Genomic DNA, 113,717 nt, shown 5'->3' with positions numbered 1-113,717 from the left:
GGGGCAGCAGGTAAATCTATGTTTTTGTTTTATATGCCAGCAACCTGGGGATAATGTTTTTTAAAAAAGTTGTGCAGTAGTGTTCCCCCTTAAAATTATAAATACATCCTTTTAATGATTTGCTTTTGTCATCTAGGCTATTGAAAAATCTTTTTTTAATGTTTCTTATAGAAATGATCTGTGCTTTTAGGCTTTTTGACATGTTTGTTTTTACCTTTACAGAAATAAACCAATCACCCTACTACATTTTGCTTATCATTTTTCATTTTATGCTGACCATAAGATATCTAGTAATGAATAAACTTTTTCAAGTAATATGCAAGCAGACCACATTGCACTTGGCAAAGACCAAATTTTTGTCACACATTAGGTTTACTCAGCTGGGATAACATAGAGACTGCTGAGACTTTTAAATTCAACTTAACAGGTAGTCTAATTTTTATCCTGTCAGTATTTTCTAACCCGCAATAGATTCCCATTAGTATTGCTATGAGCATGCCAGTAGATACAACAGTAACAAACTTTTTTAAGAAGACTGGGACTCAAGCAGTTGTGAAACCCTGCTGACAGCTCAGTTGGAACACCATTTGACAATGGCTTTGGACAGGTTGGAAGTTGTGATACTACAGCCTTATCATGAACATGAAGGGTCCCCACGGGTGCTCCCTGTCCCTATAGGGCTGTAGCGGGCCTGCTGAGTAGTAAAGGGTAGAGTAACTATGTCAGAGGATTGAAAGACACAAGCCAAGACACAGAATACCTTAGAACAGTGTTTCTCAAGCGTGATCCTCAAGTACCCCAACAGGTCATGTTTTCAGAATTTCCTTTCACAGGTGATATTACTGTGGTGATGCCTGATTCACTGACCATAATTATTTTACCTGTGAAAGACTAAGGAAATCCAGAAAACATGACCTGTTGGGGGTACTTAAGGACCACGCTTGAGAAACACTGCTTTAGAAAGACAGTCTAGTGCAGCAGCCTCCTATTGTTTTCAATGGGATTCTGCTGCACCGCGCACATGGCAAGATTTGCTGTACATGGAAACTGCTGTGGAAATTCTAATTCCAGACTCTGCAGAAAGTATGAACATGTCAATTCTTTCTCTGGAATCCACTCTGAAATTCATTGTCACAGCGGTCCTAGTGTCGGCTTGTTCTGCCAGGGCCTGCCGCAAAAACTATGTACAGTCATGGCCGTAAATGTTGACACCCCTGAAATATTTCTAGAAAATTAAGTATTTCTCACAGAAAAGGATTGCAGTAACACATGTTTTACTATACACATATTTATTCCCTTTGTGTGTATTGGAACTAAAACCAAAAAAGGGAGGAAAAAAAGTTTATTGGACATAATGTCACAACAAACTCCAAAAATGGGCAGGAAAAAATTATTGGCACCCTTAAAGGGGTATTCTGGGCAAAAACATCTTATCCCCTATCGAATAATAGGGGATAAAATGTCTGATGGTGGGGGGGGGCGCCGCTGGGACCCCTGCGATATCCCTGCAGCAGCCCGTATTCTATGCGTAACTGCGTCTGCAGTTTCGGAAACAGACGGGCTTCCGAGACGGGAACGCGATGTCACACCACGCCCCCTCTATTCATTTCTATGGGAGGGGGCGTAACGGCATATCACCATCTCTGAAGCCCGGCCGTTTCCGAAACTGCAGACGCAGCTACGCATAGAATGCGGGCTGCTGCATGGAGATTGCGGGGGGGGGGGTGTCCCAGCAGCGGGCCCCCCACGATCAGACATCTTATCCCCTATCCTTTCGATAGGGAATGAGATGTTTTTGCCTGGAATACCCCTTTAACTTAATATTTGGTTGCACACCGTTTGGAAAAAATAACTGAAATCAGCAGCTTCCTATAACCATCAATAAGCTTCTTACACCTCTCAGACGGAATGTTGGACCACTATTCCTTTGCAAAATGCTCCAGGTCTCTCTTATTGGAAGGGCGCCTTTTCCCAACAGCAATTTTTAAATCTCTCCACAGGTGTTCAATGCGATTTAGATCTGGACTCATTGCTGGCAACTTCAGAACTCTCAAGTGCTTTGTTGACACCCATTTCTGGGTGTTTTTGACGTATGTTTGGGGTCATTGTCTTGCTGGAAGACCCAAGATCTCTGATGCAAACCCAGCTTTCTGACACTGGGCTGTACAGTGTGACCCAAAATCCATTGGTAATCCCCAGATTTCATGATGCCTTGCACACATTCAAGGCACCCAGTGCCAGAGGCAGCAAAACCCCAAAACATCATTGAACCTCCACCATATTTCACTGTAGATTCTGTGTTCTTTTCTTTGTAGGCCTCATTCCGTTTTCGGTAAACACGAGAATGATGTGCTTTACCAAAAAGCTCTATCTTGGTCTCATCTGTCCACAAGATGTTTCCCCAGAAGGATTTTGGCTTACTCAAGTTAGTTTTGGCAAAATGTAGCTTTTTTATGTCTGTCAGCAGTGGGGTCCTCTTGGGCCTCCTGCCATAGCGTTTCATTTCATTTAAATGTCAAGGATAGTTTGCGCTGACACTGATGCTCCCTGAGCTTTCAGGACAGTTTGAATATCTTTGGAACCTGTTTGGGGATGCTTATCCACCATCTGTCTATTCTTCCTCATCCCCTCAACAACACAGCTCTGTTGGCAATCTGTTGTATTCCCATGGTTCAATTATTGGTCATGCTGAAATTAAAGCAGTGGCGTCTCCAGCATTCATATTTAGGGGGGGCACATGGGGGGCCAGTGACAAAAGTGGGGGAGCAATTTTAAATCGTGTGTGTGTATATATATATATATATATATATATATATATATATATATATATATACACACACACTTGCCGTCACACACATACTTAAACACACTTATTTTATAAAGCATTAGCTCTGTGGAAACAGTAAATTGCACAATTCTTAGCAAATTAGGGGTAATTAACAAAATCTCTATGTTGAAGAATTTTGCATTTTACCACTATACAATATCCAGACAAAAAAAATTAAATCATGCCAGATTATGCCATTTTACTGCAGTTTTCACATCTAGATTAGATTATTCCAGTTTTGAATATTCACTGACTGGTTAGCATTTATATTTTGGTAACTCTAAAGATCATGAGCACCTAAACTGCAACCACAGGACATTCCCTAAAACCAGATTTAAATTTCAAATAATAAAGCAAAACCTATAAAACACCTCTTACATTGTTGACAAGGTTGACCAGATAAGCAGTTATCAGGGCTTTTTCGTCTTGTCTGTGCTGTGGCTTCAAAACCAACTATTTTAATGATAAATATACACTGCACGTTAAATCATTATTATGCAAGCCTGCCCATAGCACTGCACCAAATATTATATCTGAATAGGAAAATTGCATTCGAAACACAATTACAAAATTCACTGTTCATATACTGGACACAAATAAAAAGGACATAGGGCTTTTTTAAGACATCAGAGCCCCCCTTTAAACAGCAGCAGCCACCCCCCTGTAGACCCCCCCCCTGTAGACAGCAGGTCCCCCTCTTTAGATACCAGCAGGCTCCCCTGTAGACATTAGTAGCAGCCTCCCTCCTTGCAGACAGCTCACCTGCGGCTGTCCTCTGTCGGGTACTGCCGCTCCACTGCCCCGTTCTCCCGTCCACATCATGGCGCCCTATGGAGGAGCATGTGACATATACGTCACTCTGCTTCCTCCGTAGCGTTAGGCTGGGCACAGTGGAGGAGGTGGAGTGATGTGTGTGTCACATGCTCCTCCATGGAACACTATGATGCAGATGGGAGAACGGGGCAGCGGAGCGGCAGCAGGTATCGGACATGGTGTCGGGGACATTAAACGAGTCCCCGATACCATGCAAATTGATAGTATCGGCCCCAATACCGATACTAGTATTGGTATCGGCACATCCCTATTTATTTTAAATTGGGGGGGGGGGGGGCACAAGAGAGGTCACGGCCTGATCTAAAAGGCCCCCTCTGCCCCCCCTCCCTAGCGACACCAATGAATTAAAGTGGAGGCTGACCCTATTAAATGTTTGCTATTCGGCATCTAAGAAAGCTAGGTTACCGCCTATTGCCACTGATGTTTATGCTTGTTACTTTGCATCATCTTCACTTCTTTGATCATTAGTCATAGTTATTTAGATAAGATTTCCAATGCAATGAATTACAAATATTAATAAAATTGCTTTGATTTGTGTTAATGTCTTCATCATAGTAATATAAGGTATACAGCATATGCACATACAGTTGAAATCATAAGTTTCTTACAGCCATTAAAACTCTGTTTTTCACAATTCCCGACATTTAATCCTAGTACATATTCGCACTCTTTGGTTAGTTAAATGGGCACTGTCATAATCAAAAACTTTTTATATGTTGTGCAACTTGGCTAAACATTAATCTTTCTAATATACTTTATGATAAAGATGTATCCTTTTTTATAGAAATCATGGCTTATAAAAAAGACTACTAGGGGTCCCCATACCATCCAGAACAAAATCCTATCTAGCTGCAGCATCATATTTTCCCAGCTGAAGCACAGATTAAGACAAAGTCCAGTAAGTGAGGGCGGGACTAGCACTCCTGTGCTCACTTCTGTCCTGTCTATCAGAGACAGAAAGGTGGGGTTACAGAGCAGCCTGCAGTGATTGAATGAAGAGACCCAGCACAGCACAGTAAACTCAGGGAGAAAGTGAATGCATGGTGAGTGAAGGCAGGTTCAATGCTTGTCTGGGACACACCCCTTCCTCAGCAGTGGATGTCAGAATAAGTGAGCAGCAGAACAGAGGGATTTGTGAGCCAAATACAAAATCAAGACACATAAAAAAGACATGCAAAGCATTTGCATGATGTAGTGAATAACATAATGTAATATCAAAGGTATGCTTCTTTTAAGATAACTTCTATATATTTCTGAAATGACAGTAAACTACTTCAAACAATAAGTCGAGCCACTGGGTCAAACATTTTGGGCAGCCTTCTGTAATTTAGATTTGTAGGCTTTCTTGCATGCATGTGTTTTTTTTTTCAGTTCAGCTCATACATTGTTATTGAGGTCGGGGCATTGTGAATGCCAATCCATTACTTTCATTTTGTTGTCCAAGGGGTTATCCAGGAGGAAAGAAATGTAATACATCACCTTGGTCCTCTGTGTTCAACTTCTGACCTCTTCCCGTCTCGGAAGTATGTGATGACTTATGACCATATGGCAATATGTGTTATGCCCACATGTGATCACCATGAGGTACCTAACCCTCCCTGTATTAAAAGTTATACTTCTGAGAAGGGACTGGGGTAGAAATGGAGCACCCAGATAACCCATTAAAGCCATTTTGCTGTTGTGATATGCTTGGGGTCATTGTCCATTTGGAAGACCTATTTCAGCCCAGCCTTTCCTGATTGATGTCTTAAGATGCTGCTTCTTTATTTCCATGTATGTTTCCTTCTTCATCAGGCCACCTATTTTGAAAAGTGCTCAAGTCCCTCCTGCAGGAAAGCAACCTTGCAACATCATAATGCCACCCCTGTACTTTACAATTAAAATGGTGTTTTTTGGCTTACAATCCTCACCCATATTCTTTCACATATAAGCTCATGGTCAGTATATCCAAAAAGTGCCATTTTCTGCATCAAACCAATGGACATTGACTTTTTATGGTGGTTTTGCAGCAGTGGCTTCTTTCTTGCTGAGTGACCTCATGTAATTTTGATGTTGGACCAGAGGTGACTCTAGACTTTGTAAGGTGAAACTCGATCATGAGGTGCCACCTGTAGGTAGGTCCCCCTGTAGGTAGTTACTCCCTGTAGGAAGTAGCAGCGCCCTATAAGTATAGCTTATTCCCAGTAGGTAGTGCCTCCTGTATATAGTTACAGTCCCCTGTATATGGTTTTAGCTCCCTGCATAAAGTAAAAGCAGTCCCCCTTTAGTTAGTAGTAGTAGCAGCCCCTTTTAGATTTTAGTAGTAGCAGCCCCCTTTTGGCATTAGCAGTAGTAGCATTCCCCTTTAGGCAGTAGTAGCAGCAGCAGCCCCCTTTACACAGTATTAACAGCAGCCCCCTTTATGGCAGTAGTAGCATCAGCAGCAACCTTTAGGTAGTGGTAGCAGCAGCCCCCTTTAGGTATTAGTAGCAGCAGCAGCATCCCTTTTAGGTAGTAGTAGTAGTAGCACCTCTCTTGATTTGATTTAAAAAAACAAAAACATACTCACATGCCCTACCTCTGCCTACTTCTGGTCCAGCACTGCTGCACTGTGCATGGGATGTTGCAGCCAACAGTCACAGACACTTCCTCTTGCGCATAACCGTTAAGACCACTGATAATCTGGTGCAGTCCTGTGCACAACGTACAGTGACCCCACCAAGGAACTTTTGCTAGGGACTTTGGAGGAGAGGCTGCACTGGATTGGCAATGAGCAAAGGTGTAAGTATATGCCTTGATATTTCTAATACTGTCCACTGCCCCTGGCATATTGTTCATGAAGTTGGAAAATCAGTTTAATTACTTCAGCCTAAATGTATGTAAACGGATTACTCTAACTCTTTATTTTGTTAGGATGAACATGATTAGAATTAAAAATATCAGGAAGCTATTCTGTTGTATTGGAGTGTAAATAAAACTATATAAAAGCAGTGTAAAAGGCTGTATATACATGTGATGAAAGAATGCATACTCCAATGTGAAGCTATTTATCAATGTGGTGGTCATATGCTTTATATTAGCAACGATTTGGTTTTGTACCAATAATTATGGTGACAAATCTAGTTTAGAAAACCAATTTTCATATACCCTACTACAGAAATCTAAGTAAGTAGTGGTTTCTGTTCAGGATCCTCATCATTTGGCCAGAGTAAGGAATGGTAACAAAGAACGTGTTTCAGTCTGGAGGACTTGCCCTATCCTGCATACAGCCCATCAATACTTGCCCTCCAGACAGCCCATCAATATAATGAGTACTGTGTAATACTTTATTTCCCCTATGGTGGTGCTGCACGAAAAATGAAAACTTACAGCTTATTCCTGTGAGTTTCAGCAATAGACGACCTCCTTAAAACACAATTGCTGGCCACCTGCAGGAGTCGCTAAGGTATAGGCATAGCAGCTTACTGCATACTGTTATACATTAACCACATAGATAAGACAGCATGCAGCAAACTTACTTATGGTATTAATGTAATTAAAGTGATCCCACGACTTACGATGGCCCTAACATACGATTATTTCAACATACGATGGCTTCTCAGAGCAACGATCCAGGGCAGCGGTGGCGGTCCGGAGCGGCGGGGACACGTGAGTATAACTTTATCTTTTATTATTGTATGGATCCCTCAACATACGATACATTCAAGTAACGATGGTTCATTTGGAACCAATTACCATGGTATGTTTAGGGACCACCATCTTTAATTTATATGGCACCTACATTTTCTGCTTTGCTGTACAGAGGTTGTCCTCATGCTCCCTTTGACTTCTGCAGTTGACCAGTATGTTATGTTTTAAAGAGAGTATCTGTTTTGGACAATATCCCTTATTCATTAGAAGGGAAATATTCTTCCACTGCTGTAATAACAAACAGCAGTGCTAATTCACTCCCTTCATTTCGGGGGACATTTATTCACCATCCTGGTGATCGATGGGGGTCCCAGCTGTCAGAACCTCGACAGCTCACCTAGTTATCCACTCAGACAAACTAACAACAACTGCTATCTTCACCACAACAGACCATATAGGTAATTACAGTGCAGTTATATGCAGTGATGCTGTCAGGAATAGCTCTGCTATGCCTGTTTAGTCTGGACTGGTTTTTCCTTAAGTTTTCCCTCAGTCAAGATGGTGGATTGTGTCTCAGCTGTGTGCCATCTTACTTCCTGTCTGATATATAAACCCCTCAGGCCTGTTGCTCAGTGCTTGAGTATTGTGTCTGTGTTCCTGCCTGTACAGTCCTCTAGCCTGGAACTTGCTCTCTGGTCTGTTCCTCCACTTGCGGTTCACCCTGCTAACCTTGTGTACCTGCTGACGGATTATCAAGTCTCCTCCTGATACTTCGCCTGGATCTCTGCTTATCTTCCTGCTACTCCTGTGCAAGTCTCCTGCATTTTGGCCTAGTCTCTGCCATTGGTCTCCAGCAGTATCCACTAGTACCATGACAGATGCCATATAGTGGTAGATACCAGCTGTACACGGGCTCTGTAGACCATTTATGTGATTACATTAGTAACATTAAGTGACACACAGGTGACTTCCTCTGATTTGAATCATTCACTTTCCTTTTCTTCTCTATCTTGTGTAACACAGTTATGGGGGCCACTTCTTGTTCCTACATAATAGATAGGCCCCTCTGTGACTCTACAATGCAGTAAGGCCCTTCTGTGGCCCTGCAGACTGCCTCTGTTTCCTCTATTTAGTAAAGGCTGTCTCTGTGTCCCCAAATAGTGCAGACTGCCTATGTGCACTCCATTTAGTGCAGGCTTCCACTATGCTCCATATAGTGCATGCTGCCCCTGTGTCCTCCATTTAGTGCAGGCTGCCCCTGTGTCCTCCATTTAGTGCAGGCTGCCTCTATGCTCCATATAGTGCATGCTGCCCCTGTGTCCTCCATTTAGTGCATGCTGCCCCTGTGTCCTCCATATAGTGCATGCTGCCCCTGTGTTCTCCATTTAGTGCAGGCTACCTCTGTGTCCTCCATTTAGTACATGCTGCCTCTGTGCCTTCCATTTAGTGCAGGCTACCTCTGTGTCCCCATGTAGTACATGCTGCCTCTGTGCCTTCCATTTAGTGCAGGCTGCCTCTGTGTCCCCATATAGTTCATGCGGCCTCTGTACCTTCCATTTAGTGCAGGCTGCCTCTGTGTCCCCATGTAGTACATGCTGCCTCTGTACCTTCCATTTAGTGCAGGCTGCCTCTGTGTCCCCATGTAGTACATGCTGCCTCTGTACCTTCCATTTAGTGCAGGCTGCCTCTCCCCATGTAGTACATGCTGCCTCTGTGCCTTCCATTTAGTGCAGGCTGCCCCTGTGTCCTCCATTTAGTGCAGGCTGCCTCTATGCTCCATATAGTGCATGCTGCCCCTGTGTCCTCCATATAGTGCATGCTGCCCCTGTGTCCTCCATTTAGTGCAGGCTGCCTCTATGCTCCATATAGTGCAGGCTGCCTCTATGCTCCATATAGTGCATGCTGCCCCTGTGTCCTCCATTTAGTGCATGCTGCCCCTGTGTCCTCCATTTAGTGCATGCTGCCCCTGTGTCCTCCATATAGTGCATGCTGCCCCTGTGTCCTCCATTTAGTGCAGGCTATCTCTGTGTCCTCCATGTAGTACATGCTGCCTCTGTGCCTTCCATTTAGTGCAGGCTACCTCTGTGTCCCCATGTAGTACATGCTGCCTCTGTGCCTTCCATTTAGTGCAGGCTACCTCTGTGTCCCCATGTAGTACATGCTGCCTATGTGCCTTCCATTTAGTGCAGGCTGCCTCTGTGTCCCCATGTAGTACATGATGCCTCTGTACCTTCCATTTAGTGCAGGCTGCATCTGTGTCCCCATGTAGTACATGCTGCCTCTGTACCTTCCATTTAGTGCAGGCTGCCTCTGTGTCCCCATGTAGTGCATGCTGCCTCTGTACCTTCCATTTAGTGCAGGCTGCCTCTGTGTCCCCATGTAGTACATGCTGCCTCTGTGCCCTATGTAGTACATGCTGCCTCTGTACCTTCCATTTAGTGCAGGCTGCCTCTGTGTCCCCATGTAGTACATGCTGCCTCTGTACCTTCCATTTAGTGCAGGCTGCCTCTGTGTCCCCATGTAGTACATGCTGCCTCTGTACCTTCCATTTAGTGCAGGCTGCCTCTGTGTCCCCATGTAGTACATGCTGCCTCTGTACCTTCCATTTAGTGCAGGCTGCCTCTGTGTCCCCATGTAGTGCATGCTGCCTCTGTACCTTCCATTTAGTGCAGGCTGCCTCTGTGTCCCCATGTAGTGCATGCTGCCTCTGTACCTTCCATTTAGTGCAGGCTGCCTCTGTGCCCCATGTAGTATATGCCTAATATAAAAATGACTTGATTAAAAAGCAAAACAAAGTTCTGGCTTTAAAGAATAGTAGGAAATTAATTATTACACAATATTGGACCTTTAAACAACATGATGATTAAAGCTGAATATCTGGAATTTGAAATGATATGAACATATAGATAATATTATTATACATTACTAAAGCTCTTTGACACTTCACTGGATGGAATGCAAGGTCACAGCTCCCAAAGTTGCCCTTGGACTTCAACTACAACTATGTCGGAAATGAAATAGTCAGTAAGCATATGATGTCGAGTGAAGCAAAACATTTAGTAAAATTGTATTATGTAAGGATCTATGGCAATTTCCTATGTATTCAGTTAGGATGTTAGGTAACTCTATGTGTAGATGTGAAAAAATGTATTGCTAATCTAAAAAGAAGAAGCTTTGTTTCAACAGAAAATTCATATGTAAATAGATAGATAGATATATAGATAGATAGATAGATAGATAAAAAAAAAAAAAGGTCTTCCTCCTCTGCATGCACATGGCCAGCATCAAACCAAGGGCACTATAAAATAAGAATAATAAATTATTGTTATTATTATTATTATTATTATTATTAATAATAATAATAAAAATATCATGAATAAGACTGCAGTCTATGTGAGTTAATAGGAAATTTCCAACTTTAAAACAAGTAATACATTATGTTCCCTCTAGTGGCATCTGCAGGCACTCAGCATGTTGTCCTTTAAACCCTTAGAACTGTGCACCATTTACAGTGCGAGAAGTTTGTAGTTAAGTAAATTTATGTCATAGTCAGGGACATAGCTAGATCTCTAGAAGACCAGAGGCTAAAAGACCATAGCCCCAGTCACACCCCTAACCATGCCCAAGCACAACCAGCCACCTCCTTCAATACTCTCCCTTATACCAATGTGCAACTGTGCAGTGTGGTTGTAGCAATCTCACTTAGATCTGAGCATGAACACGGTGCCAGAGAGTGTAATTTCTTATACTCCTGTCACTCTCACACAACTTTACATACTTGGGTAGCATGTACTCGCTGAGATCTGGTGATGATTGGAGTGTGACTGTTGCCACTGAGATTTCACAGATACTTAAAAAAAATCTTAATTTCTAAGTAAAAAGAAAAATAAGAATATTTAAGGTTAAGACCTTTGACCTCGAGAGTTTCTGTAACACGTCGTGTGGTGGGGGCACTAAGGTCTTGTCTGGGTTACGGTATACTGAATGTACCCGTAAATTGATTACTTGGGCCTTGCACAGTGACTGGTATGGTACTTTTTTTATTACATTACATTGCTGTGACGTGCCTATATGGTCTTATATGTAGTAGCCTGGTTTTTACAGGCATTTTATATTACTTCGTGCCATGTGGCTGACGTTATCACTCTGTTCAAAGGCTTTTTCTATTTATAGTTTATCTGTGCAGGCCAGGGCATACAGTTACTTTTATACCTAACATCTTTATTAACCTCTGTACCTCAGTGACCCTATCCTCTATTTCTTCCTTGTGATGATTCCCTTCTGTTTTTAATACTTGTCTTTTGTGATTTTCTAATAAACTACTGTGTTGTTTTATACTAAAAACTAATAAAAGCTACATACATCTTTTATCTTTGTCCTATAGTGTGTTGTTTCATATAGGTTACTGTTTTTTTTACCACTGGACTGGCTGTATATATCACTTGCCTTGCTCCATTTAATAGGATACAATGCTAGGTAGTTAAGTAGAGAGGTAGCATCCACCCCCTAGCATCCAGGTGTTCCCATTTTGTGCCCGGTTGGAAAAAAAAAATCTAAAAACACATTGTGGTGTCCCGGTACAGGACATGTCCTGTCCCTTTTGTCTGGAGTCCCCTCAGCCAGAGTCCCTCCATGCTAATGGGCTCTCCTGAAGGACTAACCCCTAGTCGCATCTTAATATTGTAATAGTTAATGTATATATTTATATATCTAATTAATCTAGGATACCTCTGTATAGGACCTTAGAGGTTACGTGCCTTTAATTTATGTTATGCTATGGTTTAAGGACCTTTGGGTCATGTGATATACCCAGAGTTCCAGAGGTCAGGACTGACAGGTTTGGCTATCCAATGAGCTTTGTCCTTAATATATAAGGGGCTGCTGCCACTAAATTCCCTCTCTTGTTCCTGGCACTTAAAGAAAGCACATCTCATGTCTCATCATCAATTCAAGCTAGGCCTGAAGCCTTATCTTCCGCAGCCACTAAACCGTGAGTTATCCAGCTCAAAACTACTAAAATCCTGTGTGACTACTGCAACTCAATTGTCCTCAAATCAGTAGCACAGTGGCTAGCAAATCAAAGCTAATTGATATCCAAGAAGTCCCAGCAAAGCTGTGAGGAACCTGTACCAGGGTCCTCTCCTAAAGACTGTTCTGTTTCCTGCAGTTGCATAAAATATGCAGTAAAGTTTATTCCGCTTTTCATCAAATATCTGCTGTGGACATTCAATTATTTCTCCCTACCGTTTCTTGTACAATATGTGGAAACAGAACAGACAAAAGCGCAAAGAACATGTGCCGTTACTCCGGTGGTACAGAGGTATATACTAGTAGCAATATAGGCAACTGCTCACCTGAAGGTGTTATGCTCATAGCACAACATCTACTGAAGCTTGTAAACCCAATGTGAGGGTGTGGGATCGGGAAGCAGCCTGGATCTTGCCCGTCTCTGTGATAATTCACATTAAATACCGGTTCCAAGGGTTATGCATTAAAATAGAACCAAGAAGACTTAATTACCAAGGAGACTCAATTACCTAGGAGTCTATGTGCGGCCGTAGATAACTGTTTGATGCCGTGTTCCTATGAAGTAAAGACAATGGATACTTTCCAAAAGCCGCTCAGTGTACATCACGGCTCTAATGAGGATGGGAGACGGCCCGTAACCACAGCCTGCCCGGTAGCACACCTGAAGGCTATTAACGGAACATGGTAAGTAACAGATACATAAGTATTATATATAGGAGCAATTGTTTTTAACATTATGTATCTTACTTACCATGGTCCGTTAATAGCCTTCAGGTTTGCTACCGGGCAGGCTGTAGTTATGGGCCGTCTTCCATCCTCACTAGAGCCGTGATGTACACTGAGCGGCTTTTGGAAAGTATCCATTGGCTTTACTTCATAGGAACACGGCACCATACAGTTATCTACGGCCGCACTTAGACTCCTAGGTAATTGAGTCTCCTTGGTTCTATTTTAATGAATAACCCATGGAACCGGTATTTAATGTGAATTTTAAACATCCAGTATATATAAGAGCTGTGCATTGCTATTAGAGCTTTTATAGTTATATCTTATTGTTATTTATATATATATATATATATATATATATGCTTTTTATTGTAACCCATTAACATATTGTTTCGCAGGTTTTTCCCCGTATAAATATTACGTGTATGATGTTCAACCTATCAGAGGACCTGACGAAGAGGGGGTCCCACCCCTCAAAACGCGTAGTCCATAGCGCTGAATAAATGATTTTTATTGTCTCATCCATTGTCCTTAAACGGCTTTTTTTTGGATTACCGGGTGAGCGCCAGAAGGATCGAGTTTTCTTCTGCATCTCCGCAGCTCCAGATGTGATTTTCCTACCGTTTCTGGGACGGTTGGCGGTAGGACCATTACCCTAAGGAAACCGCATCCTGGCGTCACAACAATATAGGGTTAATACCAGCATACCCTACACTATTACCTGCACCACCCAGCCACCACAACTCACTCACTTCCTGTCCAATGCAGAGATTTCCCTAGCAGAACAGCCAGGCCACGTCCTTCTTCCTCCATATTGCAAGCGCCGATGAGTGACATCATTTTGCCTGCACTGCGTGGGGGCAGAGGTCCAACCCTTCATGTGACTTACACTGTCAGGTGGCTTTCACTTGTATGCGCACATGTACAGCTAAAAGAGGCACTCACTCGCCTGGGGATCCAGGGTAAGAGGGTTCCCCATTAGAAAGCAAGCCTGTGCCAGACCTGGGGCTTCAGTACCCTTAGTTCCCCTCCAACCCCCCCCCCCCCCCTTCCCCAAAGAGACGCTCTGGTAATAGTAATGATTTCACCCTGTAATTGACAGCTGGCCCCTAAAGATAGGGGATAAATTTCAGATCATGGGGGGTGCGACCGCTGGGGCCCCCCTGTGATCTCCTGTACGGGGCCCCGGCTCGCTGGCCAGATAGCGGGTGTCTACCACCGCATGAAGCGGCGGCTGACACGCCCCCTCAATACATTGCTATGGCAGAGCCGGAGAATGCCGAAGCCAGCGTTCCGGCTCTGCCATAGAGTTGTATTGAGGGGGCGTGTCAGCCGCCGCTTCGTGCGGTGGTCAACACTCCCCCTTTCTGCGGGCTGCCGGGGCCCCGTACAGGAGATCGCGGGGGTGGGGGGGCCCCAACGGTCAGACCCCCGCAATCTGAAACTTATCCCTTATCCTTAGGATAGGGGATAAGTTTTTCAGCACTGGATATCTCCTTTAAGGTGGTAACTCCAATGTGAAATGTTTTATCCTTTATATACTAGAGTCTATATTTAATACCACATCAAAGTAATTTAAACAAAAGGAGGGGGGTCACCTTTCCTGTGTGATTGGAGTGGAATAGTTTTGTTTTGTGTTTTTTTTTTATTTCCACCCAAAAAACTCTGTAAGGGGCTAGTCTGCAATTATTAAACAAAAAATGAACAACAATAATCACCTGTGCAGCACGAGGCGGAACATAGGAGGTAACGATAAACACATTTGATTATAAGACAATGTTTAATTCTTGTATCCACAGGTTTTTTCTGTTAATTTTTCACCTCTGACAAAGCTGTCTTTGTGAACAGCATAATGTGTAGGGTTCTTCTCCCTTTGTTTGGCTCAAGGTTCCCTGTCATGTCAGTACTTTAGACCATATGTTCTCTTTGGGCTTTCTGGAACATGTTGTCCCCCAGCACTTTAGAATGCTTTACGGTCAGTTAACTTATTAACAGGAACTGAGGTGCATCCATACAGTTGTAGGTTTTTGGCACATCAGACAGTGTGTCTGTAAAATCTGGACAACTACTGAGGAGCATAACATTGGCTTTGAGACCTGACTGGGTGTCCAAGAAGAAATGTGTTATGATTCGGCTAACTGGATGTGGATCCACTGTGTCAGCGAGGGATTGGCGTGGACCGTGTCGGTGGACCGGTTCTAGGGTTGCTACTGGTTTTCACCAGAGCCCGCCGCAAAGCGGGATGGTCTTGCTGCGGCGGTAGCAACCAGGTCGTATCCACCGGCAACGGCTCAACCTCGCTGCGGCAAGGTCAGACGTAGCAGAAGGTCGGGGCAGGCGGCAAGGTTCATAGTCAATGAGGATAGCAGAAGATCTGTAACACAGGCTTTGGACAACACTAACACTTTCTCTGTCATAAGGCAACAAGATCCGGCCAGGAAGTGCAGGGGAAGTGAGGTAATATACACAGGGAGCAGGTGGAAGCTAATTAGACTGATTGGGCCAGGCACCAATCACTGGTGCACTGGCCCTTTAAATCTTAGAGAGCTGGCGCGCGCGCGCCCTTGAGAGCGGAGCCGCGCACGCCAGAACATGACAGCCGGGGACCGGGACGGGTAAGTGGCTTGGGATGCGATTCGCGAGCGGGCGCGTCCCGCTATGCGAATCGCATCCCCATCGCGAATGTCAGTGCAGCGCTCCCGGTCAGCGGGTCTGACCGGGGCGCTGCAGAGAGGAGAACGCCGCGAGCGCTCCGGGGAGGAGCAGGGACCCGGAGCGCTCGGCGTAACAATATGCAGCATGCATGACCTGGGGGGTACCAGTGGTTGGACCACCTTTGACCCCCTATCATGTGGCCAATAGTTATTTTGCTGTGGTACTAAAATATAATGCATCTTTAAAGTATTTGAAATTCATGGTTGCACACACATGCACACATCAAACACACAATTATCAACCTGACAATACGGTAACTATTATAGAAAAAAAAATAGGTATAAGAAAAAGTTTTTTGCTGTCATCTATCTTTACATCATACAAACCTCTCCCTCCAACTTTGCAGATGTCAGTGTTTCCATGTAATGTTAAACAGCTTGTTAAATTTTATGATATTTGCTGAACGCAAGGCTGTCACAGATGTTCAGAATCAGGAAAAAGAATGACAAATGAGATATGGATGATGTGTAACAACTTTTGCTATAAAATTTCTAGATGATTTTTAAAATTCTTTAATATTTTACGTGCCTGTATATCCAAATGTTTTCATTTGTGCACATTGTTCCATTCTGCAGATTGGGGGGGGGGGGGGGGGCAGTGGTCAAATCTGACTTATCCCTTACCTTGTGGATAGTGGATGAGTAATTTTAACTCGAAATACCCCTTTAAGCTGTAGACATTTTGGCACTATGTATGTAAATGACAGTAGAACTGCAAAAGTGTCACTGATAAGTGCGCCAGGATAAACATTGTTCTGCAGAGCAAAGTGGCAAATAAATGTCCATCTTTACAAAGGTACTGTCATCTGTATAGATGGTGGGTAAATGGATCCCAGCCAATGTTTTAAGCAGGTGCTCCTAAATCAAAGAGGTATATGCTAGGCAAGTGTGTTTTTCTGTAACAGATTCATTGATGTCACTAAGCTGAAAAGGATGTAATGAGGAAACCATCATAGTCCTGATGGCTTGTCAGGTGAATATGTATTCTGGCATCATAAAATTATATTTATAAAACTGTCACCATAGACATATGACTTACTATTGTAGTGTTGTCACAAATTGTACTGGTTTCAGCTTGTTTTTGCTTGAAATACCCTTGACAGGAAGTTGTGAAGTCCTTTCATTTTTGGTGCGGTGTTGTCTCAGCAGCTCCCCAGCCCCTCCACCTTTTATGCTGTCTCTGGAGGCTTGGCTGGATCTTTTCTCTGAGGGATTTCACCGCCACTGTAGCCTACATCACCATCCCCCTTTTATATACACAAATACATAATATCTTTATTGTAAAATTTAGGGAAAAATTAGGTGTATGTGTACAATGCTGACTTGTGCTGAAATATGCCACAGGTAGAGGAGCATACAGGGAATGAAAGCAGCAGCTTTTGCAGACTTGTGTAGAAAGGTAGTCTGCTGTGTTATGCGATATTCTGCCGCAGCTCTAGGTGGGGAAATGGCATGAGTGCAGTGGGAGGGGTGTGATGAAAACCTAAGGGAAGGCAGTGCATTCTGGGAATTGTAGTATGGAGCACACTGCTCAACTAGAAAGTGGTGGAATGATATTAAGAAAACAGGCATAAAACAATGTTTTTGATGGTTTCAGGATTGGGGCAGGCAGGTAAGCAATACTATATGCATAATAGTATTAAACGCCACCAACAACTTTTTTCTTTTTTCAAAATGCTTTAGGGAATACGTTTTCTCAATTCACAATATCTTTAGCACTATTTGCAAAAAGTTGAAAGATACAAAAAATATCAAAAAAATGTTTTGATTCACCCAAAGTGCACCTTCTGCGGACGTGCTAGACCCTCTTCAAGCTGCAGGACATTTCACCCTATTTCGGGCTTCCTTTAGCTGGACGACCTTGCTCTCCCCTTCGTGAGAGGAAGGTCAACCAGCTAAAGGAAGCCCGAAATGGGGTGAAATGTCCTGCAGCTTGAAGAGTGTCTAGCCCGTCCGTAGAAGGTGCACTTTGGGTGAATCAAAAAAAATTTTTGATATTTTTTGTATCTTTCAACTTTTTGCAAATAGTGCTAAAGATATTTATGGACATTTATCAACTGGTTTAGTCAGGTTTTCTTTACTATAATTGTCGCAAAATTGTCGCAACTGCGACTACGCGATTTTTCGTGTGACATTTTGACTGGAAAGCGAGAAAAGCAATTTTTCAAAAAATTAACTACGTAGTAATAATTTTAAAATGGACTACGGGTAGTCAGGCATTTATTAACTGCGACAGTCGCAACTGCGCAAAAAAAAAGTCGCAACAGGGTTAAAAATTGACTAAATTTACTCCAGCTCAAACATGGAGCAGAAAAAGCTACTACCAAAGTAAAAAAGGAAAAATTGCTTACGTGAAAGAAAATTATCAACAGGCTGAAACCAGTTGATAAATAAGTCGCACATAAGCAAAAAAAAAGTAAGGAAAAAATTACTAAAGAAAAGAATACATAAGCAAACATTGATAAATGTCCCTCATTGTGAATTGAGACAAAGTACTCCCTAAAGCATTTTGAAAAAAGAAAAAAGTTGTTGGTGGCGTTTATTACTATTTATGTATGGACTTTCAGTGAGTTGCGAGCCCTCACTTACAAAACGCATTACACCCACCCAAGTATATGTGAGGGGGGAAACTTTTCAAGATGGGTGCTGACCATGGCGGCCATTTTGAAGTTGGCCATTTTGAATCCAACTTTTGTTTTTTCAATAGGAAGAGGGTCATGGGACACATCAAACTTATGTGCAGCACCTGAAACTATGGATACTGGAAGCCTGTGCTAGCATTTCTCCTGTGGTGTTGGTATCAGTGTGTGAAGAGTGGGAGAAGAGGGTTGCATTGACAATCCAACACAATGGGCAGCACATTGAACACATTTTATAAGTAGTCAGAAACTTGTAAATAACTCATGAAAGAATAAAGTTACGTTAAAACCAAGTTTCTTGTGAAATTCCCAATAAGTTTGATGTGTCACATAACCCTCTTCCTATTGAAAAAACTAAAGTTGGATTCAAAATGGCCACCATGGTCACCACCCATCTTGAAAAGTTCCCCCCTCACATATACTAATGTGCTACAAACAGGAAGTTAATGTCACCAACCATTCCCATTTTATTAAGGTGTATCCATATAAATGGCCCACCCTGTATATGCTTCGGCAGAATTTTTATGCTTTTTTTTTTTTTTAATCTTTTTAAGCTCACTTTGGAATACCGTTTTAAGGTCCCACTGTCCTGAAGACCTTGTGGGTGCTGTTAACTGCCTCCACTGTGTTTGTGTAAAGGCTATGCCTGAAGCTAATCTGGAGGGGATCTTTGTTACTAAGCACCTCTTCTTTAACAAGTAAAGCTCAGACATTGGCTTTTTTACCATGTAACAAGCATTGTTTATTATATTATATAATGTAATGTAATGTAGAGAGCAACTACTTATCTTATCAAATCATTACATAGATATTGTGAACATTTTTGTAATGCTAGAAGTATGTAAAATAGCTTTTATTCTAAAAGGAAAAAGAACCCATGTCCAACCTATTAAAGAGTTTCAGAAACCAGAGAACCCATCTGATTTGGAGTCCTTGCTCCTTGTCAGTATGATATTGGTTAGTTTTGTAGGATGCTTTAATGCAGCTCTTGATGTCCACATGGAGATCAAGCAGGTATAAGGAATCTTACAACTAATGCTTCAAGGGGAATAGCAGGCAAATAGCTCTCCTCCAGAAGTAAGGAAACTGTCTTTCTAGTGCCACCTACAGCTTTCTACATATGGGTGCCTGGTGTGTTTCATATTCTTATTCATGTTTCATGGCCCTTTAACCCATCCAGGACACAGGGCATACAGGTTCGCCCTGATATCCTGAGACTTAAGGACCCAGGGCGTCCCCGCCACTCGCCTAAATCATTCAGCAGGCACCCCGTGACAATGCCTGGGGGGGGTCCTGAGACCCCCCCATGTCGGCGATCGCCACAGATCGCCAGTGAATTCACACTGGCGATCTGTGGCGATTCTGGTCACACGGGTCACGTGTGACCCGATGACCCGGAATCAGAAGGTGATCAGTGGTGTACTATATACCAGAATCACCTCCTGTTGCTGGGGGGAGGTGGCGATGAAGTCACCTCCCCAGGAAAGCTGCTATAATTCGGTCCGACCCTTAGCAACGGCAGAGGAGGGGTTAATGTTCCCTTTTCTCAGCGGGCAGAGCTGAGAGAAGGTGCCAGGGACCCCCATCTGTGAAGGTCTTTACCCCTCAGGGCAGAGAAAGTGGCCTGCTGCCACTGTTAGTGCAGGGAGAGTGATAATAAGGGACAGTTAGGTGTAAAAGGAAAAAAAAAAATCCCCCCTAAGGGTCCGCTACATTTTTTTTTTAGCATGACCCGGGCCCTATTAGGGCTTCAGGGCACTGCGATTTGTCACCTTTTTTTTTTTTTGGCCACACCGTTCTTTTTTTTTTTTTTTTGTGGTAATATAACGGTGTGTGACTTATAATCACACACCGTTATATAGTTTTCACCCAAGCACACACACATACACCCTTCCCTCCCTCCACCCCCGCACACATCCCCTCCCCCTGCCACCGTAGAAAAAACAAGTGATGACCCTGCCTCCAACACCGAATCTGCCAGTGAGGACGAGGAAGATACTACTTTCCTGTGTTTTTCCTCGTCCTCCTCATCATCTAGCGTTGACGATGAGCCCCCTGCATGGCGGCGGAGACGCCGCCAGGCAAGGCCACCCCCCCATGATAGTGACTCAGTGGCCGACACTAGTATGGGCCTCCATGCCGCTCGTAATAGGAGTCCGACCCCCCAGACAAGTGTGCCGGAGCTCCCTTCTGGGGAACCTGTCTGGAGACCCCCAGAGGGATATCAGCCACGGATTCCTGAGTTTGTTGGCGCCTCAGTAATCCAGATTGACATAGTCAGGTAAACTGAAATTGACTTTTTTTGTTTTTATTTAAGTGACGAATGGTGGAGCAAACGAACTTGTATGCCCAACAGTTCATTACCCACCACCCAGATTAGTTTTTGGCTAGGCCCAATGGATGGCACACCTTCGATGCAGCCGAAATGAGGATGTTTTGGGGCCTTGCGCTGCATATGGGCCTTGTCAGAAAACCCAGTGTCAGGCAGGACTGGAGTGGGGACATCCTCTACCAGACCCCACTCTACAGTATGGCCATGACATGGGGATGTTTCAAGGCCATATGGAAATGCCTGCATTACTCTGATAATGCAGCATGTCCCCTCCCGAAGTGATCCTGCCTATGACCAGCTTTACAAAGTGAGGCCGGTCATAGATCACTTTGGGGCCAAATTTTGGGAGTCCTACGTACCCCTAAGGGATCTCTCTGTAGATGAGTCTCTAATCAGTTTTAAGGGGAGACTCATCTTTGGCAAGTACATTCCCTCGAAGCGGGCGCGGTATGGCGTGAAACTCTACAAACTTTGCGAGAGTACCTAAGGTTATATATATACAAATATATCAGGCAGATGCCTGATGAAGCCGCGCATGTGCGGTGAAACGCGGTGCGTTTTAATAAACCTTTTATACGCACCTGATGTGCCTGTTCCGAGTCAGCGCCACAAAAGACCCACCGCACCTTTGAAGTCCATTTGTCAAAATCAAATGGAGGGCTATATTTAATTGTATAGATAACTATCTTCCAGCGGTTGTATGTCTGTTGGAGACTCACCTCACGTTAGAAACCACAGTTTGTATAGAGAAGAGGTGGTCTGTAATGAATATCCAGTCTTGTCACTTTAATTATTCTAGGTGAGTGTCCAATCTAATTCACCAAAAAATTGCTTTTTTCCTAGAAGACAAGCTCATAGACACAGAGGAAAGGTACATATTTTTACAAGGTATTCTAGAATCAGTTAGGACAGTATTAGCTTTTGTGTACATTTCTCCTCCCTTGTCTATTGAGGTACTCAAAAAATTATTAGAATTCTTTAAGAATAATGCAAATTATTCACTCTTTGTAAGCATGGATTTAAATTGCGTGTTTAACTCCCACAGGGATAGGTCTGGAAATATGAGGCCCCTGGGCAATCGGACCTCTCCACTGGGGAAATTTTGTGATGACCTGGGGTGGGTTGATATTTGGCGATCACTTTATTCTTATAGGACCGGTTTCACCTGTTTTAACAATACTCACCAAACTGCCTCTAGAATAGATTTGGGGCTAAGCACTCCTGGTCCTGAATTTTCTCCCTCACAATGCTGCTATTCCTGTGAAACACCTAAAGGGTTAACAAACTTTCTGAATGTCATTTTGAATACTTTGGAGGTGCAGTTTTTATAATGGGGTCATTTATGGGGTATTTCTAATATGAAGACCCCTCAAATCCACTTCAAAACTGAACTGGTTCCTGACAAATTACGAAAAATTGGAAAATTGCTGCTGAACTTTGAAGCCCTCTGATGTTTTCCAAAAGTAAAAACATGTAAACTTTATGATGCAAATATAAAGTAGACATATTGTATATGTGAATCAATATATAATTTATTTGGAATATCCATTTTCCTTACAAGCAGAGAGTTTCAAAGTTAGAAAAATGCAACATTTTCTAAATTTTCATGACATTTGGGGATTTTTCACCAAGAAAGAATGCAAGTAACGACAAAAATTTACCACTATGTTAAAGTAGAATATGTCATGAATCAGAATAAATGGTCAAAGCATCCCAGAGTTATTAATGCATAAAGTGACAGTGGTCAGAATTGCGAAAAAGGGCTCAGTCCTTAAGGGGCTAAACTGTTTAGAATGAGAGTTAGGCAGAATTCTTCCTGCGCTAGGTGTAAGAGGGGTGACTCTAACTTTCTTCATATGATATGGGAATGTCCAGTGATTGTTAAGCTGTGAGATGAGATAGGAGTCGAAATTAAAAAAAGAGACTGGCTTGCAATCTTCCACGGAGTCCTAAATTATTTATTATGGGAGAGACCTCCTGTTTATTACAGGAAGATAAAAAGATAGTGACCAAGCTTTTATTTTTTGATAGTCTAACCACTCTCAGAGCATGGTTTTCCCTGTCTCTTCCACCCATTGATGTTTGGTTGTCACTAATTTAAAAAATTTGGAGGTATGAGTTGTTATTGATTAGAGGCAAAAAAAAAGAAGTTATTTGAACTCAAGAACTGGAAAAGGTTGATTAAGGGTGGTAAAAATAAAATTTCTTCATGTTGTTTTTCTCTCTCCTCTCTGCCCAGAGAGGGAGGAGGTGGGAGGGAAGGGGTAATTTTATATGTGATGTAATCTAAATGTTTGTTGTCTTCATATTCTTGGCTGTCTTGTTAACATACATTTTGTAATCTGTCGATAACATAATGAAAAGAATTTATAAAAAAAAAAAGTGTTTGTATTTGTTAACCATTCGGTTTATCTGTGCATGCGATGTGGTGTGATCCTGTTCTATTTTGTGCATTAAGATCTCTGCAACATGTCAAATATTTTTTTTTCTGTCGACAGGGATGCTATTTGAGGGTTTTACCAAGGGCGGTCTTCAAGTACCTCCAAAAGGTCATGTTTTTAGGGTTTCCTTAGTCTTTAATAGGTAATATAATTGTGGTGAAACCTGATGCACTGACCATAATTATACCACCCATAAAAGAAAATCCTGAAAACATGGACCGGTCTTGGGAAACACTGGCCTAAGGCATTACCTTCATATATTTGGTAATTATTATATCTTTGTTGACAGCATCACCAAAAATGTGGAGGATTAGTATTGCACATTTGATAAGGCAATGTTCAGTACAGAATTTTTTTTTTATTCCTTCACACATATTGACTTCTCTGAGAACCAAGTATAGATCAATCCCCTGTTATTGTCTGAAAAAATATATACCATTAATTTGAATAATTTACTGTCCTTACATTAAACCCAGAATGTTGATCAGGGTTTGTAGTACTATCTACTTATCGTAAAGGGTACCTCTCATGATCTTGTTAAATTTTATAATCCTCCCAGTTCACTGCCCCCATCATGATAAACCACCCCCTGCCTTTGTTTTTATATTTTTTTTTTTAGTTTTCTACCTTTATATTACTTTGTATTTTCTGCTCAGTCTCAGATTCACAGACTGGGAAGGGGCGTTACCCAGCAGGCTGTGACATCATCTGAAGCCATACAGGGGAGAACTTCCTCCCTCACTCTGTTACACACAGCCCAGAGCAGTTCAGTGTGTGAGGTGACCTCTGATTGGATAAGGCTGCACCCCCCCCCCTCAGAATTTCCTGATTTTGGACTTCTGCCAGGCCAGAAGGATTCCAAAGTCTGTGCAAAAGATGGGGGGGGGGGGGGGGAATGTGCTCTGGACAAGTTTGAAACACAAATAAAACAAAATCTTTTTTTAAAACAAAGTACATTAGAAAGATTTTTTTATTTACCATAAAGAGTGCAATAGTAAAAATTAGTTTTAATAAGAGTGTCCATTTAAGGCCTCTGGTGCCAATTCCAATGCTGTTTTTGCTCTCTTGCTATGACCCCCTATTCCTTAGATATAGGAATTTTACTATTTGTCTTGCTATCTGTACTGAATAGTGAGATGGGCATAAAATTATTGTAATTAGGGCACCTGAGGCTAAAAAGTGATGAACAAGTTGAATTTATTGGATTGATCACATGTCCTTATTCAATGCTATGTGATCGTTGTCAAACCTGATTCACTAATTGAACAACATTGGGCAACATTGACACATTGCAAATAATATTAGTAGCAAATGTAGTTTACTATCTGTTTTACAGTAAGGTCACAGTAAGGTGGGTGGGTGGTCAAAAAAAAATACCACTGCTGAAGTCTATGATTCTGTTAAGAACACTCAGTAAATGGAGCTTTTGTTCAATAGATTCTGGAAGGAATGCTGACTGAACACATCCAAGCAGAGACAGGCTTAGTCCTGACCACAGGGGTGCAGAAACACTTGGGAGGTAAAAAGCAAAGATTATAATCATAGTATGTAAAAACAATAAGAATTAAATTAGGTAAGCATTACCAATTATAAGATCACTATTACATTACATCATTAGGGAAATCGAATCTTTTCAAGACTATTTCATTTCACATTAATGACCATATTTTTTCTGTAATAAATTGGTGACAAGCACATACTCCCGCTTTTACTAACACTTTAATATTTGATAACAAAGTGGAGAGGGTAGGTTGTAAGATTATAACCAAATTAATTAGAGTACCTGTTATGATCTTGGTAAATTTTTTAATCCTCCCAGTTCACTACCCTTATCATGATAAACCACCACCTGCCTTTATTTTTATGATTTGTTAGTTTTCTTCCTTGATATTGCTCTGTATTTTCTGCTCATTCTCACTCAGATTCATAGACTGTGAAGGGGTCTCACCCATCAGGCATGATATCATCTGAAGCCATACAGGGGAGAACTTCCTCACTCACTCTGCTACACATAGTCCAGAGCAGTTCATTGTGTGAGATGAGCTCTGATTGGATAAGGCTGCCCCCCCCCCCCACAGCATTTCCTGATTTTGGACTTCTGCCAGGCCAGCAGGAGTCCAAAGTCTGTGAAAAAGAAAATGTGCTCTGGACAAGTAGGAAGACACCTAGTGGCAGATTTTTTAAACACAAATAAAACATAGAAAACAAAAGGGGTTAAATGACTTGCCTTTAAAGCATTTTCCATAATGTGTTTCACAATATTAATTTATCTCCTATATTGCACAATTCTGGAATTGAATATTATTATTAAAAAGTGTTTGTACTGTCTAATATTTCCGCAAGAATAAAAATCATATACTTAAAAACAACACACAGAATATAATGCCCTCTTCACTAGTAATCTGATTAATATTATGTATGGGTCTCAGGAAAGGTTTTAGCTTCACACTGGCCTTACATTAAATGATGTCAATCAACAGAAGCGATGCTCAATTTATCTATTAAAATGTTTGTTTGGTGCCCAATACTTCCTTATAAACTTTCCAGACTTTTAACATATTTACCCTGATTTATCAAAATGTGTGGGAGAAAAACAAGAGAGATTTTGCCCATAAAAACCAATCACAGCTCAGCTTTCACTTTACCAGAGCTCATGATGATAGGAAAGCTGAGCTGTGATTGGTTGTTATGGGCAAAATCTCTCTTGTTTGTCTCACACACATTTTGATAAATCAGAGCCATTGGCTTTGCTTACGGCATATCTGTATACACTAACTTTTTGATTCTTGCCACTTTGGCACTAACAGTTGGTCTATTGGTCTGTGTCTATATCAGCTAAGGCATGTTCTGCTGGCACCCGCTGTCTGCAGGATGACATTACGCTGTGTAAATGTACCCTTAGGCCATGTTCACACAGCCGAATTTCCATGCGGAATTTCGTGGAAGAATTCCGCTGAAATTTAAAGCCTATTATGTTTAATGGGACACTGCTGTTCCATTTACACAGCAGAATTTCTGCAACGCACATTCTGCCGTTGAAATTCTGCAAAATTTTAAGACCTGTTCCATTTTCCACTGATTCTCCCAAATTCTTACAATCCTAATGCATAATCTGATGATTACTCCACAGGATATTTTTCCCATAGAAGTGGTTACTGTTTAGTTGCATCCAATGACTCATAGGTGATATTTTTGAATCTGAGTTGTTCGTATTCCTTTTCTACTTTTTCCAACAAAGACCACCATGGCAACTTCTTCCACACAGAACTCCTGTCTGCAACCAATCTAGCCAACCACTGAAGTGAATCGGATAAAATAGACAACGAATAGTTCCGTTTGTGTACTGAGCTGCTTTATTGATTTTGACTTGATGGCTTGTCCCTGATTACCTCATGTCTGCTGATTTGGTACCTATTTTGCTGACCTGGCTTGTCTGACCTTTCTTGGTGCCTTGTGCACTTAGTTCAGTGTAGGAATAGCTGGGGCTGCCTTTTAGGGCAGATCGTCAAAGTAGGAAATTTATAATTATATACCAGTCCTCAAAAGTACATAGGATATAAAAAAGTGAAAGAGATTGGATCCAGTGTTATCATAAAATATATAACAATTTATTAGTAAAAATAAAAATAACTTAGCCTCCTATCTCCCTACCTGGGCCCTTGCATTGGGTGAAGGGGCTAAAACAAATTGGATAAATGTGAATAAAATATGATAAAGGTTAAATAAAAATTCCATCCATGTGTACCAACTAAATTAAAATAATAGCAGCTGAATTGATGTTTAGGATATAAAACTGTCGTGGATAGTAAACTTATTCATTGGAAAAGTTCATTGATGGTACAGTACAGAGTTCATCGATAGTGTAGCAAAATAAGTTCTTAAAGTTCCATTAATAATGCATTATTGTTGGCGGTATAGTAAGAAAAGTGTTCCACTTGAAGGGGCATTCCGGGCAAAAACATTTTTTCCCCTATCCGAAGGATAGGGGATAAAATGTCTGATCGCAGGGGGCCCGCTGCTTATACCCCCGTGATCTCCCTGCAGCTCCTGCATTCTATGCGGGTGCTGAATCTCCAGTTTCGTAAACCTCCGGGTTTCTGGTAATGGGGACGTGACGTAATGCCACGCCCCCTCCATTCATGTCTATGGGAGGGGGCGTGACGACCATCACGCCCCCTCCCATAGGCATGAATGGAGGGGGCGCGGCGTGACGTCACGTCACGTCCCCAATCCCGGAAACCCGGAGGTTTCTGAAACTGAAGATTCAGCTCCCGCATAGAATGCGGGTGCTGCAGGGAGATCGAGGGGGGTCTCAGCAGCGGGCCCCCTGCGATCAGTCATCTTATCTCCTATCCTTTGGGGATAAAATGGGGATAAAATGTTTTTGCCCGGAATAACCCTTTAAAAAACATGGGGTTTGGTGCATGGCACCACTCACCGACCACAAGAGGTGTATTGGAGTGCACAGTCCAGACTGGCACGGTTGCATCCAGCACTAAGGGTAATGCCCATCTGGAGGGAATCACGGGGTCTCCTTGTGGCTTGGCAGTCCTCAGCTGGCACGGGTGGCGTCCGGCCTGGTGGGGAGATGGTGTCAATGCCTGACAAACTTGGAGTGGGGACAGCGGTGAGTCTGTTATGGTGTGGGAGTGAGAGCCGGCATCCACATGTAAATGATACGCTATAAGCATGCGTGTAGTAGTGGTCCCGAGATGGAGGTCATCCAGCTGTCTCAAGTGCTTAATCAATGTTATTGGTTGGTCTACTGACTGTATACTTGCTGGAATATATTAGTATCAAGGTAGTATCAAAACTAGACGCGTTTCAAGGCCCCAGGCCTTTTCTTCAGTATAAATATAGAGAGCGTCAAAGTAGGCAGGAACAGTGGTTTGGGGTGAGTTCAGGTCCACACTGATCCCTACCTGACATGACACCATGAATGTGTTACAGAAGTTCTGGCTATATAGTAGTTTTAGCATTTTATACATGAAGATTGGGAAGTTTCTGTCCCATCCTTGGGAGTGCTGTAGTACATTAAAGTGTGGGAGGACTTAGTATAATTTACATAACAAGATAAGCAATTTTGAACATTTCCTTAGGAAGAATAATTGTATATCTGTATGGATTATCAGGGCTTCCAGGAGTATAACTACAACTCATGGAATTGCTTTGTCTTCTTTTACTATAGGTACACCCTTTGTTCTGTTCTCATCAGAATGTAATTGACAAATTACAGTAACTTACCAGAAACCAATATATGCACATACAAGTTATGATGCCATAAAAAATCTATGAGGACAATCCTCACTTTGTAAGATCCCTTACTTTTACCAACATTTTGTACTCAGCATTACAGTGGTCCCTCAACATACGATGGTAATCAGTTCCAAATGGACCATCGTTTGTTGAAACCATCATATGTTGAGGGATCCGTGCAATGTAAAGTATAGGACAGTGGTCTACAACCTGCGGACCTCCAGATGTTACAAAACTACAACACCCAGCATGCTGGGAGTTGTAGTTCTGCAACATCTGGAGGTCCGCAGGTTGAAGACAACTGGTATTGGAGGTTATACTCGAGTGTCCCCGCCGCTCCGGACCGTCACCGCTCGTCACCGCTGCCCTGGATGTCACCTTCCATCGATGTTGCCGCCATCACGTCCCTACGCACGCCGCTCCTATTGGATGACGGGACGGCGTGCGCAGCAACGTGATGATGACGATGGAGAGCGCCGACGATGCAGGGAACCCCGAAGAGGAGCTCCGGAGCCCTGAGGACAGGTGAGTGACACCCACCGGACCACACGGGGCACCTTAAACGGCTATCCGGTGGCAGCTGAAGCAGTCTGCGCTGCCGGATAGCCGTTTATGCGATGGCCCCGACATACAAAAGCATTGCATGTTGATGCTGCCTTCAACATGCGATGGTCTCTGAGAGGCCTTCGTATGCTGAAATTATCGTATGTCGGGGCCATCGTAGGTCGGGGGGTCACTGTACTCATATACACATGATATAACTATGAAAATACGGCAACAAATATCAAAAACGCACATTAAGATACATAGAACTGTGAATAATATAGAATTTACTTTCATTAATACAAAACAACTATATATATGCAAAAGGTTTCCTTTAAATCAATGCTATAATATTGATAAGGGGTAGTCTATTGGTAAAAGTGTTGCTGTACAGGTTTCCTCTCACAATTTATCTTCAGCCACCATGGTATTGTATGTATATAAATGGTAGATCAGAGAAACAGCTTGCTAGAAGTCTGTATGCTGCAGCCTTGCTGACATTTTAGATGAACTTTTGCCTCTGAGAGAACCTTGACATTTTTGTGGTTAGTTTACTGTTTAGTAGCAAACATTAAAGAAACTCATTCTAAACTGGGGCAGAAAAGGTTACAGGGTTATAGGATAAGGCCAATGACCAGCTGGATAAGTTTTCTGATTGGAACATCATAATGCACTTTGCACATTAACTCTACAATAGTCATTTATATGTCCTAGCACAGTAAAATAGAAATATGTGTCACTGCTTGCTTGTTTACGGTTGCATATATGGCTGCTCCAAAATGTATTTATTTTTTCGACAAGTGCCATGCTGCTCCTCCTGCTGGTCAAATGCCATCTCAGCGGTGCCAGCCATACACCACTTTAAAGGGGTTCTCCACTACCCAGCGTCCGAACGCTGTGTGCGGCCTTTCGTGTTCACGCCCGCCCCTCGTGACTTCACGACCCATCATGTGATATCATGTCCCGCCCCCTCAATGCAAATCTATGGGAGGAGGTGTAAAAAAAGTGCCCCAAAAGTAAGCAAAAAAGAAAAAGAGCTCCTTTAAATTCCTTAAAAAAATCTCCCCGAAAGTGTTTCTACGCCTAGTATTTTATATAACAATTATAGTAGTATCTTGTGCTTTGTAGCACAGCCTTATTAAAGATATACGATGCATTGCCACAGCTTCAGTCAGTTTCTAACGCCTCGTATTGTGGAGCTTGGGCTTTTCTGTGCCAGTGTTATAATATTAACCCCTTAACGACGAAGGACATAAATGTACTGATGATGCGGTACTTAACCCACCAGGACGTACATTTACGTCCTAAGCATAACCGCGCGCATCGGAGCGATGCCCAGATCATGAGCGGCAGGTCCCGGCTGTTGATCGCAGCCAGGGACCCGCCGGTAATGGTGGACACCCACGATCCTGCGGATGTCCACCATTAACCCCTCAGATGCTGTGATCAATACAGATCACGGCATCTGCAGCATCACAGTCACTTAACTGGAGGATCGGATCGCCCGCTGCGCTGCCGCAGCGATCCGATCATCCAGAACGGCAGACGGAGGTCCCCTCACCTGGCTCCGCTGCCTTCTGGGAGTCTTCTGCTCTCATCTGGCTTCCCGCAGACCAGAGCAGAAGATGACCGATAACCCTGATCAGGGCTATGTCCTATACATAACACTGAACAGTTAGCAATCAAATGGGGACTATTAGCAAATCCCTATGGGGACTATTAAAGTGTAAAAATAAAAGTAAAAAAAGTACATTTGAAAAACCCCCTCCCCCAATAAAAACGTATATTGCCCCATTTTCCCTATTTCACCCCCAAAAAGTGTTAAAAAAATATTTTATATACATATTTGGTATCGCCGCATGCGTAAATATCTGAACTATTAAAATAAAATGTTAATGATACAGTACGGTGAACGGTGTGAACGTAAAAAAAAAAAGTCCAAAATACCTGCTTTTTAATAACATTTTATTCCAAAAAAAAAAAAAATGTATTAAAAGTTTTATATAAGCAAATATGGTATCATATCGCCACTTATACGGAAAAATGAAAACGTTATAGGTCTTCAAAATAGGGGGATCTTAAACGTACTAATTTGGTTAAAAAGTTTGTGATTTTTTTTTAAGCGCAACAGTAATAGAAAAGTATGTTATCATGGGTATCATTTTAATTGTATTGACCCAAAGAATAAATAACACATGTCACTTTTACCATACATTGTACGGCGTGAAAACGAAACTTTCCAAAATTGGCAAAATTGCGGTTTTCTTTTTAATTTCCCCACACAAATAGTATTTTTTTGGTTGCGCCATACATTTTATGGTAAAGTGAGTGATGGCATTACAACGGACAACTGGTCGCGCAAAAAACAAGCCCTCATACTAGTCTGTGGATGAAATATAAAAGAGTTATGATTTTTTGAAGGCGAGGAGGAAAAAATGAAAATGTAAAAATAAAGTTTTCTGCGTCCTTAAGGGCCAAATGGGCTGCGTCCTTAAGGGGTTTAACCCAGCCTCTTCTTAAAATACTCTTTTGTACAGTATATTTTCTTTTTTTTTTTTAAATATGACCACTATCCAAATCTATCCAAGACTGTAATGTGGTGGACACCTTCTTAAGAAAGTAGCTCATTCTTTGGTCTCTCAAGTATAAGGAGTATATTAAAGGGGGACTCCGCCCCTAGCATCTTATCCCCTATCCAAAGGATAGGGGATAAGATGTAAGATCGCGGGGGTCCCGCTGCTGGGGACCCCCGGGATCTCCGCTGCAGCACCCACTATCATTACTGCACAGAGCAAACTCGCTCTCTGCGTAGTGATCGCCAATACAGGGGCCGGAGCATCGTGACATCATGACTCCGCCCCCTTGTGACGTCACGGCCCACCGCCTTAATGCAAGTCGAATAAAATATAAATATTTATATATAAAAATCAGCATAAAAATGTTGTAGTTTTGTGTCATATTTAACTGTATTTGTTTGCTGGAATCAGATGCCTGTAGCAAAAACTAAAAGTAAAATTGACTAATCGATGCTGTTTCTGAAAATGTGTAAATGTTTTTAGTACTAAGAAAATGATTAAAAATAACAATATATTTGTTTTTAAATAAGACTTTCCAAGTGCTATATAGGTTTTATCATTTTTACTTGACATTTATATGCAGCAAGCACAGGGGCATAACTAAAAAGAGAAGGCCCTATAAAAAAACTTTTGAATGGGCCCTGTCCATAAATATTTACCAGCTCTGCATGAGATTTAAAGGGGTACTCCACTGGAAAACATTTTTTTTTTTTTTAATCTACTGGTGCCAGATAGTGAAACAGATTTGTAAATGACTGCCATTTAAAAATCTTAACCCTTCCTGTACTTATCAGCTGCTGCATGTTCCACAGGAAGTTCTTTTCTTTTTGAATTTCCTTTCTGTCTGACCACAGTGCTCTCTGCTGACACCTCTGTCCGTGTCAGGAACTGTCCAGAGTAGGAGCAAATCCCCATAGCAAACCTGTCCTGCTCCAGACAGTTCCTATAATGAACAGAGGTGTCAGCAGAGAGCACTGAAAGGTCAGACAGAAAGAAAAGGTCAGAGCCTGCAGCAGCTGATAAGTACTAGAAGGGTTAAAGGGGTATTCCAGGAAAAAACTTTTTTTTTTTATATATCAACTGGCTCCAGAAAGTGAAACAGATTTGTAAATTACTTCTATTAAAAAATCTTAATTATCAGCTGCTGAAGTTGAGTTGTTGTTTTCTGTCTGGCAACAGTGCTCTCTGCTGACATCTCTGCTTGTCTCGGGAACTGCACAGTAGAAGAAGAGGTTTGCTATGGGGATTTGATTCTAAATTGGGCGGTTCCCGAGACACGTGTCATCAGAGAGCACAGAAAAGAACAACTCGACTTCAGCAGCTCATAATTACTGAAAGGATTAAGATTTTTTAATAGAAGTAATTTACAAATCTGTTTAAGTTTCTGGAGCCAGTTGATATATAAAAAAAAGTTTTTTCCTGGATAACCACTTTAAGATTTTTAAATAGAAGTAATTTACAAATCTGTTTAACTTTCTGGCACCAGTTGATTTAACAAAAATATTTTCGAAGGTAGTACCCCTTTAAAGCAAGTCCGGTCTTGTATATTTACAAATTTGTGCCATTTACCATGCGGCATAGAACAGTTGGAAGTGTTGCTAATATCTTTGGTATATAACTTATCACACTTGCAGCATTTCCATATAATTATTTTTTTTTTTTTACACTTTTATACAATAAAGCCACTTTTTGCGGGGAAAACATTTATTATAAACACTTTTTTTTTAAATAACCTTTATTAAAAATATTTGAATTAAATGTTGCCAGTTACATGATCACCGAGACCCTTGTTATCACATTGGCCAGGTATTATGGGGGAGGGGCTGTCAACCTTCACCTTTTATGGAAACCATGGCAGCTGTCGTTACGGGACATTATTACAGGAATTATGGGGACATGGTGGTAGTTGTCGTTATGGAACAAATGTCCTGTATTTAGGAATGTAATGTGGCTGCACAGGATGTCAGTGTGTGAATCAGAGGGACTATCTGAGGACAGGCAACCTTCTTACTCCCAGATCGGTATTATACACAGATAATGCACACCCCTAAGTAGTTACAGTTGCTGTACTAATCTATTTTATGTTGTATTAAATATTGCAGGGGGTTCACGCAATTTACTTAACTGATGATGTTATTATAGAATCCCTTTAAGGTCTTATCAATAATCTCTAATTCATAATAAGATACATTCATATGTATAACTATCTGTGCTAAGGGAATGACTAGCTACCTACGCTACCTACTAGAAGGATATTGGGGGGTATTTATCAATTTTGCCTGTTGACAGTTTCTTTTTACCCTTTTTTTTTCGTGGCCATGCACCAAATTTATCATTTGGTGCAAGTTGTTAATAATTTTGGCTCAAATGTTGAAATCAGCTGGCTCAAAATTTAATAGAAAGAAGCATATTTTTTAATAACATGCAATTGTAAAGTTATTCTGCATACATTAATCTATAATATATCAAAAGTTTTTTTGATGAGAGGTACCCTTTAATGTATTTTGACGCCTTTACATTTTCTGACATTGCTAAGTGTGTTTTCCATGTGCAAAATTTCTTGGCGGGGATTTGCACCAAAATTGCGCCAAAGATCGATTGGCGCAAATGATGAATTACTGATTAAATTTAAAATCACACACAGGACCGTGTGATTTTGAGAAAGTTGTAAAAATGACAGTGGAGAAGATGCGCCAAACTTTGGCGCAAAAAGACACTGCGCCAAAGTTACGTGAAAAAAACACATAAATCCTTTGATAAATACCCCCCATAGTATTTAGCAGTACAGTACTGAGTAACTAAGGAAGGAAAGTAATGATATCTATGTACAAGCAGGCAAATTGATGGAAAAGTATTGATGATTCCACAAACATAAGCTTCTAAACTTCAATGGGGAAACTTGGAACATCCAAAACACATTTAGGTAGAGAGATCAATGACCTAGGAGTCATGGGTCTACCAATGAGTTTGAGGTTTTGGAGTCACTTGAACTTGGCAAAGTCCATCATCCACTATCCAAAGCTGAATGTGTTGCATTCGTGAGCGGCAGAGCGACAACTAAGGGCAGCAGCTGAATCATGGCATCTTCAGAAGAATTTCAACCAGACCCCAGGTATATTAATATATAGCAAAATATGACATTAACGAATCGTTATACCAATGTTGTTAGAGCATAGAAAATCTATCAAAATAAATGTCATGGAATATGGTTTCAGTCATGTTGACACCTGAGTAGTGTGATGTTACACATTCATTTTTATGTATGACTCCTTTAGTGAATAATGTAATTATGATTTAAATATTGCCTTGTAGTAATCTACTGCATTAAGGTGGATTCACTCATGACATCATTTTATGCCACAGTCAGATGTGCCAAAAACTTGTATGTCTTGCATGTAGATTTTTTGTATTTAAATCTGCATCCATATCTGGGTTTAAGAATTTTGAATTTTGTCGAGAATTTGTCTCCGATTCAAAATTAGGACGTGTGTTAATCTGTTCTAAGAGTATCTCAGGCTATATAAGCTTACAATGGAGCCTGTTTTATCCAATGGAGATACAGCAATCAGAGGAGTGGAATGCTTAAAGGGGTACTCCGGTGGGAAAAGAAAATGTTTTCAAATCAACTGGTGATGGAAAGTTAAACTGATTTATAAATTACTTCTATTTAAAAATCTTAACCCTTCCAGTACTTATCAGCTGCTGTATACTACAGATATACCACAGAGAAATTTGGGAAGTTCTTTCCAGTCTGGTGACACCTCTGTACGTGTCAGGAACTGTCTAGTTCAGGAGAGGTTTTCTATGGGGATATGCTTCTAATCTGGACAGTTCCTGACACAGACAAAGGTGTCAGCAGAGAGCACTGTTGTCAGACTGAAAATAACTACACAATTTTCTCTGTAGTATCCTTCTCTGGAAGGATTAAGATTTTTAAGTAGAAGTAACTTACAAATCTGTTTAACTTTCTGGCACCAGTTGATTTGAAAACATTTGTTTTCTTCTGGAGTTCCCCTTTAAGCGTGTGCTTCTCCTATCTCTATCTAATGATCAGTGGGGGTCTGAGCATCCAGACCCGGACCGATCAAAATCTTGACATTTCTCTATCACATATCACAGGGACACTTTAAGTCAGATTTCACTGTCAGCAAAATGGGCACTGTGTGTAAAGGTAGCAGAAACAATGTTGAACAGTTGTTTGATTTCCTAAATTATACTTGAGTGTCAGTAGCTGGAATCGTAATGGTTGTTTGTGGGTTATGATCTAATCTCCATCAGAAAAGCTAAGGCTAAGTTCACATGGCTGTTTTGCTTTGGTAAAGGGAGCTCCGTTGGTCAGTCCATCAGATGGATGGGAATTCAGCAGAGAAAAAAATAATGCATGTCCAGTCTTTTTTCTCTGCTCAACTCCCCTAAAATACCGGACACCCAACAGACCCCATTTTAGTCAATGGGATCCATTAGGACCTGATGGCTTCAGTTGTGTTCCGACCTGTTTAGGGTCCGTTTGGCGAAAAAAAGAGCCCAACAGCTCTGAATTGGTTGGAGCACAATGGCCAATGTGAATGTAGTCTTATAGATGCAGCAGAATGTATCAATTAGTGATTAGTGCATTTCATTTGATATCTTCTTCCTTTGCATTACTTTTTGTACACTCTTAAGGGGAGATAAAAATTTGTGAAGAAAAGATAGCTTTTTTTTCATTTTTACCTCTAAAAACTAGAAGAAGCAATAGAAGATCCAAAACTGTCTGTAAAACCACCCCTTGGATGTTTATGTAGTATGTTGTTGTTTTATTTATTTATTTATTTATTTATTTATTTTACCTCAGGATAGTTTGTGACTGTCCTTTAGTACCAAAATATGTCTGGTCATTAACGTGTTTAACCTCAATTTTTTATTTATTTTTTTAGTTGACCAGAGGACTGTCTGATGGCTTATGAAATGCTTTGGTATATTCAGTATAAAAGGATTGTTGCCTTCAGTAATAATAGGCATATAGCTATGGCAGGTCTATGGACTTTTGTTAGCCCCTCCCAGCATCTAACCACCTAGATGTCAGAGTGGATATTTGTTGTGGCATCTAAGTGGTTAAATGGCTGAGATCAGGGGTTTCTTTAATCTGAGCCATCTCTCTCATGGTCACAGCTTCTTAGCTTGTGCAATCACTGTATGTAACAGTATGTCAAGGTGGCTGCTTATCCTCCATGCACTATTATGTCAAGGTGTAGAAAAAGATTTAAAGGGGTATTCCAGGCCAAAACTTTTTTTATATATATCAACTGGCTCCGGAAAGTTAAACAGATTTGTAAATTACTTTGATTAAAAAATCTTAATCCTTGCAATAGTTATTAGCTTCTGAAGTTGAGTTGTTTTTTCTGTCTAACTGCTTTCTGATGACTCACGTCCCGGGAGCTGTGCAGTTCCTATGGGGATATTCATAGTTGATATATATAAAAAAGTTTTTGCCTGGAATACCCCTTTAAGAACATATGCATTTTTATATAGCTCAAAACTTGGACATCATTTTACAGTTTATATTAACCCCTTAATGACTGTGTCCTTATTGCTATGGCCATGGTATTTTTGGTTTTTCAACTACAGAGACACATGAGGGCTTGTTTTACGGAAGACCAATTGTACTTTGTAAGGAAATCACTCATTTTAATAAGATAATCTATGAAGAAACAAGAAAAAAATATTTGTGAAATTAACAAATGGGGGAGGGGGGACGGGGTTAACAGTACACTTTACAGTAAAACTGATACATTATCTTTTTTCTGCACAATTCAAGCTGTGTGTACATGGCCTTAGGCTGTGTTTTCACTTTGTAGTTCTTTGGAAAAACTACAACTGCAGTTTTTAGAGCCAAAACCAAAAGGGGATCCATGAGGAATTAGAAGTATAAGTCCTTCCTTCATATTTCCCATTCCTTTTGAATCCACGACCAGTGTAGGATCGTGCACCTCTTGATAAATGGAGGGTGCGTGCCAGCCGCCACTTCGTGTGGGGGACGACACGCACCGTTTCTGGGGAGAGCCGGGGGGGCCGTGCAGGGGATTGTGGGGCTCCCAGCAGTCGTACCCCCCGTGATGAGACACATCCCCTATCCTTTGGATTAGGGATACATTGTTCTGCACGATAGTACTCCTTTACAAACGTTGTACTAGTCTATGCTATCTAAAACACAAATCTTCCGTTTCTATGCGGAGTCTGCAGGGACAGAGAGATTTGAGTTTGAAAGCCTGTAAAATTACAAGATAACAAGATAAATAATGTATTAACAAAGTTGCCAAATGAATACATGGTCAATTTAGTAGCAGAGAACAGAGCAGCAGTATGTATTCCATTTACAGTATAGACGAACTGCACATATAACAAGGGCAGAACTGGTTCTGCTTAATAGATAATAGATATTTCAAGGAAACTTGTGCAATGGTGTTTACTGCACTCTCCTTATCAAGGCGAATGTAATCCAACATCCCCTCTAGGTGGGCTACTCTATGTGAAAGTATACTTGTGCTTTTCATTATGATCCTGGTTTATCATGTCTTTTCATTGCTCTGTCTTCCAGGCTTCCTAAGCAGCTTGTCTATTTCCTGATGAACAACTACAGTGTACCACCATCCTGCCTCTCCTTATCACCACCAGCAGCAGCACAATTACCATACTGTACGTCATTCAGTTAAACACAGCTTACTTATTAGTTTATACAATATCAATATAAATATTATATATATATAGTGCGCTGTTCTTGTTTTATATATTGGAAAACTGGATAACTGGTATGCCGATGTAAGCCCCAGTGTATGCTAGGATGACCAATAGATTTTATTGTACTGTATGTATGTAGCCTGAAAGTTTTCACACTTGTGAGCTTACACTCTTTTTTTGTGTAAAAATGTGCATATTTTTTGCAAAAAAAAATATGCAAAAACTGCCTCTTTAGTGCTACCTATAGGTTATTACCCTGTAAATCAATTTCTTAAGGCATATGTCAACAGTTTTGAACCCTCATAACTGCTAAAAGCCCTATACAGAGGTTGTGGGGCAGTGAAATGTTATCTGGTGTCTAGGTTGCCCAACCTGCATGAACAAAATGTTGTTTAATCTCCTGGACTCTTCTCGTAGTAGGGGCCAAGAGATTAAAGTGTAGCTCCCACCAAGTTATATGTAATCTAATATGTCCCTACCTATTAGTAATCTAGCCCTAACCACCTACCTGGCTTTAAAAACATTTTAAATCGCTTTAATAGAGCAGATTTAGTGCTTCTAAATCTGCTCTATAAAGCAGGGCAGGAAGCAGCGCTTCCCAGCAGGCACCACGTCACTGATTCCTTGCAGGAGGAGGAGTAGAGGAGCAACGCCGGCCTGCCGTGCACGATATTACTGCCGGTGTGAGGTGGTTTTTTGCGCCCCCGTAGATCCATGCGTCCACCTCACACCGGCTAATATAAGACCTCAGATCAGACTTACCCATCCGGAGGATCAGCGCAGCAAGGAGTGCTCACGCTGCCTCCGGACAGGGTAACGGGGGCGGGCGGGGCCGCGCGCGAGGCCAGTGGAGCTGGCCAATGCGCGCAGCCCCAGCTATCAGCGTGCTCGCTCTCGCCTGTTTGATTGACAGGCAGGAGCGAGCACAGCAGTGCCTGAATTTCGACTCATTGCCAGGCTGAAATGAGTCGAAATTCAGTGGGGACGTCACTGCTGAATGCATTCGGCCACTAGGAGGGCGATCCCTAGTGGCCGAATTTAAAAGTGATTTTAAACTTGTTTAAAATCACTTTTTTTAATTAAAGTATATTAGAGATATGTTGTAGTACTTAAGTACTACAACATATCAATTTTTGTACTTCATGACAGTGCCCATTTAAGCAACATTTTTCTCATGCAAGTTGTATGACCAAGACAGAAGGTATCATTTTTACTGCCCCGCAACTTCTAGCAGTTAAGCAGTTTTAGGGGTTCGAAAAAGTTGACATAAGCCTTAAGAAATTGATTTATAGGGTAATAACCTATAGGTGGCACTTAAATGGGCACTGTCATGAAGTAAAAAAATTGATATGTTGTAGTACTTAAGTACCCTGTCCCTGTGCCCACGAGCGCGATCGCTACCATCACCGCTTGCGGGGTCCCTGTGCCCACTAGCGGTGTCACAAAAATGCCGAGCGCGGCTCTGTTCCTTGTCCCTGTCAGCTCTCAGGGTACGGGAACAGATTTAAAAGCCTTGTACGCAGCTAACGTAGTACTGCGCATGCGCAGTACTACGCAAATAGCGTAGGGCTAACGCCAGGCTCCTAGCGCTGCCTATGTTAACCGTACGCTATTTGCGTAGTGCTGCACCTGCGCAGTACTACGTTAGCCGCGAGCGAGGCTTTTAAATCTATTCCCGTACCCTGAGAGCTGACAGGGACGGGGAACAGAGCCGCGCTCTGCATTCTTGTGACACTGCTAGTGGGCACAGGGACCCCTCTAGCGGTGATGGTAGCGATCGCGCTCGCGCTCGCGGGAGGCGTTCATGTGACACTATGACACTAGACAATAGGGTGCCTCCAGCTGTTTCACAACTACAATTCTCAGCATGGCCTGACAGCTAATAGCAATCATGGCATGCTGGGAGTTGTAGTTTGGAAACAGCTGGAGGCACCCTATTAGATAAATAACACTCATGAAATGTGAGGGCAGAAGCAAGCGCCCAGCAAGGCGTCAGTTTCGTCGCGCCTGTTGGGAAGCGCTGCTTCCTGCCCTGCTTTATAGAGCAGATTTAGAAGCACTAAATCTGCTCTGTTAAAGTGATTCAAAAAAATTTTGAAGCCAGGTAGGGGGTTAGGACTAGATTACTACTAGGTAGGGACATATTCGATTATATAGTACTTGGTGGGAGCTACCCTTTAAGATGCAGTTTTTCATATTTTAATGCAAAAAATTATGCACATTTTTACATGAGTGTGAGCTCCCAAGTGTTCTAAATTGGGTTCCTTTTGAGTTTTTGGATGAGTTTTCTCATTCCCTTCTACTCAACTATAATTGACAGCTCTAATGTCCAATTAGGAGACTGGTATAACAGTCAATCTTAGCTGGCATTTTTTTAAAGGGGTTCTCCACCCCTAGACATCCTTTGGATAGGGGATAAGATGTAATTGCGGGGGTTGCAGCCGCTAAGACCCCCCCCCCTCCTCCCCCACAATCTCCTGCCCGGCACCCCAGAATTCTGAACATTATAGTAACATAGTTCATAAGGTTGAAAAAAGACCAGAGTCCATCAACCTATATCCCTAATGAGTCCCTGCTGAGTTGATCCAGAGGAAGGTAAAAAACCCTTATACTAGAGGCAAAAATTCCTTCCTGGCTTCAAATAGGAAGAACGTCAGCTGTGCTAGGCTTCGGCCGGCCGTGGTGGTAATGCCCCCCTCCATTAATATTTATGGGAGGGAGCTTGATGGCTGTGGTCGCCCATATTTCATCATGGAGCGGAGTACGCTCTGTGCAGAGGATTACTGGGGTGCCAAGCTGGAGAATGTTGGGGTCCCAGTGGCCGGTCCCCTGCGATCAGACATCTTATCCTTTGGATAGGGGATAAGATGTCTAGGGGGGAAGTACCCCTTTAAATTCTCAATGCAGTGAGTCTAGGACTTAAGGAGAAGAGCCCACCCTGGGAACTAGGCCTGTTGGCAGCCAGGTGGGTAGGCACAGGAAACAAAAAAGGCCTAGGCCAACACCTGAAAAACAACCCCTAAACCTTATCCCTCCACTGCCAAACTTTACACTTAGCAAAATGCACAGGCAGGTAACATTCTCTTGCTATTCACCTAACTGAGACTTATCCATTAAACTGCCAGATAGAGAAGTGTGATTTGTCACTTCACAGAACATTTCCACTGCCCCAGAGTCCAGTGGTGCTTTACACCAATCATCTGACATTTGGCATTGTACTTGGTTATATAAGGCTGGCATCGGCCTTGGCAGGAATGCCAGATGAGATTAAGAACTCTGTAGTTACAGAGTTGCAGAGAAATTGCTACTTTTATGTACAGTACTATGTGCCTCAGCACTTGGTGACCCTATTTTGTAACTTTATTTGGTCTCCCCTTTGTTGCTGTCGTTCCTATGCACTTAGGGTCCATGCAGACTGAGAATTCCTTCACTGAATGTCCTTATTGGACCCATGCCACCTATTATCGGTGCTTATATTGCACAGAATTTTACAGTACAAATAAGTGACGACGAGGAAGGTCCCATGGACTAATAGGCTCTTTACAGCAGAAAATGCATAATAAATTGCAAAGATTTAAGTGCAGATATGTTTCTGATTTTTCACTGTGGAAATAAAATATCAAATGTATCTCTACAACAGTGCGAACTACTTATCACCTCTACTCCTGTTTTTAGTGTTGGACACCATACAGCTGTGCATTCTGGGGATTCTCACTATTCTTTCCATCCTCTCAGTCATTATTTATCTGGAAGATGTTGTTTATATTCTAAAGAAAGTGAAATGTCAAGTGAAAAAAAGAACATCTCTATGGAGCAGTGCTGCCCCAACCGTAAGAACCTAAGTAGCCATAAATTTGGAATGTTTTTTTTTTTTTTAGTGCCATTAAAACTACATCATGGAAAGTTCTTTAAATGTTTATTTTTAATCTAAATTTTTAATTTAATTTTAAGTATTTTACCAAAAAAAGAAAAAAAAACTGCAACAAAAAATGCATACTAAAACAACTTTTTAGCAAACATGACTAGCAGCAACAATACCCAACAATTACAGCCAAGCTGCAAATGACAGCTATCATCAATAAAATATTACTAACCAATAACTCTCTCTACCCACTATCCCTGTTACACACTTTATAGCAAGTGTTGCTTTGCCCTGAAAAGGGCAGCCAACACTGGAACCTGACCCGTTATACCCTAAATGCCCTGATCTCCCTATGTGTTTTTTTTTCACCTATAGAGATGGAGACCTCAGGGGGTGTATGTCTAAGGGATGGTATACATATAAAGAGGCAATGTACTATTTCAATTTGAATAGGTAGAAATAGCTATCTTGTTCAAATACACCTAATACAACTACATCAATTATGCCTATGCACTCTGGGTAATGCACCCACATATAACCATCAAGGGCAAATGCAAAACATGCTCCTGCACCCTTGATGCTGTCCAATCATTGCTGACAGTGTCAGACTCTGTAGGGACAAGCATCTTGGCAAGGGGAATGGTAATATTTCATTGTCAATTTAATAATAATGGTGAATCACAGAACTTCCCTATATAAAAAAAGATTCCCCAAAAACGTTCTTTCACTTGTGGAGAATATAAGTGTTTGCTAAAACTGAAATGTTAAGAATCAGCAGGAACAACACTACTTTTGTCCATAGACTATATTTGATATTGCAACTGATCCTTGTTTTGGACTTTTTATCGAAATTATTTTAAAAAGTGACAAAAATGATGTATTTACATTATAATTTTTTATTTTTCACACACACACACACACACACATATATATATATATATATATATATATATATATATATATGTATAGCATTTTTGCGCTCTGACATCTTATCGCATAAGAGCTTATTTATTGAGGCAGAGAAGGGAGGAGTATTTGTCAGTCAGGGTGGTAGGCCAAAAATCTTTTGATCTATAAGGCTGGATTTCCACTTGACATTTTTGTGGGGAAACTGCCACATCAGTTTTTGAGCCAAAGTGTATTTAAGAGGAATGGAACATATAAAGGAGGAACTTATACTTATCCTCCCTCATAAATACACTTTTGTTTAAAAAAAAAGGCAATTGCAGTTTTCCCCAAAAAACTGCCAAGTGGAAATCCAGTCTGAAGACTTGTTACCGATCTGGGGTTTATATGTAATAATTCTCTCAGCTTCTTACAATAAAACTCTGTTCCCGAGTGTGGATTATGCAATTATATTAATTTTCTCGTGATGATGTGTATTGATTTAGGTCGTCTCAATATTTACCATCTTGGGTCTTTGGATTCCACGTTCTGCCATGTTTGTAGAAATTGGCATTGGCACGTGAGTAATGGTTCAATGTTGAAAGATAACATATTGTTAGAAGTAAATCTAAAATAAAGAATGTTCTCAATTAAATATTTCTGCTTAAGGATAGGCAAAGCACTGTTTCATATAAAAAAGAAAAGAATCAGAAAAATGTCTTTAAATTTCTTTACTGGCCTTTTTTGCATTCAAAAAATGTCTATTGTTTTCATCTTTGCATTTTAAGATCCATAACCATAAATTAACAATTAAGCTATATTATAACAGGGCCACCTAAACTCCACCCCTGGTGTTTTTGTCTGACCTATTGGCATAGAACAGATGGATTCTATAGATTGTCTCTTCTAAAATAATAGCTTGCTTTCTATACTGTAAACAGTTCAAATTATGCTGCCAAACATTTTTCCTCCAGTTGCCATGATTCTGAGAATTCTTCCATAGCCTGTCAGAAAAAACAGCTCTAATAGCCATTATTTAGGCTACTTTCACACTATGAGTATTCATCCATTATTAAACATCTGTTTTCTGTGTAAGAACAGATGTATAATAACAGATTAAATAACGGGTGCTAATGGCTGAATAACGTCCGTCAAAATAACGGCATATTCATCCGTTAAGACCCGTTATAACATCCGTCATGTACGGCCGTTTTAACACCTCTGCCTACAGACTCCCCCCAGCCGGGACTACTACTACTCCCATCACGGAACAGACTTGTTTCCATGATGGGAGTAGTAGTTCCCCGGCTGCCGGTGGCTGGGGAAGCTACAATAGTGTTTGTACTACAACCCCCATCATGGAACAGACTCTGTTCCATGATGGGGGTTGTAGTACAGGGGCTGAGGGAATGATCGCACTGGATCTATCTGCAAAGACCCAATGTGATTAGAAGTCATTAAACAGGGGAGAGACGGCATGCTGCGCTCCCCTGCGATGTACAATGTATTTTACTTTCATTTTTAAATTCCCCTCCGGGAGCCCTGAATGGCTGTTACGAATGAGCCATTCAGGGCTCCCGGCAGGGTTTTTAACCCCTTAAGGACCGGGCGTTTTTCGTTGTTTGCTCTTTCGTTTTTTCCTCCTTACCTTTAAAAAATCATAACTCTTAAAATTTTGAACCTAAAAATCTGTATTATGGCTTATTTTTTGCGCCACTAATTCTACTTTGTAATGATATCAGTCATTTTACCCAAACAGCTACGGCGAAACAGGGAAAAAAATCATTGTGTGACAAAATTGAAAAAATACAGCCATTTTGTAAATTTTGGGGGCTTCCATTTCTACGTAGTACATTTTTTGGTAAAAATTACACCTTATTTTTATTCTCTAGGTCCATACGGTTAAAATGATATCCTACTTGTATAGGTTTGATTTTGTATTACTTCAGAAAAAAATCATAACTACATGCAGGAAAATGTATACGTTTAAAATTGACATCTTCTGACCTCTATAACTTTTTAATTTTTCCATGTTCAGGGCGCTATGAGGGTTAATTTTTTTGCACCCTGATCTGAAGTTTTTGTTGGTACCATTTTTTTTATTGATCTGACTTTTTGATCGCTTTTTATTCATCTTTTCATGATATAAAAAGTGACCAAAAATACACTATTTTGGACTTTGGAATTTTTTTGCGCGTTAGCCATTGACCGTGCGGTTTAATTAGCAGTATATTTTTTTAAATCGGACATTTCCGCACGCGGCGATACCACATATGTTTATTTTTGTTTTTATTTACACTGTTTTTTTTTTTTATTATTGGAAATGCCGGGTGATTCAAACTTTTATTAGGGGAAGGGATAATTCAAAGGGTTAATGATTTTTTAACACTTTTCTTTTGCAATATTATAGCCCCCATAAGGGGGCTATAACATTGCTTTTACTGATCTTTAACTGTGTTCAATGCCTCTCCATAGGGATGCATTGATCAGGGTTTTCGGCGATTGATTGCTCAAGCCTGGATCTCAGGCTTGAAGCATTCAATTGGCGATCGGACTGCAGGAAGGAAGGTAAGAGACCTTCCTCCTGTAGTACAGCTGTTCGGGATGCCGAGGCGATCCCGAACAGCTCCCTGAGTTAGCCGGGCACTTTTACGTGGCTCAGCTTTGAGCGCGCGGCTAAAGGGTTAATAGCGCGCGGCACCGCGATCAGTGCCGCGCGCTATTAGAGGCGGGTCCCGGCTTCACTATGACACCGGGCCCGCCATGATACGATGCAGGGTCACCATGGGACCCGGCGTTATATCACAGTAGCGGGACCAAGGACGTACTCATACGTCCATGGTCCTTAAGGGGTTAAACTTCAGTGTTCCTTACTGTATAATCACATTTTCCCTTAAAGGAGTACTCCGGCGCGCACTTTTTTCCTTTTATCCCGTCCGGGCTGCAAAATAAAAGAAAACACACTTTCTCTTACCTGTCAACGAGCCCCCGGAGCTCCGGTACACTCCGGTACAGGTGTTCGGTCCCCGGGCTGTATTCTTCTTACTTCCTGTTAGCCCAGCACGTCACACGGAGCTTCAGCCTATCACTGGCCGAGGCGGGACATCGCTGCGGCCAGTGATTGGCTGAAGCTCCGTGTGACGTGCCGGGCTAACAGGAAGTAAGAAGAATACAGCCCGGGGACCGAACAACTGTACCGGAGTGTACCGGAACTCCGGGGGCTCGTTGGCAGGTAAGAGAAAGTGTGTTTTCTTTTATTTTGCAGCCTGGACGGGATAAAAGGAAAAAAGTGCGCGCCGGAGTACTCCTTTAAGTATATTCATTTTATTCCCCCCCCCATGTGTATATGTATGATTCTCCCCCTGCCTGCTGCCCGGTCATCTTCTCATCTTCTAGTGCTGTCACAGCGCACAGCAGGGACATGCCATTCCATTCCCTGCTGCTCAACTCTGTATCTGACAGTGGAGCAGTGGAGAATGGAGGGACCTGTCCCCCCTGTGCACTGTTATAGTGCTCCATTCCCCGCCGCCGGTACCTGACCTGTACCCCCAATGCGCTGCCTCATTCATATATTCCCCACTGCCGTCCGACATGTCCCCGCTGCTGTCCTGCTCCAAGCACATTTAGAGCGCCGAGGACTGTAAATCTCTTTTTTTTTCAAATTCAAAAAAGGGTTTTATTGAAAGTGATAAAAGAAGCATTACAAGCAATAAATGAGTCACAGGATAAACAGACTTATAAAAGAGAAAGGAGTCCGGTGGCCAAGGTAGGCCCAATGGACAGCAGCTAAACAGTGCATAAACACATGACATGTCATATATCGAATAAGAACAGCAAGTGGTAAATTCCACAATAAGTAGTGCAACAAACAGTCAATCAGGAGCAGCATATAACGTCCCAGGCACAAGGGCCAGGGTTATCTAGATAAGTCGGGTATGAGTCCAAATGGGGAACCTGAAATCAACAATAGGTGCGCCAGTGGAAGTACCAAAAAGAAAGAAAGCGAACAGATATAAACGGTGTTGTGTGGGAAACAACAAGAGACAACAGAAAAGGGAAAAGGGCCAAGGAAGGAGGAAAAGGTAAGGGGTCAGGTTCTGAGCAGTAAAAGAGGGGCATACAGACAAGGGTTGGCAAGAAAAGGAGAGGGACTGAGAAGAAGAAAAAAGAGGAAGGGGGGGGAGGGAACGGGGGAGGGGGGGGGGAGAAAAGGAGCCAGGAACCAGCGGGTGTCACATCAGCATGGATGCAGGGAGTAGAATTGATACGGGAACCCAATGAGAGGGAAATCACAGGGATCTGCATCTCTGGGAGGAACAAAACTGTACCCATGGGAGCCAAGTGGTCTCAACACGCACAGCGTCATCAGGATGAACCGACATCAATTCCTCCATCTGACGTGAGTTGGCAACTTCCGCCATCCATTCGTCCAACGTAGGGGGGTCAACAGACCGCCACTTTCGGGGTATCACTGCTTTCGCGGCCTGAAGGAGGTGCCTCGCCAGAGACTTCTTGTATTTGGCCTGCGCCATGGGGAACATAAACAGTAGGGCAGCAGCAGGAGTGGGGGACACACAGATCCCAGTGACTTCTTGAACAACCCGGAGGACCGATTGCCAGAAGGGGACGAGTTTGGAGCAGCTCCACCAGATGTGCGTCATGGTACCCTCCTCCACACCGCATCTCCAACACACACTGGGGACCGAGGGATACCAGCGGTGAAGCATCGCTGGGACACGGTACCAGCGAGTGAGAATTTTGTAGCAAGTCTCCTGGGCTTTGGTGGCCACCACCGCCTTATGGGTCAAAAAGAAGCATTTGGCCCAGGCTTCAGGAGAGAACGACATTCCCAGTTCAGCCTCCCAAGCCGTGCAGTAAGCAGGCACAGCATGCGAGCGCTGGGACTGCAAAAGTTCATAAAGAACGGAGATGGAGTGGCGCGGGTACGACGAGGCCAGGCAAAGGCGCTCAAAGGGCCGCGGGTCCCTATGTAAGTCAAAATGGGCGGGGATGGAGGAATAGAAATGGCGTAACTGCAGATAGGCAAAGGGGGCCCTGGTAGAGGAAGGGTACTCCTCCAACAAAACTTCCAAGGGTTTCAGGTGGCGCGCTGCTAGGATGTGTCTAAAGCGCAAGGGGGCAGACCGAGTAGCCCCAAAAAAGGGGCCAGCAGAGGAGGCTCCAGGTGGGAAGTCAGGATGGTCAGTGACTGGGAGGAGGGGGCCCATGCGGTCAACCAAGCTACTGTTCCCACGCACAGAGTGTAGGGAGGCCAAAGTGTGGCGAGTGCAGTAGGATGTAGGAAAGGCAGTCAGAGAAGCAGGTGACCAGGTCCAGGGGAGGGTGGATAAGGCCTTGGTGCATAGGTCCTGGGCCATGCGTACCCATTGCTTGGATTCGGTGTTGTGCGTCCAGTCAAGGACCCGTGCATGTACACAGGCTAAGAAATATAAACGGCAATCCGGCAGGCCCGCTCCACCCGACAGTTTAGGCCTGGAAAGGAGGAGACGGTTCAAGCGGGGTCTAGCCGATGACCAGACGAACAAACCGAAGCAGCGTTGGAGAGCACGCCAGTAGGAGGAGGGGAGATGAATGGGTACGGTTTGTAGCAGATATAACAGCCTGGGTAAGAGGTTCATTTTTAAAATGCTAATTCTTCCAAACCAGGAAAATTCTCGTCTATCCCAGGCGGCCAGGTCCCGCTTAAATTGCGCGAGAAGAGGAGAAAAGTTAAGAGGGAACAGAAGGGACAGATCAGAGGGCACTTTCATACCCAGGTATGTGATACCCCTGGAGGGCCACGTAAAGGGAAAAGCTGAACGGAGAGAGTCCACTGCATGTCCTGGCAACGAAACATTGAGGGCCTCTGATTTAGAAAGATTAATTTTAAAATTAGACCAGGCACCAAAATCTCGAATTCGAGACATAAGATTAGGTAAGGAGGTAACAGGGTTCGAGAGATAGACCAGGAGATCATCGGCAAAGGCCGAACATTTATATTCTCGGCCTCCGATGGAGATTCCCTTAATGTTGGGATCGGCTCTGATGCCGGCAAGAAGGTGTTCCATCACCAGGACATACAGTAGGGGGGAGAGGGGGCAACCCTGACGAGTGCCGTTGCGTATGGGAAAAGGGTCAGACAGAGAGCCGTTAATCTTCAGGCGGGCTGCGGGGGAACTGTAAAGGGCCAATACTTTAGAGGTGAAAACAGGGCCAAGGCCAATGTGACGTAGGGTCTGCGCCAGGGAGGACCAGGAAACACGATCGAAAGCCTTCTCGGCGTCAAGGGAGAGTATCATTACAGGCAGTTTAGAAGACTGAGCGTAGTGGATCAGATCAATAGTCTTGATCGTGTTGTCCCTGGCTTCCCTCCCCGGCACAAAGCCGACTTGGTCAAGATGGATTAGGGAAGGGAGAACGGAATTCAGGCGAATCGCCAGCAATTTGGCGTAAATCTTTAGGTCTACATTTAGTAAGGAAATGGGGCGGTAACTACCACAGACCTGGGGGTCTTTTCCGGGTTTGGGGATAACAACTATATGTGCCAGCAAAGAGGCGGGGGGGATAGGGTGCGATGTGGAGATAGAGTTAAAGGCCCGAAGCAGAAGAGGGGAGAGGGCGTCTAGAAGGGTCTTATAGAATCTAGCCGTGAAGCCATCTGGGCCAGGACTCTTCCTGCCGGGGAGATCACGAACTACTGCGGCTAACTCTTCCGAGGTGAAGGGGGCCTCGAGGGCTTCCACCTCCTCCAGGGGCAGGGACGGGAAAGGCGAGGACTGTGGAGGGGGAGGGTCGGGCGAGTGAGGGAGGTTGTACAGGTCTGAGAAGAAGTCAAGAAAAGAGGAAGCAATGTCAGGGGTGGTATGCACCACGTTACCGGTAGGGGAGCGTACGGTCGGGATATGAGTCTGGGCTATTTTAGCGCGCAGCGCCCTGGCCAGCATGCGGCCGCTTTTGTTGCCAAACTCATAGAATCTGCTGCGACCCACCTGTAGCCAGCGACCCCAGGACGCCTCCAGGAGGCGCTTAACCTCTAGCCTAGCAAGCTGCAGTTCTCTGAGGACCGTAGGGGAAAGCGAGCGCTTATGGGAAAGTTCTAGCGAGGAGACTAAGTGAAGGGCTTTCTGAAGGGCAAGGGCTCTACCTCGTTTTAACCGGGAGCCGTGTTTGATGAGGACACCACGCAAAACACATTTGAGCGCCTCCCATTGATAAAAAGGAGCAGTAGAGTCAGCACTATGATCGTCTACAAACGAGGAAACAGTTGTGGTCAGATCAGACATGCACAGGGGGTCTAACAATAGAGACTCATTCAATTTCCAGGACCAGGTGGACCGGGTCAGGGTGGGCAAGCGTAAGGAGCAAAACACCGGAGCATGATCCGACCACAATATGCTTCCAATGGAGGAGGAGCTTGCCCAGGGCAGTGCGCTATGCGGAACTAGGATATGGTCAATGCGACTATAGGACCCGTGCGGGGAGGAGAAAAAACTATAGTCCCTGTCAGTAGGGTGGTGCAAACGCCAGATATCATGCAATTGTAAGAGACCAAAAGCACGCTTCACACGCTTAATGGCGCTATAAGACAGGCTAGAGCGACCCAGGGAATTATCCAGAGTGGGATCCAGAGTCATGTTCAGGTCCCCGCACAGGACCACGGTCCCCGAGACCATAGGCAACAGCCGGTCAATAAGCTCCACCAAGAAACCGACCTGGCCCTGGTTAGGGGCGTACACATTGACAATTGTAAGCGGGGCGCCCCCGACCGATAGGGTCAGGATGAGATACCTGGCATGCGGATCAAGCACAACGTTAAGGACCTGGTGGGCAAGGGATCGGTGGATGGCAATCGCGACCCCTTTAGTACGGGCCTCCGGGTTGTTGGCGCAAAACCATATTGGGAAATGCCTGTTTTTAAGTGTGGGAGCGTGGGCCGTCTTAAAATGGGTTTCCTGAAAGCAAGCGATATGTACCTTATGTTTATGAAGATGATGTAGAATCTGCGTGCGTTTTGCTGGCGTGTTGAGACCCTTCGCGTTGAAAGAAGCTAGATTGAGATCCGCCATGGGTAGGCATGAAGGAAGGGGGGGCGCTCACCCGCTGGCTCCTTCCTCCAAAGAGACAAGAGAGAAACACAGAGATGAGCAAGAGTAGAGGACTAACTGAGAGAGGGAGAAAGTGAAGGGGGGGGGGAGGGAGTCAAAGAGGAACACCAAGAAGGCACGTAGCAGCAGAATAAAATCCGCTGCAGCACAATCTACATAGAAGACGGTCCTAGACCAAGGAAACCTACGTCGGGGAGATATCCCCTGACAGTTTCAACCTACTGGGGTAGCGTGGAATGCAAACAGACAGAAGAGGAGGCCGGAGCCGGCACCCCCCTAGACGCACATGAGGAGTACAAAATGACAAGAAAACCTCTATCAAAGAGTGGTGTTACGCCGAGCGCTCCGGGTCCCCGCTCCTCCCCGGAGCGCTCGCTACACTTCCCTCACTGCAGCGCCCCGGTCGGTTCCACGGACCCGGGGCGCTGCGTTACTACCTCCGGCCGGGATGCGATTCGCGATGCGGGTAGCGCCCGCTCGCGATGCGCACCCCGGCTCCCGTACCTTACTCGCTCCCCGTCAGTTCTGTCCCGGCGCGCGCGGCCCCGCTCCCTAGGGCGCGCGCGCGCCGGGTCTTTGCGATTTAAAGGGCCACTGCACCGCTGATTGGTGCAGTGGTTCCAATTAGTGTTTACACCTGTGCACTTCCCTATATCACCTCACTTCCCCTTCACTCCCTCGCCGGATCTTGTTGCCCTAGTGCCAGTGAAAGCGTTCCTTGTGTGTTCCTTGCCTGTGATTCCAGACCTTCTGCCGTTGCCCCTGACTACGATCCTTGCTGCCTGCCCCGACCTTCTGCTACGTCCGACCTTGCTTCTGTCTACTCCCTTGTACCGCGCCTATCTTCAGCAGCCAGAGAGGTTGAGCCGTTGCTAGGGGATACGACCTGGTCACTACCGCCGCAGCAAGACCATCCCGCTTTGCGGCGGGCTCTGGTGAAAACCAGTAGTGACTTAGAACCGATCCTCTAGCACGGTCCACGCCAATCCCTCTCTGGCACAGAGGATCCACTACCTGCCAGCCGGCATCGTGACAGTAGATCCGGCCATGGATCCCGCTGAAGTTCCTCTGCCAGTTGTCGCTGACCTCACCACGGTGGTCGCCCAGCAGTCACAACAGATTGCGCAACAAGGCCAACAGCTGTCTCAACTGACTGTTATGCTACAACAGTTACTACCACAGATCCAGCAATCATCTCCTCCGCCAGCTCCTGCACCTCCTCCGCAGCGAGTGGCCGCTTCTGGAATACGACTATCCTTGCCGGATAAATTTGATGGGGACTCTAAGTTTTGCCGTGGCTTTCTTTCCCAATGTTCATTACACTTGGAGATGATGTCGGACCAGTTCCCCACTGAAAGGTCTAAGGTGGCTTTCGTAGTCAGCCTGCTGTCTGGAAAAGCCCTGGCTTGGGCCACACCGCTCTGGGACCGCAATGACCCCGTCACTGCCTCTGTACACTCCTTCTTCTCGGAAATTCGAAGTGTCTTTGAGGAACCTGCCCGAGCCTCTTCTGCTGAGACTGCCCTGTTGAACCTGGTCCAGGGTAATTCTTCCGTTGGCGAGTATGCCGTACAGTTCCGTACCCTTGCTTCAGAATTATCCTGGAATAATGAGGCACTCTGCGCGACCTTTAAAAAAGGCCTATCCAGCAACATTAAAGATGTTCTGGCCGCACGAGAAATCCCTGCTAACCTACATGAACTCATCCATCTTGCCACTCGCATTGACATGCGTTTTTCCGAACGGCGTCAGGAGCTCCGCCAGGATATGGACTCTGTTCGCACGAGGCGTTTCTTCTCCCCGGCTCCTCTCTCCTCTGGTCCCCTGCAATCTGTTCCTGTGCCTCCCGCCGTGGAGGCTATGCAGGTCGACCGGTCTCGCCTGACACCCCAAGAGAGGACACGACGCCGCATGGAGAATCTCTGCCTGTACTGTGCTAGTACCGAACACTTCCTGAAGGATTGTCCTATCCGTCCTCCCCGCCTGGAAAGACGTCCGCTGACTCCGCACAAAGGTGAGACAGTCCTTGATGTCTACTCTGCTTCTCCACGTCTTACTGTGCCTGTGCGGATGTCTGCCTCTGCCTTCTCCTTCTCTGCTGTGGCCTTCTTGGACTCTGGATCTGCAGGAAATTTCATCTTAGCCTCCCTCGTCAACAGGTTCAACATCCCGGTGACCAGTCTCGCCAGACCCCTCTACATCAATTGTGTAAACAATGAAAGATTGGACTGTACTATACGTTTCCGCACGGAGCCCCTTCTAATGTGCATCGGATCTCATCACGAGAGGATTGAACTGTTGGTTCTCCCCAATTGCACTTCTGAAATCCTTCTTGGACTTCCCTGGCTTCAACTCCATTCCCCAATCCTGGATTGGTCCACTGGGGAGATCAAGAGTTGGGGGCCCTCTTGTTCCAAGGACTGCTTAAAACCGGTTCCCAGTAAACCTTGCCGTGTCCCTGTGCTTCCTCATGTAACCGGTCTCCCTAAGGCCTATATGGACTTTGCGGACGTTTTTTGCAAAAAACAAGCTGAGACTCTACCTCCTCACAGGCCTTATGATTGTCCCATTGACCTCCTCCCGGGCACTACTCCACCCCGGGGCAGAATCTATCCTCTGTCCGTCCCAGAGACTCTTGCCATGTCTGAATACGTCCAAGAAAATTTAAAAAAGGGCTTTATCCGTAAATCCTCCTCTCCTGCCGGAGCCGGATTTTTCTTTGTGTCCAAAAAAGATGGCTCTCTACGTCCTTGCATTGACTACCGCGGTCTTAATAAAATCACGGTTAAGAACCGCTACCCCCTACCCCTCATCTCTGAACTCTTTGATCGTCTCCAAGGTGCCCATATTTTTACCAAACTGGACTTAAGAGGTGCTTATAATCTCATCCGCATCAGAGAGGGGGATGAATGGAAAACGGCATTTAACACCAGAGATGGACACTTTGAGTATCTGGTCATGCCCTTTGGTCTATGCAACGCCCCTGCCGTCTTCCAAGACTTTGTTAATGAAATTTTTCGTGATCTACTATACTCCTGTGTTGTTGTATATCTGGACGATATCCTGATTTTTTCTGCCAATCTTGAAGAACACCGCCAGCATGTCCGTATGGTTCTTCAGAGACTTCGTGATAATCAACTCTATGCCAAAATAGAGAAATGTCTGTTTGAATGCCAATCTCTTCCTTTTCTAGGATACTTGGTCTCTGGCCAGGGACTACAAATGGACCCAGATAAACTCTCTGCCGTCTTAGATTGGCCACGCCCCTCCGGACTCCGTGCCATCCAACGTTTTTTGGGGTTCGCCAATTATTACAGGCAATTTATTCCACATTTTTCTACCATTGTGGCTCCTATTGTGGCTTTAACAAAAAAAAATGCCGATCCCAAGTCTTGGCCTCCTCAAGCGGAAGACGCCTTTAAACGACTCAAGTCTGCCTTTTCTTCGGCTCCCGTGCTCTCCAGACCTGACCCATCTAAACCCTTCCTATTGGAGGTTGATGCCTCCTCAGTGGGAGCTGGAGCTGTCCTTCTACAAAAAAACTCTTCCGGGCATGCTGTTACTTGTGGTTTTTTTTCCAGGACCTTCTCTCCGGCGGAGAGGAACTACTCCATCGGGGATCGAGAGCTTCTAGCCATTAAATTAGCACTTGAGGAATGGAGGCATCTGCTGGAGGGATCAAGATTTCCAGTTATTATTTACACCGATCACAAGAACCTCTCCTACCTCCAGTCTGCCCAACGGCTGAATCCTCGTCAGGCCAGGTGGTCTCTGTTCTTTGCCCGATTTAATTTTGAAATTCACTTTCGGCCTGCTGATAAAAACATTAGGGCCGATGCTCTCTCTCGTTCCTCAGATGCCTCTGAAATTGAACTCTCTCCTCAACACATCATTCCTCCTGACTGCCTGATTTCCACTTCTCCAGCCTCCATCAGGCAAACTCCTCCAGGAAAGACCTTTGTTTCTCCACGCCAACGCCTTGGGATCCTCAAATGGGGTCACTCCTCCCATCTCGCAGGTCATGCGGGCATCAAGAAATCTGTGCAACTCATCTCTCGCTTCTATTGGTGGCCGACTCTAGAGACTGATGTGGTGGACTTTGTGCGAGCCTGCACTATCTGTGCCCGGGATAAGACTCCTCGCCAGAAGCCCGCTGGTTTTCTTCATCCTCTACCTGTCCCCGAACAACCTTGGTCTCTGATTGGTATGGATTTTATTACTGACTTACCCCCATCCCATGGCAACACTGTTATTTGGGTGGTCGTTGATCGATTCTCCAAAATGGCACATTTCATCCCTCTTCCTGGTCTTCCTTCAGCGCCTCAGTTGGCTAAACAATTTTTTGTACACATTTTTCGTCTTCACGGGTTGCCTACACAGATCGTCTCGGATAGAGGCGTCCAATTTGTGTCTAAATTCTGGAGGGCTCTCTGTAAACAACTCAAGATTAAATTAAATTTTTCTTCTGCATACCATCCTCAATCCAATGGACAAGTAGAGAGAATTAACCAGATCTTGGGTGACTATTTACGACATTTTGTTTCCTCCCGCCAGGATGACTGGGCAGATCTTCTACCTTGGGCCGAATTCTCGTATAATTTCAGAATCTCTGAATCTTCCTCCAAATCTCCGTTTTTCGTGGTGTACGGCCGTCACCCTCTTCCCCCCCTCCCTACCCCCTTGCCCTCTGGTCTGCCCGCTGTGGATGAAATTTCTCGTGATCTTTCCACCATATGGAAAGAGACCCAAAATTCTCTCTTACAGGCTTCTTCTCGCATGAAGAGATTCGCAGATAAGAAAAGAAGAGCTCCTCCCATTTTTTCCCCTGGAGACAAGGTATGGCTCTCCGCTAAATATGTCCGTTTCCGTGTCCCGAGCTATAAGTTGGGACCACGCTATCTTGGTCCTTTTAAAGTTTTGTGTCAAATTAATCCTGTCTCTTACAAACTTCTTCTTCCTCCTTCTCTTCGTATCCCTAATGCCTTTCACGTCTCTCTTCTTAAACCTCTCATCCTCAACCGTTTTTCTCCTAAATCTGTTCCTCCCACTCCTGTTTCCGGCTCCTCGGACATCTTCTCTGTCAAAGAGATTTTGGCCTCTAAAAAGGTCAGGGGAAGAACTTTTTTTTTAGTGGATTGGGAGGGTTGTGGTCCAGAAGAGAGGTCCTGGGAACCTGAGGACAATATCCTGGACAAAAGTCTGATCCTCAGGTTCTCAGGCCCCAAGAAGAGGGGGAGACCCAAGGGGGGGGGTACTGTTACGCCGAGCGCTCCGGGTCCCCGCTCCTCCCCGGAGCGCTCGCTACACTTCCCTCACTGCAGCGCCCCGGTCGGTTCCACGGACCCGGGGCGCTGCGTTACTACCTCCGGCCGGGATGCGATTCGCGATGCGGGTAGCGCCCGCTCGCGATGCGCACCCCGGCTCCCGTACCTTACTCGCTCCCCGTCAGTTCTGTCCCGGCGCGCGCGGCCCCGCTCCCTAGGGCGCGCGCGCGCCGGGTCTTTGCGATTTAAAGGGCCACTGCACCGCTGATTGGTGCAGTGGTTCCAATTAGTGTTTACACCTGTGCACTTCCCTATATCACCTCACTTCCCCTTCACTCCCTCGCCGGATCTTGTTGCCCTAGTGCCAGTGAAAGCGTTCCTTGTGTGTTCCTTGCCTGTGATTCCAGACCTTCTGCCGTTGCCCCTGACTACGATCCTTGCTGCCTGCCCCGACCTTCTGCTACGTCCGACCTTGCTTCTGTCTACTCCCTTGTACCGCGCCTATCTTCAGCAGCCAGAGAGGTTGAGCCGTTGCTAGGGGATACGACCTGGTCACTACCGCCGCAGCAAGACCATCCCGCTTTGCGGCGGGCTCTGGTGAAAACCAGTAGTGACTTAGAACCGATCCTCTAGCACGGTCCACGCCAATCCCTCTCTGGCACAGAGGATCCACTACCTGCCAGCCGGCATCGTGACAAGTGGGGACTATGATCCAGGGCAGATGGAGAATGGGGAAACAGTACATATAAATGATAGCGTAGGGAGAGAGTATCAAAACAAGGACACAGTTAACAGCGGGGGGGGGGGGGGGGGGGGCAGTAGAAGGAAGAGGCTGCAAATGGCACGGTCCTATGGAATGAGAAAACAACATGTTAACAGCATCAAAAACAAGCCTTAAAGGCATACAAGCAATGTGTGATCAAGGCCTAAAGGCAGAAATAAGGCTCAGGTGGCGGGGAAGGGGCCTGCTCGGGAGGGGGCATGGACAGATTCCCATCTGGTGACCAGGCGTTGACGTCTGGAGTCCCGAGGCGGGAGACCCGGCCGGGTCAGTTTGGAAGATGACTGTGGCGACCTGTGCAAGGGGCGCCTGGGGGCCTGAGGAGCTAGTGTGGGCCAGTCAGCCAAGGAGAGGGGGGGAACGTCCAAGTCCTTAAGAAAACTCGGGAGATCAGCCGGGGAACGTAAGGTGTAGGCCTTGCCATCTTTACGAACCGTGAGGGCAAAGGGGAAGCCCCAACGGTATAACAGGCCCCTTCCTCGGAGCTCCTCCAGCAGGGGACGAAGTGTAGCACGTTGCGCCAGGGTGTGGCGGGATAAATCAGGAAACAGTTGAATTTCCACGTCTTTATAGTAGATCCGGCGGCGGGAGCGTGATTGCTTCATGATGTCCTCTTTGATGGTATAGAAATGTATCCGACAAATAACGTCTCTGGGACGATGATCATCCGGCGAGGGGGGCCGCAGGGCCCTATGGGCTCTGTCGAGCTCAATATGGGTGTCCACGGGCCGGCCTAGTAGGTCATTGAAAATCGTGAGCAGAGCAGGATACAATTCATCAGGGCCGACCGCCTCAGGCAAGCCCCGTATGCGAATGTTATTCCGCCTGTTGCGGTTTTCAACGTCGTCCAGGTGCTGCTGCAAATGGAAAAGTTGATCACTGTGCTGTTGGACCGTCACCTTGAGAGATTGAATGGCGGCCGAAGAAGAGTCCTGAGCAGAGGAGACAGTGTCCATTCTGGCCGATAACGTGGCAACTGTAGAACGGAGTTGGGCAAACTCCTGTTTGCATTCCGCCACCATTTGTTTAGCCATAGAGGAAAAATCTTCCCTGGTAGGTAAGGAAGAAATCAGAGAGCGCAGGTCGGCCAGTGTCAGTGGTCGGTCAGTCTCCGAGGCTGGAGTGGGGGGGATACAGGAAGCAGACAGTCCCAGGACAGGTGGCAAATCCGTGGGACCCGGAGAGGGGGTCCGGAACTCTGGTGGCGTACCCCGTAGGCTCAGGGGTAGGTCAGTGGGAAGCATGGAGGCCATGGGTGTAGTCCCTACAGATAGTGGCTGGCCACGGAGGAGTGTCAGATCAGTCTCAAGGATGGTGGCTGGGGAGCAGTGAGCTGAGAGACCCCAGGAGGTTCCCGAGGACCACTGTGGTGATGAGGAGGTGGACCCTGGTAGGGAAGAGGGGCCCGACTGAGGCACCGCATAGAAGGCCACCAAGGGAGAGGAGCAGGAGCCAGGATGTGGGGGCCAGTCTGTTGGCAGGTGGGGTGGTCCCAAAATCAGTCCCCCCACTGAGGGTGCAGGAGGGCCCACCACCAATGAGGCAGGGGGCTGCTGTGTCCAAGATGGAGACCCCGACGGAACAGGAGTTTTCTGCAGGGGGGGAGAGACCGCAGGGGGGAGCTGATGACCGGCAGTCACTGGCGGGGATGCCGCTTTTTGGTGGCCGGACAGGGGGTCCCCTGGGTCAGTTGGTGGAGAGGGGCACAGTCTCACCTGTCCGGCAGCTGATGATGCGGCCACGGTCTCTTCGCCGCCCTCGGTGGACTGAGGCGGCGGGGTCCGGGGCGTGCGCGCGGCAGGCGCAGCGCAGACAGCTCCAGGGTCCTTCCAGTGCGGCCTAGAAGAAGGCGCCTCGGCCTGGAGCAGCAGGGCAGCGGCAGCCTCCGGCGACCAGGAGGATGAGGTCGGAGGCCTCCGGACTTCAGAAAGCTCCGGTGAGGTATGTGTCGGGCGCCCAGCCGGGGGAGGAGTGGGCTGGTCTCTAGCAGGGCAGTGCTCCGAGGCTGGCAGGGATGAGGAAGGAGCCGCCATCTTGCCGGGCTGCGCAGGAGGCAGGGAGGCACTTCTTGGAGGCTGGGATCTGGTGAAGTAACCCCGCAAATCCCTCTGAGGAGAGGATGGTCGGGTCCTAGACTGTCTCCGCTGTTTCTTTTTTTGGTTCCCCATAGGTTAGGACAGGGTTTTCGGGCAGAACAGGGGGTTTAGGACCGGAGCTCCGAGAGTGCACGTCCTCACGCCGGCATAGCAAACCACGCCCTCCGTAAATCTCTTTTTCTAATACTGTTATTATAAAAAAAAATGTTGCTTTAAATATATGCTTCTTTTGAACATTTCTTATAGCAAGCCTGATAGGGGGATCTGAAGTCATACCTGTATACTGATGAAAAAACACATCATATTTTGTCATTTCTATGTAAAATAATTAGTTGAAATTTTTTTTCTCAAAGGTATTTTGCATTATGCTTCTACCTTATCTTGATGGTTATAATAGAAGGTTATGGGGGAAAAGATGCACTTGTCAAGAAATTCGAATTCTCAGATGTTCACATCAACACTGGACCATGCTGCTGCTGCTGCGTATGCCTCCCACGCATCAAAATGACCAAGTAAGATTTACCTCAGTGACCAACAACTGCAAATGTAAAATAGTTCTGCACAAGGGTAATATGTGTATTTCAGCAAAAATGGCTAAGATAAAAAAAAAAATGTTAATCTTTATTAAAATAGTGTTAACTTTATCTACAGTATTTTACAACTGGAGAAGTGACAAATAAGTCAAATAAGAATTTGAAGAGCGATCCTTACCCAAAAGAACTTACAATCTAAATGCAATGGGATAAGGTACATAAGAAACAGATATAATGATCTGGGCAATGAGATCAACAGAGGTGTAACAGAAAAGTCCTGCAAAAGGGAGAATATAATAAGAGAGGGTGAGAGTCTTAAGGTGAACATCCACATTAGATGAACATCGGTCAACCTGTTGATTTTTGTGGGAGCAGCCACAAATTGGAGCATGTTGAACTTCAATCTAATCCTTTGTTCTCAAAGTAGAGAGTGGAGTTGTCTGGCAGTGGCCTATTCCAGTGTGCACTTGGTGATATAGCCAACAGCTATCTAAGGTGTATGTCCACCTTTAGTTGTTCTGCTTAAGGCAGCGTACTTCATGGGTTGGTACAAGGAGACAAGAGAGGAGATGTACAGGGTGGGGGCCATTTATATGGATACACCTTAACAAAATGGGAATAGTTGGTGATATTAACTTCCTTCATGTGTTCAATGTGCTGCTCATTGTGTTTGATTGTCAATGCAACCCTTTTCTCCCACTCTTCACACACTGATAGCAACACCGCAGGAGAAATGCTAGCACAGGCTTCCAGTATCCGTAGTTTCAGGTACTGCACATCTCGTATCTTCACAGCATAGACAATTGCCTTCAGATGACCCCAAAGATAAAAGTCTATGTGAATGGCGAAGTTAACAAACAAAACCACCGCTATTGGTCTGACACTAACCCACATTGGATAGATCCCTCCAAGACTGTTGGAACACAAAAATTGATGGTATGGTGTGGTGTGGTATATGGGGTACAAAGATAGTGGGGCCATTCTTCATCAATAGAAACCTCAAGGCCACTGGATATGCGAAATTGCTACATGATGATGTGTTTCCCTCTTTATGCACTGAAGCTGGCACATTCCATGAGTTTTATCTTTGGGGTCATCTGAAGGCAATTGTCTATGCTGTGAAGATACGAGATGTGCAGCACCTGAAACTACGGATACTGGAAGCCTGTGCTAGCATTTCTCCTGCGGTGTTGCTATCAGTGTGTGAAGAGGGGGAGAAGAAGGTTGCATTGACAATCCAACACAATGGGCAGCACATTGAACACATTTTATAAGTGGTCAGAAACTTGTAAATAACTCACGAAAGAATAAAGTTATGTTAAGCACCAACCACACAAGTGTTTTTCTTGTGAAATTCCCAATAAGTTTGATGTGTCACATGACCCTCTTCCTATTGAAAAAACAAAAGTTGGATTCAAAATGGCCGACTTCAAAATGGCCGCCATGGTCACCACCCATCTTAAATAGTTTCCCCCCTCACATATACTAATGTGCCACAAACAGGAAGTTAATATCACCAACCATTCCCATTTTATTAAGGTGTATCCACATAAATGGCCCACCCTGTATAACAAGGGAGCATATTGTAGAGTAGTTACAGAGTTTTCAAATGAATTCTTAAAGAAACGGGTAGCTAGTGTGATGGACGAATAAAAGCAGAGGCATTTGTATGACAGCCTGGCTGCTGCGTTCGTGATTGGAATGAGGCAGAGCCAGTTTGTTCAGTGGCACGCAGTGTAAGTGTCACGATGCCGGCTGGCAGGTAGTGGATCCTCTGTGCCAGAGAGGGATTGGCGTGGACCGTGCTAGTGGACCGGTTCTAAGCCACTACTGGTTTTCACCAGAGCCCGCCGCAAAGCGGGATGGTCTTGCTGCGGCGGTAGTGACCAGGTCGTATCCACTAGCAACGGCTCACCTCTCTGGCTGCTGAAGATAGGCGCGGTACAAGGGAGTAGGCAGAAGCAAGGTCGGACGTAGCAGAAGGTCGGGGCAGGCAGCAAGGATCGTAGTCAGGGGCAACGGCAGAAGGTCTGGAAACACAGGCAAGGAACACACAAGGAACGCTTTCACTGGCACTAAGGCAACAAGATCCGGCAAGGGAGTGCAAGGGAAGTGAGGTAATATAGGGAAGTGCACAGGTGATTACCCTAATTGGAACCACTGCGCCAATCAGCGGCGCAGTGGCCCTTTAAATCGCAGAGACCCGGCGCGCGCGCGCCCTAGGGAGCGGGGCCGCGCGCGCCGGGACAGAACAGACGGGGAGCGAGTCAGGTAGGGGAGCCGGGGTGCGCATCGCGAGCGGGCGCTACCCGCATCGCGAATCGCATCCCGGCTGGCAGCGGGATCGCAGCGCCCCGGGTCAGAGGACGTGACCGGAGCGCTGCAGCGGAGAGAGTGAAGCGAGCGCTCCGGGGAGGAGCGGGGACCCGGAGCGCTCGGCGTAACAGTACCCCCCCCCTTGGGTCTCCCCCTCTTCTTGGAGCCTGAGAACCTGAGGAGCAGACTTTTGTCAAGGATGTTGTCCTCAGGTTCCCAGGATCTCTCTTCAGGACCACAACCCTCCCAGTCTACTAAAAAAAAATTTTTCCCTCTGACCTTTTTGGCAGCCAAAATTTCCTTGACCGAGAAGACGTCCGAGGAGCCGGAAACAGGAGTGGGAGGAACAGATTTGGGAGAAAAACGGTTGAGGATGAGTGGTTTGAGAAGAGAGACGTGAAAAGCATTAGGGATACGAAGAGAAGGAGGAAGAAGAAGTTTGTAAGAGACAGGATTAATTTGACACAAAATTTTGAAAGGACCAAGATAGCGTGGTCCCAACTTGTAGCTAGGGACACGGAAGCGGACATATTTAGCGGAGAGCCATACCTTGTCTCCAGGGGAAAAAACGGGGGGAGCTCTTCTTTTCTTATCCGCGAACCTCTTCATGCGTGAAGAAGCCTGTAAGAGAGAATTTTGGGTCTCTCTCCATATAATGGAAAGGTCACGAGAAATTTCATCCACAGCGGGCAGACCAGAGGGCAAGGGGGTAGGGAGGGGGGGAAGAGGGTGACGGCCGTACACCACGAAAAATGGGGATTTGGAGGAAGATTCAGAGACCCTGAAGTTATACGAGAATTCGGCCCATGGAAGGAGATCTGCCCAGTCATCCTGGCGGGAGGAAACAAAATGTCGCAAATAATCACCCAAGATCTGGTTAATTCTTTCTACTTGTCCATTGGACTGGGGATGATATGCAGAGGAAAAATTTAATTTAATCTTGAGTTGTTTACAGAGAGCCCTCCAGAATTTAGACACGAATTGGACACCTCTATCCGAGACAATCTGCGTAGGCAACCCGTGAAGACGAAAAATGTGTACAAAAAATTGTTTAGCCAACTGAGGCGCAGAAGGAAGACCAGGAAGAGGGATGAAATGTGCCATTTTGGAGAATCGATCAACGACCACCCAAATAACAGTGTTGCCACGGGAAGGGGGTAAATCAGTAATAAAATCCATACCAATCAGAGACCAAGGCTGTTCGGGGACAGGCAGAGGATGAAGAAAACCAGCGGGCTTCTGGCGAGGAGTCTTATCCCGGGCACAGATAGTGCAGGCTCGCACAAAGTCCCCAACATCCGTCTCCAGAGTCGGCCACCAATAGAAGCGGGAGATGAGTTGCACAGATTTCTTGATGCCCGCATGACCTGCGAGATGGGAGGAGTGACCCCATTTGAGGATTCCGAGGCGTTGGCGTGGAGAAACAAAGGTCTTTCCTGGAGGAGTCTGCCTGATGGAGGCAGGAGAAGTGGAGATCAGGCAGTCAGGTGGAATGATGTGTTGCGGAGGGAGATCAACTTCTGAGGCATCCGAGGAACGAGAGAGAGCATCGGCCCTAATGTTCTTATCGGCAGGACGAAAGTGAATCTCAAAATTAAATCGGGCAAAGAACAGAGACCACCGGGCCTGGCGAGGATTCAGCCGTTGGGCAGACTGGAGGTAGGAGAGGTTCTTGTGGTCGGTGTAGATAATAACAGGAAATCTTGATCCCTCCAGCAGATGCCTCCATTCCTCAAGTGCTAATTTAATGGCTAGAAGCTCTCGATCCCCGATGGAGTAGTTCCTCTCCGCTGGAGAGAAGGTCCTAGAGAAAAAACCACAAGTGACAGCATGCCCGGAAGAATTTTTTTGTAGAAGAACAGCTCCAGCTCCCACTGAGGAGGCATCAACCTCCAATAGGAAGGGTTTGGAAGGGTCAGGTCTGGAGAGCACGGGAGCCGAAGAAAAGGCAGACTTGAGTCGTTTAAAGGCGTCTTCTGCTTGAGGAGGCCAGGACTTGGGATCAGCATTTTTTTTGGTTAAAGCCACGATAGGAGCCACAATGGTAGAAAAATGTGGAATAAATTGCCTGTAATAATTGGCGAACCCCAAAAAGCGTTGGATAGCACGGAGTCCGGAGGGGCGTGGCCAATCTAAGACGGCAGAGAGTTTGTCTGGATCCATCTGTAGTCCCTGGCCAGAGACCAAATATCCTAGAAAAGGAAGAGATTGGCATTCAAACAGACATTTCTCAATTTTGGCATAGAGTTGGTTGTCACGAAGTCTCTGAAGAACCATACGGACATGCTGGCGGTGTTCTTCTAGATTGGCAGAAAAAATTAGGATATCGTCCAGATATACAACAACACAGGAGTATAACAGATCACGAAAAATTTCATTGACAAAGTCTTGGAAGACGGCAGGGGCATTGCACAGTCCAAAGGGCATGACCAGATACTCAAAGTGTCCATCTCTGGTGTTAAATGCCGTTTTCCACTCGTCCCCCTCTCTGATGCGGATGAGGTTATAGGCGCCTCTTAAGTCCAATTTAGTGAAGATGTGGGCACCTTGGAGGCGATCAAAGAGTTCAGAGATGAGGGGTAAGGGGTAGCGGTTCTTAACCGTGATTTTATTAAGACCGCGGTAGTCAATGCAAGGACGTAGGGAGCCATCTTTTTTGGACACAAAGAAAAATCCGGCTCCGGCAGGAGAGGAGGATTTACGGATAAAGCCCTTTTTTAGATTCTCCTGGACGTATTCGGACATGGCAAGAGTCTCTGGGGCAGAGAGAGGATAAATTCTGCCCCGGGGTGGAGTAGTGCCCGGGAGGAGGTCGATAGGGCAATCATAAGGCCTGTGAGGAGGTAGAGTCTCAGCTTGTTTTTTGCAGAAAACATCCGCGAAGTCCATATAGGCCTTAGGGAGACCGGTTACTGGAGGAACCACAGAGTTACGGCAAGGGTTATTGGGAACCGGTTTTAGACAGTTTTTGGAACAAGAGGACCCCCAACTCTTGATCTCCCCAGTGGACCAATCCAGGGTTGGGGAATGAAGTTGAAGCCAGGGAAGTCCAAGGAGAATTTCTGAGGTGCAATTGGGGAGGACCAAAAGTTCAATCCTCTCATGATGAGATCCGATGCTCATAAGAAGGGGCTCCGTGCGGAAACGTATGGTACAGTCCAATCTTTCATTATTTACACAATTGATGTAGAGGGGTCTGGCGAGACTGATCACCGGGATGTTGAACCTGTTGACGAGAGAGGCCAAAATAAAATTTCCTGCAGATCCAGAGTCCAAGAAGGCCACAGCAGGGAAGGAGAAGGCAGAGGCAGACATCCGCACAGGCACTGTAAGACGTGGAGAAGCAGAGTAGACATCAAGGACTGTCTCACCTTTGTGCGGAGTCAGCGTACGTCTTTCCAGGCGGGGAGGACGGATAGGACAATCCCTCAGGAAGTGTTCGGTACTAGCACAGTACAGGCAGAGGTTCTCCATACGGCGTCGTGTCCTCTCTTGAGGTGTCAGGCGAGACCGGTCGACCTGCATAGCCTCCACGGCGGAAGGCACAAGAACAGATTGCAGGGTACCAGAGGAGAGAGGAGCCGAGGAGGAGAAACGCCTCGTGCGAACAGAGTCCATATCTTGGCGGAGTTCCTGACGCCTTTCGGAAAAACGCATGTCAATGCGAGTGGCTAGGTGAATAAGTTCATGTAGATTAGCAGGAATTTCTCGTGCGGCCAGAACATCTTTAATGTTGCTGGATAGGCCTTTTTTGAAGGTCGCGCAGAGGGCCTCATTATTCCAGGACAATTCTGAAGCAAGAGTACGGAATTGTACGGCATACTCGCCAACGGAAGAATTACCCTGGACCAGGTTCAACAGGGCAGTCTCAGCAGAAGAGGCTCGGGCAGGTTCCTCAAAGACACTTCGGATTTCCGAGAAGAAGGAGTGTACAGAGGCAGTGACGGGGTCATTGCGGTCCCAGAGCGGTGTGGCCCATGACAGGGCTTTTCCGGACAGAAGGCTGACTACGAAAGCCACCTTAGACCTTTCAGTGGGAAACAGGTCCGACATCATCTCCAGATGCAGGGAACATTGGGAAAGAAAGCCACGGCAAAACTTAGAGTCCCCATCAAATTTATCCGGCAAGGATAGGCGTAGCCCAGGAGCGGCCACTCGCTGCGGAGGAGGTGCAGGAGCTGGCGGCGGAGATGACTGCTGAAGCTGTGGTAGTAACTGTTGTAGCATAACGGTCAGTTGAGACAGCTGTTGGCCTTGTTGCGCTATCTGTTGTGACTGCTGGGCGACCACCGTGGTGAGGTCAGCGACAACTGGCAGAGGAACTTCAGCGGGATCCATGGCCGGATCTACTGTCACGATGCCGGCTGGCAGGTAGTGGATCCTCTGTGCCAGAGAGGGATTGGCGTGGACCGTGCTAGTGGACCGGTTCTAAGCCACTACTGGTTTTCACCAGAGCCCGCCGCAAAGCGGGATGGTCTTGCTGCGGCGGTAGTGACCAGGTCGTATCCACTAGCAACGGCTCACCTCTCTGGCTGCTGAAGATAGGCGCGGTACAAGGGAGTAGGCAGAAGCAAGGTCGGACGTAGCAGAAGGTCGGGGCAGGCAGCAAGGATCGTAGTCAGGGGCAACGGCAGAAGGTCTGGAAACACAGGCAAGGAACACACAAGGAACGCTTTCACTGGCACTAAGGCAACAAGATCCGGCAAGGGAGTGCAAGGGAAGTGAGGTAATATAGGGAAGTGCACAGGTGATTACCCTAATTGGAACCACTGCGCCAATCAGCGGCGCAGTGGCCCTTTAAATCGCAGAGACCCGGCGCGCGCGCGCCCTAGGGAGCGGGGCCGCGCGCGCCGGGACAGAACAGACGGGGAGCGAGTCAGGTAGGGGAGCCGGGGTGCGCATCGCGAGCGGGCGCTACCCGCATCGCGAATCGCATCCCGGCTGGCAGCGGGATCGCAGCGCCCCGGGTCAGAGGACGTGACCGGAGCGCTGCAGCGGAGAGAGTGAAGCGAGCGCTCCGGGGAGGAGCGGGGACCCGGAGCGCTCGGCGTAACAGTAAGTCAGAAGAAAGTAGGGAGTAGGTTAGTTTCTAACAGTTTCACTGGTGAAGTAGGGATAAATAGAGACTTTTTCAGGTGAAGCTAGCGAGATTGAGCAACAGATTAAACATGAGGAAGAAAAGACACATTAGAGTCAAGTGTAATATATCCAAGAAGATTTTCTGACAGTGCAAACTCACAAAAACAATGAAGCAAGGCAAATCCTGTTAGGCTAATGCATAAAATGACTATTGGAGGTGCTTTACTAAGCAAAAAGTCCTCGTAAGCATGGTGGAATCTGGTCACCATCTGACGTATAAAACGATTATCCTTTATTCATTTCAATTCATGAAAACAGGACACAAAAGGACGTGAGCAGAGGCTGGAGCAACATATGTTAACATAGGTACCATATGGAAACGAAGCCTCAACAAGCTGTGTTCTACATTGCTGAATAGAGCTGGCAACATTTACAGCAGGGGCCTATTCTGCCAGGTATCTGACATATACATTGGATACTGTTCACAGCCTAACAACTTGGACAGTATTCCCCCTTTTCACTAAATGCAACCACAGCTGTTCTTTGTATACCAAATTCAGTAAAACCTCTTAAAAAGACCACCTCTTTGGGAAGACCTCTTTGTCCAGAGCAGATTTTGTGTGACAGGTTTTCAGTCCATCATACACTAAGTATATTATCCATGTTGTATAAAAGGCCATCCCCATAACAGCCTAATTTTCAGGGCACTTTTGGGTGGTCTTCTTATAGTGGGCTTCCTGTATTTACAGTGAGAGCCCTGCATGTACTCTGTTAGTTCAGCAATCTATAATAAAATGTAGTGTTACAAATATATGGTTATACAAACATGGAAGTTAATCAGCAGATCCAGCCATACTTAAATAATCTAAAGCCTATAGAGGCCAGGTTTTAGTAACAGGTGCACTTACATTGTGTTTGTCCTGGATACATATCTGAATAAATGTGAGCAAAAATAGTGTGTCCTTCCAAGGAGCAGTATTCAGCCGATACTCTGCCAGAACCACAGAAAGGGGTTTTATTGAATTTCCGAGGGTTTTCTTTTGCTAACTCAACTTCATTGCACGCTAATAAATCCAGACTGTGTCCACATCATTTCCTGTCCTTGTATGCACCTTTCTACCATAGTATTTTAAGAACGGGACACCTGAATCTAAAGCTATTCATTCTCAAGGCAAATAGAAAGGCACTTAAAGCGCAACTGTCATGACATTTTGGTGCAATAACCTGCACACAGCCTTTGTACTGTGTGCAGGTGGTGGGTATAGCAATATTTTTACCTGAAATTTGGCGGCTTTCATGACTGCAAAAAATGCTTTTATTCAAAGCCATTGACAGTTGGATAGGTGAGGCGTGAGGTACGCGATGTCCCGCCGCCGCCACGCCCACCCCCACGCCTACCCCGTATGTCAGCGCTGGGATTGCTGTGTGATTGACACACAGGTCTCAGCGCATGCGCCCTTCAGCTAATCTAACCTGTGCGTCGCTGTATCATCCAGCAAGCAAGCGCACTGAGGAGGAAGACAGCGGCGGGAGCGAGCGCTTGCTAGATGACAAACAGCGGCGCGCAGGTTAGATTAGCTGAAGGGTGCATGCGCTGGGACCTGTGTGTCAATCACACAGCGGTCCCAGCGCTGACATACTGGGTAGGCATGGAGGTGGGGGTGGGCGTGGCGGTGGCTGGGCATCGCTTACCTCGCGCCACGCCTATCCTACCGTCAGTGGCTTTGAATAAAATAATTTTTTGCAGTCATGAAAGCTGCCAAATTTCAGGTAAAAATATTGCTATACCCACCAACTGCACACAGTACAAAGGCTATGTGCAGGTTATTGCACCAAAATTTCATGACAGTTGCGCTTTAAAGAGGACGTGTCAGCTGTTCTGACTTCTGTATTCCCCACGATATAACAAATCTTGAGCATATTTTCTTATAGCTCTATGTTGTGCCATCCGTTTGTCATAACTACTGGTTTATGACTAAATTGACAACTGGTTGTTGCTAGTTGGGGGGTGGGTGTCCCCATGCATGGGTGTTACTAGATAGGGGGGGAGGGGTGTCCCCATGCAGTCTATTACTGTCCAATCTGTGACAGCATGTAGAGAAGTGACCCTTAGAAATGGGAGTAGTATCTCCCAGTTGACAATTTATACACAAATTTCTTGGAGGAAAAAGGAGGAATGGCACAATACCGAGAAAAGATGATGCAGAATTGTTAACTAATGAGATATGTAAGCGTGTACTAGAACAGTCACATAAGTAGATGTGATCTAGTAGACAGTTCCTGTTTAAAGAGAACATCTCAGTATACGTGATCTGACTGTTATAATAAATTCTTGCATTTCCCATGATATAACTATTTTGCGGTGCGTTAGAACCCTTCTTTGTGCTGATCCCCTAGTATTCTTCCTGCATACATAGGCGTGATTGACAACCCAGGCAGAGTGGAATGGAGCCTGCTGCAGATCGTTTTCTTTCAGTGTCCCTTGCTGATCTGTGTAGCTCGGAGGCTGCACTGATTTTACTAGAGCACAGCTTCGGTGTGAGGACCCAGACACTCCACAGCGTTCCATATGGAGCAGTGAACGTGCCCAGAGGTCCTATGCTTCTGGGCCCGCGCAAGACTTTGAGGAGAGTCAATAGAACCTATGTAGCGTTAAAAGGGTAGGAGAGGCATGATTACCACCTTGGGAGCGGTGACAATTTTGCCGCACTGCCTCGGACTACTTGCTGAAAATTTACATACAGCTCTGGATGTTTTTAAACCTTTCATGAAGATTGCTGGCATCATAACCAGACTTAGAGGCATGATACAAATGCTTATTAAATGCCTGTTGCTAACAATTAAAGGGGGTACAATCTCATGTCAGGTTCCTTTTAAGTCTAGGTTATTTGAACTTGAAATCCCCCAAAAATTATATGATACCACATTTTATTGCTGTTAACATGGACTTCTGCTTACTTTTATGGCTCTGTTTATTAAAGGGAAACTGACAGCAAGTTCACACGTACTAAACCCAATACACAGAGTTATAGTGCTGGTGAACTGGATTACAATGAGGTATAACTTATCCAGAACTGTGGTCCAGAGATAGCCTCCATTGCTAATGTGTTATCGCTGGCTTTGCCCAATGGAGGTGAGACCCAGCATCCCTGGCCCTGCTCTAACATATACCCAGCATCCCTGGCCCTGCTCTAACATATACCCAGCATCCCCGGCCCTGCTCTAACATATACCCAGCATCCCCGGCCCTGCTCTAACATATACCCAGCATCCCTGGCCCTGCTCTAACATATACCCAGCATCCCTGGCCCTGCTCTAACATATACCCAGCATCCCTGGCCCTGCTCTAACATATACACAGCATCCCTGGCCCTGCTCTAACATATACCCAGCATCCCTGGCCCTGCTCTAACATATACCCAGCATCCCTGGCCCTGCTCTAACATATACCCAGCATCCCTGGCCCTGCTCTAACATATACCCAGCATCCCTGGCCCTGCTCTAACATATACACAGCATCCCTGGCCCTGCTCTAACATATACCCAGCATCCCTGGCCCTGCTCTAACATATAACCAGCATCCCTGGCCCTGCTCTAACATATACCCAGCATCCCTGGCCCTGCTCTAACATATACACAGCATCCCTGGCCCTGCTCTAACATATAACCAGCATCCCTGGCCCTGCTCTAACATATACCCAGCATCCCTGGCCCTGCTCTAACATATAACCAGCATCCCTGGCCCTGCTCTAATATATACCCAGCATCCCTGGCCCTGCTCTAATATATACCCAGCATCCCTGGCCCTGCTCTAACATATAACCAGCATCCCTGGCCCTGCTCTAACATATACACAGCATCCCTGGCCCTGCTCTAACATATACCCAGCATCCCTGGCCCTGCTCTAACATATAACCAGCATCCCTGGCCCTGCTCTAACATATACACAGCATCCCTGGCCCTGCTCTAACATATAACCAGCATCCCTGGCCCTGCTCTAACATATACCCAGCATCCCTGGCCCTGCTCTAACATATAACCAGCATCCCTGGCCCTGCTTTAACATATACCCAGCATCCCTGGCCCTGCTCTAACATATACCCAGCATCCCTGGCCCTGCTCTAACATATACCCAGCATCCCTGGCCCTGCTCTAACATATACCCAGCATCCCTGGCCCTGCTCTAACATATAACCAGCATCCCTGGCCCTGCTCTAATATATACCCAGCATCCCTGGCCCTGCTCTAATATATACCCAGCATCCCTGGCCCTGCTCTAACATATAACCAGCATCCCTGGCCCTGCTCTAACATATAACCAGCATCCCGGGCCCTGCTCTAACATATACCCAGCATCCCTGGCCCTGCTCTAACATATACACAGCATCCCGGGCCCTGCTCTAACATATACACAGCATCCCAGGCCCTGCTCTAACATATACACAGCATCCCTGGCCCTGCTCTAACATATAACCAGCATCCCTGGCCCTGCTCTAACATATAACCAGCATCCCTGGCCCTGCTCTAACATATACCCAGCATCCCTGGCCCTGCTCTAACATATAACCAGCATCCCGGGCCCTGCTCTAACATATACCCAGCATCCCTGGCCCTGCTCTAACATATACACAGCATCCCGGGCCCTGCTCTAACATATACACAGCATCCCAGGCCCTGCTCTAACATATACACAGCATCCCTGGCCCTGCTCTAACATATACCCAGCATCCCTGGCCCTGCTCTAACATATACCCAGCATCCCTGGCCCTGCTCTAACATATAACCAGCATCCCTGGCCCTGCTCTAACATATAACCAGCATCCCTGGCCCTGCTCTAACATATACCCAGCATCCCTGGCCCTGCTCTAACATATAACCAGCATCCCTGGCCCTGCTCTAACATATACCCAGCATCCCTGGCCCTGCTCTAACATATACCAAGCATCCCTGGCCCTGCTCTAACATATACCCAGCATCCCTGGCCCTGCTCTAACATATAACCAGCATCCCTGGCCCTGCTCTAACATATACCCAGCATCCCAGGCCCTGCTCTAACATATACCCAGCATCCCTCCCTCTGCTCCAATATGCCTTCTCACAGAGCGCTCACATGGGTGAAGGGTCCCCCATGAATATTCATGAGGTTGGTGGGCATATCAAAGCAGAGGTGATGGAGGCAGGAATGCTGGGTATGCTGGGTCCCACTTTTATTGCACAAATCTGACTATAAACACATAAGCAAGGAGGCTAATAACTGGTTTATCTTTGGAACCAGACCACAGATCTAGATAAGGTACCTCATTTCAATACGGTTCACCTGCACTATAACCCTGTGTATTGGGATTTACCTGGAGTGCAGGTAAACTAGCTGTCAGATTCGCTTTAAAGAGATTGTCCAGCAATTTTGTTTTTCAATTTTTAATAGTGGCGAGGCTAAGCTAAAGAAAGTAAAATAAAGTGTATTCACCTGCTAAGTTCCCCACCACTGTCGTTCCAACATCTTGACACAGGGGAGTATCACTGGATGCAGAGATGACCAATCTCGTCCCCTGAGGAAGTGACCAGGAAGTGGTGACCAAAAGAAATCAGAATGCCAGAGGTGGGGGATTTTGGCAGTTGAGTACTGCTTTATTTACTTTTTCAGCTCAGCCGGGCCACTATGACAATGGGCAATCCCTTGAGCTTCTGATGTATCCCTGATGTAATATTATATGAGCTTGCTGCTGGAAATATAACTTTGGTTTTGAGATCACAAAGCTTCATGGATCTCATGACTTGTTATTATGGAGCTTTCTATGGCTTTTTGTTGACCCTCAGGATAGGCCATCCATACTTGATCAGTGAAACTCCCACACACACAGCATCCTCACCCATCAGCCATTTGGCAGATTTGTGGTGCATGCATATGTGGTGCCTATGGTGTGAATGATGTAATGCACAGTTCGTGATGTCAGGGTAACATTAATCACCACGTTCCAAGGTTTAGACAGTTCTCCTGGGACAAGCGCTGGGGACAATAATGACATATTAGGGTTACGGAAAACTACCTTTCACTGAAGTAGGAATGTTGGTAAAATCCTTTACAGTACAGATTAGAACGGGGAAGATGCTGAGTAACCCTTGGGAGCCTGTTGCCTTGCCGGGATTTGTAGTTGCTTTCATTGGACTGAATTGTGATGGCTGCAGACTTTATAATTTAGCTTTAAACTTGTGACAACCCACACTGACTTTAGACTCACTGAAGAATATTCCCCCGGAGCTTCTAGCTTTTACCTGGCTTGAGACTGTACCTGAGCAATGGGGTTCTTGGAAATTGCGTGGCTGTAGATTTTAGACTTCTTTTCAGGCCTCCTCAGATTCTTACAGACTTCTCTCAGCTTTGCTCTCTGTTCTCTTCACACTATTACTCTACTCTCCTCCAACCCCAACACTGAACTAACTCATCCCCCCCCCCCCTACACTACATGAGGAGTAAGGTGGGGGGCATCTCCTTGGGACATCAGGATCACCTGGTTCACTCTGCATGTCTTCCCTTAAGATTACAGTAATACTGATAAACACATGCATAACACAAAATGGCAGCATAACACAATTTACCCTAGAGTAGTGGGCCCAGAACAGTGACACTGGAAGTGCCTCAGGCAATGTTTACCAGACAGGACAATATCCTGTACTGGGTCACCACACATAAACAGAAAATTGAGTTGGAAGCAGAAAGCTTTGTACATTGTGCTCATACTTGGTTACTGCACTTCAGCTCCCATTCATTTCAATAGGAGCCAAGCGGCAGCAAACCACCACGGCCACTACACAATGCGCACAGCTGTTTCACGCTCTGTTCTGTGGGTATGCAGATGCAACTCTGGCAAACAGCTGATCAGTTGAGGGTGATGGGTGTCAGACCCCCACAAATCAAATATTGATGGCCTGAGATTAGGACATTAATTAAAAACTGCCAGAAACCCCTTTAATAGGAGTCATCTGAATAAGGACAATATTTTTTTTTCTTTGCAGGAGGAAAGTGAACTTTTTTATCCTGAGTGTCTTCCAGATGGCATTCTTGAAACCTCTCTTTAATATTATTGGCTTGTTTCTCTGGGCTGATGGAATTTACAATGCGGAAGATGTGAGATGTTATTTATTTATTGTTTTATGTAACCTTACCTCTCTAAGCTTTGTGAGAATCATGTGTAGTCTGTTATGGTGTACACGCTTGGTATAGGTATTATTTAACTTGAAATTCAATATACTCTTAAATTAAGTAATACTACAGAAAATTAACACTCCCGAGCCTGCGTAACAACTTTTTCCATGTGTATTTAAAGGGGTACTCCTGTGGAAAACTTTTTTTTTAAATCAACTGGTGCAAGAAAGTTAAACAGATTTGTAAATCCCTTCTATTAAAAAATCTTAATCCTTCCAGTACTTTTTAGGGGCTGTATACTAAAGAGAAATCAAAAAAGAAATGCATTTCCTCTGATGTCCTGACGACAGTGCTCTCTGCTGACCTCTGCTGTCCATTTTAGGAACTGTCCAGAGCAGCATATGTTTGCTATGGGGATTTTCTCCTGCTCCGGACAGTTCCTAACATGGACAGCAGAGGTCAGCAGACAGCACTGTGGTCATGACATCAGAGGAAATGCATTTCTTTTTTGGATTTCTCTTTAGTATACAGCCCCTAAAAAGTACTGGAAGGATTAAAAAAAATTTAATAGAAGTGATTTACAAATCTCTACAAATACTTTCTGGCATCTGTTGATTTAAAAAAAAAAAAAAAAAAAAAGTTTTCCACGGGAGTACCCCTTTAAGGTGGAAAATTAGACAAACATACAAGGCCTGAGTATAGAGCAGCAGTGCTTATGTTAGTTATAGATATTGTTTAGACACATTTATGCATTTCTTGACAAGGATTTGTGGCCTTGTTGGCAATAGAGTGACTTGAATGTGACTCCAATGCAAAATGTAGGCATAAAGTAATCCAACTAGGCAAGTACATGAAGCGGTATCAAGTCTAAAGCTGTTTTCACATTCTGTTAAGTGGCATCTCTGTAATTTAATCACCAGGATAGGTCCATATGCATAAAGGAGAACCTGTGGCCAACCCCCAAAATGTCAACAAAAGGGTTAGGTTGCCTTGATCACACACCATTTTACAGTTTTCTTATAGACCCTCCTGTTCCTGAGATATGAGGGTTTATAATCTTTATGATAATTGAGTTAATCAGTCAGATGGGCGGGAAGTTAAAGGGGTATTCCAGGAAAAAAACTTTTATATATATATATATATATATATATATATATATATATATATATATATCAACTGGCTCCAGAAAGTTAAACAGATTTGTAAATTATTTCTATTAAAAAATCTTAATCCTTTCAGTACTTATGAGCTTCTGAAGTTAAGGTTGTTCTTTTCTGTCTAAGTGCTCTCTGATGACACATGTCTCTGGAAACGCCCAGTTTAGAAGAGGTTTGCTATGGGGATTTGCTTCTAAACTGGGCGTTTCCCGAGACAGGTGTCATCAGAGAGCACTTAGACAGAAAAGAACAACCTTAACTTCAGAAGCTCATAAGTACTGAAAGGATTAAGATTTTTTAATAGAAGTAATTTACAAATCTGTTTAGCTTTCTGGAGCCAGTTGCTATATATATATATATATATATATATATATATATATATATATAAAAGTTTTTTTCCTGGAATACCCCTTTAACTTGCCACCCATCTGACTGATTAACTCAATTATCATAAAGATTATAAACCCTCATATCTCAGGAACAGGAGGGCCTATAAAAAAACTGAAAACCTAACCCTTTTGTTGACATTTTGGGGGTTGGCCACAGGTTCTCCTTAATGCATATGGACCTATCCTGGCGATTAAATTACAGAGATGCCACTTAACAGAATGTGAAAACAGCTTTAGGCTTGATTTTTTCCTGGAATATCCCTTTAATTTTAATAATGTGATGGGCAGGATTATACAGTCAGGGAATATGAATGTTTTACATTGAAGGGTGTGTATATCTAATACAGTGTATATCTAATACAAACCCCCTGACTGTATAATCCCGCCATTATCTCATATTCACTCTCATTGTTAAAATTAGTTCATGCCCATCTGACTGATTCCCTGAATTGTCAGATAAACTTAGATATTGTGGGAAAAAGGACATAGCAAGAAACTGTAAAAAAAAAAAAAGGTGTGCGATCAGGGCACCCTAAATTATTTAATGTTAATGCAATCTCATTTTTTAGGGGGGGTTGGTCACAGGTCCTCTTTAAATGGATCCGTAGAGCTCAGTAAAGTGTGTCATTTTGGCCTCCATTCAGGTTGTATCTGTCCAAGTTTGCTGGGTGGAAAGGCACAGACATCCACACTTTTCCATTGAGCGAAATCATGTAAAAATAATGTATATGGTTATACTGACAGTATACTTTTTATACATGGGCCCCTATGTATGACAGTTGCCAGGTGGTATTTGTTATAGGTATACATTAGACCAGTGGTCTTCAAACTGTGGCCCTCCAGATGTTACAAAACTACAATTCTTAGCATGCCCGGACAGCCGTTGGCTGCCCGGGAATGCTGGGAGTTGTAGTTTTGAAACATCTGGAGGGCCACAGTTTGAAGACCGCTGCATTAGACTGCAGTGTGGCAATAGCCTTTCTGTATGCTAGATACAGCAGCATCAGAAGTATTTTGGTAGATTGCTGCAACGTCTCATTCTGTGTTCCATTCTGTTTAGCTCACAGAGTATTACCTACACTGGATACAATTGCACCCAGAACATCAGAAAGATGTATCCCTGGTTTGTAATAGTTGTATGGTTTATTTGGCAAAGCCTGTATGTGGCCTTAAAGGGTACCTTTCATCAAAAAAACTTTTGATATATTATAGATTAATGTATGCAGAATAACTTTCCAATAGCATGTTATTAAAAAATATCCTTCTTTCTATTTAATTTTCCACTTTAAAAAAATGACCACTAGGGGTCTCCCTACCAGTCCTTTTTTTTTATAGATTTCAGACTCATAAACGAGTCCTAAATCTTAGACTGCAGCCGGGACACAGGCAAACTCCCTGCCAGGGAGCAGTGTTGAGCTTGTCTTTGTCCCGGCTGCAGTCTAAGATTTAGGACTCGTTCATGAGTCTGAAATCTATAAAAAAAAAAGGACTGGTAGGGAGACCCCTAGTGGTCATTTTTTCAAAGTGGAAAATTTAATAGAAAGAAGAATATTTTTTAATAACATGCCATTGAAAAGTTATTCTGCATACATTAATCTATAATATATCACTCTGGTGGAAAAAAAATTTTTTTAATCAACTGGTGCCAGAAAGTTAAACAGATTTGTAAATGTAAATTTAAAAATCTTAATCCTTTTAGTACTTTTCAGCTGCTGTATTCTCAAGAGGAAGTTATATTCTTTTTTAATTTATTTTCTGTCTGACCACAGTGCTCTTTGCTCACACCTCTGTCCATGTCAGGAACTGTCCAGAGCAGGAGCAATTCCCCATAGCAAACCTCTCCTGCTCTGGACAGTTCCTAATATGGACAGAGGTGTCAGCAGAGAGCACTGTGGTCAGACTGAAAAGAACTATACAACTTTCTCTGTAGTATACAGCAGCTCATAAGTACAGGAAGAATTAAGATTTTTAATAGAAGTCATTTACAAATCTGTTTAACTTTCTGGCACCAGTTGATTTTAAAATATTGTCTTCCACCGGAGTACCCCTTTAACATCAGAAAATGTTTCATGCTAATGACTGAAAGAAGGGGATTACCTCCTGCATTCCCTGGGAGACAACTGAATGCTTAGATAACACTTATGTCTGTCCAGTGATTTTTTTTAAATATATTCTGTAAATTTTAGCTTTCAGGGGCCAGTGTTGCACTATGGATGAATGTGGCTATTGGCTTTTGTACTATTATAGCCCTATGGCCAATTGGGATACTTTTCCGTGAGGCTAAAGTACACTTGGCTGAATACAACATGGGAACTAAATTTGCAGTTTTTCAGGTAAGCTTTCTGTTTGTGTTTTTTTTTTATTTTTTTTATTTTCTCTATATCTCTGTTAGCAGTAACCAGATATTTCAAGGAGATTTCACAAACCTCACATTTATGTAAATGTTTTATGACTGCATACAGTTACAAAAGCATTTAAAGTAAAAATCATTAGGGCAATTAAACACACGAGGAGATTTATCAAAACCTGTCCAGAGGAAAAGTTGCTGAGTTGCCCATAGCAACCAATCAGATCGCTTCTTTCATTTTTAAAAAGGCCTCTGCAAAATGAAAGAAGCGATCTGATTGGTTGCTATGGGCAACTCAGCAACTTTTCCTCTGGACAGGTTTTGATAAATCTCCCCGATGGTGTTTTTCTGTGTTTCTGTGTTGCATTTCACATCCAGTTTGTGGAAATGTTCTCACATAGATCTCTTTAAGTGTTTTTATGCTTAAAGGGGTATTCCGGGCAAAAACATTTTATCCCCTGTCCAAAGGATAGGGGATAAGATGTCTGATCGCGGGGGGCCTGCTGCTGAGACCCCCCGCGATCTCCCTGCAGCACCCGCATTCTATTCGGGGACTGCGTCTCTAGTTTCGGAAACCTCCGGGTTTCCGGGACTGGGGACGTGACGTCACGCCACGCCCCCTCCATTCATGTCTATGGGAGGGAGCGTGACGGCCGTCACGCCCCCTCCCATAGACATGAATGGAGGGGGCGTGGCGTGACGTCACATCCCCAGTCCCGGAAAACCGGAGGTTTCCGAAATCGGAGATTCAGCACCCGCATAGAATGCGGGCGCTGCAGGGAGATCGCGGGGGGTCTCAGCAGCAGGATAGGGATAAAATGGATAGGGGATAAAATGTTTTTGCCCGGAATACCCCTTTAAAAAATGCATGTGTACATGTGTGGTGCATTTTGTAGCATTTTTGTGGCTTTTTTTACATTGCTCAATAGAAATCCTTGAATCACATGAATGCAATAAAAGCATGTACAAAAACATACTATTGTGGGGAGAAAAAGTCACAAAAACTGCATATTTGACTCTTTTTTTTTTTTTAGGCAAATAAATGCTGTTAAAATATATATGTACAAAAGGCCTTGTTCTGTATCAGTTCATGGCTTGTGCTCATAGTCCAGAAGATAAGCAGGACAGCCATAAAGATACATAAAGAATCATACATATATTATCATGTATATAATACTGTAGCCTGTCTGCAATGATCTCCTGGCAGCACAGAATTAATGTGACTCGTGCCCAGCAGATACGTATGGATATCGCAGTTCCACACAACATTGCTTGTTTACAGTATATGTCCTGAATCAGCCTCTTAGCATAGATATGGCCTTGGAACAGAAAATATATTAGCTGTTATTTTATAGCTATAGTGTATGAAATCATACTTATTGGAACTTGGGACAATGATAAGATATTTAATAGGTACCATTAGCATTCATTATACAGGGTGGGGGGGGGGGGCATTTATATGGATGCACCTTAATAAAATGGGAAATGTTGGTGATATTAACTTCCTGTTTGTGGCACATTAGTATATGTGAGGGGGGAAACTTTTCAAGATGGGTGGTGACCATGGCGGCCATTTTGAAGTCGGCCATTTTGAATCCAACTTTAGTTTTTTTCAATAGGAAGAGGGTCATATGACATCAAACTTATTGGGAATTTCACAAGAAAAACAATGATGTGCTTGGTTTTAACATAACTTTATTCTTTCATGAGTTATTTACAAGTTTCTGACCACTTATAAAATGTGTTCAATGTGCTGCCCATTGTGTTGGATTGTCAATGCAATCCTCTTCTCCCACTCTTCACACACTGATAGCAACAACGCAGGAGAAATGCTAGCACAGGCTTCCAGTATCTGTAGTTTCAGGTGCTGCACATCTCGTATCTTCACAATTTCCTTCAAATGACCCCAAAGATAAAAGTCTAAGGGGGTCAGATTAGGAGACCTTGGGGGCCATTCATCAACCATTCCCATTTTATTATGGTGTATCCATATAAATGGCCCACCCTGTATTGTGGCTTGGTTTGGCGATTTTAGATCATTCTGCAATATCTAGTAAATAATATTTTGTTACTAGCTAATGTCCATAGCAATACACAAATATGTTGCATTTAACACATAAAAATGATACATGGTACATAACACTACATAACTATTCCAAACTGTTTTTTTTTTTGTTAGCTGCTGCTTATCCTGACTACATTACAGGCCTCTATCTTTAGTATCCTGGGAAACACTGGAGTTCTTCCTTGTGTGCCTCCTTACGCATTTAAAGCTAGGTCTCACTGTAAGTACCCTAATTTTAAGTATACATAAAATTTCTAGATAGAAAGTAAATAAATAAATATGTATATTTACACCTATGTCACGATTCGGCTGGCAGGAGGTGGATCCTCTGTGCCAGAGAGGGAATGGCGTGGACCATGCTGGTGGACCGGTTCTAAGTTGCTACTGGTATTCACCAGAGCCCGCCGCAAAGCGGGATGGTCTTGCAGCGGCGGTAGCAACCAGGTCGTATCCACCAGCAACGGCTCAACCTCTCTGACTGCTGAAGATAGGCGCGGTACAAGGGAGTAGACAAGAGCAAGGTCGAACGTAGCAGAAGGTCAGGGCAGGCAGCAAGGATCGTAGTCAGGGGCAACGGCAGGAGGTCTGGAACACAGGCTAGGAACACACAAGGGAACGCTTTCACTGGCACAATGGCAACAAGATCCGGCGAGGGAGTGCAGGGGAAGTGAGGTATAAGTAGGGAGTGCACAGGTGAGAATACTGATTAGGCCTGCTGCGCCCTAAGGAGCGGGGCCGCGCACCGGGACAACACAGACGGGGAACGGGTCAGGTACGGGAGCCGAGATGCGCATCGCGAGCGGGCGCGTCCCGCATCGCGAATCGCATCCCGGCTTGGAGTAATATCGCAGCGCACCCGGTCAGCAGGTCTGACCGGGGCGCTGCGAATGAGAGAACGCTGCGAGCGCTCCGGGGAGGAGCGGGGACCCGGAGCGCTCGGCGTAACAACCTATTTTAATAGCAGTTTACATTTTACTGTATTTTATTTTTAATCTGAAAATCTAACACTATGGGAGGAATATACACTGCTCAAAAAAATAAAGGGAACACTTAAACAACACACTGTAACTCCATGTCCAGAACACTTCTGTGATATCACACTGTCCACTCAGGAAGCAACACTGATTGACAATCAATTTCACATGCTGTTATGCAAATGGAACAGACAACAGATGGAAATTATAGGCAATTAGCAAGACACCCCCCAATAAAGGAGTGGTTCTTCATGTGGTGACCACAGACCACTTCTCAGTTCCTATGCTTCCTGGCTGATGTTTTGGTCACTTTTGAATGCTGGCAGTGCTTTCACTCTAGTGGTAGCATCAGACGGAATCTACAACCCACACAAGGGGCTCAGGTAGTGCACCTCCTCCAAGGTGGCACATCAATGCGAGCTCTGGCAAGAAGGTTTGCTGTGTCTGTCAGCATAGTGTCCAGAGCATGGAGGCGCTACCAGGAGACAGGCCAGTACATCAGGAGACATGGAGGAGGCCGTAGGAGGGCAACATCCCAGCAGCAGGACCGCTACCTCCGTCTTTGTGCAAGGAGGAGCAGGATGAGCACTGCCAGAGCCCTGCAAAATGACCTCCAGCACCCTGTGCTCTTCACAGATTAAAGCAGGTTCACACTGAGTCTTGAGGGGCCGTGGAGAACGTTCTGCTGCCTGCAACATCCTCCAGCACCACAGGTTTGGCGGTGGGTCAGTAAGGTGTGGGGTAGAATTTCTTTGGTGGGCCGCACAGTCCTCCATGTGCTTGCCAGAGGTAGTCTGACTGCCTTTAGGTACCGAGATGAGATCCTCAGACCCCTTGTGAGACCATATGCTGGTGCGGTTGGCCCTGGTTTCCTCCTAATGCTAGACGATACTAGACCTCATGTGGCTGGAGTGTGTCAGCAGTTACTGCAAGAGGAAGACATTGATGCTATGGACTGTCCCACCGATCCCCAGACCTGAATCCGATTGAGCACATCTGGGACATCATGTCTCGTTCCATCCACCAATGCCACATTGCACCACAGACTGTCCAGGAGCCACCTCATCAGGAGCATGCCTAGGCATTGTAGGGAGGTCATATGGGCACGTGGAGGCCACACACACTACTGAACCTCATTTTGACTTGTTTTAAGGACATTACATCAAAGTTAGACCAGCCTGTAGTGTGGTTTTCCATTTAGATTTTGAGTGTGACTCCATATCCAGACCTCCATGGGTAGATAAATTTGATTTCCATTGATAATTTTTGTGTGATTTTGTTGTCAGCACATTCATCGATGTAAAGACGAAAGTTTTTCATACGATTAGTTCATTCATTCAGATCTAGGATGTGTTATCTTAGTGTTCCCTTTATTTTTTTGAGCAGTGTACTAAGTATTGACACTCAGTTGTGCAGTAGTTTAGAGTAGCCGTATTAGACTAGGTTTTTTTATGGCACTTTTTGGAAAACTGCCACTGCAGTTTTTCAGCCAAAGCCAGAAGTGTATTCAAAACAAATGAGAAATATATAGGAAGGACTTATACTTCTCCTTCCTACTGGATCCACTACTGACTTTGGCTCAAAAACTGCAGTGGCCAGAAAAAAAACTTGTGTGGAAACCTAACCTTAAACATTTAGTTCCGAATTTAGTTGTGATGTCATGGGCAGACCCCCTCCCTGCAAGTCCGTGGGAGGGGGCGTAGCTTTTTTATTGGAATAAGAGTATTTTGTATTTGCAAGAGAACACCAATAAAGGGAGTTCTCCCTTTATCAAGGCAAAAGCATTTCTGAGCACATAAGCAGAAACCACACAGGTTACATCTCACAAATGTACAGGGGTAAAACAACAGATGTAAACCACAAAATCTGGCAAAACCCCTAAATCTGGCAAAATGAACGGCAACTGGGATTTACTTAAAGGGGTACTCCTCTGCCCCAGCATTCGGAACATTTTGTTCCGAACGCTTGGAGCGGGCGGTGGGGGTCGTGATGTCACGGCCATGCCCCCTCGTGACATCACACCATGCACCCTCAATGTAAGTCTATCGGAGGGGGTGTGGTGGCCCCCATGCCCCCTCCCATAGACTTGCATTTAGGGGGCGTGGCGTGACATCACGACCCCCACTGCCTGCACCCAGCATTCTAAACCAAGGTCAGGTGCTGCACAGAGATCACGTGGGGTCCCACAGCTTGGCCTTTGCATAGGGGATAAGATGTCTAGGGGAGGAGTACCCCTTTAAGTCTGTCACATTTTATGCTAATCTTAGTAGAACCCTTTATTTGCAATGCGTTAAGGTGTAACAAACATACTATTTACCCATTTCTACTGGCCTATAGTAAATAACGCTTACATTAATGGCCTCATGGAAAAATATTTGGTTTGTACTGTTTGTTGCTCAAACAAGTTCCATCAAGGGCACATGACATGCAAATATGAACAGGTGCATACAGATGATGCATAGTAAGTCACATGTATAAAAAGTATCTTTTCACTGTTTGCGTTTTCTGTTATTACGGTACACTGTGGGATGCACTGCGTGTTTACTGCTGCATGTTTAAGCCACCATGGTGACAGCACATAACATTGACTTCAATGGGGTCTGCAGCAGAAAACCCACCAAGGAAAACCTGCCACGGTTTAAACTCGCCCGTGTGAACATAGCCTTTCAAATGACACACAAGTGGTACCTTATAAGATTTAAAAAATCTTGTGTAAGTACAATTTTTGTCACATGCTTGCTATAGCCTAAAATGTGACTAAATTATTTTTAGTAGGTGATATTGTTCCACAAACTAAAATAAATCAGCCACATGCTGAGAACAAAAAATTGAACATATAGAAATTTTGCTGAAGATAAGCATCCAAAGGCTTCATATGGCCCACAGGTGAGTGAGGGGCCTCTCTCTTCCATCTGTGCTCTTTCACCCCCCCCCCCCCCTCAGGCACCAGGTCCTGCAGGGGGAAACTATTCTTGACATCCACAGCTGTAAGGGGCCGCCGCCATCTTTACCCCTCAGCAGGGCTCAAGTCCTGCAGGAACGCATGGGTACGGAGTTCCTGCACTTTTTCTAAATCAGGAACACTGTTCCCATTAGCTGGAGTTTTGCAGGACCAGCCCTTGAGTGGAAATCTTGGGTGAGTTCCCACACTTTTTTTCCCAGACCCCTGCCCCTCAGGCCACGCTACACACAACAGCAGAAGGAGCGAACCCACCTCCCTGCCACAGCTATATTATATTAGAAGGGCAGACAACCTTCTTGACTGCCTACATTATTACTCCTCTCCCTGCTCCACAGCCAGCTGCTTCCTCCTCTCCCTGGGAGTACATCTATACTATATGGACTGCTTCCTGACTAAGGGGACCCCACGCCAGGGCACCTCAGAGGCTGCAGTGTCCTCTATGCCTGCACCTGCTCAAGCCCCACTTTCTGCCACCCAAAACCCGCCAGCAGCCATAGAAGTTGCAGGGAGCCAGCTATTATTCTCCCCTGATGATGCTCTGAAACAGATCCCAATAGTTCCACAACACCTAGCACAAGTGGCAGCTACGGAAATCTCTTTAACTACCCCAATGGACCTCCAGTTCCTTGCAGTAGCTTTGATCAAATTGATAACTCCTACCAAACAGCAGATGATTGAGAACTTGATGCGTTCCATGCTGACTTATCCAGAATGACCTGCTCGCTCAGTCTGGGAGACTGGGTGAGGCTGAACAGAGAATCATTGCATTAGAAGATGAAAACAGCGGTCTGGCTACCCGTTTGAGACAGACCGAAACAGATCTGTGCTATGTCAAGCAAAAAACTTGAGGACTTGGAAAACTGCTCCCGTTGTAATAACTTGCGCCTGGTGGGATTTAATGAATCTTTTCCTCAGTCGGATCTTCAGGCTTTTTGTGAAAGTGACTCGCCAAAAGCTCTGGGACTTATGCACAAATGTCGAGATGAAAGAGCTCACAGACTGGGTCTGTTGGTGTCAGAGCGCTCGCAATCACACGCTGGACCAGACGCCCGACCGTTGCAAGTCATTTTTAAGCTGTTTGATTACAACGACAAGCTGGATGAAGTCCTTTTGCAGGCGCACTTCACCACTGACCTTCTGCTATAAGAAGATACTGATCTTCGAGGATTTTTCCACTGAAGTGGCCAAGCGCAGACGGGCTTACAGTAAGGTCTGCACGGAACTTTATAAGGCCAAACGACGCTTCCAGCTCCAATACCTACCCTAAAGGTTTTCCGTATAGACTGGACTTTTACTTCTTACAAAACTCCAGCAGCAGTGGAAGCAGCCCTTCCAGATCTTCTGGCAACCTCGGTGAGACCTTCTCAATCCCCTCCATATCGCTCACCATCAATGAGGAGGCGACCTGATGCCACTTCCAGACCTCTCAGACACAGAGAAGATCGAACACACTCGCCGGGAGAGTCAAGGAAGGGCAGGAAATGTGTATTGCATACTGCTGTTTTGTCTGTTTCTCTGACTCCCCTTCTCCTAATGGGGGCCTAGATCATTATCTGCACCTTGTTTTATAAATTGTATTTTGCTATAAGCAGCAGGAGCCGAGGTCGTTTTTTTTTTCCCTTAAGGGCTCCTGGGGAGGGTATGGTTCCACTCTGTTTATGACTTGCCCTATCCTAGTTTTGATGCCCAAAGGGGGTGCAGGGGTGGGGCCCGTGTCTCTGCACATGTTTGAAGAAAGTGAAGTCTTCTACCTAATCTTTGGCTGCCTATATTCCACACTGGGCGCTGCATTGTTCTGGGCTCCTACGTTTTGTTCTGTTATTTGTCTTTGCTTTTTTTCTGTTTGTTTAGTCTGTGCCTTCTCATTCTGGTGTGCTTTTCACTGTAGGGTACCCCATGGCCATCCCCTTTCATGCCTGGAGAGACCATGCTCCATGTCTTTCGTCTGGTGCCTGCCAACCCTTTTCCTCCCCTCTTTCACTGCCAGTTTTTAGTCTCCTGCTTCCTCCTTCACTCTATTTTCTCATGACAGTTTCTTCTCTAATCCTTTATATTTGTTCTCCTTTGGTATATATTTAGCTGTATAGTTTTTTACAGTTGATTTACAGATGTCCCATTTACCTTCTGTATCAGTATTTGAGAACACCTCCCCCTAGTTTATGTCCTGTAGTGCAGCTCTCAGCCCAGGGAAGTTTGCCTTTTTAAAGTTATATGTTTTTGCCTTCCCCGCCTGTCTTTGTTTTCTACATTTTAAGTCAAAAGTAACTATATTGTTGTCGCTATTACCAATGTTTTCCCGCACAGTTACATTACCAACCAGCTCTGCGTTGTTGGAAATGATCAGATCCAACAAGGCATCACTTCTTGTTGGGTCCTCCACAAACTGGCCCATAAAATTATTGTTAGGATTCGGCAGGCTGGATGTGGATCCTCTGTGTCAGCGAGGGATGGGCGTGGACCATACCAGTGGACCGGTTCTAAGTTGCTACTGGTATTCACCAGAGCCCGCCGCAAAGCGGGATGGTCTTGCTGCGGCGATAGCAACCAGGTCGTATCCACCGGTAACGGCTCAACCTCGCTTACTGCTGAGAAAGGCGTGGGACAGAAGGACTAGACAGAGGCGAGGTCAGACGTAGCAGAAGGTCAGGAGGCAAGGTTCGTAGTCAATGGTAACAGCAGAAGGTCTGGAAACACTGGTAAGGAAATCACAGGAACGCTTTCACTAGGCACAAGGCAACAAGATCCGGCAATGCTGGGAAGGGGAAATGAGGTTATAAAGGCGTGGAGCAGGTGGGAGCTAATTACACAGATTGGGCCAGGCACCAAATAGTGGTGCACTGGCCCTTTAAATCTTAGAGAGCTGGCGCGCGCGCGCCCTAGAGAGCGGAGCTCCGCGCTTCAGGACGTGACAGCCGGGGACCGGGACAGGTAAGTCGATTGGGATGCGATTCACGAGCGGGCGCGTCCCGCTATGCGAATCGCATCCCCGCCGGCAGTGTCAGTGCAGCGCTCCCGGTCAGCGGGTCTAACCGGGGCGCTGCAGAGAGGAGAACGTAGCGAGCGCTCCGGGGAGGAGCAGGGACCCGGAGCGCTCGGCGTAACAGTACCCCCCCCCTTAGGTCTCCCCCTCTTTTTGTCTACTTGTCCCTTCGTACGAGACGAGGCAATTGGGAGCGACTCTAGAGTTTCCTTCCGGATGATAGCGAAATCCTGGGTAACTTCATCAACGGCAGGCAATCCAGAAGAAGTGGGAATGAGGGGCAGAGGGTGAAGCTTGTCACAGGGCAGAGTGTTACCAGGAAGGGGGCTATGAGGAGGCAAAATCTCAGCTTGCTTTTTGCCGAAAATATCCTGGTAAGCCTTGGGAGGGACCGGTATGGGTGGAACCTCAGGAATTAGACAAGTGGGAGCAGATGTGAGGCATCGTTTGTGACAAGAAGAACCCCACTTCTTGATCTCCCCGGTGGTCCAGTCAAGGGTAGGAGAATGACGTTGAAGCAATGGTAGACCGAGGAGGACTTCAGAGGTGCAGTTGGGCAGGACAAAAAATTTTATTTTTTCGTGATGCAGTCCAATGCTCATAAGCAGGGGTTCTGTGCGGTAACGCACCGTGCAGTCCAATTTAACTCCGTTGACAGAAGAAATGTAGAGCGGCTGGGCGAGACGGGTCACTGGAATGTTGAACCTATTAACAAAAGAGGCCAAAATAAAATTTCCGGCAGAACCAGAGTCCAAGAAAGCCACAGCTGAGAAGGAGGAGTTGGCAGAAGGAGAAATCCGCACGGGCACAGTGGGACATGGAGAAGCAGACTTCACACCAAGAGACCCCACTCCCACGTGAGCTGGGTGTGTGCGGTTCCCAGACGCGGAGGACGAATAGGGCAGTCCACTAGGAAATGTTCGGTACTAGCGCAGTACAGGCATAAATTTTTATCTTTGCGACGAGACCTCTCTTCATGGGTCAGGCGAGACCGATCCACTTGCATAGCTTCCTCGGCGGGAGGCACAGGGGTAGATTGCAAAGGATTCCGGGAGAGAGGTGCCCAGAGATCAAGGTCCTTTTCCTGGCGGAGCTCCTGGTGTCTTTCAGAAAATCGCATGTCGATGCGCGTGGCCAAATGGATTAGTTCAGACAGGTTTGCAGGAATTTCTCGTGCGGCCAGTACATCTTTGATGTTGCTGGATAAGCCTTTCTTGAAGGTCGCGCAGAGGGCCTCATTGTTCCAGGCTAGCTCAGTGGCGAGGGTACGAAACTGGATGGCGTATTCACCTACAGAAGAACTTCCTTGGACTAGGTTCAGCAAAGCAGACTCGCCAGAGGAGGCCCGGGCTGGCTCCTCGAAGACACAACGGACTTCAGCGAAGAAGGACTGGACAGTGGCTGTGGCAGGATCATTGCGGTCCCAGAGCGGTGTGGCCCATGACAAGGCCTTTCCAGACAGAAGACTACGAAAGCCACCTTAGACCGTTCTGTAGGAAATTGGTCCGACAACATCTCCAAATGTAGGGAACATTGACACAGGAAACCACAGCAGAGTTTAGAGTCCCCATCAAATTTGTCCGGCAGGGACAAGCGGAGGCTAGGAGCGGCCACTCGCTGTGGAGGAGGTGCAGGAGCTGGCGAAGGAGATGGTTGCTGTGGCAGAAGTTGCTGTAGCATGATGGTCAACTGCGACAGCTGCTGTCCTTGTTGGGCGATCTGTTGGGATTGCTGGGCGACCACCGTGGATAGGTCAGCGAGACTAGGCAGCGGCACCTCAGCGGGATCCATGGCCGGATCTACTGTTAGGATTCGGCAGGCTGGATGTGGATCCTCTGTGTCAGTGAGGGATGGGCGTGGACCGTACCGGTGGACCGGTTTTAAGTTGCTACTGGTATTCACCAGAGCCCGCCGCAAAGCGGGATGGTCTTGCTGCGACGGTGGCAACCAGGTCGTATCCACCGGTAACGGCTCAACCTCGCAGACTGCTGAGAAAGGCGTGGGACAGAAGGACCAGACAGAGGCGAAGTCAGACGTAGCAGAAGGTCAGGGCAGGCGGCAAGGTTCGTAGTCAATGGTAACAGCAGAAGGTCTGGAAACACTGGTAAGGCAATCACAGGAACGCTTTCACTAGGCACAAGGCAACAAGATCCGGCAATGCTGGGAAGGGGAAGTGAGGTTATAAAGGCGTGGAGCAGGTGGGAGCTAATTACACAGATTGGGCCAGGCACCAATTAGTGGTGCACTGGCCCTTTAAATCTTAGAGAGCTGGCGCGTGCGCGCCCTAGAGAGCGGAGCCGCGCGCGCCATGACGTGACAGCCGGGGACCGGGACAGGTAAGTCGATTGGGATGCAATCCACGAGCGGGCGCGTCCCGCTATGCGAATCGCATCCCCGCCGGCAGTGTCAGTGCAGCGCTCCCGGTCAGCGGGTCTGACCGGGGCGCTGCAGAGAGGAGAACGCCGCGAGCGCTCCGGGGAGGAGCAGGGACCCGAAGCGCTCGGCGTAACAATTATCCTGCAATAAATTTAGGAATTGTCGCCCCTTTGTAGTTTTAGCCAACCCTGGGTTTTGGGCTCCCCTTCAGTTGATGGTAAATTTGGAGTCCTGACGTTAATTCACAAATCCTTCGCCCATCGCATACTCTCCCATGACCATGACACTGAGGGGCACTAATCCCATCTTCAATTAGAACATTCTGGACAGACATATGCTGGTTTTAATGTTTATGCCCAAAATGGTGATTATCATTCTTTTTTTTTTTTGCTTCCTTAGCAGACTCTTTAGCTCGATCGGCAGGACCGCTCATGGTCCTCGGAGGGGACCTGAATTCGGCGGTGGACCCCCTTGTGGACCGACAGGGCTCCTATACACCGCCAGTGGTCATTTGTTCAAGTGACAAAGTTCTCCACCTTTTTATCTCAGACAGGTTTGCAGGATGCTTGGCGTCATCTCCACCCAGAGGGCCGTGAGTACACACGTTTCTCGCACACGCATGGCTCATGGACACGTATTGACTATTTTCTGGTCAATTCCCTGTTATGTACTCGTTTGGGCACAGTGGACTTTCAGGACATAATTCTTTCGGATCATTCCCCAGTTGTCTTGGAACTCTTGCCATCGTGCCCTAGAGGGTCTGATTACCTATGGAGATTTCTGTCCTACTTGACTAAGGACGAGGCATTTATAGACCTTCTGCGGGGTGGTGGTTGGAATTTGAGACCGACAATGCAGCACTCGCAGATGACTCCATATTATATTAGGAAACAGCGAATGCAGTGCTTAGGGGTAAAATCATGGTGTACCACAGTTTCCTCAAACGAAAAACACATGAGGGACATGCGGCAGTTAGCGCGACCCTCGCAGCAGCCTACTCCCGCTTTGTTGACTTCCCCACTCCGACCCATAAACTCCTTTGGCAGAAAGCAAAGGCATCTTATGAACTTTGGCTGGATAGAAGGGAACGCATATATAGATCTAATTTTGAACTACAGTTATTTAAACATGGCAATAAGTCTGGCCGTTTTTTGGCCAGACTGGCTAAAGGTGCCTTCGCATCGGCTCACGTATTAACATTGAAAGACTCTCAGGGTCTAATCCGGAGCGATCCTCGCTCGGTCAGTACTGTGTTGAGCTCCTATTATACTGAGTTATATTCCACGCCCTCCACTGCGGAGGGGGCTCAGTTCTTGGAAAGCCTCTCCTTCCAGTCCCTGTCCGACACCAGTCTCAACCGATGCTCCACCCCGCCTTACTCACACTTGATGCTGAAAAAGCCTTAGGTAATGTTCGGTGGGACTGGTTGAGGCTGGTGCTGAACAAGTTCGGGGTAACAGGTCACTTTAGCTCCTTTATATCCTCTATGATGGTCTCACAGCCAGAGTCTATACCCTGGGTATTTTTCCCCTCCCTTCACTCTACTGAAAGGTACGCGCCAAGGCTGTCCCTTGTCACCGTTGTTATTAGACCTGGCAATTGAACTGTTGGCACGTTCCTTGATCACATCGGATTTATATAGGGGTATTATGGTAGGTTCATAGGAACTTAAGTTATCCATGTTTGCAGATGACATACTTCTCTATATTAGCGATCCGAGGAGTGCTGTCCCCAAAATTACTGAGTTTTTCTTGTGGTGGGGAAATTTACGAGATATAAGATCAACGCTTCAAAGAGCGTGTTGCTGCCCTTGGGTTCTGCCTCACCTAGGTGGCTGTCTGCTGTGGGGGATATGGAGGTGAGGGTATCCACCTCCTCCATCACATACCTGGGCATTCACATAGGTCGCACAACTGACACGCTCTACTCACTCAACTATGTCCCCCTCTTCCGGCGAATCGCTTCGGAATTGAAAAAAGGGAGAACCTTCCGCTCTCCTTTCTGGGTCGATGCCATCTCATTAAGATGCTTAGTTTCCCTTGCCTGTTATATCCCCATCAAACCCTTCCATTTCTCATGAAACAAAACAATGTTTGTCGTCTACATTCCGCCTTTACACGCTTCCTGTGGCAGGGCAAACGCCCACGCATAGTTTTAAAGAAGCTTATGCTATGTAGGGCAGAGGGGGGAGTCAACTTCCAAATATCAGAGACTACAATTTGGCATGTTTATTTCGCCATGTAATGGGCTGGATCCATGGTTCTACCTATTTCTCTAAACTGAGGATCGAGAGGGCACTGGCTGCGCCATGGTCTCCTTCTGCACTGCTACACACGTAGCAAAATTACCAACAGAGGTGAAAGGTTCAATATTACTCAGGGACACGATTATATCCTGGAAGGTGGTACGGAAGGTTTTTGGCCTTCCCTTGCTTCTTTCAATGCACATGCCCCTTAGCGATCACCCAGAATTCCCTCTGAGTTGTTCCTCCTCCTGGTTACGCCAGTGGAAGGCAAGGGGTGTGACCACGTTGGGAACACTTATGAATAGGGACACTCGTAGGTGGTTAGCACCTAGGGATATCATTGCCGTTTTTAATCTTCCCCAGTGGCACCTACTTCATGCACACCAGGTACATGCTTTTTGCTCCTCTAGACTTTGGAACCTCATACATGAAGCTACTTCTCATTCCTTAGATGATATCATAGGCCCGGAACAGGGGGGTTCTATTTCATCACTTTACCTAGCCTGCCGTCCTCGTCTCCTCAAACTAAGTCCCGGGAAACTCTATTCAACCTGGGAGTGATGGACAGGTAACACTGATATACATGCCACTATCTTGGCGGGCTGGGGGGCAGTATGTAAACAAGTCCTTAATGAAAGATGGAGGAAAACTTAAGCTGTCTCACGCTGCATTGTACAGTTTTAACTCACCTTCTTTCCCAGATAGAATTACTAGCTTCCTCAAGTGTAATTCCCCACTGACAAATTTGTATAATTGGATTTGGGACTGTCCCTTCACGGCTGACTACTGGCGGATGGTGCGAGACTATGTCCGAGTTCATTGGAAGGTGCTTCTTCCATTCACACCCATTTGTGCCCACCGGAGGGGGAGCCAGGGAGGGAGGAGACCGTTTCCAGTTTTATTCATGTGGTACTTTTGGTGGCGCTTAGATGCCGGTTGACTAAATTGTTGGACTCCAGACACCAGATATCACAATGCTGATATCGCAGTTGAAAGTCTACTTAGGTGTAGACAGGCTGGATGCCGAACGGCATTGCAATTCAGGTACAGAAGTGGCATTCCTTTATTGTGACTCACTACGACTCTCCGGGGATTGCTGCCATAGTCCGTCCTTTTAGACATACAATGTGGTATACTCTCGAATCGCTGAAGGGAACCCTGGGAGCCCTAAAACTACCCGATGACTAACTGTTCTGATTTCCCCACAACTGTGTTTTTTTCTCAGATCACCAGAGAGTCGAGGTGGGGCTTTTCTTTTTCCTCCCCTTTCCCCAGCCTTAAAGGGGTATTCTGCCCCTAGACATCTTATCCCCTATCCAAAGGATAGGGGATAAGATGTCAGATCGCCGGGGTCCCGCTGCTGGGGACCCCGGGGATCGCTGCTGCAGCACCCCGCTATCAGAGATCGCTCTGCACGTAATGACGGGCAATACAGAGGCCGGAGCATCGTTACATCACGGCTCCGCCCCTCGTGATGTCACAGCCCGCCCCCCTTCAATACAAGTCTATGGGAAGGGGGCGTGGCGGTCGTCACGCCCCCTGCCATAGACTTGCATTAAGGGGATCGGCCGTGATGTCATGAGAGGTGGAGCCATGACGTCACGCTGCTCCGACCCCTGTATCGCCCGTCATTACGCACAGAGCGAACTCACTCTGTGCAGTAATGATGGCGGGGTGCCGCAGCGGCGATCCCCGGGGTCCCCAGCAGCTGGACCGCGGTGATCTAACATCTTATCCCCTATCCTTTGGATAGGGGATAAGATGCCACGGGCGGAATACCCCTTTAACTGTGTGAGGTTTGCACAGGGGGAGGGTATTGTCTTGAGATATGTATAATGGGCAGCCAGTGTCTTCAGAAAATGCATATGATTCCTGAGATGGCCTTTATTGTGATTATTGTCTTCTCGCATGGGACTCTATTGTTATTGTTTTTTGTTGGTGCTTATGTACACTGCTCAAAAATATAAAGGGAACACTAAGATAACACATCCTAGATCTGAATGAATGAACTAATCGTATGAAATACTTTACATAGTTGAATGTGCTGACAACAGAATCACCCCAAAATTATCAATGGAAATCAAATATATCAACCTATGGAGGCCTGGATATGGAGTCATACTCAAAATCAAAGTGGAAAACCCCACTACAGGCTGATCCAACGTTGATGTAATGTCCTTAAAACAAGTCAAAATGAGGCTCAGTAGTGTGTGTGGCCTCCATGTGCCCGTATGACCTTCCTACAATGCCTGGGCATTCTTCTTATGAGGTCTCCGGAGGGATGTCCTCCCAGACCTGGACTAAAGCATCCGCCAACTCTTGGACAGTCTGTGGTGCAATGTGGCATTGGTGGATGGAGCAAGACATGATGTCCCAGATGTGCTCAATCTGATTCAGGTCTGGGGAACGGGCGGGACAATCCATAGCATCAATGCCTTCCTCTTGCAGGAACTGCTGACACACGCCAGCCACATGAGGTCTTGCACTGTCTTGAATTAGGAGGAATCCAGTGCCAACCGCACCAGCATATGATCTCACAAGGGGTCTGTGGATCTCATCTCGGTACCTAATGGCATTCAGGCTACCTCTGGCAAGCACACGGACGGCTGTGCGGCCCCCCAAGGAAATGCCACCCCACACCCTTACTGATCCTCTGCCAAAACCGGTCATGCTGTAGGATGTTGTAGGCAGCAGAACGTTCTCCACGGCGTCTCCAGACTGTCATGTCTATCACATGTGCTCAGTTTGAACCTGATTTAATCTGTGAAGAGCACAGGGCGCCAGTGGCGAATTTGCCAATCTTGGTGTTTGGCAAATGCCAAATGTCCTGCACGGTGTTGGGCTGTAAGCTCCAACCCCCACCTGTGGACGTCGGGCCCTCATACCACCCTCATGGAGTCTGTTTCTGACCGTTTGAGTGGACACATGTACATTTGTGGCCTGCTGGAGGTCATTTTGCAGGGCTCTGGCAGTGCTCCTCCTTGCACAAAGGCGGAGGTAGCGGTCTTGCTGCTGAGTTGTTGCCCTCCTCTGGCCTCCTCCACGTCTCATGATGTACTGGCCTGTCTCCTGGTAGCGCCTCCATGCCCTGGACACTACGCTGACAGACACAGCAAACCTTCATGCCACAGCTCACATTGAAGTGCCATCCTGGACGAGCTGCACTACCTGAGCCACTTGTGTGGGTTGTAGACACCGTCTCATGCTACCACTAGAGTGAAAGCACTGCCAGAATTCAAAAGTGACCAAAACATCAGCCAGCAAGCATAGGAACTGAGAAGTGGTCTGGGGTCACCACCTGCAGAACCACTCCTTTATTGGTGGGGTGTCTTGCTAATTGCCTATAATTTCCACCTGTTGTCTGTTCCATTTGCACAACACCATGTGAAATTAATTGTCAATCAGTGTTGCTTCCTGAGTGGACAGTGTGATTTCACAGAAGTGTGATTGACTTAGTGTTGTTTAAATGTTCGCTTTATTTTTTTGAGCAGTGTATTTTTTCTTTTATTTTTGTATACCTTTCAGTTACACAGTATATGATTGCTATTGCTTTTGTATTACAAAATTGTTTAATAAAAATATTTAAAAAAAAACCTGTCCAGTGGTAAAGTTGGCCAGTTGTTCATAGCAACCAATCCAAATTGCTTCTCTATTTTTTTTTTTAAAACGGCCTTTGCAAATTAAAGAAGCAATGTGGTTGGTTGCTATGGTTTCTAAGTGGTCAGCTTTTTCTCTGCACAGGTTTTGATAGATCACCTCATAGTGTCTAATGCATTTGTGTCTATTTAATGTATCTGTAATAACATAGTGCTTATTTTATGTTTTTGTCTTTTTACAGTGATGCACTACCATCTACTAATCATAGAGACATTTTTATTGACAATATTGGCTAGAAATGCCTATAGGAAGAAGGATGAAGAAACAGGGTTTACGATAAAAACACAAGCTGTGTGATTAAGAAATATTGTTAGTGTTTTAATCCACTATAGTCTGTGAGTTTATTCATACCTGTATATCATCATCATGCCATATCAAAGACTTTATGAACATTAACTGTATCCTCTTACATTTAGTGTTGAATAACTTAAAGGGTTACACCAGGGAAGTTAAGAAAAATAAAATGCCCCAAAGCCACCGCAATACCTGTTTTGTGTCCCCTGTTGTTATCCATGTGGTTTTGGCAGCTCCTTTGGCCCATTATCTCCTAAATATTATTTTTCCTTGCTTGCAGCCCAGACTACAACTCCCAGAAGTTAGTGCAGCTCCGTGTAATGGCTGCCTGCCAATTGCTTTCACTATCTGTGCCCATGTTCACACTGCACACTGTACAGGTCTTTTCTTTCATAATATCCTTCCTCCAGCAATAAATTATGTTGTGCTCTGAATGGCAGCAGTCAGTGATTAGATCTTCACAGGAAAAGAGCAGCACAATCTTCACTGGGCTTCTCTGCGGGTGTAGTGAAAACTTCACACAGGAAGGGGAGGTGTGCCTGTGAAGCCAGATCCCTAGACCAGACAGAAATCATCATGTGGTGTTGTCTTGAAGGGTGGGGGTTAGGTCTCAGTGAGGGGTTTACACCAAGAAAAGGTAGATTTGAGAATTATGTATTTCTCTCACTCCCTGCATGTTAGTGACAGCTGAAAGAGGGAAACTGCTCTATATAGCTAATTAATGATATTTAGACAAATACATAGGTTGGTGAGAGGGAAAGGATGGGCTATGGGTTTAGTTCCACAAAGTACCCCTTTAACAGCAAATTTTTATAGGAGTGTTTACAGTGTTAGGCCGGGTACACACAGCATAACATTTGCCCACGTATTGAATTTTACACACGCTTTTTGTTAGAAATTGGGGGGAAAATGGCTGCACGGTTTTCACAACTGCTTATTTTCTGATTATGGCTGAAAAAGCACATGTAAAGTTAAAAATGTCACAAAATTTTCTGCCATGTGAACCCAGCTAAGATTTACTCTGCAAATACTATGGCCCTCATTTACTATTGCAAACCCGACATGTTTTGTCGGGCTGCGTGCCAGTTTCTGGCGCATTGCGCCAGAAATTCTGTCTGCGCCCGAATTGGAAAAAAACGGACTAACTCTCCATTTCACTAAGAAAACCTGAAAAAGGAGCATGGCCGTCGGGGAAAGGGGGCGTGGTCACCAAAAAGGGCCGTGTTCCCGACATTTTCACAAAACCCAACATATTTACTAAGGTTTCCACAGAAAATGTGGTGGATTTGAGCTGAGGAAAACCCGGTAGTTCAGAGCATGTGTAAAAAAAAAAGCTAAATGTAGGGAAAGGTAAAAAATGTAGGGAAACCTTAGTAAATACCGTGGAAAAAAAATTGTAGGGTATTAAAACCCACAAAGAAACCTACACTCCACTCTTAGTAAATCAGGGCCTATATGTCCAAAGACACTACCAAGGCCAAATATAGATAACCAATATATAGCCATCTTGGCTGTGCTGCTTTTAACAGCATTTAGAGATATGCTTTTCAGAAACACTGTATAGACTGGAGGATGATACTATTGACCTGTGTTTTGTAACCTGCATGTAACAATAAGGAAAAGACTATTGAAAAGTTTTATCTGTATCACTGGGGCCAGAGTGAAAACTGCAGGAGGAAAAATAAGAAAAAAAATCACCAGAAATTCCTAAAAAATATGTTTAAATGGGCACTGTCATATCCAAAAAATAAAGACCTTGTGTAATATGATTGTGTTTTTTTTTGTTTTTGAATATTTAATAAAGAAAATTACTTCTGAAAATTCCACCACTAGGTGTCCCCATGCCTACTGGGACACTAACCAGGCCTGCAGCAGCATCAGCCTTGTCCATGAGTCATGGACAAGAGATTAGTCATGGAAAAGACTGCATGAGCAGACACACCAATCACCTCCCGGCACCACAAGGGATGGACACGCCCCCATCCCGAGAGTATTTCTAACACTGTGAGCTAATGAAAAGAGGTATTTTTATAATAAATATAGGTGATAGAGGCCTAAAAATGTACATGTAGATGTACATGGTCAGGATTAGCTACTGAGAAACATATCCATTTTTTTTTTTTTTAGAATCTGACAGGTACGCTTTAAAATAAAAATATGATTTCAACAATAGTTTAAATGTTATCTTTAAGACACACTGAAAATACTATGTACAAAGCTCTGTACTATGTACGCTGTGACAACACTTTTTTTTTTATACTGGAACTATGCTATCATCATAAACAAAAATGACTGCTATCATTTTGATGATTATGGAAAAGCATTTTCATGATGATAACCCTGAGCCATATATATATAACAATTGTACAAGAGAATATGTGGTTGCTAGAGAATTCATATGGAAATCTGAGCTAAAAAAAAAAAATAGATCTTAAAGCGTTACTGTAAGAAAATGCTTAAATCAGTTTAGTAATGTGCCCCAAGGCCTGGATACATAATATGCATCTGTAAATATGTAAAATTTCCCCTGGTGTATGATTAGCTCTTCTCCTCCCCCTCCCCTCCCCTTTGTCCTGAGGTCTGCAAACAAACATTTTTATACTTTCTGCCAAAATGCATGCTCTATATAACTATAATACAGCCATGTGAAACTATATGGTGCAAGGACAGAAGAAAAACCTGCATTGTGTGCCAAAAAATAAAGATTTTTACATTTTCACAGCTTTGTGACAAAAGTGCAGGCTTTTTATAACTCTAAAGCAGCCATGTGGAACCTATATGGTACAAATACACAAATAAGTTCATAAATTGACAAGAGAAACCATGTTGTATATAAATAATAGTATAGCACCCTGTATTGCTTGTCACTGTGCATGTGAATGTTTCTCCTGACGAGGCTGCAAGCTGTGTCTGCATCTTGTCTGGATCTCACAGGTGTTTTCATACAGTTGAAAGCTGGATTATACACTGTTCTGAGTGAGCAGAGAAGAGAGAAAATCACACCCCCCCCCACTCCCCTTCCTTCAGAATTTTGGTCCTTTTCTTTGTAGTAGTCAGGACCAAAGAGCCTTAGATACCTGGTTTCATTTTCAAAATTAAAGAGGCAGAGACCCCTACAGACCATGTTTTTAAACATTTATTTCACATTTACTTCACATCTAGGAAAATGCTAAGTTTTTAAGGAAGTATTAAAGGGGTTCCCCGGTGCTTAGACATCTTATCACCTATCCAAAGGATGGGGGATAAGATGCCTGATCGTGGGAGTCCTGCCACTGGGGACCCCCGTGATCTTGCACGCGGCACCCCGTTTGTAATCAGTCCCCGGAGCGTGTTCGCTCCGGGACTGATTACCGGCGACCACAGGGCCGGCGGCGTGTGACGTCACGTCTCCGCCCCCCGTGTGACGTCACGCTCCACCCCTCAATGCAAGCCTATGGGAGGGGGCGTGACATCAGTGATTTCCACCTAGAAAATCCTCACTAGATTCCGTTCAGAATTTCAGGACTGAATCTGCACAGATTACATGCCTGGACCACAAATACAACTCTGAAAGTGTAAAATATGCACTAAAAAATCAAAGCAAACAAGTGCAAATTCCTCAGTGTGAACCTAGCCTTAGGCTGTGTTCACAAGGCAGAATTTACTCACTGAATTTCCTCTACTTCTCCATGCAAAACCCATGGCGCACAAGTATTTGAGGAAAGTCCATGTGAAAATACTGCCTGGAATACTAATAGAATAAAAGCCCTATTGATGTCAATTAAAATTTTTGATTGAGGATTATTTTCAGTGAAGAAATTCTGTAAGGGAATTGTGTAGTGTGAACACAGCCTAAGAGACCCTGAAAGTAGTCACAACAACCATGACTAGAAAACAACAGAACATCAAGGCACACAAAACCCTGAACAGAAAACAACAGAACATCAAGGCACACAATCATTTTGTATTCTAGCTAATGCATTGTATCCCAGAGGAAAGTCTCTCAGAATATACAGGGTGGGCCATTTATATGGATACGCCTTAATAAAATGGGAATGGTTGGTGATATTATCTTCCTGTTTGTGGCACATTAGTATATGTGAGGGGGGAAACTTTTCAAGATGGGTGGTGACCATGGTGGCCATTTTGAAGTCGGCCATTTTGAATCCAACTTTTGTTTTTTCAATAGGAAGAGGGTCATGTGACACATCAAACTTATTGGGAATTTCACAAGAAAAACAATGATGTGCTTGGTTTTAACGTAACTTGATTCTTTCATGAGTTATTTACATGTTTCTGACCACTTATAAAATGTGTTCAATGTGCTGCCCATTGTGTTAGATTGTCAATGCAACCCTCTTCTCCCACTCTTCACACACTGATAGCAACAATGCAGGAGAAATGCTAGCACAGGCTTCCAGTATCCGTAGTTTCAGGTGCTGCACATCTCGTATCTTCACAGCATAGACAATTGCCTTCAGATGACCCCAAAGATAAAAGTCTAAGGGGGTCAGATCGGGAGACCTTGGGGGTCATTCAACTGGCCCACGATGACCAATACACTTTCCAGGAAACTGTTCATCTAGGAATGCTCAGACCTGGCACGTTCCTTGAGTTTTTCCAGCAAGATGGTGCACCACCACATTATGGGTCAGGTCCGAGCATTCCTAGATGAAGTTTCCTGGAAAGTGGATTGGTCGTCCAAGGTCTCACGATCTGACCCCCTTAGACTTTTATCTTTGGGGTCATCTGAAGGCAATTGTCTATGCTGGGAAGATACGAGATATGCAGTACCTGAAACTACGGATACTGGAAGCCTGTGCTAGCATTTCTCCTGTGGTGTTGCTATCAGTGTGTGAAGAGTGGGAGAAGAGGGTTGCATTGACAATCCAACACAATGGGCAGCACATTGAACACATTTTATAAGTGGTCAGAAACTTGTAAATAACTCATGAAAGAATAAAGTTACGCTAAAACCAAGCACATAATTGTTTTTCTTGTGAAATTATTGCATCACCACCAGCACCGACTTCCGGTCCCCCGGCAAACACCAGCAATGAATCAGCATTCCACTTCGGCTGCGACACATGTACTTGATTTCCACACCCAGGGGTGGGTCGCGGAGCAGTGCGTGACTTTTTCGTGCGCTTTCCAGGCAAGTAATTAACCCCTTCAGGAGTGAATGGCCCAGAGGATCGCAGCATAGCTTCACTGCGAACTTTACACATCTCTGCAGCAAACAAATCTTTGCCTCCCCCCCTTACTTTTCTTGTGCACACTTTTGTGCGCATAGATATTCACAGCATGTGAAAATTCCCCACAGTACATAAATCACAGTCTCTAGCACAGTTCTTAATGGGGGAGTACTCTTGCTTGCAATAATGGTGGCTGAACAGCTGTAGGCACACACCCGTATCCTGTTCGTAAGACTCCAAAAGACTTGTGGTAGACTGGGGTGAAGGATGCAATGGGGTGTTGCGAGTGGTAGTGATGTAGGGTGCTGGTATTAACCGTTTGTTGTCGTGATGCCAGGATGCGGTTTCCTTAGAGTGATGATCCTACCGCCAACCATCCCAGAAATGGTAGGGAGAAATAATTCAATGTCCACAGCAGATATTTGATTAAAACCGGAAAAAACTTTACTGCATATGTTATGCAACTGTAGGTAACAGAACAGTCTTTGTATAGAGGACCGTAGTTCAGGTTCCTCACAGGTTTTGCTGGGGCTTCTGAAAACAATGAGCTTTTGCTTGCTAGCCACTGTGCTACTGGATTTGGATATAATTAAGTTGCAGTAGTCACACAGGATTTTAGTAGTTTTGAGCTGGATGACTCATGTTTTGGTGGCTGCAGAAGATAAGGCTTCAGGCCTAGCTTGAATTGATGATTGTTCTGAGATGTACTTTCTCTGATATCCCAAGGGTAAGAGCGAGATTTAGTGGCAGCAGCCCATTATATATCATAAGGGCGGGACAAAGCTCATTGGTCAGCAGAACCGGTCAGGAACTATGGGTATATCACATGACCCAAAAGGTCCTTGAACCATAGCACAACATAAATTATTTAAAGGCACATAATGTCTAAGGTCCTATACAGAGGTTTACTAGAATTAAATATATAAATATGTACATTTAATAAACAGCATTAAGAGGCGACTAGGGGTAACCCTCCAGGAGAGCCCTACTAGCATGGAGGGACTCTGGCTGAGGGGACTTCAGACAGAGGGACAGGACCAAGTCCTGTACCGGGACAGGACATTACTAACACATGGATTACTACTAACTTCTGCGGAAGTAACTAACGCATCCTGTACATACTCACCAATGTGAATACTATGGAAGATAATAAAATTACTGAAATCTACTAACATATGGATAACAACTAATCACAACTAGTAAAACTATTGTTGAACAAGTCCGTTTATGGTATGAAAGTAACGAACGCACCTCGTACACATTCGTCTATGAGAATAAGAAGGAAGAAAATACGACCAATCAAACTTTGGAAATAACGGACCTACAATAATCCACTAATGTGAATACGCCCATAACAACGAGACCAGAAGGGTGGAGCAACCTATAAAATTCATGAACTGATACAACAGGGAAATGTGAACATCTACCAACTATAAACTCTTTGAAAGTGATCGTGACAATCGAAGTACACAGCACTATTAAAAAGAAAGAAGTCTGATAATACTGGTGGTGGTCAATATGAACTTTTAATAATTGTGTATATGGTTTTATATAGTGACGAAATAAAAGTGAAGTTTTAAAGGTTCCCAGTTTTTCTTTTTTTTTCAATATTGGGAGACCTAACCTTGTATAGTGGTCAGAACCACGTCACTGAGCTATGTATATATATATATATATATATATATATATATATATATATATATATGGCTCACATTTCCCAAAAGAGGGGAGAGGACCTAATGGAAGTCAACCTTGAGAAAGGCAACCTTCCACCAAAAGAAGCGAAGAGAAGTGTCCCGAAGAGGTTCGAATGGAGCCTCCGATAAAACACTAAGCACCAGTTTGAGGTCTCAAGGAGGAGTGGGAGACCTGAAAGGCAGCGCCTTATGGGCCACGCCTTGCAAATAGGTGCGGACATGAGAATTGGAAGCTAACTGCCGTTGAAACAGAATAGAAAGAGCCGACACTTGACCCTTAAGAAAGCTGAGAGTCAAACGTTGATCTAAACCAGATTGTAGAAAAGCAAGAAGGCGCGCAAAGGAGAACATGACCGGGAAATGGACAGAGCTTCGCACCACCGGAAATAAGCCTTCCAAGTGCGGTGGTAAATCCTGCCGGAGGAAGGCTTCCGTGCTCGAAGCATGGTGCGAATCACCCTGGACGAAAATCCCCGAGATTTCAAAACTGTAGTTTCACCCGCCACGATGTCAAATGCAGCAACCGTAAACTGGGGTGGCAGAGAGGGCCCTGAGAGAGCAGATCGGGGCAAAGTGGAAGACGCAGCGGTACGTCGGTGACCAGCCAGATTAAGTTGGTGTACCACACACGCCTGGGCCAGTCTGGAGCCACCAAAATGGCGGGAACACCCTCCGCCTTGAGTTTCCGCAGAACCCTGGGCAGGAGAGGCAGAAAGAGGTAAGGGAGACCACTGAATGACCAGAGCGTCCACTGCCAGAGCCAGAGGGTCTCGCGTCTTCGTGACAAAGTGGGGAACCCGCCTGTTGTGGTGAAACGCAAAGAGATCCACGTCCGGGTCCCCCAAAGATCGCAGATCTGTGCAAACACCTCCAGATGGAGAGACCACTCCCACGGATCCGCCAAAGAACAGCTGAAAACGTTTGCTTCCCAAGTTCGCTTGAGTCTCGGCCCAGATCAGAATCTTTGAGACCTCCTCCATCCCTGGGAAACTGCGCGTGCTGCCCTGGCAATTAATGTATGCCACAGCCGTGGCATTGTCTGACTGAACACAGACCGGCCGATTCTGTAGGAGGATCTCCCAGTGGAGGAGGCAAAGAAAGATGGCCCAGAGCTCTAGAAGGTTCATGGGAAGGTAAGCCTCCAGAGGAGACCAGCGACTCTGGAACATCAGATCCCGAAGGAGGGGAGAATGGAGCCACCACAGAAGAGACCTCTGAACAGAGGGGGCAAAAGAATCCAAGGGAATGTCGAAAAGGGACATTGAACCTGGAACCTCGCAGGTACCTTTTGGTCTGGAGGTGAAGGGTAAGGTCTGTTGGAGAAGGGCTTGCGATAGACCACATACTTTGTGCACGTTTTTTTAGTGTAACACGTTTGCACTTTTTCTTGCACTTTGGGTGATTCGAGATCATGTTCCTGGGAGGAGTACGTACTTGCTGCTATAGCAAATTGATCATTGTCTTTGAGCGATGTGTGACCCCATAAGTCACTTGTGTCATCATTAAATAGAGACCTGGTAGGCATTTTTTATTACCTTGTCCCCACAGACTATCGGCTCCCTCGAGGCTACTCACTTCCAGGAAATCCCCCGGCTCCAAAGAATGGCAATCACTGCCGCCATGACCTTGGTGAAAACCCTGGGAGTCATAGCTAGGCCAAAAGGAAGAGCCACGAATTAGAAGTGACCCGCAGAGACAGCGAAGCGAAGGAAACACTGATGGGTAGGGAAAATAGGGATGTGGAGATAGGCGTCCCGGATGTCCACCGACGAAAGAAACTCCCCCTGGTCCATGGAAGCCACCACGGAGCGGAGAGACTGCATGTGAAAGTGATGGAGCAGCAAATGGTGGTTGAGTAACTTGAGGTCCAGAATGGGACGGACAGAGCCCTCCTTTTTGGGAACGACAAAGAGGTTCGAGTAGAACACTGGCGGGTCTGGAACTATCACTCCCTGAGAGAGGAGTGTACTTAAAGCGACCTGAAAAGCAGTTGCCAAAGAAGGGGATCGAGGAGGACGCGATCGGAAGAAGCGATCCCTGGGGATAGAAGCGAATTCTATCCAACAACCAACTGAAATCAAATCAACCAAGTCCCGTACCCAGAAGTCCTGAACCTGAGCCAGCCAAACGTCCCAGAAAAGAGGGGCTTTCCGAGATTGGGAGTGCGACCCGATGCAAAGGACCTAAAGGGTGCCGCTTTCCGACGGGAATGCGACTGGCGAGGCTTGTTCTGTAGCTTCGGAAATAATTTCATATAGCTGCTTCCCAAAGAGTGGGGACCCGGAGAAAGGTAACTCTGTTAGAGATTTCTTCGAAGCAGCATTTGCATGCCACGCCTTCAGCCACATGGCAACCAAATTACCTGAAGCAAAAGCCGTGCAACGAGCGGACTCCAAGACAGCTGAGCAGAGAAAGTCACCTGCCTGAGAGAGCTGGCGAGCAATATCTCCCAAGTCCTCCTGCGGAGCTCCCGACAGGATGCCCTGGCACAGTTGGGAAGTCCAAACCGAAACAGGCTTGGCCACCCAAGTGGATGCAAAGGTGGGAAGCAGGGACAAACTTGCCGCTTCAAAGGCAAATTTCACCAAGTTCTCGATCTTTTTGTCTGCAGGATGCTTAAGTGATGCTGCATCCGCTAGAGGCAGAGTAGTAAATTTGGACAGGCGAGAGACTGGAGGATCAACTGTAGGTGGCACTGTCCTCTTGGAAACCAGATCTGGAGGAAAAGGAAACAGAGCTTGAATCTTCTTGGTTCCCTGAAATCGTTTGTCCGGATGCTTCCAAGTCACGTCCAACAAGGCGTCAACTTCCCCTGGAGAGTGGGAACCTGCGGCGGTAGCCTTAGACTGAGGTGTGTGAGACCTGGAACAAGGAGTCGGGGACCTGGGATGATCACCCAGAGAACGGCTGCCGGTGAACTGAGGAAGAGGAGCGAGACCAATGGGAAGAGTGTCTATCACGAGTATGCGACTCCAGAGAAGAGCCTAAGGCAATCACTTTAGAGCACTTGCGAGCGTGTTGGAATAGAGGGTCAGGATATACTGAACAAGACTCTGTGGGAGAAGTTCGCAGGGAAGACCGCTCCAAGGCGGAAGCCACTGATTTGGAGACCCTAACCAGTTCAGAAATCGACTGGGTAAGGGAAGAAACCCACTCTGGGGGAGGGACGGACCCCATGCATTCCAGAGAAACAACTTGAGATACAGAAACAGACAGAATAGCGCGCTTGGAGAAGCAGGCGGAACAGGTGGATTAAGTGGAACCACCGTCAATTTTGGTCTTGCAGCCCACACAAGCATAGTAGGTGACTAGGGCCACAGGCGCCTGTCCGGCTTGGGGTTCGGGTCTGGGGTCAGATATATATGCTAGTAAAAGTAGTCAGCAAAAATAAAACTGAGCAATCTCACCAAAGATCTGTGTCCCACCGCTGGAGCTGAGAAGCAGGCTGGAGTAGAAAGCCGGCTGTAGGTGCCCTGATGCCGGAGCTGAGGAGACCAGGAGCAGCTGCAACGATATGGTCCACGGAGCAGGAGAGAAGAGAGGAGCAGCTAGCAGTTCGTCTCAGGACAGATCCCATTGGGGAAAAATGACCCCCAAGCGCGCGCACCGAGCTGATAGGTAAATCAGTGACCCCTGTTGCGCGCGCAAAGTAGGCATTGGCCAGCAGCAGAAGTGGATGGGAGCTCCGCTGCACTCTCCGGTGCGGGCGGAGAGAAGACCCGGCCTCGGTCTATATTAATCAGCATGCACGGCGCCTGCCGAATGCAGGCGAAAGTGAAAGTAAGAAAAAAGACGCCAGCCGTGCGATCACAGCGCAGCTGCGGCCGGCATCCCTGATAGAGAAAGCGCTGCGCAAGAAAGCAGTGCTGTGGAGGGAGAAGGGGAGGGGAAGCTAAACTGCCCCACAATCCCCAAAGCCCCAGTGCTGCAAGAAACACACCTCACCCGTACTACACATAACCCCTAATAAAGAAAAATGAGAATTCCCCCCACAGGAGAGGCTCCTACTAGAAAAAGAGTGGTGGTGGGAGAGTGGAGAGGGAGGGATATACTCACCCTGTACACCACCATACTTACGTAAGATGTCTTCAGCCAGCTATAGTCACCTGCATCACGTCAGGCTGAGACAGCGGGATGAGCAGGAAGGACAGGGGGACCTGGACCCAAGGTGCAACCCCAGGCGCTTGCCGTTGGCGGGAAGGGGTTAACGGTGTATACTTTATGCCCTGTGCCCCTTAGCCGCATATGGGGGAACAGGTAGCGCCATGCTCCTAAACCCCCCACCTGAAAACAAGAAAATAAAAAGGAGAAAAGAATCTAAAACAGGCCCTAGCTATAAAATAAAAAAAGAAGACCAGGTCTGGAGAGCTCCAGACCTGTGTCTGCCTCCTACTGAAACTAAGCTAAAACTGATTAGCTCAGGGTCAGTAGGCGGGGTATATCTTGCAGGAGGGGCCGACTTTTCTTTGTATGCATAGTGTCAGTGCCTCCTAGTGGCAAGAGCATATACCCACGGTTTCTGTGTCCCCCCAATGGTACCGACCGAGAAATATTCAATTTCAAACGATTAATTTTTCCTTTTAATGTGCATTATAGTCAAATCATAAACTGTCTCATATTTTTATTGTGGTACATTAATGATTTTTACTTTTTGCCCCACAAGCATTGCTTATCTTTTGCAGTTGTTTTTATGAGCAATTGTTTATAAGGCAATGTATCTAAATATGGGAGCGCTAGAGCTATTGGAATCCAGTCAGGGGCTTCCCACAACACAGAAACATTAAGAGATTTCCCTTTTACAGTACATATGGCAAACTGATATTTCAGCCTGCCCAAAGATGCTTGGCAGAGGTGCTGGTAAAACAATAACAAATCCCAGAATTCAGTGCTAGGCAAGAATTACAGAATGCTGAAAGGGGTACGCCGCACCTTGACATCTTATCACCTATCCAAAGGATAGGGGATAAGATGTCTGATTGCAGGGGGTCTGGCCGCTGGGGACACCCATGCCCCCCAACCCCCATGATCATCAGGCCATTTACGTTCAGAATGCGGGGTTCGTAACATCATGCCACGCCCTCACCATTCATGTCTATGGGAAGGGGCGTCACGAGTGGCCGGACCCCTTATGATCAGACATCTACAAAATGTAGAGTAAAGTAGAAATTAAGTAACCATAGCAGTTCCAGTTTTGGTGTAATTTATTACAATTAGAGATGATGGGGGGGGAAGTCAGAATCATTAGCTCTGATTAAGATATAATAAAGGATGCATATTGGTCACATAATCTGTTGTTTCCTGGACATCCTCTAGCAGCACCCAATGGCCCAGATCTGTGTAAGAAAAACTGGAGTAATTTGCTCACAACAACCAATCACAGCTCAGCTTTCACTTTACCAGAGCTTGTTAAAGGAGTACTCCGCTGCTCAGCATTTGGAACAAACTGTTCCGAATGCTGGAGCCGGCACCGGGAGCTTGTGAGTGACATCATGGCCCCGCCCCCTCAATGCAAGTCTATGGGAGGAGGGGGGTGACACGTCTTTAGGATAGGAAAGCTGAGCTGTGATTGGTTGTTATGGGAAAATCTTTCCAGTTTTTCGCCAATACATTTTGATAACTCATGGCCAATGGGATAACTGAAGTCACAGCCCTACTGGACAGAACTCAGTAATTAGCCACATAATAGTTAAATCAACTAACTAATTGTTCTACCATACAAGCTGCAAAAAATGGTGAGGACACACTGCTTTTATTCTGTTCCTATTGGACGTACTTTCTATACATTAAGTATCCATAATATTCATATTGCGGCAAACAGTTTATCCTGACCCTCTGTATATCTCTATTGGGAGATTATGGTCTTGTGGTATACAGGTCCACAAGATTACGATCAGCATGTATATGCTGTATCCTGGTGAATTATTCTATAATCCATGTGAATTATTCTATAGCCAGTATCCTGGTGAATTACAGCTCTTTGAGCCTAACGGGAGATAAAAACTTGTCAACAGGGTCTTAAGTGTATCTAAATTAATTGTCATCTCAAGCTCAAACTATAGTAGATAATAGTGTAAGTATAGGTCTGATTTATGCCACAATTCAGAGCATGTGAGAAGTAATTGTATTGGTGAGGACAAACCCATTGTACTTACTCAGTATAGCCCATCATTTAATGCCATTAAAGTGTACCTGCCGTTAACAATAACTTTTTATATAATGTAGATAATATTACATGTTTATTTGTAATACACATTGATTAAAACATTTGTATATTTCTGGGTGAAAAAATGCTGTCCCTGCAGCTATTGTCTATGTGTCTCTGTGAGGAGTCCAAATACAGGATGTGAGGGCAGGACAAGCAGGGCTCTGTGCATGTTCCTGGCTTGTCAATCATCTTGATGTAAGAGCCGGGGGCATATCACAGAGCCTCAGTGCACAGAACCCTGCTTGTCCTCAGTATACATATGCCTGCTTGTTCTCACTGCAAAGAACCCTGCTTGTCCTCAGTGTACAGCGCCCTGCTTGTCCTCAGTATACATATCCCTGCTTGTCCTCAGTGTACAGCGCCCTGCTTGTCCTTAGTGTACATATCCCTGCTTGTCCTCACTGCAAAGAGCCCTGCTTGTCCTCACTGCAAAGAGCCCTGCTTGTCCTCACTGCACAGAGCCCCGCTTGTCCTCAGTGTACAGAGCCCTGCTTGTCCTCACTGCACAGACCCCTGCTTGTCCTCGGTGCACAGACCCCTGCTTGTGTGCTTGTCCTCACTGCACAGAGCCCTACTTGTCCTCAGTATACATATGCCTGCTTGTTCTCACTGCAAAGAACCCTGCTTGTCCTCAATGTACAGCGCCCTGCTTGTCCTCAGTATACATATCCCTGCTTGTCCTCACTGCAAAGAGCCCTGCTTGTGCTCACTGCAAAGAGCCCTGCTTGTCCTCACTGCACAGAGCCCCGCTTGTCCTTGGTGCACAGACCCCTGCTTGTGTGCTTGTCCTCACTGCACAGAGCCCTGCTTGTCCTCAGTGCACAGAGCCCTGCTTGTCCTCAGTGCACAGAGCCCTGCTCATCCCCAGAGCCCTGCTCGTCCTCAGTGCCCGGCTCGTCCTCAGTGCTCAGAGCCCTGCTCGTCCTCAGTGCTCAGAGCCCTGCTCGTCCTCAGTGTACAGAGCCCTGCTTGTGCTCAGTGCAAAGAGCCCTGCTTATCCTAACTGCACAGGGGTCTGCTTGTCCACCTACACTTCCTTTATTTGGACTCCTCACACAGACACAGACAATAGCTGTAGGGCTAAACAAAATATATACACATTTTTAACCAATACATATTACAAATATGCATATAACAGTATTATCTACATTATATAAAAAACAATTGTTATCCACGGGTACACTTTAAAGAAAAATACTTTCCTATATTTAAACATCCACTGCTGCGAGTTTGTCTATTTTCAACCTTATAAACTATATACATGTAACTGCTAAATTAGATCTTGCAATCTGGATGCAACATGATTCCTCAATAAGTATGTACCATTTGTGATATGGCTTCCCTTCTGTTCCCAGGGTAAAAAGGAAGAATGCATCTTATTGTCTAGTGAAAGGTTTTTTATAAATCTAAAGATACAATTATGTTACACAATGTTCGGTCTTTACACACAGCCAAGGACAAATAGGTATTATAGCTTCCTTAATTGCAACACAATAAAATAGATATGAGTAAGTGTAAGAAATGCCAAAAGTGCTACGTGGGCCCTGCTTGCAGGAAACTGAAAACTTGAATCCTTGAACGTTTTGTTGACATTCAAAGCCCCAGGACTGATAACCTTTCATGAGCATTCAGGCACTTCCTGGATCAGCACAGTAGCTCTCTTGACATGTCAGGTCTATGCAATAATAAAATAGGCCTCTTAGGTGTGGTAACTTAAATGCAAATTATTAAACCATTGTATACTTTGGAAAAATCTCCACTATATATTATATATAAACACATTTTACAATTTTTTATTGCCAAATTAAAAACATGAAATATATAACAAACAGGATCCAATAGAAGTATGGAGAAGGAGTTGACACTTAATTATGCCCATGCATTACATACATATGGATAACTATGTATATACCTGTGCTGTTCTGATGAATATACCAGGAAAAAAATGTAAATTGTATAAACACAAAGACTATTATTATGCTGCCTACTCCATATACACTTCAGTAAAATGCAAACCTAGGAAATAATGTGATATATAAACAGTTATGCACTTATATTAAAGGGGTACTCACTGGAAAAAAAAATTTTTTAATCAACAGGTGCCAGAAAGGTAAATAGATTTGTAAATTACTTCTATTTAAAAACCTTAATCCTTCCTGTACTTGTCAGCTGCTGTATGATGCAGAGGAAGTTCTTTTCTTTTTGAATTTCCTTTCTGTCTGACCACAGTGCTCTCTGCTGACACCTCTGTCCTTTTTAGGAACTGTCCGGAGCAGTATAGCTTTGCTATGGGGATTTGCTGCTACTCTGGACAATTCCTAAAATGGACAGAGGTGTCAGCAGAGAGCACTGTGGTCAGTCATAAAGGAAATTCAAAAAGAAAAGAACTTCCTCTGAAACATACAGTCTCTCTCTCAGTCTCTCTCAGTCTCTCTCTCTCTATATATATATACACATACACACCCCAATTTTTTTTTTTTTACAGGATTGATCAATATTTTCTAAACCGTAATACAGTGTGATATATTTGTAACAAAGGACTGCCCAACGCGGTATAAAATCCTTAAAGGGGTACTCCGGTGCTTACACATCTTATCACCAACCAAAGGATAGGGGATAAGATGCCTGATCCAGCTGCGGGACTCCCGCGATCATGCACGCGGCACCCCATTTGTAATCAGTCCCCGGAGCGTGTTCGCTCCGGGTCTGATTAAGGTCAACCGCAGGGCCGGCTGCGTGTGACGTCACGCCCCTGCCCCCGTAGGCTTGCATTGAGGGGCGGAGTGTGGGGGCGGGGGGGGGGGGGGGGTCACACGCTGCAGACCCTGTGGTCGACCGTAATCAGACCCGGAGCGAACACGCTTCGGGGACTGATTACAAACGGGGTGCATGATCGCGGGCGTCCCCAGCTGCGGGACTCCTGCGATCAGGCATCTTATCCCCTATCCTTTGGATAGGGGATAAGATGTGTAAGCACCGAAGTACCCCTTTAATTCTTTATTGTATACCGAACACAGACATAGGAGGCAACAGGTAGGTGACGTGTTTCGGCTGTCGTATGCAGCCTTAGTCGGTATGACCTGTTAGCTCTTATGTCTGTGTTCGATCTACAATAAAGAATTAAAAGGGGTTATCCAGGAAAAAACTTGTTTTTATATATATCAACTGGCTCCAGAAAGTTAAACAGATTTTAAATTATTTCTATAAAAAAATCTTAATCCTTTCAGTACTTATGAGCTGCTGAAGTTGAGTTGTTCTTTTCTCTCTGATGACAGTGGTCTCTGATGACACCTGTCTCGGGAACTGTCCAGAGTAGAAGCAAATCCCCATAGCAAACCTCTTCTACTCTGTGCAGTTTCCGAGACAAGCAGAGATGTCAGCAGAGAGCACGGTTGCCAGACAGAAAAGAACAACTCAACTTCAGCAGCTGATAATTATTGGAAGGATTAAGATATTTTAATACAATTTTCAAATCTGTGTAACTTTCTGGAGCCAATTGATAAAAAAAGTTTTTTCCTGGAATATCCCTTTAAGGATTTTATAGAGAGATACTGTGCTGGACAATCCTTTGTTACGTGACTGCTTAAGCAGTGGTGATACGACGCGGGGTGAGCTGAATCGGTTTCTCAGTGTGATATATTGTTACATTTATTTTAGATCTTACATTGCATTATTTCTGAGTAGTTTTGGGATGTGGTGGTTTAACCCTAAATGTACTTATTTTAACAAGCTTATTTTAGTTGTTCACCCACAAGGACCCTGCGGGTGTACTGCTTGAGCATTATTTTTTATTTTTACATTTTAATTTTATAATGTTGTCTATTTATAATTAATCTATATATATTAAACTATGTTCTATCTATATACTCATGTTTTATCTATATACTCATGTTTCATCTATATCTTTGTGCTAGCAGTGTGCTGCTGTATTCTCCTGTTGCTGTATATTTAGCCCAGCAGCTTGCACCTGCAAGCCAGGTTTTTACAATAGTTTGGATCAATAGTGCTGGCCAATTTATCCTTTGGTTGTATTACACATACGGGGGAGTGGCTACCTCCATGTTGGCTCCTGCACCCCACCCACCTCTATTAGGTGTATATAAGGTGCCTTGGATGTTTCAGACCTTGCAATGCCTGTTGTACTGTTCACACAGAGGCATATACACAGTGTAGGGTCCGTCCCAGAATGAGGTCACCTTACCGTGGTGGGACGGTCCACGCTATTTGGCGCCAAATTTGCAAGCTAAGTACCTCATATTTTCATAGTTTCATATCTTCATTTATTGCATTACAGCTATATAGCTTTTCATGTTCTATCTATATACTCATGTTTCATCTATATCTTTGTGCTAGCAGTGTGCTGCTGTATTCTCCTGTTGCTGTATATTTAGCCCAGCAGCTTGCACCTGCAAGCCAGGTTTATACAATAGTTTGGATCAATAGTGCTGGCCAATTTATCCTTTGGTTATATTAAACTATAGCTATTTTACCATCATCACTGTGCATATATTAATAGGAAGCCGAGCGCCAGTATTCTATTTTATTTGAGGTAAGCCTGGGCTCTTGCCTTGTTGCGAAACGCCACCTGAGTGTCATTTACATATTAGGCAAAAGGCTTTTCTTATCTCGGTGTTGGAAAAAGCTATGGACATACTGTATCTAGAATCCTGATGAGAAGTCCTATGTGCCCATAATTTTTATTTTTTTTGACAGAGACCTGTCAAAAGTTTTGTTTGGTCAGGGGTCTGGGTGTTCAGACCCCTACTGATCGTTTAAACAAGCCAGGAGAAGCATGTGGCCTAACACTTTGCTCCTCGTCTCATGACTCTAGAGACTTATAATGGTGCATCTATTACAGTGAGCTGGAAGAGAGTGTGCCAGGGAGATAAGC

The 113,717-nt window shown here is 45.2% G+C and overlaps 1 protein-coding gene across 6 annotated transcripts; it reads left to right on the top strand.

The window, feature by feature from the left end:
* The first annotated feature begins 6,291 nt into the window (after positions 1 to 6,291).
* On the top strand, positions 6,292 to 97,494 carry SLC51A (solute carrier family 51 subunit alpha). 6 transcript variants are annotated; one of them, XM_056565488.1, is made up of 11 exons: positions 6,305 to 6,421; positions 7,182 to 7,288; positions 24,588 to 24,669; positions 38,100 to 38,197; positions 41,915 to 42,069; positions 43,493 to 43,566; positions 59,586 to 59,744; positions 74,175 to 74,286; positions 78,037 to 78,183; positions 80,377 to 80,482; positions 95,638 to 97,494. In XM_056565488.1, the coding sequence occupies exons 4-11, from the start codon at positions 38,128 to 38,130 to the stop codon at positions 95,751 to 95,753; spliced, it is 939 nt and encodes a 312-aa protein (XP_056421463.1). In that variant the 5' UTR covers positions 6,305 to 6,421; positions 7,182 to 7,288; positions 24,588 to 24,669; positions 38,100 to 38,127; the 3' UTR covers positions 95,754 to 97,494. The 6 variants fall into 6 exon arrangements, with proteins under 6 accessions (XP_056421462.1, XP_056421463.1, XP_056421466.1 ...); XM_056565491.1 differs by having other exon boundaries at positions 6,319 to 6,421; positions 7,243 to 7,288; XM_056565490.1 differs by lacking the exon at positions 24,588 to 24,669 and having other exon boundaries at positions 6,319 to 6,421; positions 7,243 to 7,288.
* The last annotated feature ends 16,223 nt before the right edge of the window (positions 97,495 to 113,717 follow it).

The sequence above is a fragment of the Hyla sarda genome, chromosome 3 (assembly GCF_029499605.1).
Source record: "Hyla sarda isolate aHylSar1 chromosome 3, aHylSar1.hap1, whole genome shotgun sequence".
In the NCBI taxonomy this organism is placed as follows: domain Eukaryota; kingdom Metazoa; phylum Chordata; class Amphibia; order Anura; family Hylidae; genus Hyla; species Hyla sarda.
The sequence above is the reverse complement of the archived record's forward strand: the minus strand, read 5'-3'. Positions and strand labels throughout refer to the sequence as shown.

Bases quoted from the DNA above. Each gene is read 5' to 3' on its own strand.
- SLC51A (XM_056565487.1), top strand. From the start codon at position 38,128: ATGAACAACTACAGTGTACCACCATCCTGCCTCTCCTTATCACCACCA. The intron at 74,287-78,036 runs GTGAGATGTTAT...TGTAAATTTTAG, and splicing joins GAATTTACAATGCGGAAGAT to CTTTCAGGGGCCAGTGTTGC. The intron at 78,184-80,376 runs GTAAGCTTTCTG...TTTTTTTGTTAG, and splicing joins CTAAATTTGCAGTTTTTCAG to CTGCTGCTTATCCTGACTAC.